Below are 144,179 nucleotides of genomic sequence, written 5' to 3'. Positions count from 1 at the left end.
TCCAAACACTTGAGTAGCATATTTGGTGATAAGACCATTTTTAACTGTGGCCTTAAGAAGTAAAATTGTACACCTGGTTTAAATGGAGGTCAACGGGGATGTCTGAAATTAAACATAATAAAAAATTGTATGAATGTCTTTTAGAGGTCTGCAAAGACATCGAAAAACCCTTTAAGGATGTCACTGGGATTTCAATAATGAACATTTAAAAAACATCCTTTAAAAGATGTATTTTAAACGTTAAGCAAGCATGTCAGTAGGACGTCTTATTTCAACACAAAAAATACGTCTAGAAAAGACGTTGCAAAAACTTTCATTCTGGATACCCCATGGACTTCTTTTGAACGTTCAACAAACATGTCAGTAGGACGTCTAATTTCAACACATACAAGATGTCTAGAAAAGACGTTGAATGAACGTTGTCTCTGGCTCCCCACTGGACGTCTTTTAAACGTTCAACAAGCATGTCAGTAGGACGTCTAATTTCAACACAAAAAAAGACTTTGCAAAAACTTTCATTCTGGCTACTCAGTGGACGTATTTTAAACGGTAGACAAAGACGTTATAATGACGTCTTTTGGATGTGTTTTTGTTTAGTGGGTTGTATCTTATTCAGTTTCCTTAAAGGTGCAGTGTGTAAATTTTAGAAAGTTATTTTGACAGCAATGCAATATAATATAGAAAACAATGTTTTCATTGGTGTATAAAGACCTTACAAAATAAACTGTATTGTTTTTATTACTTTAGAATAAGCCATTTTTATCTACATACACAGAGGGTCCCCTTACATGGAGGCCGCCATTTTTGGAGCATCATGTTTTTACAGTAACCCTTAATGGAAAAACGACTCTACAGAGCGCATTTGTCATTATGTTGTCTCCGAAGATGACATGTTTGTCCTATGATGGCTACCGTATCTTCTCTTTGTGTTTCAAAAGGGAGGGGTGCAATTCTCAACCTCCCCACTAGATGTTAAAATTCTGCTAAAATCTACACACTACTCCTTTAAGGCGCGTGCACGTCTGGCAATGTCGGCGTTCTTTTTTGTAAGATGTTCATTCAAATACACTCCCGTACCTCTTAACTTCTTTGACTGCCCTTAGTAACTTGGTTTTATTTGCAAACCTGACAACAATGGCAGGCTTCGCTTTGCTATTTCTTTGCAGAAGGCTGTGACAAGCCACAACATTATCGCTTTGAATGATCATACTCTTACTTTCAAAGAACTTTATTACTTTTCCAGCGTTTGTAGTTCCCCTGGTAGAGCGTCTTCACCGGTTTTATCTCTGGCCACCATACTAGCATACGTTCGATGTGTTGTTTCCAGTCCACTTATAATAAAATCTTCCATTCTTGTATATTGTTCCAAATCGTCAATCCTTCTTTCCAGTCCTTCGATTCTCTTATCCTTCTCTTTCACAAGGTTCTTCAGTTGTTTAACTTCATCGATCAGATCGAGTAGCATAGCTTGTTGTTTAGCAACTTTGCTTAAAGGGGACATTCCATGAAAATCAGACTTTTTCCATGTTTAAGTGCTATAATCAACCCCAGTGCTTCTACCAACCCAGAAAACATGAAAAATAGCAACCCCGTGACTTTGTTTTGGTAAGGCTCTCTCTACAAGCATGTGAATATATAAGTCATTTGGATTTCGCTCCCACCATGACGTATTAAGGGGATCTTATTATAATGATACCGCCCCTTCATCTGCGCTATCCAACCATGAAGCGAGTGCGAGAGACTGAGAGAAAGAATGATTGACAGCACGACGCGTTTGTATTCCCTCAAACACAAACAGGAGCCTACAATCTTATAACTTGTAGTTTTAAAGGTCTTTCTTAAGGTTGAAGATGAGGATTAATTACCTTTGTGCAAGAGAGAGAGAGAGTGAGTGAGGAAACGCGAACGATCGAGAGAGAGAGAGAGAGAGCAACATGAGTATGTTGTATGTTGTTTAATATGTTTCTCTGAAGTTTATATGAATGAACACGAGGATTAATGCACTGCACGAGACAGAGCGTATTCACTATCATACACAGTTAGTATAAATATGTTGTTTAATGTTTCTCTGAGTTACAAGACAGAGAGTGAGATACTGACAGAAACGCGAATGTGTTCAGTCATACACAATAAACTTAAACATGTCATTTGATCTGTTTCTCTAAAGTTTAAGCATTAAATGTGTTGTTTTATTACAGATCATTTAAATGTGCTCGTGTGGTTTGGTCAAAAAGTAAACTTCTGAGTGTGTGTGGAAGTGTATTTTATTTGTAACATGCTGAAAATCATTGTGCCTGTTTAAAACACTGGCAGCATGAGACCTATAAGTCTTTATTTTTATTGAACAATGTTCCCCATCTGCTGATAAACATGTATTTAGTATGCATAAAACAGATGATTGACTTTTTAAACTTGTTCAAATATATAATGCTAAACATCGCTTATGAACAACTTCTTTCGTGAGAGAATCTCCCTCGATGCTGCCTTGACTACAGCGCAAGCGCTTGAGACTCCGCCCACCTGAGCAGCTCATTTGGATTTAAAGGGATACACACAAAAACGGTGCATTTTTGCTCAGACCCATAAAGTGCCTATTTTAACATGCCACAATAAATGACCTATATGGTATTTTGAGCCAAAACTTCACATAATGTACTCTGGGGACATTAAATATTTATTTATTTCTTAAAAACGTCTTGTGGAATGTCCCCTTTAATTAATCCGACAAACTGGCTCTATAGCGCCACCTACAAATTTTCAACGAAGCAGCCCTCGGACTGTGTTTAACGTACAATTACGAAATTTGGTACGCTTCTGTAGCATGACAAGACCTACAAAAAAGTATCTTGGAGCGAAGCCGTAAACCAAACAGGAAGTCAGCTATTCAGAGTTATTTTTGTGATTTGGGCGCAGTTTTTGTCATTTCCAGGCATCATACTTTAACTAACTCCTCCTACAGTTTTCGTACTATCATCTTCATATTTGGTGAGTGTCATCTTAAGGCCTTTGTGATGCTAAATTGCGAAGGATTTGACTCTACGTAAAAATTTGTGTCGGTTCTGGCCTGACAAAGTTTGATGTTTTCCCATGAAACAGGAAGTTGCTGGAACTCATGCATACAATGTCCGATCTGTCCCAAATTTCACATGATTGCTAAGAGTCCTGACCTGAACACATCTACATAACAATTTTCATTTATAGCCATAGCGCCACCAGCTGGCAACCTGAAGGAACATGTTTTAGCGCCACTTTCAAATATTCACTGAAGCAGCCCTTGGACTGTGTTTAATGTACATGTACAAATTTCGGTATGCTCATGTATTATTACAAGCCCTACAAAAAAGTCTCTTGAAGCAACGCCCTACACCAAACAGAAAGTCAGCTATTTTGAATTATTTCTCAGATTTTGGCTCAGTTTTTCTCATTTCCAGCAGTCATACTTTAACTAACTCCTCCTACAGTTTTCGTCGGTTCATCATCATATTTGGCGAGTCTCATCTTAAGGCCTTTATGATGCTAAATTGCGAAGGATTTGATTCTATGTAAAAATTTGTGTCTGTTTCGGCCAGCCAAAGTTTGATGTTTCGCTATGAAACAGGTTGCTGTAACTCAGGCATACAGTGTCCGATCTGTCCCAAACTTCATGTGGCAATGTGGAGCACAAAAGGGAATTACAAATAAAACTAATTTCCGACTACGCCACCCGGAATCTACCGGGAAATTTAACAATAAAGCACGAAGGTTCGTTTGCCATAGATGGGGCGAGGAGGAAACAACACAAAATTAAAAATATAGTCTTTATTTTACATATTTAACAAGAACAAAATTAACAATGATAACAATAAAAATAACAACAACAGACAGGGCCAAAAGACAATAGAATTTAAAGTGGATGGTCAGCAGGGAGCGTGTACCTTACACACCACACTCCAAAAATACCACAGCAACGTTCGTAAAACACTGCAAATTACCAAACAACCCTTGGTGAACTTTAGCCCACAACCAACGTCTCTCACTTTAAATACCATTCAAACAAAATACAATTCAACCAAATAACACACATAAAATACAATAACCAAAACAAAAGAAACAAAAATAAATCGCAACGATTTATTATAGCAAACAAAAAAATTCACAAACAAACGAAGTTACGGTCAAGTTCATCCCAACGCGACCAGAGGGACAGACATACAGCAGAGAGTTCAATACGGAATTTCCTTTTCCATCCTCACGCAGGCAGATGACCAGGAAACGCAATTACTGCTGTCGAAACACCGGTTCGGTGAAGGGACGTGAACTCAGCCGTGGTCGCCATGCGCGTCATGAACGTGCGGTACAATTAAAATAGGGAATTGAAGCCCAGGCAAGGCAGCAGCGCGGTCATCTCTGACGATTTACATTCCGCCCCATTTACTAGGTTGCGGACACCCTGAAGGTGTGCATGTTACCTGCCAGGCACAGAACACTTCATTAAGTTAAAACACACACACACACACACACAATAACGACTATATGCTACATACCACGAGGGATCCAACATTTATAAAACACCGCCACAGCGATGAGACAGCCCCCGGAGCGATCATTATCCTGGCAGCAACATATCACGTTAATTAAAAACATTAATACAAACACTAATTTACGCGTACAACCAACACTTACCATCCATTCATAAAAACCCGCGTCCACCGAAAGGGCGGTACCGCTGGATGACGCTTAACGTTCACAACCCACTCAGAGCTCTTATAACCTCTAAAGTGTTCTCTAATTGGTTTGTGGATTTGCCACACGTCAACCAATAACTACGCTATACGTCATCCTGCTACATTCCACCCCCACAATGTTAATCATTGCCCCGACGATTAATACTTAAACTGCGGTCTCCATCGCCAGGCTGGAAACCAAGCTACCCAATTAGACATAACGTCTGGAAGGAGCTGAACTAGCCCTTACGCAAGTGACATTAACGGTGCCCTTCTGACAAGCAACCCCAAACGCAAGAACTTCTCCTGCGCTCTAAAATCCGCCAGATGGTTCCATCGCACACTCTGCGAGACCCCATCTGACAGCACAATGACACTGGGGGGGACTATTAAATCCTTACCGCTATCAGTTGAAACCACAGGCAACTGCTGCTTCAGCATGCCCTTGCTACAACTTGCCACTCCGTCACTAAAGCACCTTAACCACGGTTATAATTACCTCTGCCACAGGAGCTTCTCCCGGACTTTAAAGTTTCTCCGCTGGTTCCACCCCAGATACCGAGGGACCCCAGTTTAAAACACGACCACTGTATAATTAAAAATGAAGGTTAACTCCCTCCCCATTACCGCAACGACTTACCACCTGAAGTAGTAAGCACCAATCACTGGGACTTTTCCGACCGGACACACCCTGCTGCCTTGCCTTAAGAAAAAAAACACATGCACTCATACAGTCAAAACATACACTTAACCAAAAAAAAATAATTCCAACTCACCCCAAAACTATGACGGCCCTGCCGACTACGCCAAATGTGGCAATGTGGAGCACAAAAGGGAATTACAAATAAAACTAATTTCCGACTACGCCACCCGGAATCTACCAGGAAATTTAACAATAAAGCACGAAGGTTCGTTTGCCATAGATGGGGCGAGGAGGAAACAACACAAAATTAAAAATATAATCTTTATTTTACATATTTAACAAGAACAAAATTAACAATGATAACAATAAAAATAACAACAACAGACAGGGCCAAAAGACAATAGAATTTAAAGTGGATGGTCAGCAGGGAGCGTGTACCTTACACACCACACTCCAAAAATACCACAGCAACGTTCGTAAAACACTGCAAATTACCAAACAACCCTTGGTGAACTTTAGCCCACAACCAACGTCTCTCACTTTAAATACCATTCAAACAAAATACAATTCAACCAAATAACACACATAAAATACAATAACCAAAACAAAAGAAACAAAAATAAATCGCAACGATTTATTATAGCAAACAAAAAAATTCACAAACAAACGAAAGTACGGGCAAGTACATCCCAACGCGACCAGAGGGACAGACATACAGCAGAGAGTTCAATACGGAATTTCCTTTTCCATCCTCACGCAGGCAGATGACCAGGAAACGCAATTACTGCTGTCGAAACACCGGTTCGGTGAAGGGACGTGAACTCAGCCGTGGTCGCCATGCGCGTCATGAACGTGCGGTACAATTAAAATAGGGAATTGAAGCCCAGGCAAGGCAGCAGTGCGGTCATCTCTGACGATTTACATTCCGCCCCATTTACTAGGTTGCGGACACCCTGAAGGTGTGCATGTTACCTGCCAGGCACAGAACACTTCATTAAGTTAAAACACACACACACACACACACACACACAATAACGACTATATGCTACATACCACGAGGGATCCAACATTTATAAAACACCGCCACAGCGATGAGACAGCCCCCGGAGCGATCATTATCCTGGCAGCAACATATCACGTTAATTAAAAACATTAATACAAACACTAATTTACGCGTACAACCAACACTTACCATCCATTCATAAAAACCCGCGTCCACCGAAAGGGCGGTACCGCTGGATGACGCTTAACGTTCACAACCCACTCAGAGCTCTTATAACCTCTAAAGTGTTCTCTAATTGGTTCGTGGATTTGCCACACGTCAACCAATAACTACGCTATACGTCATCCTGCTACATTCACATGATTGCTAAGAGTCCTGACCTGAACACATCTACATGTCAATAGTCACTTATGGTTATAGCGCCACCAGCTGGCAACAGGAAGTGACATGTTTACAATGATTATGCAATGTCTGATCTGTCCCAAACTTCACATGATTGCTAAGAGTCCTGACCTAAACAAATCTACATGTCCATAGTCACTTATGGTTATAGCGCCACCAGCTGGCAACAGGAAGTGACATGTTTACAATGATTATGCAATGTCTGATCTGTCCCAAACTTCACATGATTAATAAGAGTCCTGGACTAAACACATCTACATGTCAATAGTCACTTATGGTCATAGTGCCACCAGCTGGCAACAGGAAGTGACATGTTTAGACTGACTATGCAATGTCCGATCTTTCCCTAACTTCACATGATTAATAAGAGTCCTGGACTGAACACATCTACAGTCACTTATGATGCCAATAGTCAGTTATGGTCATAGCGCCACCAGCTGGTAACAGGAAGTAACATGTTTACAATGATAATGCAATGTCGGATTTGTCCCAAACTTCACATTAGAGCCCGACCGATATGCATTTTTTGGGGCCGATGCCGATACAGATATTAGGGTAAAAAAAAGACAGATAACGATATATCGGCCGATATTCTTTATGTGTATATTATAGTACAGTACACATATACTACAGTATATTATACTACAGCAGGCTACTGTACATATAATACACTATATACATTAACAGAATATACTATATATAAATACTTTTTTTGCAATGATCACTCACAAATGTGGGGATCAAACACTTAAAATGACAAAGATATGTAATATAGGCAGGTGTGCTTTACAAGTTAACAATAAACTTTATTATCCAAAATGATTGTAATATAAGTGCACAAAACAGTAAACTTGACTAATTATAAATAACTTTAAAACACAAACAAAACAATATACATATAACTTAAATGATTGTCAGTTTTGACGAGAATAATGTTATATTGGGCTTATTTTGAAAATGGAAACTTATAAAGTCATTGTTTATTAGCTTTACAATAAGTTATGTACTTCACAAATTAATTAGAAACTTACAGTTAAGACGACAATGCTTGACTTGCTGACAACATAATGATGTAGGCTTATGTTTAATGTACTGCACAACGTTTTTATAACACGAACCCACAGTGTTCTGCCGGGACTTTAAACTTTTATAAAACTAAAGCGTCTGCTCTCCGCCTCTTTAATTTAGGGAGGGTGTAAAGTTGCGCGAGCTTATTTAATCAATTGCTTTGAAATGAGCATGTTCAGTAACAGCACAAGCAGCTATACTCCCACAGACTGCGCGTCAGTTAAAGTGGTCCTTTCTCCGCCTCGCGTCATTTCTTCCGCTTGCGTTTCAAACAACTCGCAAGTGGACAAAAGAGATGGATTAAAAACACCAAATGTAAACCGGAATGTGTCTTTCTCGCACACTTATAATCCAATCGACCAAAGCGCGTCTTAATACCAGGTGTAAAATGTTGTGAAGAAACCGCGTGGCTGCCTCCACCTGAACTGAGAGACTGACTGAAGTGAAGGGGGTTGGCTGGTGTCACTACAGTGAGTGACCTGGGTCACCATTAGCAACCAGTAGGGCGGACTCTGCTGGACAAACAAGTACTTACATCTTTCAAAAGCATTTAATGTCTTTTGTAAGGAACGTTCATATCGGCTTCATATCTGCGGCTTATACGGCGATACAGATATATCTGCGACAGGCTCATATCGGCCGATAAAATCGGCAAAACGATAAATCAGTCGGGCTCTACTTCACATGATTGCTAAGAGTCCTGAACTGAACACATCTTCATGTCAATAGTCACTTATAGTTATAGCGCCACCAGCTGGCAACAGGAAGTGACATGTTAACAATGATTATGCAATGTCGGATTTGTTCCAAACTTCACATTAGTGATAAGAGTCCTGAACTGAACACATCTTCATGTCAATAGTCACTTATGGTCATAGCGCCACCAGCTGGCAACAGGAAGTGACATGTTTACACTAATTATGCAATGTCTGATAAGTCGCAAACTCCACATGATTGATAAGAGTCCTGGACTGAACACATCTACACGCCAATAGTCACTTATAGTTATAGCGCCACCAGCTGGCAACAGGAAGTGACATGTTTACAATGATTATGCAATGTCTGATCTGTCCCAAACTTTACATAATTGACAAGAGTCCAGGACTGAACACATCTACATGCCAATAGTCACTTATGGCCATAGCGCCACCTGCTGGCAACAAGAAGTAACATGTTTTACACTGATTATTCAAAGTCAGATCTGCCCTACATTTTACATGATCAATAAGAGTCCTGGACTGAACACATCTACGTGCCAATATTTACATGTACTCACTCACTCACTCACTCACTCACTCACTCTCTCTCTCTCTCTCTCTCTCTCTCTCTCTCTCTCATGCTATCTTACACGATGCTACCTCGCTGTAATTTGTAATTAGCAACAGGAAATGTGGCACATTATACTACACTTTTAAATAGTTCACCTATGTTTACATGCTTAAATGCGTATTTACTAATGTTCCCTTTAATTCTTATGCCACGGCGTGGCAGTGTCATGTGTGCGAGGGCCCTTCCATCACTGCTTGCAGTTTTAATAATAATTGTATTTGTTGACTTGAAATGTTTTTTTCTATTAAGGTCAACGTAATTATGTCTCAAATTAACTGTACAAAATCCTAAGGCGTTGTCTAAACACAAACTATTTATGTGAACTTAAAAATTCTTACATCCAGAGGGTGGCAGTATAGTGCGACGCGAACTGGCATAAACCTCAAATAAGAAGAAGAGCATGACTCGCCAGACTACACGTGCGCATTCTCTGCAAACCTGCTTGACCCCTGCAAAGTTTTTATTCGATTGGTTTTGACAGAGGGACGTCTTACCTTTTCAACGGCTGGTAAAGGTAGGAGGAAATTTGTTTTTCCACCAGTTTCGATATTTTTATTTTTAATAAGATATATTTGCTTTATTTTTGACCTGTGGCTCATTACATAAACTGCTTAGAGTCTTACAAAGTCAGTCATCTAATTTTTTCTTCAAGACATGAAGAAAAAAAACATCATAATGTTTTATTTAAAAAAATGTAAATCGGTCTTACGTTAATTTAAAGCAGAAAAGTAAGACTGTCCTTATTAATTTCAAGACACAGTCTTAACTTAGTGACTTATGTTTATGCAACTGGCCAAACTGTTTTAGTTCTAGCTCTGAAGCTAGCATGCTTGCTTAGCCACGTGGCGCAGGTTAGTTCAGAGCATATTTCCATTATTTTGGCGAAAAGTAAGTTAATAAGTTCATCAAAGTTCTCCGTCGCTATGATGGATTTTTGTTAACTGGAGCAAGTCTATGACGGATTTTTCATGCTAATTGCAGGGTTTCTTCCTGTCTTTCATGTCATATTTTCATAATTTTAAGGCGCAAACATTTCTCAAATAACGTTAGTGTGATAAATATATTTATTTTAATGTGAAAAATGTGTATTCCGCCTGCTGAGGGGATCCAACGTGGTTTGAAAGTAGGGATGTGCACATCGATATCTGTAAGCTAATAATTTGTTATCGATGTTTTCTAGATATCTTAAATATATTAATAATTTTAGCATAAATAAGTGTTCCTTTGTGTTTGACAATACACATCAATGGGTCTGCGACTGCGCAGCGCGAGTGACGTGCACTTCTGAACTCAAAGTGTTTGATTCTACTAAAGCAAAAAATACACGGGGTGGGTTCCTGGACAGGGATTATCAAGTTGTTTTCAGTTTGGACAGCGCTTGCATTTATTTTAGTCTAGAACTAGTCTAATCCCTGTCTGGGAAACCACGCCAATATGTTTTGCAGATATATTTAAGAAATATACGCAGTTAACATACTACTTAAAGGTGACATAGAATGATTGAACGAAGTATTTATCATTGTTCTGTGATGTGACATGTAGACAAAAATGTATTTGTTTGGGTCTGTAATGCCTTAGAAGCTTCCTAAAAACCTCTCTTAGATAGCTCTATTAGGGTGGGGAATTTTAAACACGTGGTTTTGCACCTATTTGGCTCCCCTACTGGCTTAACTTGCAATCTCATTACTGATTGGCTGACTTTGCTGCCACTCAAAAAATGTAGCCAATTATTTTAAAGTGGAGGGGCAGTTAGATGCCTGTGATGTCATAAGCATCAGTTTTTCAGATTGGGCTGTTTTCTGGCTGTCATTTCTATGAGACTGAGATGTTTAGCATGTTTAGCACTTTTTGTATGTTTGTGAATGTGGGTAGACTACCATTATTCAACAAAGACAAGGTAAAAATGGTTTTTCATTCTCTGTCCCCTTTAATTTAAAAACACTGCTACAGTTATTCTCATCTTGAAACTGCAAAGTTCATCCATCCGACTAAAAATAACTAAAATCCACTGTCAAAATAAACATTGGTTAATACAAATTTGTTTAAAACCATTTTTTACTTTAAAAATAACAAAGCATGACTATTTTATTGTTAATTCAATTTCACAAAGTCCTTATTAAATTGTTTTGTTTGTTTATCCTTTGCAATTTTCCAGGTCCTTAATAAAGGGTGTGTTTTGTGTTCCTGCCAAGGTGCTTCACTCACAGTAGATAAGATCTGCAACATCTAAATACTGAAAAAACAGTAAATATTGTTTCTTGCGTGACCTTTTCATTTGTTGTTTCTGTTTGTATCCTGTTTACTTTACAGTAGCAATTGATAATTTCAGTTTTTAAAAGATTATCAAATTTTTATTGAATTATTGAACAAGACTATTGAACAAGACCTTTGCGTACAGGAGACGGGAGGTAGTCAGAGACCAACCCATGATATCAGAGTTCAAGACCAGATGGCCAGGACTGTTCACTGTGCCTGAGGTATAAACTGCTTCTTAAAACATCAATGAACAATGTTGTATAATGCATTAAATGACCATGTGAAAGAATTAAAGAATACAGTAACATACACACAAAAAAGGACAACAATGAAATCACCAGCCAATTATACAATTCCAAAGAGCTCATTTGCATTGCAGTTTTCTAAATCAATGTTTTAAAATAGAGCTTGATTACTAACTTTTTATCCAAACTGATTACACACAATTTGTACACTTGCTGGCCACTTTAGTAAGTACACCTGTATGAACTGAAGCCATCTTATATCAGCTCTGCCATAAGTTCTACTTTTATAAGATTATAGTTCTTACAATTTTAAGATTAAATGATCATAAACATGATTTAGTCTAGACCAAAATCGCCATTCCTAAAAGAGATACACCACAATGAGTGTGTTTTACATGCACAGTATTACGCAGATTATGGTTAATAAACTTATAACATATGGGTTCACCCTGCTGACCACCAGCACCCAACCAGCAATGGAATGATGCTGGTCTATGATGTTTTTCAGCAGGGCATGTAAACGCATAAAACATTTTTCTTGTATAGAGAAAAGCCCATAAGTTGCACAAGCAAAAACTGATCGGCACAGGTAACTTTTTTGCTCATTACCCCAATTTCGCGTTGCAAGTAAACACCTTAACCAGCCTTTACGCAGTTTGGTTCACGTGTGCATGTCTCCACGTGTGAAAGATAAACGTCACACGTTAAAGCGCAAAGTAACACATAGAAGTCTGCGCTTAACTAAAGCAATTGACAGAGAAACTGTGGAAATAAAAGCTGTTACATTTACAAGTGTAGATATGAGAAGAGATATGACAGTATAGCTTAAGACAGATTTCCTATCAGCTTTTAGGCAGTGACAATATGGACTGCGAGAAACCTGACACTTCTCCAAATGTAAACACAGTTTTCTGCATAGCAGTTTATTGATTTGCATGTAAATGAAAGAAAACAGGTTTCTATAATAAACAGATTTTTGATACTTATCCGCTTATTCTGTGCATGTTAACACACCCAATGTTAAATGGATAATGTGATATTGGTAAAAGCCCTAGAACACTGTTACTGCTGCAGTAATTGTTAGCATTACCTACCATATACTCTTTAAAGAGACTGCTCGGATTTTCATTTAGATAGATACAGAGTGCCGTGAGGAGGCACTCCCTCTTCTTTTCAGCGATTTCATTCTAAACAAGAAAAAAAACAGCATCAGTATACTACACATATTACATCAGTATATCAGTTTCCTCAACATTCTGGTCATTTATCCATAGGGTGTAGTGTAAATACAAAATAGCATTCTTTTAAAGGGGGAAAAAAATCATGTTAAAGGTGCAAAAGAGGATGTTTGTTTTATACATTTTTGCAATATTACTTGAAACTGTCTTTACTAAATGATAAAAGACTATTTATTAGGTGCACTGAAAGTAATAATATTAATATACATCATCTGTGCACAAGATAGGGCCTTAAAAATATCAGCCAATTGCTCATGCGGTCATCGCATCAGCGATTGGCCCTCTGGCTTGTCAATCACTGTCATTACGATCCTTGTGAGAGACGTGCGCGCTCCAGTAACTAAACACAGGCGACGCATACGCATAGCGCATGAAACTCCGTCTTAAGTTTCGGTTTGTTTTCATTGTTGATCCTGCTTTCCTCCTCGAATTTGCACCATGGAAGAGAAAAAACCCGAAGGAGGATGCAAAAGAAAGACTTTTTTAAAGCCGCTGGGAATAGAAGAAAATTGTCAGAAGAACGTAACTTAATGTAATCAGAGTCGTTATTGGAGAAACATTTCAATGCTGGAGAGCAATGAAGGAACAGAGAGGTGTCAAGACAGACGCGCAGTTCACAAAAATTCTCCTCGACAGGTAACAGTGATTATTCTTTCTTTGTGGAATAATTATTGTTGTACTGTTATTCAGGTATATCGACGTTGTTCTTGTACTGAAGTTGTAAGGCAGTGACCAGTCTGCTACATGCTAGTTGAAATGGGAGAAAGTTAGCATCGACTGATCTAACGTTTTAACGTCTTATGTGTTTATTATCAATGTTGGGCAAGTTACTTCCAAAGTGTAATACATTATATATTACAAATTACTGTCATTTGAAAGTAATTAGTTACATTACAATATTACTCACTCTGAACTGTAATGAGTTACACTACTTTTGCATTACTTTTGAGTTACTTTCATTAAAATAACAGAAGTATGACTAGGCATTATAAAATGTAGTTTATTGATGCTTATAAATCTAGAAGTTATGTGTTGGCCCTCGAGCTTTGAATGGGCACAGTGAAGACTTTTTTGACAAAAAAACAGTAACAATGACTTTCAGAGTCATAAACATGGACAAATGATCTGGTAAAAGTCTGGTAAATGATGGTAGACTTACCAAACACAATAAAGCTAGAGCCCACTATAATGCAACCTATAGACTAATAACATGGCAAGACACGCAACCTCTTTTCATTTCTATTCTTTAATTCACTTTTAATTCAGATTCACAGCACAAACCTAACATGCACTGGGTTGACACAACTTATCAAAAAGTGCTATTGGAGGATCAGGCCTCAAGGAATACAGCTCATTTCAGTACAATATAAGGATTACATGTAGGCTAACATATAATTGCTTAATAAAACACAGACAAACAGAGGAACACTGCATGCATATAAGCTACCACAAAAGCTGGTAAACACTTTAAACAGTGATGTTTAAATGTACTATTTAAATAACCATGTTTAAGTCTACATTAATGTTATGTTGTAGTTTAGGTTGCTGTTTGTATTAAAACTGTAGATAGCATAGGAATAGCCTAGCAATCTATTATGTACATGGACTGTAACCATAGCAACGTTAGCTTACCTTGTCATTGCTGGTGGTGAAATGGATTTTACTGACAGTCTTTCTAAAAGTCTCTTTACTTTTGAGGTTCAAGCAGCATGGGAGACCGATAGAAACTTTCTGTTGCTTTTACTTAGTGCTCTTATTCGCAGAATTTTGCGCATGCGGCGCTACCGGACCTGATTGCGACCACTTTAATTAATGCTTATACAGCCGCGGACTTCCCAGATTCGGCTCTTTAAGAAACGCGTCAAATACAAAATTAAAGTAAAAATGAACATGCTGCATACAGCACCTGGAAACAGACATACGCTGCGTCCCAAACCGCCTACTTCCATACTATATAGTAGGCAAAGAGTACGAGAAGTAGTGCTTTTCGCCTACTATATAGTATGGAAGTATGCTGTTTGGGACGCAGCCATTACTATTTTACCCGCAGCTTTTTCCTGTGTAGATGCTGGTCGCGCGCATTTGTCTAAAATAAAAAAAAATTTAAATAACACGTCTATTTTTGAAATGCATTGTTGTAACGCGCTCGTTACTAAGACTGTAACGAGTAAAATATTACCAAAATTGTATTAGTAATGCGTTATATTACTGCGTTACACCAAAAACTTAAATATTACTGTAATATATTATATTTTGTAATGCGTTACTCCCAACACTGTTTATTATCATATCATTTCACATAATGAATCCACTGACGCGACACAGCATATGCCGGTGGTAAACAAACACTCATTCAAATATTCGTGCACAAGTTTTGGAAGGCGTTCCCTAGAAATGAGCTGTGAAGGAGGGAGGCTGTTCTTACGCATGCGCTCATTTAAAAAAACTCAGTAACCGTTTTTGGATTCTCAGTTGGCGAAAAACATCATCTTTTGCGCCTTTAATCTCAAAATTTTTTGAAAAAATACAATAAAAATATATTCATATGGGGTGCATTTGCAGATGTTATTGGTTTCTGCCAAATGACAACACAAACTAGACAAAATGTACTTATTACTAAATGTGTTCTATAAAAGAGTTAACTATACATGTGCAGTCGGGGCAAAGATGAGGTCAGTTTGCCTTCCTTTAGATCCACCTGCCTTCTTCAGCAATCTGATGAGCTGATCAGCGTGGTAGTCAAGTTGTGCAAAAAACTTTGTGACTAGGGGAACAGTGGTAATCCTCAGAAATTCTGCTTGCACCTTTGAATAATGTCCAAAAACAAAATATTATCGGTGTATACTACAATTTTACTGAAAGACCCTACACTCAAAAAAAGTGTTGACTTTAATAAATTTTTTTTCGTTAACAGGTTCCACATAATTTAATTATTTAAGTTGAAAACAAATATTTTAAGGTTGTCCAATTTAATAGGGTTGTTTTAGGCACAAGTAATTTTTAAGTTTAGCCAACTATTATCACTAATTTTCACCCAACGAAAGACATTTCAGTTCAATTAACTAAAATCAGTTATGTTCTATGGACTAACAAAATTTGTTTAGATTGCATATTAAACATGTGTCTATTCAAAGTAAACTTGTAATTTTACAACAAAACATTCGATTCAAGCTTAATCAATCAAAATTAAATAATTTCAATAACTTTAATTTTTACTAGTAAGGTTTAATTAATTTTAGTTTGTCAACAGGTTCCACACAAATTAATTAAGTAAACTCAACTTAATATTTGTTAGTTCCTTTATTAACCAACAAGTTTTTCCAATAACGCATCAGTTTTATGACATTTTCTTTAACAAGAGAAAAAACACTGTAAAACACTCATGAGTTGCAGCATGTAAAGTTGGTAATTGTATAAAAATAAAACTCCTGAGCAGTGCATTTAATAGAAAAAACACTTGACAGATTGTATTTTTTTAACCTTTTTTGTGTGTAACACGCAGATAAAAAAAGAAAAAAATAATACAATCGGTCAAGTGTTTTTCTATTAAATGGTTTCAAGTGTAAAGCAGGCTTTTATGTTAAACGCCAAAAACTTTTAAGTGCTAAATGTTGGTTCACTCATTGTTTAAGTACATACATAACAAAGACACGTCACCCAGAACAAAGGTGCGCGTCACAAAAAAAGAGAAAAGTTTTATAAGCTTAAGTTTTTCAATTAAATAGTTTCAAGTGCAAATCAGGCCTTTGTGTAAAACGCCAAACGTTCAATGTTGGTTCACTCAAACAGTTTGTTTTTAATCATCTGTACCTTGGGTGAGAGTCTGGAAGCATCCAGTTGGAGTAAGATTTTCTGAAGCACCTCAAAGAACATTTTCAGTTCCTAAGAATAGCTGAGGTTCATTGTATATATGACACCCATTAAGTTTGCACATGCAGAAGCTATGTCTCCCAAGTCATGAAGCACTTCAACACCCTCAATCACTATTCCAACATCAACTGGAGTGCTGGTGGCATCAGTTCCCTCAGCATTAATGCTGTAGATGCCAAAGACAAGTTGATCAAGCTGCCTCTGGGCAGCACAGCCATCTGAATCCATTGAAGTTTAGAGATTTCCTGCCCTCCTCCAACTTTTACTCAACTGCACTGCTGATTTTTTTAGGTGGCATTTTGTTTTCTCTCTTATCTCATTGATACATACCTCAGCCAGTTCAGCAATTTAATTAATTTATTATTTAATTATTGTTACTCTATTATTCCGAAGTAACTGCACATAAAAGATTTACACAATGTATGTCTACAAAACATAGAGAAGGGCCATATTTCATGTTGTAAGTCTTTGAGGACTCCAAGATGGCTTAACCGATGACAGTGATCTATGCTGAGCTTGAAATACAATGACATATAACACTTCTGAAGTTTAAAGGTAGGGTAACACATTTTGAAAAATGCTAACGGTAGCCGCCTAGCAATGAAATCCCGATCCCACCCTCAAGTCAAATCGCCATCCAAAGTCACGCCTCTTTCCAAACACATGAACACGCACAGATCAGACGGTCACGTCTCATGTCTCATTCAGCAGTAAGAAAACTTTGCAGTACAAAGTGAATAACACTTCCAAAATAACCAACATAAACAACTGGTTTGCATCAGAATTAGTTTAAGCACACGTTCGGTTGTGTAGACGTAGTAACTATATCGTTATGCTAATCCGTAAACGAACACAAATTTCAAAAGCAACACAATATTTCATCAAAGTAGAATATCTGAATCCATCTCAAAACAAACATATCGCGTACCTACCTTACCAAAATAAACAGTGCAACGACCCTTTCAGACCCTTTGCCTCCTGCAGCTGTTTTCATCTCGTGGTAAAGCAGTAAATTCACCGATGTTAATTTGAGTTTTTGCTCTTGCTGATCCAGGCAGTTTTGGCTGTTGTTGTTATAAAAGATGCCTTTAGTTTTGTGGCTCCTGTGTAGGTTGTCAATTCAGTAGAAAAGTTTGCCATTCTCACTGTTTACAGACAGGAGATGAGCGCACGTGAACGCGCCGATGACGTATGGTGTCTGCGTGGACTCGCTGCGCGGTGGGAATTCAAATTACGCTTACGTATGAGGGACAAAAAAGGAAACGTCCGTTCGGACCGAAATCTATGATTTGTTGAACATTTTTTGGTCCTACGCCTTTCACAGATGACATAAATTTCTACAAATACATTTAAACAACTTAACACAGTAATTGCTATCAGGATGTGAGGAGACTTTTAACCAGCATAACTAAAAATGTTTCAGGATCAAATCTGTTACCCTACCTTTAACTAGATTTATTTTAAAAGAAATAAAGCTCACTTACACAATCAAGAAAAACGATGAAACTGCTTGAATTCAAGAAAGGAAATGCATTATTCCACTAAGTGGAGCCGTCGCCCTATAACATTTGCATTTAAAACTATGACGGCATCTTTAGCATGAAACCCTTGACAGAGCACAAAAATATCACGTTATTCCCCTACCGTTTTGCGCTTGTAGGTCCAGAAAGCTGTTTTCAACCATAAGTTATTTCCTTAAGCGTTTAAAGCGTTGTGTTTCTTGTTTCATGTGCTAAAGTACTGATCAACCTACAGGTTATTTAGTGCTCTGATGGTGCTTTTCCATTGCATAGTACCCAATATTTTGGGTCAGGTCAGCTTAATTTTGGGGGCTTTTCAAATGGATACAGTACGTAGTACCCAATGCTTTTTTTAGTACCACCTCGATCGGGGTTCCAAGCGAGCAGAGCTGATACTAAATTGTGACGTGAAAACACTGTAGATCACTGATTGGTCTGGGAGAATCATGATCAGTGTCATGCTAAATGCAAGATTAGCTTTACCTTCGTGTGTGCGCGTTTTGAGCAAACCTGTTGTCATCTGTGCTTTAATATAAGTTTCCAAACTCCCTTTTAGCGGTTACTTTCGTCCCATCTGACAGGGTAAAATGATCAATGTGCTACTTATGTTCAAAGTGAAATTATACCGAAGTCATTTTACATTTGTTCAAAATTTCACCTGGTATTGATAGACCACACTTTTGAGTTATTGACCACAGCAAAAAATATATCTCTTTCTAAAACATTATCTTTTAAAATTAAGTTTTCTGAAAAATGGTACTTTGGCCCCTGCTCTCCTCTAAGATATTTGACATTAAATTGTAGTAAAGTGAAATTAAAATTCTCCCCGAATAAAATACTTCAGTAAAGTAAGGATACGCAAAAAAACTGACTTAAGTACAGTAACAAATTATATTTACTGTCCACCACTGTATGTGCACGTTGGTAATGATGTGAGATTCACGCAAGTGAACCAGAGTTTGATAGAATCGAGTGAGTGTGAAACATTCACACCCAGGCTCGGATCGCTAATTGAGGTCGGTCTAACAATACTTTTTAACAACAACAAAATGTAGTGGGCTCATCTGACTTGCTTATAGTCCATTCACAAAAAATAAGCAAGTCAATGGCTATGAAAACAAAGGAAAAGACATGTTACTGATAACCAATCGTATTTTAAAACACTATATAGGTTACATTTTTGTCTTTTTGCCTTTGTTTTCACTAGCTATTGACTTGCTTATTTTTTGTGATGCACACTCAGGGTTCGAGGATTATAGGCAGCAGGTCCGAGGACACCGAGACTACCAGACCCAATTCCATCAGCCGTTGATGCTCTTCACTTCACAAATCTACTTGCCTGCTATCAATCATCATGATCCCCAGCCAATGTCTGCCCAACAACAACCAATTACTTTCCTTTAATTCTTATTCAAATTTTATAGTATAGTATTTATTGTATAGTGTACTTTCTATAGTCTGCCCAGCGACAACCAAACATTTAATTTATTTTTTATTATTGTTTAAATTCCTTTAAAACTAACTATATAGCATTTAATATATAGTATTTTCTATTGAATCGGCTAGGTTTGGCCGTTTTTTCTACCTTGGACTTTTATCCCACTGGGTTTTTTTCCTAGGAGCTGACATTAGTTTAACTTAGAACTTTCTACTATATATTACATTATTACTCTGCTCACTAGTAGGGGTTTATTTTAGCCGCTGTATTTTGCTACTTTTGTTGTAATTTTTTCTGTGCTGTTTTCTGCTTTGGAACAATTGAGCAATTGTGAAAAGCACAATATAAATAAAATTGAATCGAATTGAATTCATGGGGGACAACATTTTTAGACAACAATAAACTGTCATTATCATTTTAATTAAATTGTTTAACCACACTATAAGATCACTAATTCTGGAGTTTTCAGGAAGGAGACAGAAAATCCATTGATTGGTTGTCAGTACTGTGGATCCACAGTCATGTTTATAGATTAGTGGCTGTAAGTGCAACTCAAGATGAAGCATGTTTTAATTGGCTGAGACTGATTAAGGACCTGCCTAAGTGGCTATGAGATGATTGGATTTAGACTGTGGCCATTCATTGAAAGTTGTTGTACCATCAGTCCTGAAGGTCAGCTTCTCTTGCTCTGCCTATTAACACATATCACACGGGGGTTGATGGCAACAAAACAGTCATTCACCAACCTACTGCAGTCAAGGAAAATGTTTCATTTGAACTGTATCAAAGTTAAAAGAGTCATCATATAGTCATTTTAATCTCTTTAGAGCAATTCAGTTAGCAATTCATTTAGTGAAATTGCTACAGTATTTATGACAGGTTTGCAGTTAACTACCACTTACATGTTATAGAAACACTGAATTTGAGTGTGTTTTGAATGCATCTATTTTAAAATATGATTTGAAAATTCATTTTTATTAGATATGCTGAATAACTAGATGGTTTACTTTGACGCACGTGTGTTTTCAGGGTTTATGAATTTAACTTCTGTTTTTGTTTATTGGTCTGGCTAGTAGCTAAACTTGCCTCTGGAACAAAATATTTTGTCGAAAATATTATTATTTTTTGTTTCCCAAAGATGAGGGGAGAAGCATAGATCAGGGGTTTTCAAACTTTTTGTGTGTGTGGACCACTATTTGTAATCAAGAATTTTCGCGGACCACCTCATAATACTTATTATAAAATATGTCTACACAAAGTCCTGAAATAATCTGCACATCTAAATAGTCTTACTAGCACTAAAACTATAAGTGGTCATCACATCAGTACAACAGGTTTCTTAACCTTATATCATAATTATTTATATACATATCCTTAGTGTTGGGAAAGTTCACTTTCTACATGAACTAGTTTAGTTCACAGTTCTTATTTCGAAATGTTGAACTAGGTCACAGTTCCAAAAATGAACTAATTTATAGTTATTTTTTCCCATATAACTTTTTTTTTAAATGATTGCCATTATAGCCCATATAGAACCACAGACAGCAATTATTTGATCAGTTTTAACACTGAAGCTAAATGCGTCAGATTTCATCTTCATATCCAACTTTAAATCCTTATCCAACCAGGGTTTACATTTGCATTGACTGTCTTTTAATTTTTGTATTTGCTTGCACATACCTTGAAAGGCTAGCCGGGTGGGGGTCGCACCCCGGGCGAGAAGCGCTGCGAGGCATTGCGTGTATGACAACTCGCAGGTATTGCACACCGCACGTGCACGTTAAATAGCGTGAGCTTAGTCAAAGTCTATTTCAAGATCCGGAATATGCGTTAGCTAAGGTAATTTACTTGTTATTTAATTAGCTTGTTTTAAAAATAATCTACTCGGTTGGGACTCGGTTGTTATAGATTTTTTGCAGAGGTCAACCAGTAGTTAAGTTTTGTTTATGTTGTTGCCGCTGTTTCTACAGAAAAAAATACTTAAATATAGTAGTAGTTTACACAACCTATTCTCCAACCCTTGCTTTCGTTGTTTGTCCATTTGACAAAATACGACCAATAGATGCATTTACTAAGGTTTTGGGGGGCCATTTTGCCTTTATTTGATTGACAGTAATTAAGATATGACAGGAAAGTACAGGGTGAAGAGAGGGGTATGGGATCGCCATAGTACCTCAAGCCAGGATTTGAATTCGGGTCGTCGGAAGTAGATATGTGCCCGAAGCCGAATACGTTATTCGGAAGGGCACGGATAATAGCTTCAAAACGAATAACGAATTCATCCGAATAACAGAAAAAATATTCGGCCAGACATAATCACGTGTTTACTGGAACAGCATTATAAATTATAAACCCCTTAAAGCACGAATAATATGTGTGTGTGAAGTGAATGAGTGCAATCTATAAAATGACATGAATGACATTTTTTGCGTGTCCCTTATTTCAGTGGTTCTCAAACTTTTTTAGCGTGCGGCCTCCCTTGTGTACGGTGCATTTCTTCGCGCCCCCCCCCCAAAGAACCACTACACCATCAGCTCTGATGCATTTACTAAATTAGTGCCTCTAACGGCAGCAGGTGAAACTTAATATATTAGGGTATAATATGATATTTTTGGGTATAATTTTACTTTGATGACATGTACTGGGATAAGATTTTCAATTTAAACCACTAGGATTAATTGCATTTTATTACACATTACACTATTCAGGCATTTACGGCAAATAACGTACCATTTATTTATTATATGATATAAACACAACATTCAAAACAGTCACAACTTTTTAAAAATGTACTTAAAATATCCCAAGTGTACCAACGTCTAAACGATGGATTTGTTTGAAAAAAAAAATGTAAAAGTGATGACAATCCGCTGTAAACATCAGATCTGATGTAGACTGATTCAAAAACTGCCTCCAGAAGAAGCGATATTAAGTCATTTATGATTGTGAAAGGGCATTGACCTTTGTGTGTCTCGTGACCAATTGCATCATTACGTTACCTAAGAATGTGAAGCACTATTGGCTCTTGTGACCAACTACGTCATTCTGGTTTATGTTTGAATGAGTTCTGACTGTGCATTCTTCATATAAATCGTATGGCTTCAGTTCACAAGGTTTGCAACGCGAATGGTTTGTAAAACTTTTATACGGTTTTATGCAATAAATACCTGACTGTACTTTTACTTGCATGTTGTGTTTTATGTGGTTGAGAAGTGGTTGGGTTTAGGGTAAGGTTGAAGGTGGAGTTAGATGCTTCAAAATATCTTTAAAACTATAAATGTTTATGAAACCGTTTCTACATTTACAAATTCAATGTGATGTATAAGGCAAAAACCTCCAAACGTAACAACAGGTTGTATAAGCTACTTCCGCTAGATGACACTAATCCATTTATATGTCACTTTACGTCGTAATTAGGTGCTTGCACAAAAATTTATGAGGTTGTTATTTTTGGAGGACAGCCTCATTTGGAAATGTAGTTGTATGGTGTCAAGGCCAAATAAACCCTTTCAAACCTGCTGTAGAAAGTTAAGTGATGTGTCAAATGCATCTTTTATTTTTTAAAGATTAGTTGAGAAATTAGGTGTGCATTTATACCGTAAATTTATTTTGAGAAAAACCCTTCTCGCAATAAGACCTATAGAAAGACCATTTCTAGTTTCTTAGAAAGGGAAGATTTAAATTGTTTATTATAAAAACTTATTGCTGCAACAAATTTACAAATAGTGATCTAATGTTTTCATATTAGTCATATTACAATTTCTGGACATCTACTTTGTTGGATACTGTATTATTTAACATTACCATAATGAATGTACTACACAAAAGTTGTTTCGTTTGTAAACACATATACGGTTAGCAGAGCCACAGATGGCTTCCACAAACATTTTACTGCTGTAATTACCATTAAAGTATCAAGAACAGCAGCAAGGTCTGTGTGTTAACATATGTAAATGAAGGTACTGCATCAGACATCAACCTTCTGACATATTGAAATGTGCAACAATTAGCCTCATTGGTATGCAGGTCACTATGGTTATGTCAGGACTAGCAAGAGTGAAAGGGTCCTGACCTTTTCAGCCCCTTAGAGCATGAACTGAATATTGAGGTAAAACTTGGTGAACTCTAAAGTAAACAAGATTAGAAAGACAAGAAAAGGAAAATAAAGTTGAACAAAACATTTCCTAATAGCATCAATTTTTTTTGTGTGATTTTAAATAAAGTGTTGAAAGTCATTCTTTAAATAAACTATTAAACAGTAACAGTTTTCTGTGATCTTAATTTTTTTCTTAAATAGGTGATATTAAGAATGCTACACTACATGTAATTGTAGTCATAGAATGGCATTTTTATTATTTATTACACGGCTCGTTGGAATGCTAGATTCTAATTGGTCAGTCGCAACATTGGCAGGTTTGTTTTTCCCAGATAACAAGCACTCTAAACTAATAACACATGGTTACCCGGATGCTGCAAATCATTTTGACAGGTACAGTTTAATATTACACAAAAATAAAATATAAAATGTCTTTTAATGACATATATGACCTGATATTTACAAATATTAAACCAAATAGTGTGTCAGGGAAATTTAAATGTCTTGTCTTATCTTAAAACTGAAAGTAAATGGGGTTTCCTTATGTGAGGTCTAAAGTTAAAAATGAGAATAAAATATTTAAAATCAACATTTAATGCTCCTAACCTTACTTATATTTCTAAGGTTGATTTGTTGGACACAGGGGTGGTTTCCCTAAAGGTATTAGCTTAAACTAAGACTAGACCTTACTTAAAACATTAGCTGTGTGCATTTTAAGGCAAAACATGTATTTTAAGATATGTCAGTGCAAGTTGTTTTCAGTTTGGACAGCTTTTACATATATTTTAGTCTAGGACTAGTCTAATACCTGTCCAGGAAACCACCCCATAAGTTGGTTAGTTTAATCTACATCAGGGTGTCATATTTTCTTAAATAAGATATATATTTTTCTGGTTCCATATTTATTTGATAAGTTAGAAACATCTCCGCTGTGTCCTGCTGACATTGACTTCCAATGATGGTAAGCACACAGCTGATTGTAACCATTGCCTTCCATAGTAGGAAAACAAATATTATGGAAATATTGTGATAAATGATGAAGATATTTTGATAAATGATGGTAAGCACACAGCTGACGGTACCTGTTAAATTCCATCATATTCGAAATTCAGTTGTGTGCTGCTTACCATCATTTATCAAAATATCTTCATTTGTGTTTATCAAAAAAAAGCATTCAGGTTTAGAACAACATGAGGATGAGAAAATGATGACAGAATAAAAATTTTTGGGTGAATTATCCCTTTAATAGGTGTAATGTCACACTTGCTTCAGACACTAGCATGTCAACATCATCTCAGATAAATGGGCTACATATGTAACAAGATATTTTTGTTTACAGTTGCTTCATTTCAAGCTAATAAAGACATTAATAATTTTAATGCATAAGTCTTTGAGAGTTGAATGTGTTTGTTTGTTGCAAATCAGTGTGTGACCTATTCTGGTAAGGCCAAAGTTATTAGCATGTCTTAATAATTACATGTCTCTCTTACCTTAATGAACGACTGCAGGCATGGAACAACCGTGTGTCAGAGAAAACACTACGACAACCTGTTGTTACACCTCATTTTTCTCTGAGGAGAGCCTTTGTATACTGTAAAGATGTGTTTTCGGTTTTTTACATGCATGTCTGTATACTTCTGTATAGGCCAGATTTACTTACAGCTTGCGCCAGCGCAAACCATCATTTTGGCATTAAATAACGACTGTCAGGGTTTACTAAAGACACGCAGTGGATAATTAGCTCTGAAAAGATGTGGTCTAGTTATTTTTGCAACTAACATTATTGCATATGCATTTCTAGGAGTTTCCCTTTCAGATGCTAACTTCATGGGAGATTATTTAAATGATTCACGCAACATGATTTACTAATGTTTGTGCTTGTGATGTAAGTGCCATTATTTAATGCCAAAAAAGCATGTCTTAAACTATTTTGCGCTTGAAATGGGTGCAATTGTTGCTAAATTAAGAGGCATCACATTAGAGAACGCGTGATTCAATTCAGAGGATTGTTTTAACATCCAACAGTTTATTTGGAGTGTCAGAGGACATATATTTTTTTAATACTGTTTGCCAAGCCTTCGAGGAGTCACTAGAAGTCGTCACATAATAGCAGGCTTTCAGTTCTTTTCAGTGTAATTTGGCTTTGTTGATCGCACTAATTTGCCCCGTTTAGTATATCTGGCCCTTAATATTAATTTGCACAAAACCCATACTGTTGACATATTGTTTGGAAAGAGAACTATTAGATTATTGTAAATTACATATTATATTTTGCGAATATATTACACAATTAAAAGCATGAAGAATACTGTATAAATCATGCTTAAAGTATATTCAGACATGTCCCTAATTTTGGTAACATTATACTTAGTTTATATACGATTTAGTCTAAGATTGATGAACAACATTTTCTGAAACAAAATGAGTTTTATTCTTTTCAGATCATTTTTTCCTTTGACCTTTAGTAGCATATAAAACATCCTGTGCTGGGCATGGACATATAAGCGTGATGTCTCTTTGTACACGGTACAAATTAGGCTGTGCTATGACAGACATTGTAACTTCCAAGAGCCACTCAATTAAGTTTCTTAATTATGTGCATGCTTGATTTGGACTTCTCTAATATGTAGACACTTAAGGGCCAAGCTGCTTAAACCCAGAGCAAAGGATAGATACATGTGAGGGCTGATGTGTGTTTAGAAACGAAAGCAAGAAGTGAAGAGAGTAAGAAATAGTACTTGATTCTCTGGTGACTTTTGTCAAAGCATGGCCTCATGATCCCAAGGTCCCCACGCTTGCCTACACAGGCCGCCCAGTTACAGCATCTCATGTCTTGGGATCAAAGGAGGTTTGCACACCCTTCAATCGCTTGAACGCAGCAACCCAACCCCCAACTTGGTCAGCCTGTTCTCCATTAACACCAAGTTGGTGGCTGGGCAACAGTAATTGGAGAGAGCCACGGGGAGCATGTGTGTGTATAGACTAAATAAGACAGAGAGCCATCCATTACCACTAATGTTTTCCATTATGTCTCGGCTGAGGTAGAGAAAAACAGACTTGTATCTATGTGCTTGTGTGTGTGTGTTTGTGTTTGTGTTTGTGTTTGTGTTTGTGTGTGTGTTTGATACTGGATGTGTATTAACAGATTGGATATGTTGTTTCCTGAAACTTCTGAACAAACTTTGTCGAACAAACTATATTATAATCTCTATCAAGTATTAAGTCATTATTATAAGGTTTTGGGGTATTAAAGGTATTACAAGGTTAAAACCCACAATAAGATGAAATGGTACGATTGCTTTAAAAACATTCTAGTTTTCATCTCTACATAATTGATATTGATGTGTCTGAAAGAACTGTAGGATTTGTTTGTGATGCCTATGGTTAGTATTGATCATTGTATTTGGTGTGGGTTGTATATCTTAACACATTTTATAATTCTCAGCATGGTGTTTTTGAGTAGCCAGGCCGTTTCTGTTGATCATACCCACTTCCTCCATATGTGCTCTTGTGTCGGTGTAGTTTGTTTTCTCTAGCTTTTTAGGCTTTAATGGTGGAGTGTTACGTAGTTGTTTACTTGTTTTCAATTGACAGGTATCATCACTTTAGCTGCTTTTAAAGAAGAACAGCCTGTGTAAAAGGACAAAACAAACTGAAGCATGCTACATGGAAGACCAAAAGAATCATGAAAAACGGAGAAGGTGACAGAGTTCTGTGAAAGCACAGATACAGAAATAGAGGAGCAGAGTATTCAATAAATGAAACTGGGGAGAAAATGGGTAGGCTAAAAGAGAAACAAGAGGGGCTTAAAGAAAAGGAAAGAACAAAAGATGATCATGAAATAAGAATGAAACTTAATGACAAAACACTTGCAAATATTATCAAATATTTACCAATGTATGTACATATGTAGATGAATTACATAAAACCACGTCCAGGTCAGATTTTACCCTAAATTAAAATGCAAAAAGGAGAATGAAATGAATGTCAATAGGTTATATTTTGTATACAAAAGATCTATTTAAATACAACTAATTATTTTTCTCTATATTGCTGGAATATTTTAGGTAAATAAGAACAAAATAAAGGAACATTTAAAGGAAGTTATAATAAGAAATTAAATTAAATTAATTTCTTTAAATAGCTGTCTTACTTTCAACATCAAAACTGAAGAACAAAAGAGCATAATGTTAATTCATCCTTAATAAGGGCTAATATATTTTACTACCATATTATTTTGTTTTACAATTACGTTTGAAAATTGATAATGGTTCTTATTTTGCCATTTCAAATTGCCTTTTCACCAGGGGTTTTTAAGTAAAAAACAACATTTACTCTATGTAAGGCATTGTTTTGTACTGTATGTCTTGTATAACTTGGATGCTACTGCCATCTGATGGATTGTATAAAGAAGTTTAAAATATGCTGAGAGAATGCACATATTTTCCAGTTTTCTTCAAAACAATCACATCTTGATATCAGCATACTCGGTCAGACACATAAACTGCAGGCCTGCAGGGAAGTGGGAAGGAGGGACAATATCTCACACGGGTATTTGATATAAAGTAGAATGTGAGTGGCCCATATACTGAACTGTACTCAGTGCAATTGAAATTAATAATAATATGGTAAAAAAGTATGTCTTTTATGGATAATGTAATGCTTATTGTAATCAAGTTGGCACTGATGACATATTAGTTAACATATTTTCTCATGCGTTAAATGGTCTGTAGTTTGAAGATGTACCTGTTATTACTTTTTGCACTTTGTTCTTTTGTTATAATTACTCAAAATTATCTTGTCTGCGCCTAAGTGTGTCACTGGTCATAGTTTAATGTGATTTTTTGAGAATGATTTGAATGTGAACATAAAGGTATCAACAGAATAGTAGTGGTTAGGGCTCTGTGGCAGTGGTTAGGCAGATAAGGTGCTGACTATTTGTTTACAGTTTCTAATACAGTTTAAATGAGCCCCAGTATAAATGAGCCACATCTAGTGCCTGTTTTGCTTATTTTGTAAAGCGTGTGTGTCCTTTGAACAGGTTGTGGCTAAATAAAAATATATAAAAAAAATAAATCTGCCATTTTGTTTTGCTTTAATCCTAATGACCAGATGTTTGCCAGTAACTAACTGTAGATTTAATTGTATGTTATTAACTGGCAACAGTTTGTTTAAAGTTAAATGAACATTAACAAGTCTTTATATTTACAGAATAAAACTATAAAATAACAGCCTCATGGAAAGCATTCTGGGAACCAAAATATGAAGGAAACAACAGAAAAAGGTTGATAAGAATTTCTGGTTCCCAAAATGCTTTGCATGAGGCTGTTATTTTATAGTTTTATTCTGTAAAAACAAAGACTTGTTAATGTTTAATGTTCATTTAACTTTGAACAAACTGTTGCCAGTAAATAACATACATTTAAATCTACAGTAAGTTACTGGAAAACAGCTGCATAACTACAGCTAATTTTTAAACAGTGTGATAATAAACCAGTGGTTTAAAATCTCTCATACTCCCAGGTTTTAACATGATAGACTTGTGGCTCTATAACGCACACATAATTTGCCATCAAAAATGTTTTGAGTAACAGTCATGTTTTAATGATTGGTTAAGAATATGTGTAACATATATCATTTTACACAATCATTCCATGTACTACTGTACATTCAAAAATGCAGATGCTTTCCACCCATCATGCTCTCAGTGACCCTATTTTTTTCTTTCAAGAACAGTTCATCTGCAGGAGTAAAGCTGTGCTGCTGATAGATGCCAGTGCTCTCCTCACTGCCAGTCAACATCTTTGGCAGCTATATGAGATTAGACACTTCTAGCATATGATTATGCGAATGTAGTGGTAGGCTCATAAGGGAGGACATTTTAAGATGTAGCTGACTATGCGCATGTAGTGGAAGGCTCATAAGGGAGGACATTTTAAGATGTAGCTGACTACGCCACCCTGTAAAACAGGGAAATAATAAAATATAAATCAATTTTATTGAAAAGGCTCACAGGAACACTGCTTCACAAGGGTCTTGAGACGTGGATACCAAAAATACAAAACTTTATTATAATGAAACAGGAATATTAAAATCAGTTGGGAATGATAGCATCAGGCTAGAAAATCTAAAAGTTAGTATAAAGGAGACCGAGGCATGCCTATGGTAGTCCAAACAATTTAAGGAGCATACAGCCCCAGTATCACGGCAATCTTAAACCCCCGGTGCTCCACTCTCACCACACTACACACACAGGCATCAATGGTGAACACACTGCACTCCGGAAGTCCCACCACCATACTCGAGGCCTACTAATGGACAGCCGGTAGCCTCGGCTCCTGTAAGAAAGGAAGAATTAACCAAAAGAAACAAATTTAGTATTAGAAAAGATTTTTAAAAAAACTACTAAACCACAAAAACCCCGCTATGGAAATCAGGGGCCGTATTCACAAAGAATTTTAAGGCTAAAAGTAGCTCCTAACTGGCGAATTTAGGAGCAACTCCTAAAAATACTGGGCGTGTCACTCCTAAATTTAGAACTCCTAATTTTTTTCACTAAGAGTAATTCACAAAGCATTTTAGCCCTAAAAGTAGCACCTAAGTCTGGGACAGCTTAAAAGAAGTCGAGAGGACTCCTAACTCACTAAGACCTATTCACAAAGGATCTTAAAATGTCTCAGGTGCTGATCCTCCTTAACATGGACAGTTTCACCAACTCAAAAGCATTGCACATACTGAAAAGCACACTTTAATGTAAGCATATTGTTTATAACATTTGTTTCATAATTCATTACATTCATGGCAAGCAGGAAGTTTTTTAGAATTACATGAAACAATAATGAAATTAAATATTTAATATTATAGGCATACCTGTTGCCATGCTAGTCTGTTTAAAGGCTGCAATCTCAACCCTCTACTGCAATTGTAATGCATACCACCGCCTCTCGCAGTCGTCCGGGGTCCGCGACACAAGCGGGAATGCTGCATTGATCTGCAACAAATCCTCTCCCATCAGTAATGCGCGGGTTGATCTGAAATGAGCGGATGCCTGAGGTCACCCGCGGATTTTTTGCGGTCCGACTTGCGGGCGGGTTAGTTGAAAACGTTGGTCGGGTGCCGGTTGTTTTGTACATTGATCCGCGCATCCTTGTCTCGCATGTCTCACGCTTAGTTTTGCTTGATATATCAGCAGGGGCGTAGGAATGAGTTTAACATTGGGGGGGACACATATCGGAAACCTGACAGATCCGTTAATGATTTGAACAGAAATATGTCATACACTGCAAAACATTCACCGACATACTTTATTCTACTAAAATGGTATAATTAACGTGTTCACTTCTAATCATGTTCAAACTTTGCTTTCATGATCAACAATCTAAAATCACCTCACCCTTCATATAACACCTACCTGGAGCTCAGTGCTAGCTCTCCCTGCATTACCCTCACCAGTGTCACCACTGTTAGTTTCCAGCTGAACTTCATCTGGGGCCGTATTCACAAAGCATTTTATCTTACCACTAAGAGTACTCCTAAATCGCACTAAAAGATTTTAGCTAAGAGTTTTCTCTTAAAAGTTATTCACAACGCCTTTCAGACCTACTTTTAGTAAGGAAAAATGATAACTCCTAAACTAAGAGTGAGTCTTCGTTGCTACGGATGACGTCAGTTCTCATGCACGAGCTGCCTCGCAATGACCACGGTGATTGGTTGTTAGATGACAGCTGTCATGCGGAACATAACACAGACGCACCAAATCATGGAATTACAACATTGAAATATGTCTGTGTCCTACACAAAATAATAATAGTAATGCCATCAAAATGCATATATTAAAGAAAAGTCGTGAATGAAATTAAATTAAATCAAGGTAGCCTAATACCCAAATGAAAACCGTCAATTGCCTAATAATAAAAAACGACATTACATTAACACTTGCTTGATTAATTGACATCCTATTAGCCTAAATAGACTACTTAAAGCAAGTAAATGTTGCCCATATTGAAGAATCCTAATGTAATAAATAAATGACGGTGGATTATGAACTCGCCAAAACGGAAAAGAAAGCCCAACTGGATGCAGGATCAGTTACTGCTGCTGTTCCAGTTGGTGCTGGAAAAAAGAAACGTAATAAAAGGGAAATTCGGCACTGATATATCAAGCAAAACTAAGCGTGAGACATGCGAGAAAGTGATGCGCGGGTCAATGTACAAAACAACCGGCACCCGACCAACGTTTTCAACTAACCCGCCCGCAAGTCGGACCGCAAAAAATCCGCGGGTGACCTCAGGCATCCGCTCATTTCGGATCAACCCGCGCATTACTGATGGGAGAGGATTTGTTGCAGATCAATGCAGCATTCCCGCTTGTGTTGCGGACCCCGGACGAATGCGAGAGGCGGTGGTATATGCATTACAATCGCAGTAGAGGGTTGAGATTGCAGCCTTTAAACAGACTAGCATTGCAACAGGTATGCCTATAATATTAAATATTTAATATCATTATTGTTTCATGTAATTCTAAAAAACTTCCTGCTTGTCATGAATGTAATGAATTATGAAACAAATGTCATAAACAATATGCTTACATTAAAGTGTGCTTTTAAGTATGTGCAATGCTTTTGAGTTGGTGAAACTGTCTATGTTAAGGAGGAACAGCACCTAAGACATTTTAAGATCCTTTGTGAATAGGTCTTAGTGAGTTAGGAGTCCTCTCGACTTCTTTTAAGCTGTCCCAGACTTAGGTGCTACTTTTAGGGCTAAAATGCTTTGTGAATTACTCTTAGTGAAAAAAATTAGGAGTCCTAAATTTAGGAGTGACACGCCTATTATTTTTAGGAGTTGCTTCTAAATTCGCCAGTTAGGAGCTACTTTTAGCCTTAAAATTCTTTGTGAATACGGCCCCTGATCTCTAATATGAAATTAGTGGAAATGGACAAGGTATAGAAAAATACTGATGGGAATGTCATGAACAAGCAAAAACACACAGACAGACTAACTCATCATGTTCTTTTACAATCATCATCCTAAATACTGTTTTTAGTGTCAAATCGCTTTTCTCCATTACATTACTGGAAAGTCTGCCATATTTTCGCCACCCTTCGTTGGCTAGTAAGGTTAATAGTAACAACGTTTACCTAGCAAGAGTATAGCGTTACTAGTTAGATGTTGAATCACAACATCAGCTTAATATCAACAAGTCTAAGGCATGGGTTAAAGTGAAAAAAAAATCACAACGTGGCAATTTTAACATGATAAATTATCTATATGGTATTTTGAGCTAGAACTTCACATATGTTCTCTGGGGACACAAAAGATTTGACATTTGACATCTTAAAAAAGTCTTGTGAACTGACACTTTATGTAAATAGGTGAGACCAATAGCATTTTAAGGAGAGATGTTTTAAACTGCTTTAAAATTGTCAGTTTGCATATTTTAAATGCCATTTTTAATCTCTGAAATATACTTCAGTATTTACTTCAGTAAATACACTTTCAGTGCATGTTTATATTTTATTTTCTTCTGATTAATAGTAAGCTACCACTTTTTTGCTATTAATGCAATATTGAAGTCTCATGTGGCATATATAGAGTTGCCAACTGTCACTATAAAATACAGGACCAAAGGTGGGCTACAGCAGCAGTGCAAGTATGGTTTTGTGTGAATATACATTGTATTGTTTTAAGCCATTTGTCAAAATGATAGTTAATCTCCTAATTTATAACTTTTATGCCTACAACATATGGTAGGTTTATTAATAGTTTGTTAATTTACAGCTTTACTTTTAACACAGTCCTTTAATTGAACCATTCCCTTTAATATATGTCTAAAACAAACTTGTGACTCCTGCACTAAGGGTTAAAAAAACGTTATCCCCTTCATGTTAATTTTTGTGACAAACTAAAAAAAACATCTTACATAGATTTTGCTATTTAAAACACGCGTACAGGCTGTGACTCACGCACGAGAATTTCCAAGTAAAGTTGGAAATGCTTTTGGGGCATTTCAGATTGAGGCGAAACAGCTACAGTAAATTACCCACTTTATAAAAAGAAAATATGAAATCGTATATCACCCCTGTAATGTACACTCGACGGGACGGGGTCTGTGATTGGATGACAGGTGTCGGTGATCATTATCATGTGCCGTGATCAGCAGCACTGCTGCTTATGCTGCAGGTTCGACTTCGGGCAGCGGTGCTGGAACCGACAGGCGGATGACATCAAAGTACCGTAAAAGCATTTCGATAGCAGTCTCCTCGTATGTTTTCTTGAATCGCTCTCACAGGATTTTGATGTCATCTGCCTCTAGGTTCTTGTGACGCCACATGAAGTTTAACAAACATGTACAGTCACTGATTAGATCAGCGTATCAGTTAAAAAACGGGACGCGAGTGGTCATGTAAATCCCTAGGCAAAGACACCAATTTTACCAGCTTAACACACTACAGTCTGAAAACCCGGAGCGAAGTGATTACAGAATGCTTACAGTGGAGAGAAGAACGTGCTTTCGCTCCACTCCAGGCTTTGATCAAATCCCGCTTAGCAAGGGGAATACACGTCGTCTTTATGAAAAGTGAATTTAAAAATTTTGCAATTGACGAAGAACTTTAATACATGGCTTACGTTAGACATAAAATATAATTATCCTCCTGGACAAAATTTATACCAACTCACATTTCCTTTCTTTCTTTTCTTCCCCAGTAGAAAGAAATCATTTAAACTGAGCTGCTGCTGTCTCTTCATATTAACCTCAGACGACCTGTCGCCAGCTTCAGACCCCAATAGCCGTTGAGGGGGTGGGGCGGGCCGGTGAAAAGACGCTGTGTTGCGCTTTCAAAATAAAAGCACGCGAGTTAAAGATTTTAATCAAATATTTTTCGAATAATTTTTGGGGGGGACAAATGAAACTGTCTCCAATATTGGAGGGGACACGTCCCCCCCGTCCCCCCCGGTTCCTACGCCCTTGTATATCAGTGCCGAATTTCCCTTTTATTACGTTTCTTTTTTCCAGCACCAACTGGAACAGCAGCAGTTACTGATCCTGCATCCAGTTGGGCTTTCTTTTCCGTTTTGGCGAGTTCATAATCCACCGTCATTTATTTATTACATTAGAATTCTTCAATATGGGCAACATTTCCTTGCTTTAAGTAGTCTATTTAGGCTAATAGGATGTCAATTAATCAAGCAAGTGTTGATGCAATGTCGTTTTTTATTATTAGGCAATTGGCGGTTTTCATTTGGGTATTAGGCTACCTTGATTTAATTTCATTTCATTCACGACTTTTCTTAAATATATGCATTTCGATGGCATTACTATTATTATTTTGTGTAGGACACAGACATATTTCGATGTTGTAATTCCATGATTTGGTGCGTCTGTGTTATGTTACGCATGACAGCCCTGTCATCTAACAACCAATCACCGTGGTCATTGCGAGGCAGCTCGTGCATGAGAATTGACGTCATCCGTAGCAACGAAGACTCAGTCTTAGTTTAGGAGTTATCATTTTTCCTTACTAAAAGTAGGTCTGAAAGGCGTTGTGAATAACTTTTAAGAGAAAACTCCTAGCTAAAATCTTTTAGTGCAATTTAGGAGTACTCTTAGTGGTAAGATAAAATGCTTTGTGAATACGGCCCCAGGTCTTAGCAAAATTAAGGCGTATTCCTCCAAAATCACAGAAATTTTCAAATGCCTGACCATATACCAAATAAGTTACTAGGGCAGATGCATAAAGAAAAACAAATGAAATTCAATACACATAAACCAAATAAACAAATAAGAAAAGTACTTACAAATAAACAAATAAAACGAAAACTGAAGTAATTACCACAAAATAACTCAAAACAAATAATGACAATGACAATGACAATTTATTTATATAGCACAATTTAAAACAACAGCTGTTGACCAATGTGCTTTCCAAATAGATAAAATAATAGATAAAAGACAGAAGAGAAAATAAGATAAAATCACATCAATAGATAAAAGACACAGGAAAAATAAAATAAAATCACACTAATTAAAATTTTCCTCAAAGGCTTTTGAGAATAAAAAAGTTTTGAGTCTAGATTTAAAAGTAAGGAGAGATGGAGCCTGTCTTAAGCTAACAGGTAAGCTGTTCCAAAGCCTTGGAGCCGCACTGTAAAAAGCTCGATCTCCCCTACACTTTAGTCTTGATTTTGGAGTATGTAATAGGGCCTGAGTAGACGATCGAAGAGATCTTGGAGGGTTATATTCGGTCAAAAGATCAGACAAATAGGTGGGTGCTAAGCCATTTATGGATTTATAAACTAGGAGTAATACTTTAAATTCAACTCTGAAAAGCACGGGAAGCCAATGTAATGAGCGTAAAATAGGAGTAATATGCTCCCTTTTTTTTACACCACACAAAAATCTTGCTGCTGCATTTTGGACAATTTGCAGGCGGGACAGTGTTTGCTGACTAATCCCCAAGTAAAGTGAATTGCAATAGTCAAGCCTAGATGAAATGAAAGTATGAATTAATTTCTCAAGGTCCTTAAAGGAGAGAAACGGCTTTGCTTTTGCAAGCAGACGCAGCTGGTAAAAGCAGGTTTTAACAACAGAATTTATTTGGCGATCAAACTTTAGATTATCATCTAGAATAAAGCCCAAATTTTTAACCCAGGGTCTCAGGTAAGAGTTTAACCCTCCTAAATCCAAGTTTTTAGATTTTGATGACTCAGATGGACTAAACACAATGATTTCAGTTTTTGTTTCATTAAAAATTTAAAAATTCAAAGAAAGCCATGCCTTAACCTCCTCTAGACAAGCTATCAAAGACCCTAATCCTGCAGAATTTTGTTTGACAGGCAAATAAACCTGCGTATCATCTGCATAGCAGTGAAATGATATGCAATGTTTCTTAAAGATGGACCCTAGGGGAAGCATATACAGAGAAAAAAGTAGTGGAGCCAAAATAGAGCCCTGAGGAACACCACAAAACAGATTGGCTTTACTAGAATAATGTTCTCCCATCTTAACTGAGAAACTCCTGTTTGTTAGATATGATATTAACCATTTTAAGGCTGTACCTCTTACACCGACATAGTTTTCAAGACGATCAATTAAAATAGTGTGATCAATTGTGTCAAAAGCAGCTGTTAGATCAAGAAGCACAAGTACTGCAAAATCACCAGAGTCACATGAAATCAGAATATCATTTAAAACCTTGATTAATACAGTCTCTGTGGAGTGACATTTTCGAAAGCCAGATTGAAATGTTTCAAGCAATGAGTTCTCAACTAAAAAACTCTGTAGCTGTGAAAACACAATTTTTTCCAAAAATTTGGAGATGAATGGCAAGTTTGAGATAGGTCTAAAGTTTGTCAAAGCAGATGAGTCCATGTTCAATTTTTTAAGCAGTGGATAAACCACTGCATGCTTTAGACAGTCAGGCATAATCCCTGATTCTAGACTACGATTAATTATGATCAACAGGTAGGGAGCTATATCCGTGAAAATTTGTTTAAATAGAGAAGCAGGAAGAATGTCCAACGGTGATCCAGAGGGCTTGAGCTGCTTAGCTATTTCTAGCAAGTCTAACTCAGTAATGGAGTTAAACTCATTTAGAAAGGCAGTGACATTTGAGATATGGTTAAAAGTAGCAATAGTTGTATTTGTGACCGTGTTTTTTTTTCTTCTTTCTGAAAGCTCTAAAAGTGTTGATGTTGGCTCTGGGCAAGAAATTAAACTTTTAAATGAAAAAATAGATTGTCTTGATTAAAATGTATCAATGTCATGTGACTAGGGTGAAAGGTCACATGACCAGATCAGTTTACTTCCTGCTTGCACATCTAGAAGAAGATATCTACCTCAGACTACTACAAAAAGAAGTAAAACATCTTAATTAACAAATAGAACTATCAATTTTGTAGGTGGGGTCACTTACAGATATATTTTGAGAATTTTTTTAACGGTCACAATTGTGACCGGTAGTATAACACACTTTTTCTAATGTAAATATGTCTAATTGAATTTCAATGAAGTCCGGCTATGATGTTTCCCACCGGTCACTTTTGTGACCGAGTATAAAACCTAATATTTCACTAACTTAACCAACATAAAATCAAAGAAGGCATAAAGTTTGTGTGTTAGGGAGGTCTAAGGAGTAAATTGCATGTATTCAAATTCCAAGAAAAAATTTGGGATTAAACGGGTTAGACAAGGGGATTATACCCTGCCTGAGAGTCCTTATCTTGTCTTCAAAAAATAATAAAAACTCATCACATGATGGGGACGTAACCCCAGGAGAGAGACAAACTGATGGATTAAGAGTGGCATTAATGATATTAAAAAGGGTCTTTGGTCTAGAGTAGTTCTTGTTGATAATATGAGATAGGTATCCACATTTGGCTTTTTTTACTTCCCTCTGATATTTATGAAGAGAATGATTTAAAATTTCATAAGAGATCTGAAGCCTGTCCTTTTTCCACTTTCGTTCCGCTCTTCTGCAACATCGTCTAAGACAACGAATAGATTCATCAATCCAGGGTTCAAGATGCGATTTAGGTCGAGCAATCCTTAGGGGGGCCACCGTGTTTAACACATCAGAACAGGTGGAGTTAAGCCTGGAGAGAAGCTCTTCAGCGCTAATGTCACAAGTGATATTAGCAGGAGATGGCATCACTTCGTGAAAAGTCGATAGGAAAGCTGATTTTGTAGCATCATTGATGTAGCGTGAAAAGCTGCCACGAGACGTTACTGTAAGTGCCGCCGCAGGGCAGGGCACAGTAAACATAACAGTCTTATGATCGGAGAAACCATTTTCGCAAATTTCCAAATCAGTGATACATTACAAACTCCGTGCTTGAGCACTAAGTCAAGAGTGTGGCCACCTTTGTGAGTAGAAATATCAACCTCAACGATAAAATCAAAAGCATTTAAGATTTGAAAAAACTCCTTAGCCAAATGATCATTCATGCAGCATAAATGCACATTAAAATCACCCAGGATGAGAAGCCGGTCGTATTTTGGAGTCACATCACCAAGGAACTCTGCAAAGTCTGTTAAAAAGTTGGTGTTATATTTCGGTGGTCGGTAGACAACAGCAATCAGTAGTGGGTCGCTTAGTTCAAGGCAGAACACCTGAAGTTCAAAGCTGCTGTAGCTGTTACTTACTACCGTGCGACAAGTGAAGTGCTCTTTGTAGATAGAAGCAAGCCCACCACCCCGACCGGTCGTCCGTGGGGAGTTAAAATACCGGCATTTAGTCGGCAACAGTTCGGAAAAAGGGCTCAAATCTCCAGGACAGAGCCAGGTCTCAGTGAGAAATAAAAAATCCAACGATTTCGCAGAGAACAGATTGTTTAGAATAAAAGTTTTGTTTGTGACCGATCTGGAATTTATTAAGGCCATCCTCATCTTCAGGGGACTCGTAGATTTCACGTTCTCCATTTCACGAGGTAACGAGCGAAGATGTTTCAAACATACTCCTCTACGGTGGAAACGAGGAGATAGGAGTGGAGGCTGAGCATATGACACCGGAGCCAGTACAGTCTGAACCAAAGGGATATTCCATTTTCGAAACGGATCAAAGAAGCGTATCCGAACAGCTCGACACGAAGTGAGAGGAAACTCTCCACGCCTCAGCAACCCCAGCCTCAGCTTAACCGCGATGCCAGCCCGTCTTCCCCGGCGTCGTCTCCGTCTCCAGGTTGGTAGAGAGCAAGGCCAGCGGCGCAGGTAGCCAGGTATGGACGATAACAGTGGTGGAGGAGGTGTATAATAACTTCCGTCCTGAGGTTGATATGGCTGCGCGTTAAATGTGTTTTGTAGGTTCAAAAGAGTTTCACGATTATAAGTCAACACTGATGAAGGACAACATTGCTGCACGGTAAAGCAGGTTAAACAAGTTAAAACATATAGACAAACAAACAAAAAGCGGAACGACAGACGGCGTGCCACACACAATATAAGTAAAAATAAGTATTAAACAAAACAAAAAGAACCACAAAAGCTACCTGCGTTAAGATCAAAGTCCAGCCAACCGAGGAAATACACCTCAAGTTCAGAATAATGGTGCAGGACAATTTACAAACAAAGCAGGTAAAAACATAAGAAATACAAAAAAATTAATAAACAAATTTAACCAACAAAAGACCTAAATATTACACATTTATTCGACTGGCTATAGCCGACGCCTTAACGTCCACTTTATCCCCACCCGTCGAGTAACGTTGATGCAAACAGCTTAACGTTGTATCGTAGAAACAAATCACAGACAAAGCAGCATCATCATCATAATAAACGGTTGCCAGCTAATCACAGTCCCAAATCCAACTATTCCTCCTACAGGGAATTAAATCAAATTATTTCCAGCACCATTAGACATTGTCATGATCCTGTCAACCCTGTATGTCTTTTAAGTGTTTCATGTGACAGGGTCATGGCAGGCCTTACTATTGCACGTAGGAGTTTTCCTTACTCAAACATGTTCTGAGGGCAGAAAGAATGTGATTGGTTCACAAAAACGACCAATCAAAATGCTCGTTACTGGTTTAAGCCCTCAGCGGAGCCTCCAAGGCAGCTTCTGCAGTGAAGCAGTTCGAGCTCACCGTTGGTCAGATGAGTAGCGCAGATATGGTAAGATAGGAATGAGACTGTTTTTGAATTCAGCTTGAAACGTTTCGAGTATTTAAGTGACGCGTTTTCACGTGTCCGTGGCACGACTTTCTTTTTCGTGCCAGTTTCACGTATTGGTTACTCAATTGTTTTTCCTATTTTCTTACGCACGTCTTGTTTTGTGTGGAGAGTCACGTGGTCTGTGTTTGTGTTTTGTATGCCTCGTGCTCTCCTGTCTTAAGTCTTGATCCTGCCCCCTCGTTTCCTTGTTAATTATTCATTATTAGTTAACGCCCTTCACCTGTGTGTCCTCGTTCCCTAGTTTAGGTCTCCCCTATTTAATGCCCTTGTGTCTGCTGTCTCATTCTTCATCTTATGATGATGTTGTGTGTTCTTGTTTTGTCAAATCCTGCCCTGTTTAGTGTCATGTTATTCATTTGGATTATTGTCTTTGTTTTACCCCCTCGAGGGTGTTTTTGTTATATAATAAAAGTCTTTTGGTTAAGAGCTGTCTGCACTTGGGTTCTGTCTTCCCTACACATGACAGACATGCTCCAGTGCAATAAAACCACACGTACCTTAAATTTCATCACTGCGATAGCGCAGCCTGGTCTCATTGTTAATATGTAGTATTTACACGTAACTTTAAAAAACAAAAACTTATTTTTTGTACGTTTAAATAGATGCTAAAACGTACAATGTAGACGTGTTTACAACATTTAAACGTAGCATTATTACGTTTTGACAGCTAAAAAACGTAAAACATTTACGTATCTTTCATTCCATAAAGATTGCTGTATAATTTCCCTTTAACCATTTTAGCGATTTGTTACCACCTTAACCCTACCCCAAACCTTACCCTAAACCCAAACCTTACCCTAAACCCAAACCTTACCCTAAACCCAAACTCTTTTTATACAAAATGTTAAAATACGTAATGTATTCTTTTTATATTATGCAACGTAACAGACAGATATGTTTAGGAACATATTAGTAACAATATAGTATTCAAAAGATATTTTCATAACAGACAGAAGTGTATTCACAACAACGTATTTATTGCAAATATTAAAATCAGTACCAAAAGTAGTTAAAATGACGATGTGCTGCAGCCGCTGTCCTCTCTAGAGTATATGACGTAAAGTAAAGAGAAGTATTAAAGTTATTAATCCAAAAGTTTGATTAGCGTTGATCCGGCTTCCCTCTGTCACGGCACCCTTTTTTAATTTAAAACGTACACCATCGGAAATGGAAATATGTCACGTGGCACTCAAAGAGCCAATGAGCTTGTGATATCACTGCCGTAAAGCAATGTGTCGTAAAGCTTCCTAAGGTGGGATATTTGAATTCACATTAACGAACGCGCGATCTGACTTTACAGTTGCTGATGAGAACTCGTTTCAAGATCGCTGGATAAAGGGCTGAATTTGGATCTGTTCCTCGCAATCGTATGAATTTTAAAGATGTGGATTACAGCAAATGAATAAAAGTAACAACTTTTGTGAATTTATGTTGTATTTTGTTGTAATTATTGCTTAGTAGTAATATTAACGTATTGCATTGAAGACAGCAGGAGAAAACGCGTTTTTATGTGTCATGGCAAACAAACAAAATATAAATACAGAAATGCTATTCATTTTAAAGTTTTAAAATGTTAAATATTGTGGAATTCTCTGAATATCATAATCATTTCATTAAGTAAATGGGTAAAGTGTCTTAAATAAGTCAGAAAATATGACTGAAAACATGTCATTGTTATGAGTAAGAAACGCCAATGCACGCAATTTTAATATTTATGAATAGGCATAACTTACGTACAAATTTGTACGTTTGTAAAGCTGTAAATACGTAAATAATTTACGTACTAGTCCTGTCAAAACGTTGATATTATACGCTTCAGTGTTTTTTAAACGTAGGTAAATGTACGTTTTTGTACAACCACACTGAAACGTAAAATACATACGAATTCTCAAGAGATCACGTTGGATAGCGCGATCACACAATCGCAGCAGACGGCACAAGATTAAACATGTAAACATTACATACAGGGGCAGCCACAAATAGTAATCATTCGCGAGCCACCCAAGAGCTATAAATCAAATGTTTAGACATTTATTTCAAGTCATACATCTGATAAGCGATAAGCTGCACAACACATACCTTTTTTTTTGTTTGTTTGTTTGGGAAAACCTTTTTTATTAAACATTGCAACATTAAACATTAAACAACTTTTATTAAGACAATGCAATGTTTCAGTAAATCACAGATTTTAGAATGGCTGTTGAAGCTTTCTGTGTTACAAAGCAAATTTGGGCAGATTCTTCAAGCATCAACTCCATGTTTGTGCCTTGCCTGGCAGCAAGTCCTCTGTGGCACAGTGGTTAAAGCCATTGTCTTCCCTGTGGAAGACCCTAGGTTCGAATCCTGTTTGGGGCAGTAGGGTTGAGTGACCATCAAAGTGGTCATATGTGCCCTTCCCTTCTTCTCCAGTTCATTTATGGTAGGCTTCTTGCATGCAATTTCTCTTTTATCTTAACAAAACAAGTAGCTTGATCCATCCTTGAGATGTTAAAGTTTTCTTTGCAGTTGTTTTGGTGTCCTAGAACTGTCTGGTCAGCTGCTTTGCTTTTTAAGCAATATGTGTGACTTAATTCAGTTAAATTAATCTACATTTTAACAACTGTTTTATTTTGTCTCCATGTAAAAGCATGCTTGGTAAATCTTCTCCTAGTGTTTTCAACAACCTATTCGTTTGACAAGTTAAGTGGAAGCTTCTAGCAGCATGATTTTCAGGAAGCATTGATGGATCACATGGAAACCAATGTCTTGTTCAAGACAATAGCAAGAAGATAGATCCCTTGTTCAGTTCAAGGCCAGCTGGGCTAACTTTGTAAATCACTGCTGTTCAGGTGTTCAGTTTAGTGCTGATTAGGTTGGCCTTTCAAATCACTCCTGTTAAAAAGTTCTTAAGTGGTCTTTAAAATGATGGGGGCTTATAAAGTAGTATATTAACCTGCCCTTCTCTACAAGCTCTTTGCTATTAAAAAGCAATAATCTTACTAATGCTCTTACAAACATCTAGTTTGATTCCCTGTTGAGTTTCTATATGTCTGTGCAGTTGCTGTGGTCTCCTAAAGCATTGGTAGAATTCTCTCATGAGTACAGAGACCACAAAAACAACGTAGTCTGGATTAACATCCTCCTAACTGAACAAATGACAGCCTGCTTGTATGGCCATAACCAAGATGCCAGTTTCACACAAGGAGCTTTAACAACCTTGTTACTGAAAAAAGTAACAACCAGCTACATCCTTGGCCCAATTCTCAGACAGTGCAATGTTTCAGTAAATCGCAGATTTTAGAATGGCTGTTGAAGCTTTCTGTTACAAAGCAAATTTGGGCAGATTCTTCAAGCATCAACTCTATGTTTGTGCCTTGCCTTGCACCAAGACCTCTGTGGCACAGTGGTTAAAGCCATTGTCTTCCATGTGGAAGACCCTAGGTTCGAATCCTGTTTGGGGCAGTAGGGTTGAGTGACATCAAAGTGGTCATATGTGCCCTTCCCTTCTTCTCCAGTTCGTTTATGGTAGGCTTCTTGCATGCAATTTCTCTTTTATCTTAACAAAACAAGTAGCTTGATCCTTCCTTGAGATGTTAAAGTTTTCTTTGCAGTTGTTTTGGTGTCCTAGAACTGTCTGGTCAGCTGCTTTGCTTTTTAAGCAATATGTGTGACTTAGTTGTTAAAATGTAGATGAATTTAACTGAATTGTTTTATTTTGTCTCCATGTAAAAGCATGTTTGGTAAATGTTCTCCTAGTGTTTTCAACAACCTATTCGTTTGACAAGTTAAGTGGAAGCTTCTAGCAGCATAATTTTCAGGAAGCATTGATGGATCACATGGAAACCAATGTCTTGTTCAAGACGATAGCAAGAAGATAGATCCCTTGTTCAATTCAAGGCCAGCTGGGCTGACTTTGTAAATCACTGCTGTTCAGGTGTTCAGTTTAGTGCTGATTAGGTTGGCCTTTCAAATCACTCCTGTTAAAAAGTACTTAAGTGCTCTTTAAAATGATGGGGGCTTATAAAGTAGTATATTAACTTGGCCTTCTCTAGTGGCTCCTTCCTATTAAAAAGCAATAATCTTACTAATGCTTATACAAACATCTAGTTTGATTCCCTGTTGAGTTTCTATATGTCTGTGCAGTTGCTGTGGTCTCCTAAAGCATTGGTAGAATTCTCTCATGAGCACAGAGACCACAAAAACAGCATAGTCTGGATTAACATCCTCCTAACTGAACCAATGACCAACCTGCTTGTATTGGCCATAACCAAGATGCCAGTTTCACACAAGGAGCTTTAACAATCTTGTTACTGAACAAAGTAACAACCAGCTACATCCTTGGCCCAATTCTCAGACAGTGCAATGTTTCAGTAAATCACAGATTTTAGAATGGCTGTTGAAGCTTTCTGTTACAAAGCAAATTTGGGCAGATTATTCAAGCATCAACTCTATGTTTGTGCCTCGCCTGGCAACAAGTCCTCTGTGGTACAGTGGTTAAAGCCATTGTCTTCCATGTGGAAGACCCTAGGTTCGAATCCTGTTTGGGGCAGTAGGGTTGAGTGACATCAAAGTGGTCATATGTGCCCTTTCCTTCTTCTCCAGTTCGTTTATGGTAGGCTTCTTGCATGCAATTTCTCTTTTATCTTAACAAAACAAGTAGCTTGATCCTTCCTTGAGATGTTAAAGTTTTCTTTGCAGTTGTTTTGGTGTCCTAGAACTGTCTGGTCAGTTGCTTTGCTTTTTAAGCAATATGTGTGACTTAATTCAGTTAAATTCATCTACATTTTAACAACTGTTTTATTTTGTCTCCATGTAAAAGAATGTTTGGTAAATGTTCTCCTAGTGTTTTCAACAACCTATTCGTTTGACAAGTTAAGTGGAAGCTTCTAGCAGCATAATTTTTAGGAAGCATTGATGGATCACATGGAAACCAATGTCTTGTTCAAGACAATAGCAAGAAGATAGATCCCTTGTTCAGTTCAAGGCCAGCTGGGCTAACTTTGTAAATCACTGCTGTTCAGGTGTTCAGTTTAGTGCTGATTAGGTTGGCCTTTCAAATCACTCCTGTTAAAAAGTTCTTAAGTGGTCTTTAAAATGATGGGGGCTTATAAAGTAGTATATTAACCTGCCCTTCTCTACAAGCTCTTTGCTATTAAAAAGCAATAATCTTACTAATGCTCTTACAAACATCTAGTTTGATTCCCTGTTGAGTTTCTATATGTCTGTGCAGTTGCTGTGGTCTCCTAAAGCATTGGTAGAATTCTCTCATGAGCATTGAGACCACAAAAACAACGTAGTCTGGATTAACATCCTCCTAACTGAACCAATGACAGCCTGCTTGTATGGCCATAACCAAGATGCCAGTTTCACACAAGGAGCTTTAACAACCTTGTTACTGAAAAAAGTAACAACCAGCTACATCCTTGGCCCAATTCTCAGACAGTGCAATGTTTCAGTAAATCGCAGATTTTAGAATGGCTGTTGAAGCTTTCTGTTACCTAAGTTGTGTTTTAAAGACAAATATTTAGTAATATTTATTCATTTTAAACATTAAAGTAAAAAGCACTGACTGATGAAGCATGTTTATTTCAACAAACCACTATCATTGCGATCAGTGTTTGCATTTTATCAGCTCATTTGCATTTTAAAAGACACACCCAAAAACGGCACATTTTGCTCAGCCCTACAAAAAGTTAATTTTGACATGCTATAATTAACATCTGTATGGTGTTTTGAGATAACACTTCACATATGGACTCTGGGAACGCCAAATACTTATTTTAGAAATTAAAAAATTTCATCATATGACCCCTTTAAGGGCCAGATTTACTAACAGCTTGCGCAAACCATCATTTTGGCGTTAAATAACGACTGAACTTACTAAAGACACGCAGTAGATATTTAGCTCTGAAAAGGTGTTATTTTTGCGACCTTATTGCATTTGTGGAAGTTTTCCTTTTATTAGCAACATTAATGCGAGGTGAGTATTAAATTTTGCCAGAGGAACATACTTTAAAAAAAATATATAGTTTGCCAAGCCATGCTATGTTTAATTTGCTGGAGTAAAGAGGAGGAGAAGTTATGAGGAGAAGTCAAATCAGGTATTTCAAAACTTCTTTTACCGTTCATCTTTCGTCCTCTGGTTCTTTCTTTCACTTAGCTGGAATTTCACACTCCGCATTTTCATTGTGATGTCTTGCCGAGTTCTCTTATTTGCGACCCTGTACTAATTTGCGCTGCTCTAATAGATTGCAATGGTCATTATAGAAATGTGCTTTTGTCATTATTGTGCCTGTGTATTTTATTTGCGCCTTTGTAGTAAATCACACGCAAATTATCCACTCCGGCGCTTGTTTGGAATTGAGCTCTCACGTCCTTTTTAGTAAATGCCCTAAATTTACTAAAATCTCAATTTAAGTAACTGATAATTAAAGTGTGCAAATAAGTTAAATTATTCTTTTCAAATATAAAGAGAAACAAAATGTGTTAAGACATTCTCTATAAATACAAAAGACATCATACGGGACAATATATGTTAGCCAAAAACAATGCAAAAGTTTTTTTGCATAATTTGAAAATGTAATGGCAGCGGGAATGAATATTATAGCATTATTTGAACATTATTTATAGTTAATAAACTTTGTGTCTTTAGAAACTATTCAGGTTCATTGAAAATAGTCAGATCTTTCTTAAGTTGGACATCGCTATTGCGTTTTGGATCATGCAACGCATTTACTCTTGACGGCTAATTATATTAATGATAAGATTAAAATTACACAGTTGTCCTTTTTACAATGCTTTCCTCACAAAAATCAATCTTAGGTAAATGACTGGAAAAATGAAAGACATTTTTATTAAAAGTAAATGAGATCAAAGCAAAATGTAAATCTTTTCGCATACCCCCTGGAAACTCTTCACGTACCCCCTGGGGTACGCGTACCCCCGGTTGGGAATCACTGAGTTCAAACATCTAGTTTGATTCCCTGTTGAGTTTCTATATGTCTGTGCAGTTGCTGTGGTCTCCTTAAGCATTGGTAGAATTCTCTCATGAGTACAGAGACCACAAAAACAGCATTGTCTGGATTAACATCCTCCTAAATGAACCAATGACAGCCTGCTTGTATTGGCCATAACCAAGATGCCAGTTTCACACAAGGAGCTTTAACAACCTTGTTACTGAACAAAGTAACAACCAGCTACATCCTTGGCCCAATTCTCAGACAGTGCAATGTTTCAGTAAATCACAGATTTAAGAATGGCAGTTAAAGCTTTCTGTGTTACAAAGCAAATTTGGGCAGGTTCTTCAAGCATCAACTCTCTGTTTGTGCCTTGCCTGGCAGCAAGTCCGCTGTGGCACAGTGGTTAAAGCCATTGTCTTCGATGCGGAAGACCCTAGGTTCGATTCCTGTTAGGGTCAGAAGGGTTGTGTGACCATCAAAGTGGTCATATGTGCCCTTCCCATCTTCTCAAGTTCTTTTATGGTAGGCTTCTTGCATGCAATTTCTCTTTTATCTTAACAAAACAAGTAGCTTGATCCTTCCTTGAGATGTTAAAGTTTTTTTTGCAGTTGTTTTGGTGTCCTAGTACTGTCTGGTCAGCTGCTTTGCTTTTTAAGCAATATGTGTGACTTAATTAAATTAAATTCATCTACATTTTAACAACTGTTTTGTTTTGTCTCCATGTAAAAGCATGTTTGGTAAATGTTCTCCTAGTGTTTTCAACAACCTATTTGTTTGACAAGTTAAGTGGAAGCTTCTAGCAGCATAATTTTCAGGAAGCATTGATGGATCACATGGAAACCAATGTCTTGTTCAAGACGATAGCAAGAAGATAGATCCCTTGTTCAGTTCAAGGCCAGCTGGGCTGACTTTGTAAATCACTTCTGTTCAGGTGTTCAGTTTAGTGCTGTAGTATATATAAGTAGTATATTAACCTGCCCTTCTCTACAGGCTCCTTGCTATTACAGTTTTTCTCAATTGCTAAAACACAATTTCTGAAACCTTGCTCCTTTTTCTGAAAACATTAAACACAAAACCTAATCTTCAAGCACTATTTGCAAAACCTATGACTTCTCTTGCAAAATGAAACTTTCGCCCCAAAACAGTTTTACCTGTGTGCAAAATTAAACACTGTTCTCAAAACAGTTTTACCTGTGTGTAAAATCAAACACTGCTCTCAAAACAGTTTTACCTGTGTTCAAAATCAAACACTGCTCTCAATTCATAAACAAAGTGATCAAAATGATATACACTATCAAACAGTGAGTAAACACTACACCAAAAAATAGAAAACACATGGTTCAAAGCATATAGTTTTTGCATTTTTACATATTTACAGTGTAACTCTCATTGTTTTGGACAAATTGCAAATGCTCTGATACAATCAAGCAGATGATTATGTGCAAATGTCTGCTGTTTGCATTTTCAATTTAATTTTCATGAAAATACATTATACTGGTTTCTGTTGAATAGTCTTACACCTCAAAACATTTAGGAATTAGTTCATCATGCATAGCATGAAATTGTTGACCATATGTGTCATAATCTGTTACTGTAAGCATGAAGCATGTTTTCTATGGTTTTTTTGTAAACGTGAACAGAATCGATAAATTCCTGTCAAAGGAATTCTAAAATTTTGAGTTATTTTTTTGACATTTTTTTTTTTTACAGTTTTTTACGATTGCTTACACACTATAATTAAAATTTTCCCACAATTAGAAAAACCTTACACTCAAAGAGCAAAACACAAGGCTGGATTTGCACAACTGTAAGCACATTGTCAGCTTCACACTTTTTGCAAAACATAAGACACACTGATTTGCAAAACACTAAACACACTTGTATGCATTTGACACAGAAATTTATCATGATGTCATTTACTTGCAATTTCAAAGAAAAGGCTTTCAAATGAACACACCCCATAAACCAATTGATTAAACACAGCCACCAGGTGTGCACACACAATGGTGCTTAATTGTAGACACACCAATCAGGTTAAAGCACTATAAAAAGGCAACAGGTGAGTTTACCTGTCTTCAACAAAAATGGATGGTATCAGAGGAAGAGTGCGGATGAGAGGGGGAATCCAGAGAGAACAAGATGGAGGAAGAGGCCAAGGAAGAGGGAGGGGAAGAGGAAGAGGGAGAGCAAGAGGGAGAGGGAGAGGAAGACCTGGTGGAGAAGGACATGCACAAAGAAGACAACGAAATCTGTGTAACGAAATTCGTGCTACAATTGTGGACCATGTTATAAACCACGGACTAACACTGAGGGAGGCTGGACTGAGAGTACAGCCTAACCTAAGCAGGTACACGGTGGCATCAATAGTCCGGACATTTCGTCAAGAGTACAGGTGAGAAACTTATCTTCTGTCAACAGAAAATCCAAAGCTTATTGCACTTACTATATCAACAGTTTTGGTATGTGTTTGTGTATGATTTTACAGTAAGCTACATGTATTTTGTTTGGCCAACATAAGATTGAACGTCGAGAACACCAAGGAGGGAGGGGCCCCATATTTACACAGGAGCAAGAGAGAGAGATCATAAACCTCGTTTTGGCCAATAATGCAATCAGACTTAGAGAAATTCAAGCCCATATTGTCAATGATGACCAAATTTTCAATAATGTCCAACAGGTCTCTCTGTCGACTATAGCCCGTATCCTTAAAAAACATCAAGTTTTAATGAAACAACTATATAAAGTGCCATTTGAAAGAAATTCAGACAGGGTGAAAGTCCTGCGGCGTGAATATGTGGAGGTATGATTTGTTCACTGACTGTATTGTGTACTGCAAACATAATCTTTTTACTGTACATGTAATGTTACTGTATAGCAGACCTGCAGTACTATATTGATCTACACAATGTGATATTTTGCTGTATTTCAGAGAGTTTTGCAAATGGATGCGGAGGAAGTACCTCATGAGTTCATATACATTGAGGCTGGATTTAACTAGGGGTGGGACGGTTGTCATGACCACCGCACCACCGCGGTGGTGCATTGCCACCGCAGTGGTGAAGTGCCACCGGCGGTTGTGTGACGTCACATATCAGGTGAATGATTAAACAAAATAATAAGTAAAAATTGCAGTTTTTTGTACACGTGAATTAATAACAACAAAAGTTGTACAGTAATTTATAGCCTAAGATACAAATTTATAACATTGTTTTATGTTAATACACAAATCTCCACTACATTACCATGTATGGCGTTTCCACTAAACTGGTGGATTTTAGCATAACTCAGCACATTGGAGTTTAGCATGTCACTGTGTTGTGCGTCTGCGTTCGTTTCTTTTGGTCTCCAGTGACAGTGAAATACATACAAGTACGTTTGTCTTTTGTTGTGAAATAAAAATTTTACCAGGTTAAAGTCGCATGCATCAGGAAGCGCATTTAGTGAAACGTTATTTTCTTTTACACCATTTAATCCACCCTACCCCCCCCCCCCCCCCATGGACCCCACCACCGCAACACCGGCGGTTGTTGTTGATGGTTCCACCGCGGTGGTAAAAATTTGCCACCGTCACAGCCCTAGATTTACCTGACAACAGTGAGAAGAAGGGGAAGAAACATCATTGGCCACAGGGCTATTGTCAATGTACCAGGGCAACGTGGGGGTAACATTACCCTTTGTGCTGCCATTACACAGAATGGGGTCCTCCACCGCCATGCAAATTTGGGTCCTTACAACACTGACCTCATTCTTACATTTTTAGACAGATTACACAATATTATCACAGCAGCAAACCAAAGGGACCAGATGTCACGGCTAGTCCGTGACATGTTTTGTGTTTTGCACTCATCCGTTTCACCTGGACACTCATGGACTAATTACGCCAACACACCACACCTGTTGTATGTTTGATTGTGTTTGTATTTATATGCCTTTGTTCCGTCAGCCTGTGCCGGATGATTGTCATTACCACCTTGTCTGTTCCTGTGTCACATTTTGATGTTCCTGTGTTTTGCTACCTGTTACTCCTCGTGTTATTATTTCCAGTTTTATCATTAAATGTTATTTATTTTCAGAACTCTGCGTTTTGTGTCCTCCCTCCACTCCCGTGTCGTGACAGAATCATCCGGCCAGCATTGGACGCAGCGAGTTCGCGGAGGGCGGCTCCCCCAAGAATTTCGTTGAGGGGGAGTAGTGACATCGGGGTTCGTATTCCATCATCCCCGATGTCTCTTGGGGACCACCATGAGCGATCGCTCGCTCCTGCGGGCGTGCGGGAGGAGGATCGGCCCAGGGGGTCCTCCAACGGTTGAGTCGTCGTCGACGGTCCCTCGGAGGACCACCGTCCCTCTCGTAGGGGGATCCGGAACGGACCACGCCCGATCATTTCCCCGGGGTGGCTACCGAGTGAGGGTCTCCATTTCCCAGAAGGGGGGTAATTCGTCTGCCTCGGTTCTCGGAGCGATAGCTCCGGTTCTCCTGGCGCAGTCCGGCCCACCGTCCTGTTGGTTTCGTCCCGGCGGCTGCTGGCTTCGCCAGGGTCCCCAAGCCCTCCACCCCTCCCTTGGACTCTCGCTACCAGACTTTGTTTTTGTTTTGTTTTTATGTGAGTGTCTGGTAGCCACTCGTAGAGGGAGGGGTTATGTCACGGCTAGTCCGTGACATGTTTTGTGTTTTGCACTCATCCGTTTCACCTGGACACTCATGGACTAATTACGCCAACACACCACACCTGTTGTATGTTTGATTGTGTTTGTATTTATATGCCTTTGTTCCGTCAGCCTGTGCCGGATGATTGTCATTACCACCTTGTCTGTTCCTGTGTCACATTTTGATGTTCCTGGGCTCTATCTTGCACCCAGCGCAATTGACTTTGTCCGTGACGCATGTATCATTCGTATTTTGCCCGGGCGCACAGCGGGTTTTTCCCGTCACAGAAGCACGTCGGCAAACTAGGGAATGAACTTGCGCTCCCTGGGTGGTTCAGCGCAAAAAAAGAGGCGTGTTCCGGCGCAAACCATCCCTAATGCTATTTTGCATTTTCAAAAAACAATTGCGCCACTGACCAGAAAAAAAAAGTTTAAAGTCAGTGGCGCATTGCGCGTTGTTCATTATGCTATTTTAAGGGCGCATGCTTGACCATAATGTATAGGGTGCACAACGCGCATACACTTTGCTTATCTAATCTACACAGATGCAACAGTTATTTTTGCAAATCATAAATTGTTACACTTAAAAATATTAATACAGGAGATAAGGGGAATCATAGTGGTGAGCATTGTGGTGATAGTTTTTATTTATTCTCATGCAAATAACGATTAAAATATTTTCATAAGTTTGTTGTGTGGCTGTATTACGTTTATTTTATGTAAATAATAATTAAAATGTTTTCATAAGAAACCTTAATGTATATGAACTTGATTTGTAAGAGTACTTTGGGGTTGGACCTTGCTTGCGTTTCTTGGGTCCGATTTCAAAGCCCCCAAACCCTTTCAGCGGTGAGGGTGGACGCAGCGATGTCCTCTGCTGGCGTCAAGTCCTGAGGCAGATCCACCTCCCGTTACACAAGCGTGGGATTCCCCCGTACAAGGACGTCGGTCTCCTCGGCTGTGAACCGCTCCTGGCGTGCGCCTGGTAAATCCGTCATAATAATAGCAACCCGCCATGGAACTTGCGCCCTTGCGTTTAAAGGGAATGTTGGCTAGCGTTCTGATTGGTTTATTTGACGTTACGCCCAAACCACACCTATGAATAATGAACCTACTTCAGACCAACCCCTTATTGATTTGCGCCCGGCGCAAGAGTTATTTCTCACGCCGGGAAAATAGCAACAGCGCCCAAGATCCGCCCACAAACTCACTTGCGCGTTGCGCTTCGCACTTGCGTTTCAGATCGTTAAAATAGGGCCCCCTGTGTTTTGCTACCTGTTACTCCTCGTGTTATTATTTCCAGTTTTATCATTAAATGTTATTTATTTTCCGAACTCTGCGTTTGTGTCCTCCCTCCACTCCCGCGTCGTGACACCAGATGCAATACATTGTCGTCTGGGACAATGTATCTTTCCATCGTTCTGCTCTGGTCCAAAACTGGTTTCATCAACACCCACAATTTACAGTTCAATACCTTCCACCATACTCCCCCTTCCTAAACCCCATTGAGGAGTTCTTCTCAGCATGGCGGTGGAAGGTTTATGATCTCCGGCCCTATGTCCAGATGGCCCTCATTCAAGCTATGGAGGACGCATGTGATCAAATTGAAGCAGCATCCATACAAGGGTGGATTCGTCACTCCAAAAGATTCTTCCCACGTTGCCTTGCAAATGAAAATATAGCCTGTGATGTTGACGAGGCCCTGTGGCCAGATCCAGCTAGGCGGAGAGATGTTTAGGTTTTTTTATTCGGTACTGAGCTGAATATGTAATTTATGTTAAAGTATTACTGTTAGCTTACAGTACAGTGGTACATTTAGTAATGGTCTGTATGAAAACTGGAAAATATTTTGTTATAAATGTTTCGTTGAAATGTTCAGTATTGACTTACTTGATGAAAAGGAATAAATATTTTCATTAGTCTGCATAATTGGTGTCATGTGGTGTTGGTAAATTTATATTTACACTTTCTGTGAAAATGCCAAAAGTGTTTTCGGTTAAGCACAGAAGTGTTTAACTGATTCAAACAGAGTCAGACCATATAATGGTTGTGTTAATGTTATGACAACAAAGCAAGGTTTTTATAAGACATTGTATAGTTTAGACAAAAGTGTTCCATTTTGCAAATTATCTGAGGTGTTGTGCTTCTTTGGTGTAGTGTTGTGCTAATTGTGTTAGGGGATTTGAAAAACCGGGCCCTGTTTTCAAAATTGTGCTTAAGCAATCGAAAAAAACTGTAATGTAATTTTTTTCAAAATCACAATTTGTGTTATTTGTTTAGAGAGAAAAATGTGAAAATGTAAATTCATCCACAGTTTACATAAAAAAATACTGACACATATAATTGTGTAAATTTGGTATATTGACAACATGGCAACATTTTGACTGTCTTGTTCATGAACAATGACACATAGACTTGCCATTTTGATGGGACTGACATGTTCACTAATGTAAAAAATTACTTTTGAGAGATGAACTCATTCTTTGACTTTTCACCCCTAGTTGTACAGTACTGTACCCTGCATCTCACAAACTTGTCCTTTGTTTCTGTGACACTGTAAAACTGTAAAGCAGTCAGTACAGTAACAAAAGGAAAGCACAATGTTCAGGGCCATGCAATTTGTTTATTGTACAGTATACAGCCTAAAATGCACTGTACTACTGTATACAACAGTGAACAGGCTTATATTGATTGTGTCACATCATTTGAAACAGGTTAAATCCATTTTGAGTGGTTGTGTTTAATCAATGACATGTGTGATGACATTTGTAATTGATTGTTGCCGCTTGTGTTTAGCAATATGCATGACATGTGCATTTGAGTGCAGATTGTGTTTTGAGAATGAGTATGTGTTTGGAGTTTTGCTAAAAAGTCTAATTGAGATCTGCAAATTGTGTTTTATGATGTGAAATGGTTTAAGGGATTGACAACAGACTGCACAATTAGATATATATATATATATATATATATATATATATATATATATATATATATATATATATATACACATGTGTGGCCCGACCGGCATAACAGGTTAATATCCTTATCGGTTTACATGTGTATATATATATATATATATATATATATATATATATATATATATATATATATATATATATATATATATATATATATATATATATATATATATATAATTGTGCAGTCTGTTGTCAATCCCTTAAACCATTTCACATCATAAAACACAATTTGCAGATCTCAATTAGACTTTTTAGCAAAACTCCAAACACATACTCATTCTTAAAACACAATCTGCACTCAATGCACATGTCATGCATATTGCTAAGCGGAGATTACAGTTTTTTCCAATTGCTAACACACTAAAATGACATGAACAGCACAACTATTTAAACTGACACACAGAGAGCAACACCTCTTCTCAAGTCTCCAAAAGTCTAAACACATTTTCTGCTTTACACACATTTTGCAATTCACAATGACACTTTTTAAATGCATTGAACACGGTTCCCTGCAGAAGACACAACAATCTGACATAAAGTCACATTTTTGCCTTTTCAAAACACTACCATTCAAAATGACAATACCTGAGCTAAATGTCCAATATATGTGCCACCTGCCCAAACACCTGAATGGTTAATTGTTAACACTTCAATCAGGATGTAAGCACTAGAAAAGACCACAGGAATGTCATTGGCCACAGAGCCATTATAGATGTTCCTGGCTAACGTGGTGGGAACATCACAATGTGTGCTGCCATCTCCAATATGGATGGTGTCCTCCACCGTCATGCCAACCTTGATACAACACAGCCCATATTCTCACATTTCTAGAAAGACTCCACAACATTCTCATACCATCACAGTGTATGAATGATGCAGACTAAAGAAACCGGTATGTTGTAGTATGGCACAACGTGAGCTTTCATCGTGCAGCCCCAGTCCAAAACTGGTTTGCTGACTACCAAACATTTATCGTGCAATACCTCCCACCATACTCGCCATTTTTGAACCACATAGAAGAGTTATGGAAGGTATATGACCAGCAGCCCTTTGTGCGCATGCCTCTTTTGCAGGCTATGGAAGAGGCATGTGATGGGATTGTTGTTGGTGCAATTTAGGGATAGATAAGGCGCTCAAGGTGGTTCATTAGTTACCTTCCTTAGTTAACATGAACTAAGGAATAAACACTACTTCTACAGCATTTTTTAATCTTAGTTCATATTAATTTAAACATTTAAATTATTTTTTTAACATTTGTTAATAAACGCTCCATGAACTAACATGAACAAACAATGAACAGCTGTATTTCTATTAACTAACATTGATGAAGATAAATACTGTAACAAACATTTTGCTCATTGACTGTTTATGTTAGTATATATGATAAGTAAGGCATAATCTACAGCAGGGCGGTTGTTATAGCGAACACAACACTGACAGGCTGATCAGGGACAACTTGAATCACCCTGAATGGGTTGTATTACCTATAACAACCGTCTTGCTCTACATTACCCTGCTTATTACATGGAATTTATTTATTTAAAAACGATTTATATTGCTTCCGCTAAAGAAAATAGTCCGTTCCGTCTCTACGGTTAAAACCCTGCATTCATGGCAATGCTCTGTTATACTAAGCAGCGGTCTCTTAACAGGAAATAACATACCGCATTCTACATTAGATTTCAACCAAGCCATGTAATAACTAATGTTAACTGATTGACCTTTATGTAAAGTGTTACTAATTTGCTTTTGCTCCTAATTACGTTCATTTTATTATGTGAAGGCCCACACACGCGTGTGGCAAAATAAGTTAACGTTATATAAAATATAACCTGCATAATGTCTGTGTTACAACACCATCATTTAATGATTTGATTTACAGCGTAGATGCTTAAAACCAGCATTAGCTTACGTTTGTTAAGTTAATTAAGTTAACTTACCTGAATGTGTGGATGGTCAGACTTCAGATGTCGTTTAAGGTTGGTGGTGTTCTTCCCCGATATTTTTCGTCCGCAGCGCTTACCGTCAGTTACGATGACACATTCAGACTTTTTGTCTTTATCATTATATGTAAAATGCGAACAAATATCGAGCCTCTTCCTTCTCCCTAGCATGTCGCCGGCGCTCGTGTTCGCTATCTATAATCTATGGTGTTGTACCTGTTCAATGTAGTTTCGTGTTGCAGCCACAGGCTGGCAGCAACAGTAGTGTGCCTGAGACTGTTAGGTCTCACTGAGTGAGACCTAACGGCTGAATATCTCATGATGAATAAGTAGAGACGATTGTAGACGAAAATGAAGAGAGATTTTATCTTAGTTTTTATTTTATGCAAAATATTTTAGTCTCGTCTTTTTAAGTCAACAATAATGCATGTTAATTTAGTCTTAGTCAGCGTTTTTGGATATTGATGCAGTCTCGTCATCGTCTCGTCTTAGTCATGTAAAAAAAGGTCGTTGACGAACATATTTAGTCTCGTCTCGTCTGACGAAATTAACACTACTTTGCATTAAGGAAATGTGCAATAGATCAAAAGGACCTATATGATGACAAGACAAAGGACGTTGTGTTTAATAACTTCTACGTGGATGACTGTCTTGTCTCTGTTACATCTGAATCTGATATGTACATATGTACCGGAACCTCACTGATATGTGTGCCAAAGGAGGATTTCACTTAACTAAGGGGATTAGTAACAGTCGTGCCGTATTGAGTGCTATACCTAAAAAAGGACAGAGAGAGCAAGGTAAAAGACCTGGATTTGGATCATGATGTATTACCACTAGAAAGAGCCCTGGGAGTGCAATGGTGTGCTGAGCCAGACTCCTTTCAATTTAAAGTGGTAGTCCGTGAACGACCATTTACCAGAAGGGGAATTCTTTCTGTCGTTAGTTCCATCTATGACCCTCTAGGATTCCTCTCATCTGTGATTCTATCGGCAAAAATAATCCTACAAGATCTATGCAGAAAGGAAATTGGATGGGATGATGTTATCCCTGAAGAGTACATTCAACGTTGGAGAAAGTGGCTAGATGACTTGCATCATTTGGAAAGTTTCAAGGTCAAAAGGTGTATAAAACCTGATGGATTTGGTGAAGTAACATCTGCTCAAAGGCACCACTTTTCAGACTCAAGTGAACAAGGATTCGGTGTGGTGTCTTACCTTTTGATTCACAATGCCAATAATTTGACGCATTCAACTCTTCTAGCAAGCAAGGCAAGTTGCGCAAGAGTTACACCTTAGAAATCCATTACGATTCCTCGCTTGGAGCTTGCAGCTGCCACACTTGCTAGTCGCATTAACAACATATGGATGAAAGAGCTTAAGATGCCCTTTCAGGAATCAGGCTTTTGGACAGACAGTACTTCAGTTCTCAAGTACTTACGGAATACGACCACAAGATTCAAATGCTTTGTGTCTAACAGAGTGTCAGAAATTCTGAAGAACACAGTGGAAATATGTGAATTCATTGAGTAATCCGGCGGATTTTACATCAAGAGGAGAAAAGGTGGATTCATTTCTACAAAATGGTATGTGGCTTTATGGTCCTACATTTCTTGTCCAGCTACAAGAAGAATGGCCAGTAGATCCTACATGTCAAGATGTAATGATGTATAATGATCCCAGTGGTGTGTTTACCATTTTGGGGGCCTTGTGCAAAGTCCAAGAACCAAGGCCCCCCATGCCCCAGCATTGCCCAAGGTTTTTCAATTGAATTGCACAACAATAATATTCAATTAAGTGAGATATATATAAACCGGGTTTATTTTGTTTTACACTGCTTAAAATAACACTAAATTGTTACAGTTTGGTATGACAAAAATACTTGGTTTAAAAAAAAAATTTGCGCCCCTCTGAGATATATCTTTTGCTTGCAAATGTATTATAGGATGTATTTAAAACAATGTAATTGTAACGATAGAAACACGCTGGAAGCAGATGCAGGAAAATAACACAGGTTTATTTATATGGGGAAGACACACACAGGGAATAAAGTCAACACAATGTCCAGATGATGGTAATGGTGCTCGAAGGACTACGGTGGTAAAGCGGGTGATGGTGGTTGTGAAGGTCGTTGGTGATGTAGGTCTGAAGTGGAGTAGAACCCAGGAACAGAGACCGGAACATCCAACACGAAGACGACACGATACAATCCACATACGCTTTACAAAACAATCCAGAGACACGGAGGCCAAACAAAGAGTGAGGATCTGACGAGGAACAGAGAGCAGAGTGAGTTTATATGGAGAGTCTGTAATGATGAGCAGCTGGAGTGAGACAATCAACACAGGTGAAGGGAATCGGGATAACGAGCACATGACATCACAGGTGAGTAAACACCATACACGAGACACAGAGAGAGCAGTGTATTTACCCACCGTGACAGTACCCCCTCCCCTAGGACGTCACCTGACGTTCCTAGCCTGCTGTACCTGTTGATGGTAATCATCAATAAGGGAGTGATCCAGTATGTCCCGAGCAGGAACCCAACTTCTCTCCTCCGGACCGTAACCTTCCCAGTCCACCAAGTATTGAAATCCGCGTCCCCTCCGCCTAGAGTCCAGAATACGATTCACCGAATAGGTGGGTTCCCCTGCTACGAGACGAGGCGGGGGGGGAACCGGAACTGGCGGGTTAAGTCGTGAACGAAAAACTGGTTTAATTTTAGAGATGTGAAACGCAGGATGAATTCTCCTGTACGCAGGAGGGAGGTTAAGGCGAACTGTTACCGGGTTAATAATCTTGGCAACAGCGAATGGGCCAATAAATTTGGGGGCAAGTTTGTTCGAGACGGAACGCATCGGAATGTTCTGAGTAGAAAGCCACACTCTTTGACCGACGACGTATACGGGAGGCTTAGACCGGTGGCGATCGGCTTTAGCCTTGGTGCGCGCCCCCACCTGGAGTAGAGCTTCCCGAGCTCTAGTCCAGGTGCGGTGACACCTCTGGACATAGGCGTGAGCGGAGGGAACCGCAATCTCGGATTCCATACTGGGAAAATTAGGTGGCTGGTAACCTAGACTACATTCAAACGGAGATAGGCCCGTAGATGACACTGGCAACGAATTGTGTGCGTACTCCACCATAGAGAGATGTTGGCTCCAGGACGAAGGATTCTTGGAGGCCAAACATCGTAACACTCTTTCAACATCTTGGTTGGCTCGCTCGGTCTGACCATTGCTCTGGGGATGAAACCCGGAGGACAGACTCACAGTCGCTCCTAACAATTTACAAAATTCTCTCCAAAATTTGGACACAAATTGGGGACCCCTGTCGGAGACCACGTCTGTCGGAAGGCCATGTAACCGGAAGACGTGGTCCACGACAGTAACCGCTGTCTCCTTGGCAGATGGTAATTTGGGCAAGGGGATGAAGTGAGTCGCCTTCGAGAATCGGTCCACTACGGTTAAAATCACCGTATTCCCCTGGGAGGGTGGGAGGGCGGTAATAAAATCTAGCGCAATGTGGGACCAGGGTCTCGAAGGGACTGGCAGCGGTAAAAGTAACCCGTCAGGAGGGCGATTGGAAGTCTTACCAGTGGCACACACCGAGCAAGCCAAAACAAAATCGTGAATGTCACGAGCCATACCTGGCCACCAGAATCGTTGTTTGACTAAAAACTTAGTGCGACTCACCCCTGGATGACAAGCTACCTTGGAACAATGACCCCACTGGATTACGTTGGACCGTAACTTCTCCGGCACAAACAAGCGGTTCGGTGGGCAACGAGACGGGGGCGTTACCCCTTCTAAGGCTGTCAAAACCTTCGATTCGACCTCCCATGTGAGCGCGGAGATGAATAGAGTCTCCGGTAAAATGTGCTCGGGAGTAGAAGTGCGATCGGAACGCTCAAAAAGTCGAGACAAAGCATCGGGTTTGATGTTTTTGGAACCCGGACGGTATGAAAGAGTAAAATCGAAACGTCCGAAAAATAAAGCCCACCGAGCCTGCCTGGAGTTAAGTCTTTTGGCAGTTTTAATGTATTCGAGGTTCTTGTGATCGGTCCAAACGATAAAAGGTACACCCGAACCTTCTAACCAGTGACGCCATTCCTCCAAAGCCAGTTTGACTGCCAATAACTCTCTGTTACCAATGTCATAATTACTTTCCGCCGGAGATAACCGATGAGACAAAAACGCGCAGGGATGAACCTTTCCGTCTGAGGGTGTGCGCTGGGAAAGCACTGCTCCTACCCCCACCTCTGATGCATCGACCTCCACTATGAACTGACGTGTGCGATCAGGGGACACGAGAATGGGAGCTGAAACGAAGCAGCTCTTGATTTTGGTAAACGCAGCCTCGGCTGTGTCTGACCACCTGAACGCAGTACTAGGGGAGGTCAAGGCAGTCAGAGGAGCGGCTAGTTGGCTGAAATTGCGAATGAAACGCCTATAAAAATTGGCGAACCCCAGAAATCTCTGCAGGGTCTTGCGAGAATCTGGGGATGGCCAATCCACCACAGCCTTAACCTTGTCAGGATCCATGCGGACACCCTCAGTCGAAATGATGTGCCCTAAAAAAGAAACAGACTGTGCATGAAAAACGCATTTCTCCGCCTTGACAAAAAGCCCATTCTCTAGCAACCGCAGAAGCACTCGTCGTACGTGTTGCACATGTTCCTGGAGAGACGACGAAAAAATCAATATGTCATCCAGGTAGACATATATGAACTGGTCTATCATGTCTCGCAACACGTCATTAACGAGTGCTTGGAAGACCGCTGGCGAGTTCGTCAATCCGAAAGGCATGACGCAGTACTCAAAATGGCCACGAGGGGTGTTAAACGCAGTCTTCCATTCATCCCCCTCCCTGATGCGGACCAAATGATAAGCATTACGTAAGTCCAATTTAGTGAAGACGGACGCTCCTTGCAACCTCTCGAAAGCTGAAGACATTAACGGCAAAGGATACGTATTCTTTACCGTAATGTTGTTCAACCCTCGGTAATCAATACAAGGTCGCAAGGATCCATCCTTCTTCCCCACAAAAAAGAACCCCGCCCCCGCTGGAGAAGAGGAAGGACGAATGAACCCCGTTGCTAGAGAATCAGAAATATATTTCTCCATGGCCTTCATCTCAGGAACAGATAAAGAGTATAACTTGCCTTTAGGCGGAAAAGTACCGGGAAGTAGCTCTATAGCACAGTCATAGGGACGGTGAGGAGGTAGAGAATCAGCCCGCGACTTACTGAACACTTCCTTCAGGTCATGGTACTCTGCGGGCACGTTAGATAAATCCACTGCTTCCCCCTGAAACACAGACTCAGAAACAGTTAGACACGCAGACAAAAGACAAGACTTGTGACACCCCTCACTCCAGCTGATAACAGTCCCAAGACGCCAGTCGATCTTCGGGTTGTGCTGGTGAAGCCAAGTGTGTCCAAGCACAATGGGTGAGAGAGGGGAGTCTGTGACGTAGAATGAGATGTTCTCGTGGTGATTGCCCGATGTGATGAGGGAGACAGGTTCCGTGATGTGGGTGATAGTAGGAAGCTTGTGTCCATTAAGTGCGAACGGTGCAATCGGGTGAGTAAGCTGAGTGAGTGGTATCTGAAGCTTACGTGCAGTGGCGTGATCGATGAAACTCCCCTCAGCTCCCGAATCCAAAAGTGCGTGACAGTCGTGAGAATGAGTGCACCACCGTAGTTTCACCGGGAGGAGCGTAGATGTAGATGAGGTCTTCATGGAGGAGATCCCGCCCGATAGTAGCCTCAGATTTACTATCGGGCTTGGTCTTTTACCGGGCACTGATGGATCTGATGCCCGGCTCTACCGCAGTATAAGCACAATCCAAGGGACCTCCGCCGGAGCTTCTCCTCCCGGGAAAGCCGAGCTCGACCCACCTGCATGGGCTCGAGATCGTTGGGGGGGCTGACCGCACCGCTCTGGCTGGCCTGGAGATGATCCAGTCTTACGGGTAACGGCGTGGTAGCTCTCCGGCGTGCTGCTTGGCTGAGTCGGGCGTCGATCCTGATGGCCAGGTCGATGAGAGCATTCAGGGACGTGGGTAAGTCCACCACATGGATCTCTTGCTGGATGCGGTCAGCCAGCCCATGCAGGAAATGGTCCCACTGCGCTTCTTCGTTCCACCTACACTCCGCCGCCAGGGTGCGAAACTCAATCGCGTAGTCCGACACGGTTTTATCCTCCTGCCGGAGTTCTGAGAGGCGTCTTGCGGCTTCCTTCCCGGCGACGGAGCGATCAAACACCCTCTTCATCTCGTCAGCGAGGGCGGAGAACGAAGAACAGCAGATGTCACGGTTCTCCCACACCGCCGTCCCCCAGAGGGCAGCCTTCCCAGTCAGGAGAGAGAGAACGAATGCCACCTTGGTTTGCTCGCTGGAAAAAGTTCTGGGTTGCAAAGCAAAATGGAGAGAACAGTGAGACAAAAATGTGCGGCAAAAACTCGGCTCACCCGCGTATTTATCCGGAATAGGAAGTCTGGGCTCTGACTGAGAGGCGCCCTCCGGTGAAGAAGATGTAGCTGGGGGTGTGGGAGGCGCAGTGGGCGGTGGTTGTTGTTGTTGGGTCAGCTCGGACACCTTCGTCACCATTACTTGGACTGCTCGACCCATCTCCTCTATAACCTTATCCTGGCGATCCATCCTCTGAACCGCCCGCTGGAGAAATTCCTCGAGAGGAGATGGGGAGTGATTTCCCGCTGCTTCCATTACTGGTCAGATCCTTCTGTAACGATAGAAACACGCTGGAAGCAGATGCAGGAAAATAACACAGGTTTATTTATATGGGGAAGACACACACAGGGAATAAAGTCAACACAATGTCCAGATGATGGTAATGGTGCTCGAAGGACTACGGTGGTAAAGCGGGTGATGGTGGTTGTGAAGGTCGTTGGTGATGTAGGTCTGAAGTGGAGTAGAACCCAGGAACAGAGACCGGAACATCCAACACGAAGACGACACGATACAATCCACATACGCTTTACAAAACAATCCAGAGACACGGAGGCCAAACAAAGAGTGAGGATCTGACGAGGAACAGAGAGCAGAGTGAGTTTATATGGAGAGTCTGTAATGATGAGCAGCTGGAGTGAGACAATCAACACAGGTGAAGGGAATCGGGATAACGAGCACATGACATCACAGGTGAGTAAACACCATACACGAGACACAGAGAGAGCAGTGTATTTACCCACCGTGACAGTAATTAATACTGCAATTTCAGTATCTTACTAAAAAAACCAAATGAGGAAAAAGAGGAAGCATTAGATTATTATTCAGACTGATCTAACAAACTGAACTAACAAACACCAGCAAACAATATTGTAAGTTGGTTATTGCTTGAATTTATGAATGGGAATCACATAAAACTCTCATGTTCATATTGCAAAAACAAACTTACTGTGAGGTACAACAAAGCATATAGACTAGACATACACTAAAGATGAGATTTTAATGACAATGATGAGATACAGAATATGAATGATTTATGTATTTTAGACATGATTTAAACCCCTGCGTGGTGTCTTTATCATGTTTATACCTGTACGAACAAAAGATGCGTGTCACTGATCAAACCAAACCACCAATCACAAGTGTGAAGCCCGAAGTATTTAAAGTAAACTTGACCATCGAGTGAAGGTTGTGCAGTTACGACGAGAGCACAGGGCGAGTCGAGCGAAGGCTCATTCCAGCACTTGTGTGGCTGCATTTGTGCGCGCTGTGCAGAGGTGCGCTGTCCCGTAGTCGAGTTCGCTCATGAAGTAGTCTGTGCCCTCGCTCGCGTGTGCTTTATCCGTGCCTAAGATTTGGGTCTGAATAAACGTAACATACTTTCGCACACCTTGTGGCCAGTAGGGGGCCCCCCAAGCCCGCGAGGCCCTACGCATTTGCGTGGTTGCGCGGTGGGTAAACACGCCACTGAATGATCCTGAAATGAAAGGAAGTGTTTTGGTAAACCGGATAGAAGTCAAGGAAGAATCAGACTCCTTATCACGCTTCTTTAATTACTTTTCTTCTTGGATGCGACTGAAAAAGGCTGTTGCATGGATTCTTCGCTTAAAGACAATACTGTTGGACCGTGTCAGAGAGTGGAAACAGCCACAGGCCGTGGATCCATCTCAGCAGATGACAACTGTTGAAAAAGGAATACAAAAGTTACCATCTATTGGACACAAGGACCTGCTTTCATTGGAGGAGTTGGAAAAGTCAGAAATGGAAATCATACGACTGTGTCAAGAGTGGAAATTTTCTGATGAGTTGACAAGTCTGCATAAGAATGGAATAGTCAAGAGAAGTAGCTCTACAATCTCGATCCCATACTTCAGTCTGATATTTTAAGAGTTGGTGGTCATCTTAGTAATGCAATTCCTGAAGAAGCTAAACATCCAATTGTACTGACTAAGGATATGCACATTTCTAACCTGATTTTGCACCACATTCATGAACAAGTTGGACATAGTGGGCGAAACTACATGCTGGCTATCCTTCAACAACAATATTGGATCACTGGAGCTCCTGCAGCCATAAGAAGAATTCTATCAAAATGTGTTGTATGTAGAAAGTTGCATGGAACTGCAGGACATCAACAAATGGCAGATTTACCACCAGATCGAGTTTTACCAGATAAACCACCGTTTACTCATGTTGGAGTAGATTGTTTTGGTCCCTTTGAGATAAAACGGGGAAGAGTCACTCTAAAACGCTACGGTGTTATCTTAACTTGTCTTGCCATAAGAGCTGTTCACATTGAAATGACTGCATCCTTGGATACAGATTCATTTATTCATGCATTAAGACGCTTTATTGCACGACGTGGACAAGTGGCTGAAATACGCTCAGATAATGGGACAAATTTTGTCGGAGCTGAACGTGTATTACGAGAAGCAATACAAAATTGGAACCAAAATCAGATCAATGACGTTCTTCTTCAAAAGAAGATAAAATGGACCTACTGGTTCGCACCATGGAGGAATTTGGGAGAGACTAATACGATCGATAAGGAAAATCCTGAATGCTATTGTTCAAGGTCAGCGCTTGGATGAAGAAGGTCTTCATACATTTTTCTGTGAAGTGGAATCAATACTTAACAATCGACCTATAACAATAGCTTCTTCTGACCTTAATGATTTAGAAGTCTTAACACCTAATCATCTTCTCCTATTGAAGACAAATTTGACATTACCTCCTGGAACCTTCACAAAAGAGGACTTGTATACACGTTGAAGATGGCGTCAAGTTCAGTACATGTCAAGTCTCTTTTGGAAGCGATGGATAACCGATTACCTACCTCTACTACAGAAACGACAGAAGTGGATTGTAAAAATGCGCATCTTTCACTTGGGAGATGTTGTGCTTCTAGTGGACAACAATGCACCAAGGAGCTCCTGGAATATGGGTAGAATTGTTGTGGACACCATAAAGGACAAAAATGCATTTGTACGACAAGTCATAATCAAGAGTTCCCTCTTAACTAGACCAATTACAAAAATGTGTTGTCTTCTTGAAGCGGAGGAACATAAAGAATCTACGGATTAACTTCTTATAGTGACATTTGAGAGCTCTCATGGACATGACAATTCTTACATTATTGCGGACAACCTTTGTATGTGCAAAGATGAACTAAACAGATTTTTATTGAAAAAGAAAAAAAACTCAATGAAAATGTATGTGCCATACTGCAGTGTAAATGTTTGTATTTATTCTTAATTATATTTGATGATTATTACAGATGTATTGTGTAATAATCAGGGGCTGGAATGTAAGTGCACTATATGTTTGAACATTTATTTTGTTATTTTTGAGTATCCACTTCCGGGTCATAATATTTTACTAGGTTGGTTCACCTGTATAAGTATTTCATTCCATTTCCTGTTTGTCAGTGTGTATTGGAACAGGGGGAAGTAAGCGGGAAAGCTTACTTTTAGTTGACCGTAAAACTTTGCCACGTAAAACCTGAACTTTATATTGGTCTATTAATGTGGCTTTACATGGACTTCATCATCAGTGAAAAGTACGTTATGTCTTCACATGTTTTGCATCATCGTATGCGTTTTTGTTTATGACTTTGTTGTTTTTGTTTGTCTGTATACATGAATGTCCCAACAATAAATAGCTTTAAAGAACAACTGGAATGCAAATGCTTCTTTCTGATACTTCGCCCCTCTGCGGTTATAGGTTGCCGCTATAATGATGCAGGCTATTCCAGAGAAACCCAAAGAAATAAAGAAATAATGATTAATAACAATTTATTATCTTTATTATTATGTCTATGGAATAGCCTGAGAATTTTAATCCAGTTCGAATTGGTACATAAAATCACAGACGTCGTGGGGGACACGTTAAAACTCAAACGTCGTTTGGAAAACTAATCCCGTCCGAATAGTGCTAAAGTCTTCCCATTGACTTTCCAACTTTTATTAATGACACTGTCACTGCATCTGCTGTCTGAGAAGGAAACTGAATCTAATGAGTGAGACCAGAGGTAAAAAACATGAATGTGCCAAATACATTTTAAATTAACAAAAAAAAACTTTTTGTATCTATCCTTTCATCTGTTCTGCTTCTTTCAAAAAAAGCGCTCAGCCTGAACATGCAGATTGACACAATAAATTATGCAGTTTAAGCATTATTTGCACATTAAAGAAAAACTTTGATATAGCTAATGTCTGGTTTTAAGCAGTGTTTTTGGCAGAAATTTCTGTTCTTCCCTATCAAATCGATAATAAGATAAGCTGCAGGCTTATAATAGACTGAGTGCATTCTCCAGAAGAAGATGAAGAACAGATTTTTCTTGAAAGGAACTTTAATTTGGCACACTCACATTGTGTTATTATAGAAAATCAGAATGAGATCTTTCTAATTTATTAAAAACAGCCTCTTTCCCTCGCTGACATCACTGAAATCCCTGAATGAGGTCTAGTGTTATGTAAACCACCTTTCACCTAAAACCTTCACTAAAAATCATTCATTAGTCTCTCTCTCTCTCTCTCTCTCTCTCTCTCTCTCTCTCTCTCTCTCTCTCTCTCTTCCATTGAGAAGATTTTTGGCAGTATCCCATCTACCCTTCTGTTTCATTTCTGAGCACACACGTTTCACTGAGCTTTCACAATTTTTCTATGGCCTAATGTTTTTAGAGTTACTGCAGTAAACCATTTAAAAGCAAACCTTTGTCTGTGTATGAGACCAAAACAAGTCATTAGCCTGGAATCTGTGGATGGTTATGATTGGTTTTTGGGTCTTTGTCTGTGATTGGTGGGTCACCATCAATCACTGACCATGCTTTAAAAACCTTTCAAATCCATTAAATGAACTTCCTCATTAGTTATCCAACATTGTTTTGTTGGCCAAAACAGTTGCTCAGAAACCAACCCCTTGCTCCTGGGCTCTGGCAGTCTCTTCTTTCTCACACACTAAAAGTTTACGCTGAGCGCTTGGGTTTTCATTACGCAAGATTCCCAGCTTGGATTTGGACCGCTTACTCTAATAACTGTTGTTTTCATTGTGAATCTGAAGATATGTACATTGGTTTCATTAAGTATGTTGGAGCTTCTTTTTAGAATCGAAAAAATCCTTTAGCAATTTTATGTGCTATTACTAGTTATCTTAATATCCTTTGCTTTCAGAGATTCAGAGCCTCTGCATGCTCATCACAGTAAGCTGTAATGGAACAGCAAAGATTTTCAGGAGATGCCATTTAAACCTGCACACTTATAAAGCACCAATGACTTGAAATCTCTGCAGTGACTTACTGGCTTAATGATTTCTTCCATGGATGTCATTCTGAACTTGATAACACCAGACTGCTCTCCATCCACCTCCCCAACCAACACCGTAAGTTCATTGTGTGTTTGTAAGACTGAAAGATCAAACATTCTTTAGATCAAACATTCTTTAGAAGTCTAGAAAAAATGTATTTAAATAACTGCAGCAATTCACTTTAATGAATGTATATTATGTCTGTTTATTATATCAGTTTACAAATTACAGTGCAAGTGCACCAAAGTGACCTATATTACAGAATGTTTGCTTGTTGCTACGTAAGCTAAATCACCTAATCGGGTTTCTAAAAGAATATTTCTTTCAGAAATCTGTCACTGTTTACCCAAATTCACTGTTGAATTACAAGCTGTTTTTCAATTAAAGTAAAACAAGGGATAAAAAATGTCATTCCCTCCTTTGACATCAGTGATGGATCAAATGAAATAAAAGAGATATGGGGACAAAAGATTAATAATAAAATATTTTTTTAGTATGTGTCTCACTCAGCTATCACATTTCCTAAGACTGTTTGGAAGAGAGAGAGAGAGAGAAAGACAAAGAGAGGAATTACCCTAATTTTAGCCACATACAGCTTGTATTGTAAATGTGACAGCATTTATGGTGAATCGCAAGATCATGGTGCTACATAAAACAAAGCAGAACACAGTGTTACATAAAACAAAACAGAACACAGTGGTACATAAGACAATACAAGACAGTGCTACAAAAGGCAACAGTAGTTATATATACATGATTCAATTATATTTAATAGTCATTTATGGTCATTAAAGTACAATGTGCAAACAGCATAGACAGAACTGTGTGCATTATGTCATTTTATATTTGTTTTAAAACATATTAAATTCAGGGGTATGCAATGACATAAAGGTGATACATTCATGATAGGATTTCAAATTTGGACTGAAACATGCCTTTAAAATGTAGTCTTTGAAAATAATCTGTGTAATTTATAAAAAGCTTTTAAGAGGCTTAGAGAAATGTTGTTTCCATGTAATCACATACGTTTGTGTGTGTGTGTGTGTGTGTGTGTGTGTGTGTGTGTGTGTGTTAAAAGGGTAACACAGTTATGTAATTGTCCACTGATTATAAATAAGCCATTGTTAGTGCCACCGGCCTCAGTTAACAGCTTTCTGAAACTACACTTTCAAGGTTCCGCTGGTTGGTTTACCAGTTATTGCTGGAAAGATTATTTACCTATGCTGTTTATATTATAGTGCACGTAACCCAATTTTAAGGCTTCTAAAATGCATTAAGTTTTTTTGCATAGCACCAGCTTGGTTAAAATCCCCACCATACCCCCTCACGCTTACTCTCACATATCCATTGCATGTTGTTTTCTCCTAACCAATAGTGTTTGCTTTTTATGATGATGTGTCATTCTACTCTGTAGTTGTAATTTGTTTATTTGTTCCTCTGGCTGTTTATTACACTGGTGAAAATACTGCTAAAAAAACAAGCAAGCAGACCAAAATAACATATAACCACAAATCCTTGCACAGACAAGCAGAAGACAAAAATATTTTTAGGTGCCTCAAAATAGCAACGCGCCAACAATGCGCCTGAACATACCTCGTTTTAGCCAAAATATAGTTTTAGTTATATTCGTACTCCAATAATAAACTTTGACATTTGGTGGAGAGAGGCCACCATCGAATTTGCAATTCTGAAGTAATTTCAGCCTAACTCTGGGTGTCTTACCATTCCACAGAAAATGAGATATAACTGAAACAATGTTTAAAAAAAAACTTTTAGATAAAAATATAGGTAGGCACTGGAACAGAAACAGGAATTTTACACTTATTTTAACTAGGGATGCACCGGTTTTTCCGTGATCGGCAACCGGCCGTTTTTTGTATTTTTCCGGAAGTGCACCCTCGTGCACAGACTACATTTTTATTATTCGCAAACATGTCTTTTGTGTAAAAGCATTTCGAAATCTGTGCGCAGGACATTAAGATTGCAAGCTGCAATGTCTGTAAATGACAAGTTAATCATGGAGAAACAACAGTACATTCGCATGCATTCACTGTAAGATACACGCATTTCAGTCAGTTTACACACTCACACCTTGTATTTCTAAGAGACTGATAACTTTTCCTGCTATATACAATTAATGGACAAGGCGCGGGGAAGTCGAGTTTAGCTGTCTCGAGTTTTTCTCGCGCTCCTCTGATGTCAATCACGTGGATGCGCGGCGCGTGCATGCACAGAGTGAAAGTTAGAAGAGCAAGATCCGATAAATGCTGTAAATAACGCAGGTTTCTTGAATATAGCCAAATACGTGTTAAATTATGCTTGATTTATTAAAAAAAATCTCCAACTGTCATGATTTCGGTTTCATTGGCTGCTTTTCCTTTGTTTCACTTGTGTTGTGTTTTTGTTTTGACAGCTCCACACGTGCGTGCCTTCCACCTGGTGATCTCATTATCTCTGACTCTTCTCACCGGCGTCCCACACCTGATCCTCATTTATTATCTAGTTCTTGTCGTGTCTAGTTTTACACTTTGGATATTCACCGTGCTCTCTGCTGCCTTTGCCCCGTTAGATTCCCCGCCCGGCTGTCTTTCTCTCCCGATTGGTGTGGCATCTGTCAAGTCTTTGTGAACTCTCAATCATTGGACTCTCCAAGCGATATTCTACACCTTGCGCTGTCCAGCCGCAGTGCGCACTAGCGCGTAATTCTGCTGAAGACGCTGACAGCCGCAGTGCGCTCTAGTGCGTAATTCTGCTCAATGCTCTGACTGCCGCAGTGCGCTGTCCAGCGCGCATACTGCTGAAGACTCTGACCGCTTCTCTCTCTCTCTCTGTGCCCCGCCAGGATTCTCCCTCCGTGCCGCCAGGACTTCGTCCCAGTGTTTACTGTGTTCCGTGGATGTCTGACAGCCCGGCTGTGTTTCCCACATACTGAGCTTCTGGAGGAGATTGCCTGGGTCCGCCTCGCTGTGTCATCTCTTCTCCTTTTCTGCACACACGGACACAGAGAGTTCTCCATTATACATATCTGATCCACCTAGTGTTTCTCTTCTATATATTTTGCATCTGATTACATTGAGTGTTTTTCTCTTATACATACTCTGTGAATAAAACCTCTGCGCTGGGATTCCGGTCTTGTGTCATTCCTAACAGGACGAACTTGCCAAGATGGATCCCGCGGAGGTTGAGGACTTATCTGCCCATATGTCGGACCAGCTCAGTGTTGATGCCACCCAACCCAGTCAGTCGTTACAGACGGAACCTCATGTTACAGCCCCACCTCCATATGATGGTAATCCCACCTCTTGCCGGGCATTTCTGTCACAATGTTCTCTGGTTTTTGCCCTCCAGCCCCGCCGCTATTCCTCTGAGCACACCCGGGTGGCGTTTATGATTACCCTTCTGGTTGGCAAGGCGCGCGAGTGGGCTACGGCCGTGTGGGATGCTCGCGATCCTTGCTGTCGGTCGTTTGGTGAGTTTCGCGAGGAGATGGAGAAGCTCTTTGACCGTTCAGTGCGCGGGGACGCCGCTGCGGCTCGGCTGGCTCTTCTGGTTCAGGGAGGTCTTACAGTCACCGAGTATGCCATAGAGTTTAAGACCTTAGTGGCTGCCTGCCACTGGAATGAAGCGGCTCTTCGAGCGCAGTTTGCGAAGGGGTTGTCTGATGATCTCCATGATGAAATCGCTGTTCACGATCTTCCCCCCACGCTGGATGCCATTATTGATCTGGCTCTCCGGATCGAAGCCCGGAGAATGCTCCGCAACCAGCGACGTTCTCTTCGCCAGCGAACTTCTACAGACGAGACCACCGCTTCCCCCTCTTCTTCTTCACACCCTGTCAGGTCGGAGCCCATGCAGCTGGGGCGCATGCGCCTGTCACAGAGAGAGAGAGATAGACGCCTACAGAATTCTCTGTGTTTGTATTGCGGGAAGCCCGGACATCTTGCGAAGACTTGCCCGTTAAAAGGCCGCAGCCCTTCAGTGAGCCCAGGAGTCCTGGTGGGCGTCACTACTTCTAAACTCTCTCCTGTCTCCAGTACCCAACTCCCCGTCATGTTGCCCTTCGCTGGGCGTGATCATCCGTCCACTGCCCTTCTCGACTCTGGAGCGGAGGGCAACTTTATTGATTAAGCTCTGGTTCGCGCCTGGGGTGTTCCGGTTGTCCCTCTCCAATCCCCTTTGGATGTCTGGTCCCTTAAGGGGCAGCAGATGGCACGAATTACACATTGCACCTCTCCTGTGAGTCTTTCTGTGTCTGGTAATCATTGTGAAAAGATTGTGTTGCACCTCCTTCATGCCTCTCTCTCTCCTATTATTTTGGGGCATGCATGGTTGGCGCAGCACAATCCTCACGTTGATTGGCAACGTAATGTTATTTTGTCTTGGTCTCAATCTTGTCATGTGTCTTGTCTTGGTTCTGCCTTTTCTGGTTCTGTTCTCTCTCATCCTCAGGTTCCGGTGGTCGATTTGACCGGGGTCCCGGCGGAGTATGCGGATATCGCTCAGGTGTTTAGTAAAGCCCGGGCCACCTCCCTTCCTCCCCACCGGCCATACGATTGTGGTATTGATCTCCTCCCTGGCACTTCTCCGCCTAAGGGTAGACTTTATTCTTTATCGGGTCCTGAGAGAGAGGCCATGGACCAGTATATTAATGATGCCCTGCGTGCCGGTCTCATCCGTCCCTCCACCTCACCCGCAGGGGCGGGGTTTTTCTTTGTTGAAAAGAAAGACGGCTCCCTGCGCCCTTGTATTGACTATAGGGGTTTGAATGACATTACTGTTAAGAATAGGTACCCCCTTCCTTTAATGTCTACTGCTTTTGAGCTTCTGCAGGGTGCACAGGTCTTTACTAAGCTAGATTTACGCAATGCCTATCATCTTGTAAGGTAAGGTAAGGTATACTTTATTGTCCCAATGGGAAATTTATCTTGGGCACACAAATGCAACCACTGCACTACCAAACATAACACAAACAAACACATTACATAACAACCATAAAGAAAAATACACATGTACAAAAAAATAAGTAAAAAAAAAAAAAAAAAAAAAAAAACCGAATGCAAATCATGATTCCTACTTTATATTATTTAATAACTTAACAGCTGAAGGGATAAATGAATTCTTATACCGATTTAATCTGCAGCTGGGCATTCTCAATCGTCTCCCTGATGGCAGCATCACAAACTCAGAATGCAAGATATGCGTTGTATCGTACACAATCTTATTTGCTTCTCTCAACATAGATTTTTCATAAAGAGTCTGGAGATAAGCAGGTTCTGTTCTACCCATGATCTTCATAGCCGTATGAACAAGACGCCCAAGCCTAGATTTCAGATGTACCGTTAAATTCCCATACCAAATATGTATTCCATAGCTGATCACATTCTCCAATACAGCCTGATAAAACAGCATCATGATCTTACTGCTGACACCATAAAGTCTAAGCCTTCTCAAAAAGTACATTCTTTGCTGTAACCGACTGCACAGGGTGTCTATATGGATCTGCCATGTAAGAGAACAATCAATATAAACGCCAAGATATTTATATGAGGACACTTGTGCAACAGGAACTTCATGAATACGTATAGGGCTATGGTTTCCGATTGACTTTGGGTCAAATATCATCTCCTCAGTTTTCTTCACATTTACAATCAGATGATTGTCATCACACCACTCTATAAACTGGCTAATCTCAGAGCAGTAAGACGAAATGTCTTGATCTTTATATAATAAACTCAGAATTGCAGTATCATCGCTAAATTTAACAATATAGTTATTACTGTTATTCCTCACACAACTGTTTGTATACAATGTAAAGAGAAATGGGGAACTCACACACCCTTGTGGGGCTCCTGTACTAATATCATGAGAATCAGAGATCTTCTTATTAACCTTAACCTGTTGAGTTCTATTTGTTAAAAAAGAAAAATACCATTTAATAATAAAGGGATTTACATCCATCTGTTTTAATTTCTCCAATAATAAATACGGTTGCAAAGTATTAAAAGCTGAGCTAAAATCAATAAAAAGTAGGCGTGCATATGCCTTTGAATCATCCAAATGTTTAGATACTAAATGTGTGATACTTCCTATAGCATCATCCGTGCCTCTGCCCTGTCTGTACGCAAACTGCCATGGATCTAAATTTGACATTACTTCACTTTTCAATAAGGACACCATATACTTTTCAAAGCATTTCATTATTATTGGTGTCAATGCTACAGGTCTAAAATCATTGTTCTCGGACGGATGTGGCCTTTTTGGAATTGGAATGATCACGGCTTTTTTCCATAGCGCAGGAACTATGTGTGTATCCAATGAGCGCTGAAAGAGTGTGCACCACACTGGAGTAAGTTCTACCGCACATGTTTTCAAGAGCTGTGCAGAGATCCCATCAGGACCTTTAGATTTCTTTGTGCATAACTGGTGAAATATTAATTGCACCTTTGAACTATCTACCTGTAATCCAGTGCTTATATCATCCGTCAGAGAACCTATAACCGATATGCATTTATCAGAAAAATCCTGAGTTTGAAACCGCAGATAAAAATTATTAAGTTCATTAGCTTTCTGTAAATCGTCACTTGTACTTATATGTGGTCTATTTGATTCCATATTAGTTACAGCCTTCATAGTATTCCACATATCCTTCGAATTTGAAGTGGAAAACTGACGTTCAATAAGATCTTTCTGCCGTCCCCTAGCCCTTTTTAGTTCATGATTAAGCTCTTTTTGTATTGTTCTCAACCCAACAAGATCATTGTTTTTAAATGCAACCTTTTTCCTGTTAATGCAGTTCTTAATTTCTTTAGTTATATAAGATTTGTTATTTGGGTATATAATAACATTCTTTTTAGGAAGTACACTATCCACACAAAAATTGATATAACGTGTTATTGCCTCAGTAGTATTGTCAATATCCACATCATTAAAAACATTCCAGTCTGTGCATAGGAAACAACCCTTAAGTGTCTCTATGGCATCCTCTGACCATACAGTTACTTCCTTCACACACGGTTTACTGCGTTTAAGCATAGTCTTGTATGTAGGAATTAGATGGATAGTGTTGTGGTCAGAGTTAGCCAGCGGTGGTTTCGCTCTGGCCTCATAAGCCTTCTTAATATTACCATAACACTTGTCTAGAGTTCTGTCCTTTCTTGTCCCACATTTGATGTATTGCTCGAAACCAGGCAAAAACAGTTCAAGCTTACACTGATTAAAATCACCTAAAATAAATACCGGAGCCTCAGGAGAGCACTGTAGTTGTTGGTGAACACAATCTGCTATACATTCTGCTGCTTTTGCTGCATGTCCACTGGGGGGGACATAAACCGCACAAACAATGACACTACCAAACTCCCTCGGTAGATAAAAAGGTCTCATTTTCAAGCACAGAACCTCCGCATCGGGGCAGCAAATTGTGTCTTTAATTGTGTACTGCTTGCACCAAGCGTTACTCACATACACAGCCAAACCGCCACCTCTGATTTTTCCAGATTGTTCATTTCTGTCCGCCCGCACCAGGGAGAATCCTTCCAGCCCCAGAGCAGCATCCGGGACATCGCGGTGCAGCCATGTTTCCGTAAACACCATCAAACTTGAAGTACGGTATTCAAAACATGCCTTGGCGTTAGCTCGAAGTTCCTCCACTTTACCGTGCAGTGATCTCGCGTTGCACAGCATCATCGATGGAAGAGGTGGTCGGTTTCCTCGTCGTCGAAGACGTTGCCGTATTCCTCCTCGTTGGCCTCGTCTCCTCTGCCTTCTATTGCGTTCAGGTGACAACCTCACACAACCAGGCAGATTCAAGGGAGGTAGCCCGTCATGTCGGAGTGCAAGTAATGCGTCTCTGGTGTAGCTAATTGGCGTCCACGCTGCTACACCTGCGTGTAGTGTTTGGCACCTTGCAAGATATCCAAGTACGACAACTACTAAACACAGTTGAACGAACATCGTACGTCGGCGTTAGCGCAATTAAATTACTAAAATAAAATGTAATAAAAAATAGGCTAAAAACAGATAGACTTAAACAAACAACATATAGGTGCAGTAGAGCAAGAGAGAGCCCGGGTCGCAAGCAGAGCAGCGCCACCGGAAGTAGAAGACACATTGTGCGAATAAGAGAGGGAGATGAGTGGAAGACAGCATTTAACATATTCTCATCTTTTCTCCCTCCATGCAGGAACACACTCAGCATGTCCGCCGAGTCTTACGCCGGTTGTTAGAGAATAAGCTTTATGTCAAGGCGGAGAAGTGCGAGTTCCATCGTAAGTCAGTTTCGTTCTTGGGTTTTGTTGTTGCCGCAGGTGAGATACGTCCCGACCCAGCCAAGATTAAAGCGGTTGCAGTCCCCGAGTCCCGCAAGGATTTATTAAGGTTTCTGGGTTTCGCCAATTTTTACAGGCGATTTATCAGGAATTACGGCCAGGTTGCTCAGCCTCTTACTGCTCTCACCTCCACCAAGGAGAGGTTTGTCTGGAATTCTAGTGCTCAGGAGGCCTTTGATATTTTAAAGTCCCGGTTTATCTCTGCTCCTGTTCTCTCTTTTCCAGATCCTGCTGCTCAGTTTAGACGGGCCGGCCGGGAGGGGGAAGTGCCAGATGGGTGCCCAGCGGGTCGATTTTGGGTTCCGGATTCTCTTCGCTCCGAGGTCATCCGGTGGGGTCACGAGTCCAAGTTTGTCTGCCATCCGGGGGTTCGGAGAACGCTGGCTACCGTAAGTCAGCGTTTCTGGTGGCCCTCTATGGGTCCCGATGTCAGACAGTTTGTGTTAGCCTGTCAGGTTTGTGCCCATAATAAGGCCTCTCATCAAGCCCCTATTGGTCTGCTTAAACCTTTACCCATCCCCTCTCGCCCTTGGTCTCATATTGCCATTGATTTTGTGACCAATTTGCCTAGTTCTAAGGGAAACACTGTTGTTTTGACCATTGTTGACCGCTTCTCCAAGGCGGCTCACTTTGTCCCTTTGCCCAAGCTTCCCTCTGCCAAGGAAACAGCCCAGGTAATGATCGAACACGTCTTTCGCTTACATGGTCTGCCCACAGACGTAGTTTCAGATAGGGGTCCTCAGTTTATTTCTCGTTTCTGGCAGGAATTCTGTAGACAAATTGGCTCCACAGCCAGCTTGTCTTCGGGGTATCACCCGCAGACCAACGGGCAATGTGAACGGGCTAACCAAGATTTAGGTAGAGCTCTCCGCTGTCTGACATCGCAATATCCGAGCGCCTGGTGCCAACAGCTACCCTGGGTCGAATACGCCCATAATTCTCTTCCCGTGTCTTCCCTGAAGTCGTTGCAAACGCACCTGGAGGAAGGCTAGATTTACATTACGTCAGGTTTCCATACGAATCAAAGCCGCGGCCGACCGTCACCGTAGACCTGCCCCCCGTTTTATCTGTGGGCAGAAAGTATGGCTTTCATCCAAGGATTTACCTCTCCGTGAGCGCTCTCGCAAGCTGGCTCCGCGATTCCTTGGGCCATACAGCATAGTGAAGGTTATTAATCCGGTGACGGTTCAGCTCAGATTGCCCCCAGCACTCGGTCGGGTTCACCCGGTTTTCCATGTTTCCAAGCTTAAACCGGTTCATTTTTCCCACCTTAACCCTGTTCCCTATGCCCCCGCCCCTCCCACCCCTCAGCTTGTAGATGGTGCTCCCGTTTATTCTGTTAAGTCCCTACTAGATGTGCGTCGCCGGGGTAGGGGATTTCAATATCTCGTAGACTGGGAGGGCTATGGTCCGGAGGACAGGTGTTGGGTACCGGCCCGGGACATCCTGGACCCTGGGCTGATAGAGGATCTCCGCCGGCTACGGGGTGAGCCTCCTCATGGACCGCCTGGTGGCGGTCGTGGGGGGGAGTCCTGTCATGGTTTCGGTTGCATTGGCTGCTTTTTCTTTGTTTCACTTGTGTTGTGTTTTTGTTTTGACAGCTCCACACGTGCGTGCCTTCCACCTGGTGATCTCATTATCTCTGAATCTTCTCACCGGCGTCCCACACCTGATCCTCATTTATTGCCCAATTCGGTTTTATTTAAATTCCCCTCGTTTCCTTTGTTCTTTGCAAGTTCGTCTTTGTGTGTTCCTGCCCGCTAGCTCTGTCTAGTTCTTGTCGTGTCTAGTTTTATACTTTGGATATTCACCGTGCTCTCTGCTGCCTTTGCCCCGTTAGATTCCCCGCCCGGCTGTCTGTCTCTCCCAATTGGTGTGGCATCTGTCAAGTCTTTGTGAACTCTCAGTCAGTGGACTCTCCAAGCGATATTCTACACCTTGCGCTGTCCAGCCACAGTGCGCACTAGCGCGTAATTCTGCTGAAGACGCTGACAGCCGCAGTGCGCTCTAGCGCGTAATTCTGCTCAACGCTCTGACTGCCGCAGTGCGCTGTCCAGCGCGCATACTGCTGAAGACTCTGACCGCTTCTCTCTCTCTCTGTGCCCCGCCAGGATTCTCCCTCCGTGCCGCCAGGACTTCGTCCCAGTGTTTACTGTGTAAAGGAGAGGAACCATGGATGTCTGACAGCCCGGCTGTGTTTCCCACATACTGAGCTTCTGGAGGAGATTGCCTGGGTCCGCCTCGCTGTGTCATCTCTTCTCCTTTTCTGCACACACGGACACAGAGAGTTCTCCATTATACATATCTGATCCACCTAGTGTTTCTCTTCTATATATTTTGCATCTGATTTCATTGAGTGTTTTTCTCTTATACATACTCTGTGAATAAAACCTCTGCGCTGGGATTCCGGTCTTGTGTCATTCCTAACACCAACTGCTTTGCAATCAGAAGCTTTAGCTTACCTGAAACTAACATAGAGGCTAACTGAAATTAATGAAAGGACCAGATATGTATTTCATTATTATTGCCATGTAGTACTGAACATGTAACCTTATCTCTCTCTTAAACACAGCTTAAAATACACACTTGATGGCAAGTGCTGCAATCCTACTGTATATAATACAAATTTCATTTTAATTTGTATTTTTTAATATGTAGAGCAATTTATTTAATTTGGATAAATTTGTCTGTCTTTTATCAGACTTACCAATTGTTATAATAAAGTCTGTTGATAATGCAGAACAGGCAAGACCATCAACCCAACCATCCATGTCATGGTCTCATTTAACCACTTATGTTTGTATTGAATGTAGCCTACTGCACAGTTACTGCTGTTAATTTTAGATAGTTACAGTTATTGTTTTCAATAGCCAAACCAAGTTTAGCCTGTTAAATACCAAATAAAAATATTGTTTACGTATACTTTCATTCTTTCTTGTTTGTTGCTTGATAAGAAAAAATCGCAAATCGGCCATTTTGCTTGTTAAGAAAATTGGTATAAAAACCGGCCATGAAAAATCAAGATTGTGCATCCCTAATTTTAACCTCGTTAATTCTACCGATCGGGGAAAGGAGGAGGCAACCCCATCTTTGGAAATCAGCCTTAATCTCAGTTAATAGGAGAGTTTTGTAGGACCTGGCCACATATACCTACTTAAACCCAGAAGGACTCAGTTTGAAGGGGATATCAGATTGAGAGAGCTGAATTTCTAGGGCATTGACCAGGTAACATTCACTCTTTGAGACACTGATCTTGTTTCCCGAAAACAAACCGAATCTGTGAATAAAAAAAGGGCACACCCCTACAGGATTTGTGATATACAATAGCAGATCATCAGCATATAAAGAAAGTTTCAATACAACACGGGAATGTGTAATGCCATTAAAAATGGGGAAAGACCTTAAATAAATGGAGGTTCTACTGCAAGAGCAAAGAGGAGGGGAGACAGAGGACAACCTTGTCTACAGCCACGATTCAAGGAAAAATAACTAGATTGAACATTATTAGTTGTGATACTGACTCAAGGTGATGTATAAAGAAGGCATATCCATGATATAAAAAAATTACCAAAACCAAATTTTGTCAAAACTGCAAACAAGTAACTCCATTTACAGGGTTCCCGCGGGGTCTTAAAAAGCCTTAAAAGCATTGAATTTATGAATTTGGAAATAATACCTTAAAAAGACTTAAAAAAGTCTTAAATTTTGATGTCTTGGTCTTAAAAATTGTGCTGTATGTAACTTCTCCATATTGTATTTTTCCTTAAAAGTTTCTTTATCAACCACATTTTGATTAAATCAGGGATGCAAACACATCGCTTTTCGGGGCCTGCGGCTTTTCATTATTAATGGCATTTTGGTTGCGAGCACATCGTGTCTCTCCCGATGAGTCTGCTGTTTCTCGATGAATTGGGTGCGACATGAAGCGAGTTCAGCGTCACATGTTTCTGAACTTGAGCAGAGTTGTATGCATAGAGGTTTTCACGGAGGACCGGGTCCGATTAACAGTATGTGTAAAACCCGAGGCGATCGGAAAACGGCTGTGATCAGAGTCAGTCAGCGCTAAAGTTCACGTGCAGTTTCAAGCTGCGTGCCTCCGTTTCTATTGCGATAACTACTGGCTTGGTTTGAAAGTCACGACCACGCGCTGCAGTTTCTTTCTCCGTCCCTTTGTTTAATAATATTATTATTAATGAACCATCTTTTTATATCTAAAAAGTTTGCTCAAAGATCACAGAGATAGTAGCAAAAAAGAAATGTGAATGTCAAGCCCATTGCACGAGCAAAGCTCAAGCTGACTCTAGATATAAAAAACGCAAAGCTATAATATAAAGTCACCAAACACTGGGACAGCAAGTAGACTTTTGAATCTAAAATAATAAGTGGATAAAGCTCTTTTAATCTGCAAGAGAGGAATTAAAAGAGGCACTTTTACTGCTTCTGCTTTATCTAAAAAGGAAAGAAAACTACATAAACCATAACACACCGATTACATTTATAATCTTTAGACCTGCACTTTCTATCATTAATATACTATACATATTATTGTATTCAAAAGAGTTTGATAAAAGGGGTCATCTACACAAGTATTGCTTCATATGTCAGTGCAAAAACAGTAAAGTGTTTTGTGATGCTTTGAATGAATGCAGCCAGATGGAAGGCCCTGGTTACGTTGCAGGAGGTGGCCAGGAAGAAGGAGTAAAGCAAGAAGAAGTGCTAGATAGTTCAATAAGAGTTTTGGTTTAACATAAAAAAATGAAGTTGAATATTCCAAATTAATGTTGGCATCTTTTGATTTTCGAATTTCATTTTACTCTATATAACTAGTTTGGTAGGGATGGCAGGGGTCGGTGGCAATGTAGCCTAAGTATCTGGATATTTGCCTGGGTGCGGGGGCTTAGATTACCTTTCTCTTTTTTGAACATACATGTGTTTGCATCTCTGTTTGTTTAATAACGTAGTATAAATAAAGAGTGGCGGATCCAATAATTGAGAACGCAACACAGTCCCAGGTCATAGTACAAAATACTGCGAACACGTGATGCCTTCAGTAAATGAAGATCACCACAACCATAGACTACAACACAACACAGCAACAGGCAAAGGAGAAGCGGGAAAAATCAAAGAAAATCTCAGAAATTCCTTAACAACTTAACATTGTTTGGCAAACTTTCTTGTGGCCTACTGAAATTTTTTTTTTCACACCTGCTTGGCTTATCATCTTTTTACCCATTTCACATCGGAAAAATAAATGAACACAAGTTCAAGGATTTTAGTTTTTCTTTGCTGGTAGGGATGTGAAATGGGTATTAATTTTTTATATAAATGGTCTTAAAAAGGTCTTAAAAAGACTTGAATTTAACTTGAAGAAACCTGTAGGAACCCTGATTTAACTTTGTCAAACGCCTTTTTTGCGTCAACAGAGATTACAACTTCTGGAATAGCAGCAGTTCCTTTTGAGTAAATAACATTTAATAAAGTACGAACACTGTGAAAAAGCTGGTGTCCTTTTATGAAGCCTGTCTGCTCCTGAGATATAATTGTTGGAAACACCTAGACGACATGCCAAGGCTTTTGCGAGAACTTTTCCATCGACATTCTTCAAAGAGATAGGTCTTTAAGAAGTGCAAAGTTCGGGATCCTTGCCCTTTTTCAGAAGAACGCTAAAAGTGGCCTGTCTCATAGTAATAGGAAAAGAGCCATTTGACAGAGATACCACACGCAGCCTTAATAAGTCAGGAGACGTGGATGTGGCTAGCTGTTGATCCACAGATTTCAGATTGGCTGATAATTTTTGAATGGTTGACGTTCCTAATTTCTTCAAAAGAGCAGAATATGAAATAATCTGGGCCCGGTTCCCCAAAACGTTCTTATTGCTAAGTAGTTCTTAACCTATTCCTTAACCTCTCTCTTAACTCTATGGCACGATTCCCAAAACGTTCGTACGCTAAGTATATCTTCTGTAAGACACATTTTCGTAAGGTTGGTCTTGACCATTCGTAAGCTCTCTCTTAGCGTTGTTTGAGCGCAAAACGCTATCGCCGCAGTCTTTAGAAATCAGCGCAGCGCAGTACAAGTCAAACTATGGTATGCTGACAATGATTTTATGTTATGGACATTTTTAAGACTTATAATAAAATATGTTTGCAATGGATACAGGACTATTTATGCAGTTGACTTTATTTGGTATCAGAACTAATGAATCAAAGACGGCGCCGGTGTTTGTTCCTCATTGAAGTCTGTTCCATCTATGTTTATAGCGTTTTCATCACGTTACATTCATAATTTATTTAGAAAGATTAAAGATTTCAATACTAAATATGGTTATACTAAAAAGCAATAATATCATGTATTCTATTATACAATTTATTAAATATTTCATATTTGACAGTTTTATGTCTTTTAACATATAGCCTGTCTTTTTCTTTTCTTTTTTCTCTACTGTTTGTTTTAAAACTGTTATGTTTCCAAACATAATAAATATATATTATACATATAATATGATTCATACTGTAAAAATAATTGACTTACAATCAAGAACAGTCAAGATACATTACATAAATGCCCACATATACATCTCAGTAGCCAACACTACACTACACTCCTACACTAAAGGGGAAACATACTGTAGGGGGAACAGACTTACACACAACACCGGCCGCGTAACTGTTTAGTCCATGCCAATTTTTTTATTCGTCAACCCTTAAACCTTTTGACATTTTGCCTGACGTGGCTAAATTAAAAAAATCACCTTCCAAGACAACTCATTATGGAGCTGCTAGATCTTCTCAGACCATATTCTCTATCTAACTAGGTTGCTTTTTTTGAAAACATTAATGGTAAGCAATAGCCTACCGCATTAAACAGAAATACTGCAATCAATTCTGATTGTTAAGTACCTTAACATTCGTATAAAAGTGTATTACATATTTTTTTTAAGTCAAAACCCATGTCAAGAAGCCGCACAAGTGGCACAACGGGATAAGGAGGGAGGGATACCCGGTTTGTCTACCCGTATTACTGACAAGTTGATCATTTAATTAATAGTCTATATTTTACGGATAACTTAAAATAAATGTGACTGGAATAATTTGAGTTATGTTCCATTTGTATATAACGTGTTGTCTTTCTTAAAGTCGTAATCAGTGTTGGGGAAGTTACTTTAAAAAAGTAGTGTTTGCTCGTTACTCGTTACTTTTTAAAAAGTAATCCATTACTTTACTTAGTTACCGCCTTTGGAAAGTAACTTTTTACGTTACTCGTTACTTTTACGTTACTTATGTTGCCTGTATTTTGAAAATATCTTGGAAACACACACAAACACACGAACACATACACACAATACCCTGTTACTCAGGCATTTGATCTTGACATTGTTAAAATCTTGTCCTTTTTACATGTTTTAACACTGTACATTTAACTTAAAATATTTAATTGTGTACAAGAAAACAGCTCTTATTAATGAATTATTAGTAGCATGTTGTAGTGTCTCGGGAGATTGTGCTCATTGTTAAATAGCTTTGTGGCTATTGTACTAGAGCGGCAGTTTAAAATATAAACCCAGAATTCAGCGAACGTCAAGAACAAGAAAAAAAACAATAAGGCCAAGACGCGGGATTTAAATTACGTTACACGGACCATGTATAAATTTCAATGTTTCTGGACAGAAATAACAACTTTGTCTGGTATTAAAAAGCTGCACATTGGAGTGCTGGCTGCTCCCCGCGGTGCTGAAGACGCGTGATGGCACATATACACAGATATCTACGTGCAATCTATTGGAAAGTGGAGGAGTCATTAGTTGGGTTAGTAAAATAACGAAATTACAGCTTTTGTAAAGAGATATATTTTTTTAAGTTTAAAAGTGCAGAACTCTTCTCAAGGGGAAGAAAGCTATACTTTTCCCCTTACGTGCAACCTATCGGAAAGCCCAGATGAGTTAGTTGAGTTAATAAAATAATTAAATTATAGATTTAAGTGAAAAAAAGGGTTTGTAAATAAAGTAAAGTGGAAGTAATAAAGTAAAATAACGAATAATAAGTATATAATAACGAATAATAGTTTCCAATAGGTTGCACGTAAATATCTGTGCTGCCCTCCGTCCGAGCGCGTCTTCAGCACCGCGGCCAGCACTCCAATGCGCAGCTTATTAATACCAAACAAAGTGAACAAGTTGGTATTTCTGTGCAGAAACATTGAAATTTAAACATGGTCTGTGTAACATTATGTAAATTCCGCGTCTCTGTCTGATTGTTGTTTCAGTTTTCTTGTTCTTGACGTTCGCTGAATTCTGGGTTTATATTTTAAACTGCCGCTTCAGTGCAGTATAGCCACAGAGCTATTTAACAAGCACGATCTTCCGAGATACTATGCTAAGATCAGAGGCGATTCTAGAGTCTGTGGGGGCCCTAAGCAAAAATTTCTAGGGGGCCCTTCCAACCAGTGTTCATCACCGTTATATTAGGCTAGAAATAATCCGACACCAACGAAAAATGTATGACATTTTTTTAATTCCAAACGTTCTAAACATGAACAACCTTGTTATTTTGGAAAGAATAACAGTAAAATATATATATATATATATATATATATATATATATATAAAATAAAATAAAAAATGAATAAAATACAGTCAATTACTTTAAAAACACAATTTAAACTTTGGACAAAATATAAAGTATAGTAAGTGTTGTGAAATACCCACAGTAGGCAATTCCTCATAAGCCATTTTTATGCATTGCTTTTAGAAATGTTGCTTGCGGGCCTTGGCTTGTGCAAATGCTGACACTATGTCCTCCAGATCCAAAGACCTTCGCACACTATACTCTATTGAAATAAGAGCCAGTCCTGAAAGTCTCTCTTGAGACATAGTTGACCTGAGATAGGTTTTTATTAGTTTTAAAGCGGAGAAACTTCTCTCCCCAGAGGCAACAGTGACCGGGAGAGTTAATAGCAGACGGAGGGCAATGCTAAGATTCCCATTAAGATCCAGAATCTGTTCCTTGTATATATAATCAAGCATCTCTCTTGGAGAGGCAGATACATGGTCAGGAAAGGCATGGACAGCAGCCCTGATTTCCAGAACCAAATCCTCAGAATCAATGTCATGCAGTGTCTATTCCAATTTCTTGCAGCTGTCTTCAAGTTTGCCACTCTGAATAGTCTTTGACATATTTTCTTTGGAGAAGATAAAACCATAAATGGCATAAAAATCCTCCATCTTTGAAAATCTTTCATTCAAACTGGTGAGGGCTGTGTCCACTAGGGGCAGAAAAAACTCTCTGTTAAAGTGCTGATCTGGAGTGGACTGTGTTTCTTCTCTACCCTCATATAGGAACTGCCTGGTTGTTTTCCGATTTCTTTTTTCAGGAAATGACATGTCAATCTCTAGGTTTTCTGCTATCTCCCTAGCATCAATCTGAGAGGCAGCAAGTCCATTTTCCCTAAAATTCTCCAAATATGCTCTCACTGTGCTTGTTTCTCTTTTAAGTGTTTCAAGAGAAACAGTGGGGCTCTGGAGAATTTTGCTGACTCTGTTGATCTGGTACAATATGTTGTACCAGATTACAGTGCACATTACAAAACTCCATTTCATGAGTTCATCCTTAATGCTGGTTGCATTGGACAATGTCTCTGAGTCCTTCTTCTGTACTGAAAGCGTTTCGAGAGCAGACAAAGGTTGAATGATCTCAGGCAGGTGATAACGCACCACTTTCACACTGTCAATCCTAGCCTCCCATCTGGTCACTGACAAAGATTTTATGGTTAACTGTTGGACATGCTCCTCTAAAAGTGCCCAGCGTTGCACAGAGGAGCTAAAAAGATTGTACAATCTCTGGAGAACACCAAAGAAGGTAATGGAGACTACTGAAGATTTTGCAGCATCTGCTACAACCAGATTAAGAGTGTGACTACTGCATGGGACACACAGTGCCTTCTCATTCATTTGCAATATTCTTGCTTGAACCCCTTGTTTATGTCCCATCATATTGCTACCATTATCGTAGGATTGTCCACGACAATTTGCAATGCTCAAGCTGAACTTGTCCAGCTTCTCAAGTAGTGTGTCACACAGACCTTTGCCAGTGGTGTCTTGACAACCCAGTATCACGAAATTGCGTGACTATTTCACGCATGGACCAGCGTGACAATGTCACGCTTTGCCGCGTTTGAGCGTGAGCATGTCACGCTTTCTGTTTGTGTCACTGTCACGTATTGGTTACTCAACTTTTTTGTCCTAATTTCTTACCATTGTCGCTTCGGTTTAGGGTTAGATTTACATAAAATGACACCCTTACCTAAACAAACTCTAACCCCAACGTCAGGTGACAATTGGTTAAAGTTTAGAAAATATAAAAGAATAAGTATTGTATCTTTTATTTTTATAAACCAATACTTAAAGTGACAAATACTTAAAGTGACATATAACACAAGCACCAAATCTAACCCTAAACCGAAGCGACAATGGTTTGAAAATAGGAAAAAAAAGTTGAGTAACCAATACGTGACAGTGACACAAACAGCAAAGCGTGACATGCTCACGCTCAAACGCGGCAAAGCGTGACATTGTCACGCTGGTCCATGCGTGAAATAGTCACGCATTTTCGTGATATAGGGTTGGTCTTGAACATCAACAAATCCTACAAAATGTTCAGAGATAGATGCACCAACTGATGGCTCACAGTTCACCACTCTCAAGACAACAGAAAGTTGCTCAGTATGACTAATATCAGGAGTACAGTCCATTATGACAGAAAAGTACTTTAATTTTTTCACTCTTTTGACTATCTCATCAGTTACTTTGTCTCCAATTAGTGCTATGATCTCATTTTGGATTTGACTGCTGAGGTAATGCACCATTGTTTCCTTGTTTTGGATCCTCCTCAAATGTTCATGTCACAAGGTGACTTAGGGCGGAACTAAAAATGGAGAGGAGAGGTTCCGCCCGGGCAGATTTTTTTTTCGCACCCTTCACTTCCTGGTCTCCCTGGCAACACAGATCACGGGCAGATGAGCCACAGGTGTGACAGATTAAGCTGGCAACTCGTGATTGGAGGAGGGAAGAGAGACAAGCCCCATAAAAGGTCCAAGGAAAGCCCAAACGAGGAGTTGTTGTTTCGGGCACGAGCTCCACTACTGCCTAGGGCAGACCCAAACCACACGCTCCGTCCTCGGAGGAGCCGGAGGGCGCCGTTGATCCACAGAGCGCTTAGAGCGAGAGGAGAGAGTACGGCAGCCGAGAGAGGCGAAAGAGGACGGGGCTGTGAGAGAGTTAAAGGAGCACTGCACCGGGCTGATGTTATCCGCTGTTGTGCTGGTGTGTATTGTAGCGCCGAGTTGGGCTCGCCGGAGACGCTATATTTGGACCGCTGTATTGCTCTCTCTCTCTATGTTCAGATCGTAGATCGATGTAAACAAGGATGTCGAAGACCTTATAGGTGAAGTACTAGACGGACACTGACATTGGATGAGGGAAACGGAAGAAGAGGAAAAACTTACCGTTGTGAGTATACATCTGTGGAAAAGTGGTGTTGGTGGCTGGAAAGCGCCCTGTCTAGTTACCTGGAGTTATCATAGCGTGAAGTCAACCTAGGACGAAGAGAGACAGAGATTGTGAGTAACCAAATCCTTTGAAGTAGGTGTTTGTACATATATTGATCTATACATCGTTGAGTGTTTTTAAGAGAGGTAGAGCGGCCCTACCCCTGTACCAGCGTGGTGGGCGAGCCGAAGGTCTCGTGTGGAAGCAGCTACAGTGACGACAACAAACAAAAGCTAGGCCGTCTACCATCTCCCTATTCTCGCCCAGAGCGAAGTGGAAGAGGACGGGTGTCTATTGTGTGCACTGAGCGTGGTGGGTGAGTCTTTGGAAATTTTCACTTGAAGTGGTGCTGTGTAATGCCGTGTATTGCAGTGTGAGTGCTGTGTCTTGTTTGACGAAACCCCGCTTTCAGTCACTCGTCCCGGGACGACGAAGAGGAAAGAACGGCGCTAGAGAATACCTGTATCATAATGCTGTAGTGTGTTTTCAGTCTTCACAGAATTACAGAGTGGCGGCGAAGAACTGTGCGAGTGGTAGTGCGTGTGAGTATTACACCTACTATTGTTACCTTACTTGTGTCCTTTTCATCATCACAGAGTAGAGGCGAAAAAGATCCGCTGGCCCGAGGTCTCGACGAAAGGGCGCCCCGGTCCAGTTTTCGATTGACCAACGGGTCTCGAGGAAAGGGCAGCGCTCGACCCGGTGTGCCGGCGTGGTTTTCCCGCCCCTCTGCCCATCAACGAGTTCGCAGAGAGGGTCTTGGCCCCCGGCGCTCCATTACAAATCATTGTTAAATCGCCGCATTGCAGAACCAGCCAGCGTAAGCTCGCCACCCTGTAAGTTTTCATATAACCTGTTATGTCTGCTGATTGACAGGAAAGTGAGTGAGTCGTGAGAGCTGTGGAGAGAAAGAGAGCCAACGTGAACACTGAGAGATTGAACTGTGAAGAGAGCCAACGTGAACACTGAGATATTGAGCTGTGGAGAGAGCCATACTTACCTAGAAGCTGTAGCCAGCGCAGAGGTGAGCAAACGTCTTGAAGTTGATTCCCTGTGTCCTCGTGTCCCAGTTGGAGTCTGCGAAGAGAGAGAGAGAATAAGGAAGGCGAGTGAGTCAACGAGCAAGGACCTGTGAGAAGTAGGCGGCGCACCGCCGTAAAGGTACATCGACAGAAAAAGACCCATACCAGCACTCATTGTGTTTTATTCTGCCTCCAGGAAGGAAGAGGAGCGCGCCACGGGTAGAGGGAACCCGAGGCAGGAGCCAGTTCCCCCACGTACAACCCCCCACCCTCAGTCATTCATTTGGCCGTGGCCCCCCTGGAGGGCGGATCCTGAATTTAGTTTTAATTTCCCCTTTCCCAAGTTCCCCTATATTTTAACTATTTAAATAAATAAAAGATATTTTATACATACTTGTACTCGTTGTTGTCTGGTCATTGGGTTGGTCTTGGGGACCTCCTCGAGGTGGGAGTTTAAAAGGGGCGTGGCTTAATCACTAGTAGCCAGCCCCTGGCTTGTGACATTCACTCATGACTGGATCGAATTGTGCCATTAATTCCACCTGTGACAAGAAATTGCCATTATGTGGGTCATAAAGCACATTTGTATGCCCTCTCAAAGCAAGGTTCCTTTCAGCTAGGTGGCATATTATGGCAATCACTCTGCGTATGACTCCTCTCCAGTGATGCATCTCAAGGTGCATTAAATCCTTGTTCATCTGATCAATGGCTGTTTTTGTTTTGAGCCTCATCTGAAGTTCATGCCAACTTGTCATACAGGTAATGTGTGTTTTGGAATATTCATGTTCCTTTAGATGTCCAGCCAGATTTCTCCAATTTCTAAAACCTCCTATTGTAAGTGCATTGTCTTGTTTACCAAAAAGTTTGCACGCAAAACAGAAGACAGAGTCTTTGCTAACTGAATAAAGGAGCCATGTTCGCTGTATCTTCTCCCCATTTTTCATTACCATTTCATAGTTTTCCTTTGTGAATCTACGTGGATTTTTCTCAGAATTCTGTGGGAATACTACATTTTTGATCTGTATAGGCCCTTTTGTAACTAATGCACACACTTCAGTATGGCTAAGAACACTTGGCCATTCTGCAGGGTCTTCTGATGTAGTCAAACCTGTTGTAGTAGCAGGTGACATGTCATGATGAGGGGTAGGAATTCCTGTCCTGCTGGAGGCGGATGTTGCCGGAACTGATATTACAAAGACAAAAAACGATATACATTGTCATAAAGAATTTACAGGGCATGCTATATGTTATCAATTAAAGTAAAATGTATTGATTTATTAAACTCACAGTCATCAGTATCATAACTTGAAATGGGCGCTCGATGTGCCTCTGGTGTTTCTTCCTGCTCATCATGACAACCACCAGGTTGAGCGGCCACTATTCCACTGGAGGTGGATGTTACTGGAACTAATATGACAAAAAATTGTGTTATAACGAATCTTTACAATTAGCAATTAAACAGTTATAGTTAACAGTTCAAGTGAAACACTGGACTTACGGTTTTCATCATCAGCATTTGGTAGGGGCACTTTATCTGTCTTTTTTGTTATAAATTTAAGTAATGATCCTGAGGAGAGAAATGAAAGAGATGTTTAATTGTTCTCCTTGGACATAGGTTTCATTATTTTCATTGCTATCATAGCATTCACTTAAAGGAATAGTTCAAATTCTGTCATCATTAACTCATCCTGATGTTGTTCTAAACCTGTATGAATTTCTTTTTTTCTGATGAACACAAAAGAAGATATTTTGAGAAATGATGGTAAACACACAGCAGATAGTGACCATTGACTTCCATATTAGGAAAAAATATTTTGGTAAGCACACAGTTGATGGTACCAATTGAATTCCATCATATTTTCCTACTATGGAAGTCAATGGTCACTATCTGCTGTGTTTTTACCATCATTTCTCAAAATATCTTCTTTTGTGTTCATCAGAAAAAAGAAATTCATACAGGTTTAGAACAACATCAGGATTGGTTAATGATGAAAGCATTTTCATTTTAAGGTGAACTATCCCTTTAAGGCTATAGCTGCTATTTAATTCGGTCTGCATCTCCCTGTTAGTTAAACTACACTACCAAGTCACTTGACTAAAATGTTAACTATGATCTTAAAAATCATTTAAGCTGAAGGTGTATGGTTAAATGCTTGAAATTACTTTTGTAGACAAAAATATACCTGTGCCAAACAGAATAATTTCTGTTATTAGAAAACTAATTTTTTTTGTTTTTATATTATTTTTGAAATAGAAGACTTACACTGAATATTGAATAAAAAGCAGCCAATAAGAGCCCAGATTAAATATGAACTGCTTGAATGAATTGAACATTTAAGAAGCTTCTTGAAAAAAATAACACGAGTATGGTTTTGCAATTTCTAAGCAAAGGGTGACTGCACTTAAGATAATAAAATATAAAAGAGTTGTGATTTATTTTGGATGCTTTTAGTCACCAACATAATTCTCACAGTTATGTTTTATACCGTAGTTTGGACGAGTTTATTGTCTGTAATATGGCAAAAATATAAATAAAGAATGAGTGAGTTACCCCAAACTTTTGACTGGTAGTGTAGATAAAAAAGTAGTTAAAGTAGAAGCATTCATTTACTGTTATTGTTATCTTATGCTTACATCATTTTCTGCTCCACTTACCACTGTCTTTCTTTCTTTTTTCTTCATCTTCTTTTTTCTTCTTTTTCTTCTCACTACCAGATGGATAGCTCCTCTTCATTTTCCTTCGGTTTATTTTCTAATTTAGGCTACTGAACAATACGTCACTCATTCATACGTTTATTTTCAAAACTGGCAAGTAGCCACCTGGGTTGGATTTTGATTGGCTTTGTCCAATGTCAATCAACATTTCAACCAATCAGAATTTTGATATGCAGTCGTATTGAGTATCTACGTTGCCACTTGATATTCGCATGTTGCTATTATTTATCTACCGGGTGTAGCTGGCCATCCGATAATCAATGGGTTCATTAAAAGATTTTTGTCAACTTTAAACGTGTTCATCATATTGATTACACAAGTATGTATCATGTTACTTTACTACGATGAGACAATCAATCATAATCACTATATAACTGTGCTTGTGTTCACTTCAGCCGTCTTGAACAGTGGACATTATCTACTTCTAGCTTTGCAGCCAAGTTAAGCAAAACATGCTAAGAATATCGCGCACGTCTATCGTTTTAAAATATATATATGTGTGGATTCTTTAAACTCACAGCTCAATTCTAACGCATTCGCCGTGAGACACACATACAAACACGCATTTCAGTCACTGACTGAAGTGCGTGTCGCGTGTGTGTCACGCCGAATGAATGCGTTAGACTTGAGACTGAGCCCTGCTTTTGAACACAGTCAGATAGCATACATGTACAGGTGTATTGTTGTACAACAGGACAGGAGCACGCAAAATCACATAATCCATCATTCAATCTCTATGGGCGAAATTATTCGTGGTTGTTGTCCCACCGGCAAACGTGTCTCGGGGGCCCTCTAGTGGCTCGGGGCTCCAAGCATTTGCCTGCCTTGCCTGTTGACAAGGTGCGCCTCTGGCTAAGATACAATTAATACAAAACGAAATTCACTTCAAACGGAGTGGGTAGACATGATTTTGACCACTTTATTAAGTTTGTTTTGGATGCGGGGCGAGTGATTTTTTTAAAAGAAGACATAGGTAGAGTGGTCTGCAGAATACAGAGCTTGTGAACAACATTAGAATTCTATAACTCTATTCTATAACCCTGCACCCCGCACCCCCTACCGAAAATATCTTCCCGCGCCTCTGGACCCGCCTCACTTCAAATCTTATGAAAGAAACCCCTGGCCATATTTAACTCTTTCACCGCCAGCGTTTTTTTAAAAAGTTGCCAGCCAGCGCCAGCGTTTTCATGATTTTCACCAAAGTTTAATTCCTTCTAGAAAATGTTCTTCTTTAAATATATAAATATACCAAATGAAAGAACAGACCCTCTACTTTCAAAAAAAAAAAAAAAAAACGTTTCATCCTACCTTCAGTGGTTCTTTTGTAATCAGCTTTTGAATATGGGTACGTTTCTGCAAAAACACCACATTTTGAGCAAAAAGCAGAGATAATTCCATTTTTGTGACGGACTTTTCATAGAGATCCCATTCAGAGCGATCTTTAAAACAGACACAGACATACAGCCGCTTGCCATAGGGCAATACTTCCGGGTTTAAAAAGTTGCGGAAGGGCGCCACCTGGTGGATAATAGCGGAATTGCGGAACGACGGAAAATCTCGTCATTGGCAGGGAAGCATTTTCAGAACGTCCTCGAGAATGCGCAGGTCATTAGACATTGGAGAGATAGAGAGAGAGAGAGAGAGAGAGAGGAGAGAGAGAGAGAGAGTGAAAGAAGAATAAAGGTCTGACATCAGGTACCCAGGTCAGGGAAGCTAGAAGACAATTAACGTGTCAAAAGTATAGCCATGGCACTCATCTCATTATATCCTCATTTAAACTTTATATAGTTTAATAAAATAATGTATGTTACCAGAAATACATCAATTACAACCTTACTATTGTTTAAATATAACCTTAAATAGTTTTTATTTTATTAACTTTTTGTTATTGCACTTTAATTGTAAAGATGTTCCTACAATTAAAAACAACTAGTTTAAGATTTATATTCCTTTGTCGTTTTGGAATTTTACTAGAATCCTCCACATCTCCCCGCTGTAAAAAAGAGTAACTTTTACTTGAGCAGGTTGTTAGACCAGTAACTTTACTTTTACTTAAGTAAAATATTATTAAAGTAACTTTACTTTTACTTGAGTACAATATTTTATTACTCTTTCCACCTCTGGAACAAAGTACTTTTATATGTAAATTATTTTCACTCCTTTCAGTAAAATAAGAATAACTTTTGAATTCGACATGCTAAAGAGACCATTATTTTTTGTGCATTAACTGCTACCTGCTGGTAACAACCAGAACTGTCTGCAGTCTGCTAGAGCACACATAGCCAGAGTTATCTACTTTCAAAGACAGTGTTTACGACACAAAAAAGAACATTTGGTGGTTCATTATATGAAAAACAACATAAATAATAATATTTGGGACAAACAGCAGCTTTTATGTAACTTCAAAGGGTTTTCTGTAAAATGATATAAAGAGATTGCATTTATTCCACTGTATGTGGTTATTGGAACACTTCAAATGTTTTTAGGCAGAAATTGAATGCAAAAAGGGAATTATTCCTTCTTGGAATAGAATAACATTTTGCATAGATTATGATAGAGAAAAAATTCCCTTTTCCTCTATAAGCTGACATTTGCTGGAATCAAACAAACAAAAAACAAACTGTCTGGAGGTTTCTAGAGCACTCAGGGCCAGAGTTATACACTTTAAATACAGACTTCAGAAAAAATCAAAAAGTGCCATTTTATTTTTGTGTTTATTAGAGGACTGATAACATATACAACCATGTTTAGCACATTTAACAGTGTATAGCATTAATTTTTGTTTTGATTTGAAGTGGGATAGTTTATTAGGGAGTGTTTACAACTTTATGGTACAACTTCAGCCACAAAGATTATGCAAACTGTTTAAATAAAGGCTTACTTTCAAGTAACATTTTTATCCTTTTTGTAAGAAATACCAGATATATATCGGATACCGCCATTCCTAAAAAAAAAATACTGTGATATGAATTTTTGACACTAGTCGATTCATGCTTCGGAGCTATGGAGCTAGAAGAGTCTCAATAAAGATAAATGCACACACTACATTCACATATGCACACACAGGATTCATAAATACACACGCAGGATACACAAATGCACACAAAATTCAGAAATGCACACACAAAATTTAAGAAGCACAGAAGATTCACAAATGCACACAAAATTCAGAAATGCACACAAAATTCATAAATACACAACCAATTCAGAAATGCAAACAACATTTACAAATGCACTCAAGATTCACGAATGCACAGGACAAGATTCAGAAATGTATTTCCGATGCACACACAAATATATCTTGATTTACAAACTGTTTTTGGTCTCTGAACTTTACTGCATTTTTTTAAACAGGGAATGATCTGCAACCAATTAGATATCTCCCTTGTTTTAACCAATCACAAGAACGCACCCCATGTGGGGGATTGTTTACTTATAAGCCAATCACATGACCTTTAAGCTGGTTTGCCAACCGCCAATAAAACCGAAGAAGAAGAAGTTTACACAGCGTGATATGCACGTGGTGCGGGCGCGAGCTAACATTAGCGCGGTGGAGTTCTGTCTGTCAGTTGGTTGGTTGAGACCTCAACATGGCTTCTGGCAACCACAGGGGAGCGGTATGTAGAACTTAAAGTGTTTAGCTAGTTATCTCCTTGTTATAATCGGCAAAAGCCTCAATTACAACTATCCATTTGTGCTTATTTTTGTGCGTTTCGGACGTATGTTTGGACACCAAATACAGATAATCGTGATAACAATATCAATGTGAATAATCTGCAATTATTCTCAACCAACCAACTGACAGGCAGAACTTCACCGCGCTAACGTTAGCTCGCGCCCGCACCACGTGCATATCACGCTGTGTAAACTACTTCTTTATCGGTTTTATTGGCGGTTGGCAAACCAGCTTAAAGGTCATGTGATTGGCTTATAAGTAAACAATCCCCCACGTGGGGTGCGTTCTTGTGATTGGCTAAAACAAGTGAGATATCTGATAGATACAGAATTACAATGCTACCATTGAGGCCCATGTTCATAATCATGCCTAGGGCCCCACAACTACATGATCCAGCCCTGATTACAGTATCATATAATATGTGTGGGATTGCCTGAGTTTGAGTTGCTCGATATAGGGACAATGTCATCTTTTTAAACTCCATGCTTGTTCACGGCGGGGGAGAATGTTTAACAATCAGCTGTCAAAAAAATTCAAAACAAGTTTGTGAAGTTCAGGAGAAACCAGTGGAGCAGCATGCTTTCTGTTAGAACTGATTCGAGTTATAAATGAAGGGCTCATTTGACACAAAACCTTCAGGAGAATGCACTGGGAGCAGCTCCTGCTAGTGAACAATGGTAGGGTAAGAGGACAAGCATTTTCTCTTTATTTTTTAGGCATTGCGGTCATGTAAAACAGTATAGCAGGTTGGTCCTTACCGCTCACTTTGTACAGTTTTATGAGTTGGATCTCATTTCTACTGCTGGATCTTTGGTGCTGTAGGATTGAAAATATAGAAATTTGTAATATAAAAAATATAGGAATTGATTACTTTGTCACAACTTGTCACAACCCCCATTTCCATACTGTACCATCTGCATTCCTGTGCTTACTGATAGTGATCACAGACTATTGTCACAGCTGTTTATCCAGTGGGAGTTAAAGGTGTGGTCTTCTGATTGGTCAGTTTGAATGTATTATGTTAGGTTTAGTCACATGGTCAAAGGATAGAGAATAAAGGTCTTGGTTTTCATGAACTCAGGGCTTTTGCCTTTTGGCATTTGCCATTTGCTTTCTGCCCTCTGCTTTTCTTCTTTACCTGAGTTCTTGGGTTTAGGCCTTTAGGCCAAGATTCCAGTTCTTAATGGTGATTCTCTTTCTTCTAAACTTTATTTCTTTCTCTGTTCTCTATCTTAGCAGGTAATATCTCACATACATTGGAAACAGTCAATTGTTTGTATTAAGTACCATTTCATGCATTTATAGTGTAACCATTTCAATTGTAACTTTAAGTCAGTACTGTTATTAAACCTTTTCATTTAAAAATCTGTTGTTTAGTTTTGATTTAGTGTTAATACTTAAACGCTACATATTGCAATTCAATATATTTATATTCTAGCAATGCTCTCCCACATATTTTGATATTATAACTGCACTTATTTCCGTCGTTGGTATAGGTTGCAGAAGGGTGAAAATTGACCAGAAATACACAGTTTAATAACATCTTACTGTTAACATTTCTCAGTCATTTCGGCGTTCCTACAGACTGAACCACTGTAGTGAATCCACCCTTACAGTGCTTATGTCTCAGTTGTGCTTTTTACACACAGACAGGCACTCGTAGTCTGGCGGATGGGTATAGCGTTCCCAAAGCATCACTACTGCGATGTAGCATGAGTTCCCTCTAAAGTAATCCTTGTTCCCTGAGAAGGGAACATTGCGTCCCCCTTGCCATACTTCCTGCGGCCCCATAGGCAGTGTATCCATAACCTGTACACCTTTGTGTCCCTCTTATGTTAGCAAGTCCGTTCACACCTTTGGTTACCTGGCTTTTCTGGTAGCTTTCAGTAAAGTAATTTGTTTTCAAATATGATTTATAAGCATCAGGTTTAACCTTGTTGTAGTTCATGGTTGGTAAGATGTCATTGGGAGATAGATTAAATGCATTATTTTATAATAAATTTGATTTCCTAAAAAGTATAAGTAGCATTTATGTTAGGCCAATGTGCTGTGGTGGGCCACTTTGGGTGAAAAAGTCCAGGGCCTCTTTTTGGTCCCAGTCCGTCCCTGTGTGACGCTGTTATGACGTCTTTGTCAATATTTTAGATAGCGAGGGTGTTTCTCAGGTCACCTTTTATACTTCCTGGCTCCTGCATCACCCTGCCGGTGTTAAATTTGACATACACATTCAGACAGACTCACACCTGGAGGCGTTCCTAAAGCTTCCCTTCTCAGGGAACAAGAGTTACATACGTAACCCGCAACGTTTCTCCATGCTGGTGCAGGCTGAATTCTAAATATATCATGCAGGACCTGAAGTGCGTATTCAGCTTGCAACCTGGTACAATGATTTCAGCGTTTTTCTGCTTTTTGGACATGCACATCATATAAATAAACCTGTTTTACAAGACAGGTCATATATCGCACACAAAACATTTAAAAATATTATTCACGAGTATTATCAAGAGTAAAAGCGATACACACCCCGTCAGGCTATGGTGGACATGTCATTCAACCTATTTTAAGACGATGTACCATCACAAGGGCCTTGAAAATATATTATGAAGGTTGAAAAACTACAAAGTGTCACTTTAAGACAGCTATTTTAACAAATGTCTATGGGCTGGTTTCCAAAACATGATTTGTCTTAAGCCAGGACTAGTCCTTAGATTAATTAGGAAATATAACTAGTTTAAACAAACATGCCTTACAAAAACATTACTTCTGTGCATTTTGAGGCAAAACAAAGGGCACTGATGTATTTTAAGATATGTCAGTGTAAGTTGTTTTCAGTTTGGACAGCTATTACATTTATTTAAGTCTAGGACTAGTCTGATCCCTGTCCGGGAAACTGACCCTATGTGTATTTGTTTGTTTAAGCCAAAAAGACACGAACATGAACTCATTTAAACTCTGTGCATGCGCGCTACAAAAATGTTGATTAACGGGAAGTGAATTATTGGAAGCAGTGAAAGTAGCCTATTCATTTTGGGGTTGTCCAGTGCCACCTCGGACACATTTCTACCACTGTTGCAGTTCTTTGCAGCCAAATCTTTGAGTGAGATTTTTGTGAAATGGTGGTAAATATGTGTCTGTGAATAGGCATTGTGATTTAGATGTTATACTTTAATAGCATCTGCATACATCCTGATTCATTCCAACAGCAAAATGACATAGCACCTAATTTTCAAGAACTGACTTTTCTCTATTTGGCAAATTTTTTTCCTTTTGTGCATTTATCTGTTTCTCTTCTGCTTATAGATCGATAGGCTGGAGGGCAGTCTTACCCAGGCTGTGCTATCTTCATCGTTTGTGGGTGATGGTTTATTAGTGGGGTCAGAGGACACAAGTCTTGACCCCCAACGCACACGGCAGGCGATTTCACAACTGCAGCAAAAGATCTTGAAACTTACAGAGCAGCTGCGCATCGAACAGGCAGCTCGTGATGAGAACGTTGCAGAGTACCTCAAACTGGCCAGCAATGCCAATGACAAACAACAGAGCATGCGTATTAAACAGGTATAAGTGTTTATCTGTGGACTTATTTTTCTTTCTTTCAGCATTTCTGTAAACATCTATCTTATCTGCCTGTTGTATTACTTTATTTTTCAAGAACAGGTTGAAACCTTAACACCCAACATTTTTGTTTTTCCATACTTGTTTTTGAAATGTTTCTGGCTATTATGTTTTCATATCTTAATTACCCTTATCCCACAATGACTCCATCTCCAGGTATTTGAAAAGAAAAATCAGAAAGCAGCAGCAAGCATCGCCCAGCTGCAGCGCAAGCTTGAACACTACACTCGCCGCCTCCGTGACTCTGAGCACAGTGGCATTCAGAGGCACCCCAAAGATGTTTTGCGGGACATGCAACAAGGTCTGCGGGATGTGGGTGCAAGGGTCATTTCGGGGCTCAGCGAAGGAGTTGTAGACAGTGTTAAAGGTGGACTGTCAAGCTTTTCTCATGCCACACACTCTGCCGCTGGTGCTGTGGCATCCAAACCTCGTGAGATTGCCTCATTGTTTCGCAACAGGTTCGGGAGTGCTGACAATATAAATATTCTAAAGGATAGCATGGAGGAGGGTTATGATGACATAACCCCTGCAGGGCGCTCTCTAGGATCTGCTGGTGGGCACCTGCAATCAAGTCCGAAATTTGGAAGCGACGAGGATTGTTCAAGCATTACCTCTGGATCTGTGGGAGCCAACAGCATGACATGGGCTCCTGGAGGCCCACCCAGCTCAAGGGGTAACACACTGGAGAGGGCACACATAAGCAGTCTGAACATGTTAACTCATGAGGTGCAGGAGCTGCGTGATGCACATGTGCGGCTAGATGAGACAGTGGAAAATCTGAAGGGCAATTATCTTAAGGAGTGCACGCTCATGATGCAGGCATTACAGGAGGAGAGGTTTAGGTATATACACACACGGACACGTATACAGTTATTATGCAAGTCAATATTTTGATCACATTTTTTTCCAAACACGGTATAACAATTACAAACCACATCAATCTTAATAACTACCATTAATTGTGTGTATTATCATTTATAAGTCATCAATTCTTGATAATGATGACTGGAAGTGAAGAACACCTTATCTTCAGGTGTGCATAAGTATTACACAAGATTTCTTTTACAGGTAAAATGGGCCAAAAAAAAAGGTTTAACACTGACAATTCATTATTAAATGGCAATGAAAAAGATGCAATTCTATTAAAATTGCAAAACTGAGGTGTGACTACTGATCTATAAAAAAATACCTGATTGTGAATGACTTCACAATTGTGATGCCACGGCGCCACCATATTGGTATGCCCAAACATTCTATTAAATTAAGAGGATCTTATTAGATTTTAATGATAAAACTTTACCAGTCTCCATTTTTATATTTGAAGTCTCCCTGTAAATCATTACAATGCAAATGTTCTAAGCAGGTACATACTGTGATAAGTTGTACATTTTACATTTTAAACAGTAAGATACTATACATTCATCTTCATTACAGTATCAGATCAGCAGATAGACCGCAGCATATGTATTATTGATGACAAACGTGCTCATTCTGAAATCTAAATCAGTAAAGTAATCATGCTTTAAGACTGCATGTACATGCAATAAATCGCTGGTTTTGCAATTATGTTATGTTATATAGATTTGTTTTGTTCGTACAGTAAACTGAGTTTATGATGCTAATGGAAAGTATTTTGAAACAGAATGCAGCAGACACACTCACATTAACGTTTTCTATAAATTCCTTTTTCTGCCCATTTAAAACATAAACATTGCTTATAATCAAGTAAAGATTATTTACCTAGATTGGCTTGAGCAGGCGTATTTGATTGTGAAGGACCAATCCCTCGGGTTCTAGTCTACCCAGATGATCTCATTGTCTTTAAAAAAAACATTGCACGAGTATGAGGACAGGCTTCTAAAGGTTCTAGACTGGTTGAAGGAAGCCGGCCTAAAGATTTCACTAGACAAATGCCAGTTTTGTCAAATTAGAGTGAAATATGTAGGGTATATAGACCCACGGTTCGGCTCGCATGGGATTCACAGATTAATACACATATTTAAATAGGGAAATTTATCATTTGCACGTTTTTCAAATGAAACAATTTAGCCACAAAAAAGCCCTAAAGTGAGCTGTTTTCTGTACGCATATGTGGTTGAATGTGTCCGATCAGATGTGATCATCCCTATGCCCTTCAAAGATGCCCTACTGTGTCCCATACTGTTGTTGATCAAAATACATTTGGTGGATAGAGCAATGAAAAGCAACGTAATTTTCACTTTCAGAGTTTTACTCTGTCTCTGTGTGCGTGCACGTTCAGAACTGTAATGTGATAGTGCTGTAAATGTTTAACCTGTGAAAAGGTTGAACACACGGTCAGGCTCCGAAATGAGGTACAAAAGGGAACCAGTCAGAGATGCTCACAAGTCTCTGAGCTCGAGTCTGAGTCAAGTCTGAAGTCTTTGAGCTTAAATCCAAGTCAAGTCTGAAGTCTCTGGGCTCGAGTCCAAGTCAAGTCTCAAGTCTCGTTGTAACAAGTAAAACTCTAATAACAAATAAAGAAATTATAAACATTTATAAAAAAGAACAAAGTTGCACATTAAGTAAGGTCTTAAATTAGCATTAGGTACAGAAATTAAATTAAATTGATAATAACACTGTCTTTATTGTACAAATGAAATATTATTATTATTATTGAGCAATAGAAAGGATTTTCTGTTTGTCTTAGGTTGTTTGATTAACATAAATGACACAGACTTAAGTAGGTTAATTGAGGTTACTGTCTCTTTATTAAGAACAAATAAGCCCAGACTGGTTTCTGGCTGATTTCTTAAGACATAAACAAAAATGTTTTTATTAGAAAAATAATACTGTGAGATCAATTTGTATGTATGTGCCCTGTCAAGAAAAGAAAGATTTTATGTTGGCTTAACTTTTGAAACACTTCTCTCTGTATGTGCACTACTGAGGGCACTTAAACGCGTGCTCAAACACAGGCAGAGTGCGAATTCCAAACAGCGCTTCAGGAAGAAGATGCAGCAGTCGCTTCACATAAAAACGTTACGTTGTTTTTCATTGCTCTAGCAAAATTTATGTTAATGGACTACACTACAGTATGACACAAAGTAGCGCAACTCTCGACCTGACTGGAGCTGGACCGGACACATTTAAACGCATGTGCGTACAGATATCTGCTCACTTGAGCACCTTTTTGCGGTTAAATTGTTTAACCATTTAAACAATTGCAAGCCTTAGAAACATGTTAATGGTAATCTTACCCTATTTAAATTGCATATTAATCCGCGAATCGCATGCGAGCCGAACCGCGGATCCGTCACAGCACTACCCAAAGCTTCAGATGAATGGCACAGCAGCAGCCGGTGCAGTCGACATGTATGTTCGCGGCCGCGCGCGCAGAGCAGATACGTCACGTGTTACGTCGTGGGCAAGTTGTAGGTAACAGAGGGAGGGGTATGACAGCGAGCTCATCAGACGTTTCCTATAAATAAACATTGTTCACAAGTCGCGCGGCTCGAGTCCGAGTCGAGTCTGAAGTCTTTGAGGGTCGAGTCTCAAGTCGAGTCTGAAGTCACTGTGTGTGCGACTTAAGTCGCACTCGAGTCCGAGTCTCAAACTCGAGTCCCCATCTCTGGAACCAGTACAGAAGGAAATATTGGAGTTATCAGAGTCATCTTCTGAGTCAGAAAGTGAAAGACCCCACCATCCATTCTTACACTGACAAGCTATTGAATAATAGTATGTCATGCAAAATAAGATAAATAATTAGTTGTGAAATCATTATTTGTGTAATAACAAACTATTGTAATAGAAGCCAGATTTACTTGGATCATTGTAATGCAGCAATAACAATAACCTAGACACAAACATGCAAAAACTAAGAATGTACTTTGGAAAATTTGTGTATTTATGAGCCCGAAATAGACTTAAATTAGACTCCAATAATTAGGCAAATGAATTAGAACTGGAGCTCAATTGAACAGCAGTTTTTTGGAACTCAAAACTGAATTAAATCATACGTTTATATTACAATATATTGACACAATTCTTAATTTTGGGCTAATAGTTCCTTTACGTCTTTACATGAAGTGTTAGAGTACAGCCTCATTTTCTCTATTACATACTTTACAGACTTGTACGTTTTAGATGAGAGATGGTTATATTAGTCCTTTGAGTAAGTGCGCACAACTTTGTCATTCAAACACAATACACATATTATACATGAAATGTTCTGTTCCTTATCTTGACATCATGTCTTAGTGTTTAATGTGTATGTTTTAAGGTGTGAGCGTTTGGAGGAACAGCTAAATGATCTAACTGAGCTTCATCAGAATGAAATCTTGAACCTGAAACAGGAGCTGGCCAGCATGGAGGAGAAGATTGCATATCAGTCCAATGAGAGGGCCCGTGACCTACAGGTGTAGTGTGTGTTTATGTGTATGCTTGTGTGTTTCTGTGTACGTTCACTTGCACAATGGCATTGCTTTGAGAATGAGATTGGTAACAGTAAACTGACTGTTCTTTGCAAATTTACATTAGGGTCATTCCATGTCTCAACTAAACATTTCCCTGCTAAAAAAAAACAGCTTAAACCAACTTAAGCTGGTTGGCTGCTTTAAGATGGAAATAGCTTGTTTTAGCTGGTCTCCCAGCCTGGCCATGCTGGTTTGCGCTGGTCCAAGCATATTGGATTATCAATCAATCAGAACAAAGCACGTTTATACTTTGCAACATCAACTGACTTTTCTATCTAGGTAACCGAACGGATCGGTCTTTTCCGCACAATTTTAAAATATGTCTGCAGAGAATGGCCTGGTGCAATGTCAACCTAAAAATGATTAGTTTTCTTTTGAAAAGCATTTTCAGTCGAGGGAAATTTACAAATCAAAAATGAGGGTAGGAGTCTCAATAGTCTCCATACGGGGGTTCAACGTCTTTGTTCTGACAGTTCGTGAGAGAGGGCGTTTTGCATGATGTCGACCTGTGAATTCAGACACGATGGCTGGATTGCGTTTACATTACACTGAAATTCGATCACAATGCGTCCTCAACTACCTCTGGACCAGGACACACTGATCGGATAACATTCCCATCAGACATGCATTTACACTTGACTTTTTAATGTGTATGTGGAGAATATGCGGATACAGGTTGCATGTTAATGAGACTAAATGACTAAAATGAGATTAAAGTGTGAAAAGCCCTAGATTTAACATTTCCAGTTGTGGTTTAAATTAAAAAATTAAAAATCACAATTAAGCAGTTGTGTTTTTCTTTTTAGATAATCTAGTGTGACAACTTACCCGCCAATGGGGTCAAATTGTTTGTCAGAAAAAAAGGTCCAAAATGTACCTTTTTTGTCACTGGGGTGGTACCCCAAGGTACTTTTTTGTACCTTTACAGGAATATAAACATTATACAATGTTGTACCTTTTGGGTTACATTACTGTTCCTTAAGGATCTATTTTGTACCTTTAAAGGTACAGTTAACTGTTTTATACCCCTAAAATTTAACTGGTACAAAATTGTTCCTTAAAGGATAATTCCGGTATTTAACACTTTGAGTCTCATTTCTGGTTTGTTTTGGATGAACTACAGTGATGGACACAGAAATTTTGACAATGGGTCGTGTCTTGAGTTTTTGACTCGTTTAGAAGCGTCTCTTGACTGCTTCAGAATGGAAGTCAATGACCATGCACAAACATGTCATTAAACAACACTTAACGTTCATTTTCAAAACTGTACTACTCACCGAGTGGTTCGTGGTGTTCTTAAAAACAAATATATTGGCGCAATGTATGATTTCAATCCATGTTATTTGCTATAATGGAACTATTTTTTCAGATACCTCACAACCGCGTATATACTTCCGCTCTATATTTGAGTCTGAAGTGTTAGCACACTCCCGACCACTTGATGGCGACAACAACTTTGCCATACAAGTACGCTTGGTGTCTAGCGTAAAGACAGTCACAATCGAGCTCAACTTCAAACCTAAAGCTGGTCACTGAGCCAGCAAATATTTAGGGCTGTTCCGAATACCATTTTTTTGAGCTTCGAAGCTCTAGTAGAAATCAAATTGGATATTCAAAGCTTCGGAAGGAGGGGCTGAACATATTTTTCTCTTTAATAAAGGCAGGAATCTCTGTGTGTGTGTGTCTGTCTGTCTACAGTTTTATTATCTGGCGGATGTGTTACTGCGGACCCAAGGGAGTGTAGTGCCTTTTTTTCGTGCAATATGGACATGCGACACATTTAGAATTAATAAACTTTAAAAATACTACAGAACAGCGCAAGCCGGAAACAGGCACGCGTCCTGCGAGAACAGCATTAGTGAAACAAAACACAAGAGCAATACTTTTAATAAGGTAGCCTAACATTTTTCTAACAAAAAACATTTCCTTATCAGAAATAAGCATCACAGTAATTACTGACAACATAAAGGGTACGCCATTTAAAGAAAACAACGAAAATAAATGAACGAAGTTCAACAAACTGTAATAAAACGGTGGCATACTTTCAAAATCAAGTTTATTTATAACACTTACACCATCCAATATGTTTTTTCATCAGCAGAACAATAAAGAAGATATTTTGCAGAAACCCCAGTGCTCCGTCATGCAAGTCAACCGATCCGCACACTTTAAGAGCTAAAGCATATACATCCAATACAACAGTAATCCCCCATAACTCCGTGAGACATATTGACGTCTTGTGAAGCAAATCAATCAGCTTTTGCAATAAACTGAATGTTATTTACAACACTTAGTAGTGTTCATTTTGTCACCTATTTTTTATTTAGTCTTAGTCTTGTGCATATCTTTTTTTGTTAGTCAAGTTTTAGTCGACTAAAAGTCTCATCATTTTAGTCTAGTTTTAGTCAAAAGAAAACTCAAGGTATCTTAGTCAAGTTTTTGTCAACTAAAAGTCCCGTCATTTTAGTCTAGTTTTAGTCAACTAAACGTCTTGTTATTTTAGTCTATTTTAGTCAAAAGAAGACTTAATATATCTAAGTCAAGTTTTAGTTAAAACATTTTTGTCTTTTTTTAAATAAATTATTTCTGAGATTATTTCTGATAACCATTTCAGTCAAATAGTGTTACACACATCTCAAATATTGGTTAAATGTCATAATCACCTGACAAAATACACTTTTTGAATGATTTTGTTCAATGCAACTTTGTTAATGGCAGTGACGTATCTCTATCGCGTGTAAATTGCGTCACCATTCATTCAGTGATGGGTGATAGGAAAGCACCCAGACAGCGATCAGTAACTTATAATAAGCTTTTGTCCTCACAATATACTGTACATTCAAAATTCTTGAATAATATAAGGTACATCAACAATGTTAGTAAATAGCGAATGTGGATCAGAAAGACAAGCCGTCTTACTGAAGACAACAGGTGCACAAAAACATCCACACAATGCTGCATAACAGTAAACTTTTTAGCTGTTTGTGAAATATTAATCATAATGTGTGTGGGCTCATTTTACACATGAGACTCTTACTGACCTGATCGCGTATGCCTTTTCCATAGTAGAATCGCTGCGTGTGCAATTGTTGAAAAACCATATGAAGATTATTTGATACAAAATCCGATGGAAACAACAGAGAAATATCAATATTTCTCATATGTAATACGTTTGTGGACTAAAACTGCAAACGGATGATATATTGTGAACACTTAGCATGGAGACTTCAGCAGCGGCAGCGCGAGCTCGTTTGGAGTTATGACAGACGCGCAGTTTCATAATAAGAGCAAGCAGTCTTTTTATGAATGAATTCACATTTAAATATGACCTCATTGCATAAAAAGTAGTAGAGACGATTGTAGACGAAAATGAAGAGAGATTTTATCTTAGTTTTTATTTCATGCAAAACATTTTAGTCTCGTCTTTTTCAACAAAAATGCATGTTAATTTAGTCTTAGTCAGCGTTTTTGGACATTGGTGCAGTCTCGTCATCGTCTCGTCTTAGTCATGGAAAAAAAGGTCGTTGACGAACATGTCTCGTCTCATCTGACGAAATTAACACTAACTATTAGCGTGAATGCCAAAGCAGGAAGCGCGCTTTCTGTTCGAGGCAATCTCTTCCACTGGTGGCGTTTGGTGGCTGTTGGTTATGGATGTTGGTCTCTTTGCACCACCTATAGAGCGGGAGCGTGAAGCGCACTTCCTGCTTGGCAAAAGCTCTGCATTAACGCTGTAAAATATTTATATATATATATTCGAATCTCAAAACTGAAAATCGAATGTCAACCCACGGAAAGAATATTCGAATATTCTGGTCCAGCCCTACAAATATGGGAAAATTTTCTTCTGAGAGAAACCGAGCGAAAAAACTACAACCACATGTAAACAGACCCTTTTATGTTTCCCGCCGGCGGAGTGATATATCAGCGAGCAATGAGTCTTCCAAGAGAAGTCACGGCAGAAACTGTAAACTTGTTTTTAATTATCAACAAACACCACGAACCACTCGGTGAGAACACAAAGTGTTGTTTTAATGACATGTTTGTGCATGGCCATTGACTTCCATTCTGAAGCAGTCAAGAGACGCTTCTAAACGAGTCAAAAACTCAAGACACGACCCATTGTCAAAATTTCTGTGTCCATCACTGTAGTTCATCCAAAACAAACCAGAAATTAGACTCAAAGTGTTAAATACCGGAATTATCCTTTAAGGTACAAAAAAGGTCCTTAGAGTATAATATTGTACCCCATAATGTACAACATTTCAATGTGTACATGTCACAGAGTGACTTTTTAGGGCGGAACCAAAAAGTGAGAGGAGAGGTTCCACCTGGACCAAAATTTTAAAACACCGTCACTTCCTGGTTCCCGGGGCAACCCCAAACGAGGCTGCATTTGCAACAGGTGTGGAGGATGACGTGGCGACTGCCGATTGGGCAATGCAGTGGAGAGGACAGATATAAATAGTGCACCAAATACACAGGAAGGGGAGCGGTCGATTTCCGGGCGAACCCACTTCCGCCATGGGCACAGTCACAACCCGCTCCACCTGAAGAGTCCACGTTGATCCGGCGTACGCTAGGAGCGAGCGGAAAGAGTGTGGGGCCACGAAGGATGAAAGGGAGGAGTCGTTGTTGTCTGGGAAGTGTGGAAAGCATTTGAAGGTGCATGTTTCATTTTGTTTGATCCTTTGTTCCCGGTGGACGTTGGAGCGAGTGTGGTGGCAGAGCGGCGTTTGATGTGGCACAGCGGATAATCAGGAACTGAAGTAGGAATCTGTGGAGGAGAAAAAGCAGAGAGATGAGTTACTGAATAAGGCTGGGCAGCGGATGAATTGTAGTAAAGAGGCATCGTTTACAAGTGAGTGTGTGCATATGCCTATGGAAGGCCATCGTGTTACACGAATGTTGACAGAGATTTCCTAGAGTTGAGTGGCCTTGGGAAGTTGAAAGGAGAAGACGGACACACACAGCAGAGAACCAATGAATGGTATCAGACCGTGAGTACAAGCATCGTTTACATCTATTGAGGTATTGATGAACGGATCATAAACTGTTTGTGGAGTGTGTTGTCCTGTAGTGGCCCCACCGTGGAGAACGAAGCCGGTGGGCGAGCCAACAGTTGCAAAGTAGCCGGACCGTGGTGTGGAGACTCGTGTTAAAGGCGTTCTAAGTGAATCTGCGAGACGTTAGTTATTGTTGACGTTTGAATTGTTTTCAAACAGACGGAGTGTAGCTAACTCCCCCCCCTCCCTTCCGTGCTTTCATGAACGCGCCCAACCCACACCCCCAAATCCATCTTGTCATTTATTGGCTGATACACTTTGTTATGGTTTCTGTTTGTAGGTTTGGCCACTGTTTTGTTATTGCCGTTTGTGAAGCCTGGGCTGTCTACAGAGATCGCGTTTTTTTACAGTTTGATCAGCGGACAGGCAGCAACCAGATAGTGAGGAGATGTTTGCTGTATGTAACAAAAAATGTTTATGGTCTAAAACGCGTCAATTCGCTTAGAGCGCCTTTAACTACACAACACGCCTGTGGCAGTAATTGGAACGTCTTTCCCCCAGTGAAGTATTTTGACCCAGCGTAGAGGAATGAGCCTTTTTCCTGTCACTAAAGAGTGTGGATTGTTGTGGGTGCGTGTGAATTACTTACGTGTGTGCACCTGAAGTATTTGCAGTGTTGTGCCGTGTCCTTGTCGCTCATACCGCTTCCAGGTCAAGCTGCCACTGAGAGGTTGTCGTGAAACTGCTGGAGTGCGACCATCATTGTGGATTTATTTATCTATTCCCTCCCCACCTGTGTGTCCGAGCAACGAAGGAGTTCCGTGAGTATAGTACTGACGTGCCGTGGAAGAGGACATAGTGAAATTAAAGAAAGTACGGAAATTGTGAAAACGCAGAGCTAAAAGCTATACGTACCCAAGCTGTCTTGTTGACCCGGAGCAGCACACCCAGTGAACCGCAGAGCCACACTAGAACCAGAGCTAAAGCTATACTTACCCAAGCTGTCTTGTTGTTCCAGAGCAGCACGCCTATTGAACCACAGAGCCACGGAGTTAACCCAGCAGCGGAGTAGGTAGTTGTCTCGCACCCCTACATACAGTAATTGTGTTCCTTTCTGCCTCCAGGAATCAGGGGAGGGTGCCACGCGTTCAACTAAACAGGAAGAAGCAGAAATAAGGATTAGAACCCCCAGGAAGTCGCAATACTTACCCCAGGATGAAGGAGCTCCGTCCTTTCTCCCCTTGGCCCCCCTCTCCCCATGCAGAATTAAAAGAACACGGCAGAGTTATTTTCAATCCCCCTTTCCCCATCCCAGTTATATTTTAACTTATTTAAATAAAGTTTGTTTTAATTGTACTTCCTTGTTCTCGTGTTTGGTCATTGGGGTGCTTTTGGGGACCTCCTCGAGGTGGACCGTCCGGAGGGGCATTAGTGGCCCGCCCCGGTTGGTGACATATATACCCATAAAGGTACAAAAAGGTACCTTTTAGGGTACCACCCCAGCGACATAAAAGGAACAACTTTGTACCTTTTTTTTCTGACAGTGAAGTAAACATTCTCTATTCAACAGTCTACAACTACTTAATGAGATATAAAAAAATGTAATGAATTCAACATATGTGCCAAAGACTTCCTTCTTTCATTTAGTATGAAATTTGTGATATATGGTGCTCAATAAATGTAAGACAGTATAAAAAGTGTGACAACTTACCCTGCTCTCCCCCACAGTGGACAAACTCCACAATTAGTAAGAGTATGCTAAGCCTGTGACTATTGGACAGGGCCGCCTTAACCTAATGTGAGGCCCTGGGGCTGAGAGGTTTTGGAGGCCCCCCATACCCTCAAGTTATAGTCTCATCTAAGAAAAAAAGTGTAATATCTAGGTAATCTACATCACAAAATGCATTGGTTTCTTTCAATACATACAACAGTGAGTTTTCCCTCTTTGACCCAGAAAACACCATTACATATCACTTGGCCCACTTGAGCATAAACACAACATAGACACTTTATTTAACAACCCACACACAGCAACTTGTGGTGAAAATAAAACCAAAATGTGTGAGAGTATATATGTTTATAAGCTTTATGTTTATATAGTTTTTGGAATATACAAATTTGCAGAAAATTGCACACTAACTAAATGCTCACCACAGTTTTAAAAATATAATAAGTTAAAGTTAGTTTTAAAGTGAAAATGCATTAATGTTAACAAAAGATAAGTCTTTATAGACAGAATCTTGTTTTTTAATCAGTTATTTATTTTGTAGGCTATTGAAGATATAGTATGCATTCTATTTAGCATTTATGCATACTACGCATGTAAAACGAACACGTATGAATATACACAAAACAGACAGGAAACATACCTGTATATAAGATCTTTAGATAAGGAGATTATAAATATGAATGGTGCTATCAGGGGATGATCATTTGAGATGGTCTTTGTCGCGCTTTGACTTGCACATTTAGCGTTGCGTCGTCTTTCTAAACCAACAGATGTGTGTACTGTGAGCTAACATCGCGTCAAACTACATCGCTCCGGCTGCGCACGCGTCACTGATATAAACGCGAGTAAACTTAAACTTTATAACAACGAACAGCATTAATATGTTCGGGAACTCCTTTCTTTATTTGGCGGCACAGTATCTTGCGCACAGTTGGAGAGATGCATGCCAGAGACTCAGCTGTACGAGCACAGAGAGAGCGAGCGTGCGCGCGAAAGAGAGAGAGACCTGCACCTCAGTGCTTATTATGAAATTTCAGAAATTACTCTTTAATCTGTTGGTGGATTATTTCCCGTTTCTCTGTCACACTCAGTCTAACATGCAGGAATGCCAAGTGGACAACGTGCACTTAATTACATTACGCGGAATAGAAAAATCTGTTACGTCTGATATTTTATTTCACGGTAAGTCCACGGACCAATCAGCAGCCATGTAACGTGCAGTTAGAGTGATTGACAGATAACCTGACAAGTTACAAAACAATATGAACGTGAACTTGGGAGGCCCCTGGGCTTCAGCCCAGGTAAGCCCGTGCATTAAGGCGGCCTTGCTATTGGACACTGCATAACTCTTCACATTCTCTATCGTAGGATGCTCTGGAGGCTTGTCAGACACGCATTTCTAAGATGGAGCTGCAACAGGTGGTGCAGTTGGAAGGTTTGGAAAATCCTACAGCGCGCACTCTTCTAGGCAAACTCATCAATGTACTGCTGGCACTTATGGCCGTCCTGCTTGTCTTTGTGTCTACTGTTGCCAACTGTGTCATCCCACTGATGAAGACACAAATCTGCTCGGTTTCCTCAATGGTGCTCTTTGTCCTCTTTACTGTCCTTTGGAGGAACTGGGACACCTTCTCAGGACTAACCTACAGCATACAAGACAATTGGCCACGTTATGACTGAATGAGATATCAGCCAGTTCCCTAGTAGTTTGATTTTGCAGTGTAAAGCAAAGTACATACCAAGCTGATGGTCAGCAGTCTGGCAGGTTTTGAGCGTCATCTAACTCAATTTTTGGTGCGTAATTTTGTGTGTCCCTACCTTAAGACTTGATGAACTACTGAGAACATTTTCTGTATGTTTACAACTTTCAAGTTTTCTCAACCTCGAAGGGCTTTGGCACCTTGCTTTTGCCTGATAATAATATTTGTGTTTTAAGTAAGTATTATTTTTTAATTAACTAGTTTAATGTAACCAGCTTCACATGAGCCCTTCAGTTTCAATGAAGAAGAATTTAATTTTAATATTGCTGGGTGCTTTTAGGGGTTGTATGAACGTTCAGCTGTGATTTACAGCAACTTTAGCCAGTTATCATTGGTGTTTTTACTGGAGTGTGAAAGCAGCACTTCTATTTTGGAAGACCTGCTTTCTGCTCTGTAAAAAGTTGGATCAACTTAAAAAAATTACTTTAATTGTAACACCTAAGAAGGAAACTTTAAATTTTTACTTTAGTTTCACTAAAACAATGAAGGCCAAACTGTCCAAGACCGTAAAGGAAGCAAAGGTGCACATGTCGAGAATACACAGCCATTTCCGGGACTGACATGTTTAACACTAAGGCGCTATGAGCATCTAAACATTTTTATTTGAGCCTTTTCACTTTTTAAAGTGTGGAAAAACAGACTGATGGATGTACAAGTGGACTTCTGTATTGTGACAAAATGCTGATCAAAACATGTTGATTAAAAAAAATGTATGCACCTTTTCAGAGGTGCCTGCTCACTCTAGCATCAGGGAAATAGTGTACTGTACTAAAGTAGGGCTTATTTTTGTTGTTATTGGTTAAATTAGGTTTTGATATGTCAAAAACAAAACTAAACTATACATTTTTGTGTTTACTGTATTTAGTTTTTATAAATAATGATGATTTCATGATCTTAAAGCAAGTAATCTCAACTGTTGTTGTTGTTTAATATATTAATGACAATCATTCTCACGATATGCGTGTTAAGTTTCACAAAGTTCACCAAACCTGCTTGTGTTAATTGCTGTGAAGGTGTCTTTGCAGACCATAAAGCACAGTTGTCTAACTAGTAAATGATTGTCTACACAGTAATCATATTTAATAATGACTTATGTCAGTGGTGTAAAAGAGAATAATTAAATTGTGAAATAGTTAAAATGTGGACGCACAGTGCATTCCAACTCTTGAAGACTCAGTGCATTCCAACTCGGGGGTCATAGAGGACATTGATTGACAGCCATTGAGGATAATGCAATTTCAAAACACCTTTTGAGACTCTGATAAGAATTTTGGAGAGTGGTGCCATTTTTTTGTTCTAAAAGTACAGATGGAGCAATAGTTACTGTGAAAATACACTTCCTTTAGAATATGTTTTTATAATAAGTTTTTATGTTATTATGCAAGTTTCTATTGATTTTGAGTTGAAATGTGTGTCAGACTTGTTTTCGTTAGATTTATCCTGCTACAACCTCAAAATATTTTAGGGGAGTAGGCTATGTGTTGCATACTTCTGAAGATGTTGCAGTGCTGTTACTGTAAAACCTCATTCACACCGCACTTTGATCACAGAAAATAACCATAAATACGGCAGACATGCTTCTGTGTGAACGCAAACACGTTCTGTACTGTAAATGTTCTGGGATCGCTCCTATAAAAAGGAAATAGTAACATTCCCAGGAAGCCCTCTGTGTGAACAAGACAACAATGCCCTGAGGGGCGTGCCGTAGTGAGGACGCGCATGTCATTGCAACAATGAAGTTATGGTTCAGCTCTTTAAAATGAGGGATTTACATGCAGATTAACATTCACGATGTAAGACGTCACCCATTTGGCCCAACGAAGGTATCCACTGCGTGGTGAAGGGGTCTCGTGTTTTTGTTTTCCTTTAGCGCTTCTAGAAGAATAATTCCATTTATTTAATTTGTTTCTTTGACCTCTGTGGTTAAATTATAATCTGACTCCAATTTAATATAGTAAGAATTTAGTGCATTATTCCAATTATCTGTTGATCATAATTTATATGTTTGATTATTTATAAATTCCCATAGTCTTAGTTATTCGTTCATTAGGGACCCGGTATCGCACAGAGTACACGCCGGCCGTTGCGTATATCTCACGGACACAAAATTGTCACTCTGATCTTAGTCAGAGGTTGCCGGGAAAACTAATATTTTTATGTCTGGCCGCTCCATGCTTGCTCCGATCATAAAAATAGTTACTTTAGTTTAGCGCTCATGCAACTTGCTAAGGCAGGTGATAGACATAAATCTTAGAGTTTTAATGAATGTGCCCCATGCTCCATTCAACCATCAAAACACTAGTGTGATCATATCCTGACAGAATAATCTTGCGGTAATACCAGACTCCTTCTAATCTACTAGTCATAATAATTTCTGAAAGAATTTAAATAAATCATTACAATTTCTGAAGAATTAAAATGAATAACAATTTATTATACCAGGCAGGTTCCAGCTTAAAGAATATCATATAATACAGAATATGATTCAATTCCAATTAAAATGATCAACAGTTGCAAAAGTTACAAAGTCATGCCTGGCAATAGACACTCTGGTTACAGAGTACTTCCATCGTAGATATAAAACACCTAAAATGGTGTAAGAAGATTCTTGTTAAAGATTTCTTCCATGATGTTTTAGTACACACACAAAGTGTGGGAGCTTCTGGGTACAGAATGGCTCCATAAGGTTTGTATAGGCTACACACAAAGTGTGGGAGCTCCTGGTTACAGGATGCCTCCCCGAATGTTTTGCCAGGCCACCTTTTATACACAGCTTGAGAAAACTACCAAAATCTAGTTTGACCTGTACCAAGTGATACTAAAGAACACCTGGTCAAAATCTAGTTTGACCTGTACCAAGTGATACTAAAGAACACCTGGTCAAAATCCAGTTTGACCTGTGCCAAGTGATACTAAAGAGCACCTGGTCAAACTAGCCAGGAGTATCTTGGCAACTGGTCAAACTAGCCAGAAATATCAAGGCAAAACCCCACCTCTACAAGAAATGCATCTTCTATCCAAAGTTCTAAAACCTTAATCCATCATATCTTAGATTTATAGAAATGAGACCTTTTTACTCATCGCACCATGACCTTTAAAATAATACTAAACATTAATATTAAATACCAACTTAGAACCACATAATATGTATACATTACATCATATATTTCAGCAGATACTCAGTGATGTGAGCCTTAAGGCTAACAGTGCCAAAGCCTTTGTGATGAAGAGATTAGGAGAACAGAGAGTTGCATGTCTGTAAACAGTTTCACCTAAGAGTCAAATTTGGGTTAGCAACACCGCCTGAGGTTTAATTGTTTTATAGTGTCTCTTCATAAATAAACTTAAAGTTGATTATTTACCAGCCGTACTACAATTCCTCCCCTGGCCCTTTTGGGGCAATTGAAAAATAGTCCATAAGGGCCATCGCTGGTCATATTCAAATCCTTGTGTGTTTTTTGTTATTGCAACAGTCTCTGTATGGCGGGCACTTGTAGGGGACTTAGGGTGATAGCAGCATTGGCAGATGTCCGTAAGCGAATAGTGGACCTGAAATATCAGCAAACACAAGTCCACTGCCAATTACACACCCACGAAACATCCATCCCACCAAGTGTATACATACTGTGCAAAGCGAATAGATGAACTTGACAAAATCTTTGCTGTTCCTTTGGCCAGGTTTGTTTCTACCTTAGCCTGGTTGAGATGGTACTCAGTCTGTAGAATCGTCCGTTGCACCGAATTCATGGTGTCAGTCAATGACTGTGTGCTGTGTTCGTTGAAAGTGTCTCCCCACCACGGAGAGACGTGTGTCTAACGGGGTCCTCCCCAGGATATTTCGCTGACATTTTGAAAAGTCCTCTGTTACCTATTGGCAGAAGGTATTTTTTGTAGAATAGTCAGACCTCCATAGGTGAAGGAATTCCTCATACTGACAATGCACCACTGTATGTGGGACATCTGAAGAACATCAAACACATGATCATGCAATGGCTGAACACTGAAAAACTTGACTTTCATTGGACGAAAATGGTTGTGAAAGATGACACCAACAAATGACATTATTAAAAGTTTCATAATAGTAGGTGCGAATTGTAAAAGGTCTTATTTCTTTTTTCAAAGTAATTTATCCCATAGAGTGACAAATAAATTGATCCCATTTAAATACCAATTTCTTCTCTATTCTGCATCTCTTGTATAGAGTGGAATTTTGATATAATCTGTGTATTTCAAAGGAAGAGTGGCAAAAGTTTTTAACTGGCATATTTACCAGTGGTATACATCATTAAATCATATAATAACAATACTATTCAAATATAATACAAATACATGTAATTATATGTATATAAAATACAGATATTTATACTAAGGTATATATAATATGATATATCTATATGATATATGACTATATTTTAATAACCATATTATTAGTTCAGAACACTGAAATGCAAGTTAACCATGTAGATCTAAAACTTCAGTAAAGCAAATTAAAACATACCTAGAAAAACTTACACAAACAGATTCTGAATTTCTTATTTAACCATTGTTTACAAATTCTATACATATACGTTGGCAAAGTCACATTCAATGGTTAGAAGTCTGATTGAGAATCATTTGGTTGATCAATAGAAGTGCACTTCAGATCTAACCATTTTCTAAAGTTTGGAATGTCATTAGACATGTTTGCAACCACATCAAATGGCTTAATTCTTCACTTATCTTATTCTCAAATAGGTCTTATTTAGAGTTTTCAGGTAGAGTTTCTACCTTTTATTTATACAATCAGAGACAAAAACCTTAATTTGTGACTATAACCATGCATATGTCCTACGTACACTGTAACATTTCACGTAGTTCAAAAGAAAAATGCAAACATAGTTTTTATATTAAAAATAAAATTAGCATCATGAGAGACTCTTCGATTTCCTATGTGTGAGATGCTAAATGGTTTTGCATGTATGACAAACTCTAGAGTTTGGATTCTTAGTCATTAATCATACATTATACCATGGTCTGTTTAAATACTCGATTCTGATTGGCTGGAAGGTGTGCATTAAAACCGTTTAACGCACAGGTAGTTCCAGTCAGTTTGATTAAAGTTAGAAATTAATCCACTACTATAAACATTGGTAACCATAGTAACACAGTTACACTACGCGTCGGGTGGTTCTTCGCCTCTACGTCGTGCATTAAAACCCTTTAATGCATGGCTGGCCGTGGATTATCCCTTACGTATGTGTGATGTTTTAAGCCTGGATAGTTTTAAAACATATACCAGGCAACCGTGTTATGTAGTTTCAATGGTGAAAATATGTGCATTATAAGTTCATGCCTGAGAGTGGGTGAATTCTAACTTAAAGTAATCTGTGTTGCACAATTTTAGTTCCGATGCTACATCGGGAGGTCATATAATGAATATAGTAGTTTATTACTGTGAGATGTGTATGACCCCTTAAAGTATTATCACACCCACCTCCTCATGCATTTCAGGTTTATGCCTATATTTAGGCTCAGATACATCTCTAGTATCTGGACTCTTAAGGAGTCATAAAGATCCACCTGAAAGGAAAGATGTTAAGATAACAGACAAAGAAACATGCATTTCTAAACTTTGGTCAATTTGCTTTAAGGCATGGCATCATCTTTAGTTTCTACTGATATCACTACTACACATCTGTCAATGGCAGCATTAGGTTGTAAATTCTTCCTGTTAAGAAGATTTTTATCATTACTTTCTGCAAATTAATTTCATGGGCCAGATTAATTTGGGAATTCTCTGTTATATTTGACTATGTTGTTTCAGTATAGTCTGAGTGTATAGCACCATAAACTGCACTTGCATTTAAACTGTGAGCATAAAAAATCCCATTTTTGCCATGGAAATTTCTGGATTAAGTTTAATTTTAATCTTAAACTTAACTGACTTTACTCTGAGTTGTTCTCAGTTGCGTCAGCTCACATGTTTTACTGCTGTGATGTCTGTTTAAGGTGCATACTTTTAAACTTTTCACATCTCTGTGACCTGTAGGACTGTAATTTCTGATGATTTAACATTTCCCACATTTTTAACCAACAATAAAAGTACATTGACTGATCAGATTCAATTTAAGTTGATGTTTTAAACTTATAAAAGAGTTGTTTGGTTTGCTATCTTGTGCCATAGTATTCTCTGTGTTCCTGCAAAGCAAAAAACAAAACCAAAAGCAACAAGCAAACAAAAGCATACACATACCCCCGTTTTGGCACGAGATAGTGGACCAAATAAATCTGAATCTAAATATTCCCTGGGCCTTTTGCTGAGTCTTAATCGTGTAAGTTTGAAATGTATCTAATGCATAATTTTTCACCATATTAGGCCTGTCTGGCCATTATAATATAATGTATATTATAATATGATTATAATATAAATTACATTAAATTAAAAATAATATTCATTAAAATAATTTTATTACTGGTCTCAAGGGCTTCAAGAATGATAGTAAATTTGCAAAAATTGAGAACATGTTCCTGTGCATTAACATTTCCACTAACAACAGCTCTCTGTTGTGAATATAAAAAGTAATCAAGGAATAGGGTGTAAAACACAAACTTTTGCTTTAAATTTTAAAGTCCTAAACTTTCAACCTGAAGACATACAGAAGTGTAAAAAGATTTTTAGCTCTGATTCAATTTAAACAGGAATTCTGTATTTCTGCTGTGATTTCAAGACTCAGCTATAAGCTCTATTTTTATGACTTTCACAATCTTTAGACAATTAGACAACAAATTGCTCTTTAACAATTTCCACAATCTCATAGAGAAACAAAGACTCAGCTTCAACAATCTCTAGACAACTGGACTAAATTGTTTATTTGACAATTCTCACAATCTCATAAAGAAGGACTAAGCCTAGAACTTTTAACAGTGCTGACTACACTGTACTGTTTATCATGATGTTAATCATAGCCTTAAATCACTTTGATTGATTCACAGAAAATAATGATATATTTTATTTGTTACAACCAAGCTAAACATATTTCCCTTGAAACAAGGAGAAACAGCACATACTTTCTGAGAGGGGGTTAACCCCTTTGATCTCAGTGGTAATTCTTTCTCAGTGAGATAAGATCACATGTGTTTTATTGACAATTGTAAGAACAGTTTCATCATTATTTTTCTGTGCATCAGTTAAAGCTTTAGCTCAATTTACCTTATTTCACAATGAAAATTCTGCGTGAATTTAGGAGTTTTAAGATTTACTTATTCCATTCCAATCCTGAGTGTTCTTTAGGAGATTCACTCACAAATTTACTTATCTCCTTAACTCATCAGGTATAGTTAATACACTGATGTTTGCTGCACTTAATGATCTTAAAAAGACTAATATGAACATTTGCTCTTGTCATATCAATCTCAATCATGTAAACCCAAAATTCACTTATCATATGCAAACACATTAACTTACACTGCAGTTTAAATGTATATAACATCCCTTTATTTAAGTTAATTCTTGTTCAGAAGATTGTTCCTATAAATGTTGCACATTTGCTGTGTGAACAACATAAACAACTATACATTTAGTAATTACTGTAATTCAATGTTTACCCTTATTTGAGAACCAGCATAAAATTTGGAAGATGTTAATCCATTTTAAGTTAATCTTTTGTTGCTTTCACAAACAAAAGAAATTTGATTTGCTAACAAAGGGAATTTATCCTCATCTACACTGCTGTTGACATGCTGTGTAACTTTATTTCCATTAACAGAGTTATTATCGCCTGTTTTGCGCAGCTTTGTTTACATACATGGACGCCTCGACTTGGGCACGGAGTTTTCTCATCTCATCCGACATGACTTTATTATTCACGGATATTCGTTAATACTTTACGGGTTTCCAACATAGTTGCGAGATCGTTTCGACGAGCAAATAGATAATCGCCACGGCGATGTTTCCACTTTTAGACTTAAATTTACGACTTTTCGTAACGTACCGCGATAAAAACATGCATAACCGGATCTCTCCGGACTTTCACTGAGTTTACCGTCCCATTCTACAACATATACGGGTGCGTTTATGCTCACCCTCAACATTTCTAATAGGCAAATAAAATCAACTTACCAACACAGCTGCAGACAAAGAGTAGACGTTTAAACCTCCTATTTTGCGATGAATGGAATCCTCTGTTATGGTTGAAATGTCGCGCTGGAAAGCTTCCTGGAGTACCACGTCACTTTTTCGGGTGTACTACGTCACCAGAATTACGTCACCTGTGGTATACGTCATCACGTCGGGATCACCAAGCTGTAAGACGTCACCCATTTGGCCCAACGAAGGTATCCACTGCGTGGTGAAGGGGTCTCGTGTTCTCGTTTTCCTTTAGCGCTTCTAGAAGAATAATTCCATTTATTTAATTTGTTTCTTTGACCTCTGTGGTTAAATTATAATCTGACTCCAATTTAATATAGTAAGAATTTAGTGCATTATTCCAATTATCTGTTGATCATAATTTATATGTTTGATTATTTATAAATTCCCATAGTCTTAGTTATTCGTTCATTAGGGACCCGGTATCGCACAGAGTACACGCCGGCCGTTGCGTATATCTCACGGACACAAAATTGTCAGTCTGATCTTAGTCAGAGGTTGCCGGGAAAACTAATATTTTTATGTCTGGCCGCTCCATGCTTGCTCCGATCATAAAAATAGTTACTTTAGTTTAGCGCTCATGCAACTTGCTAAGGCAGGTGATAGACATAAATCTTAGAGTTGTAATGAATGTGCCCCATGCTCCATTCAACCATCAAAACACTAGTGTGATCATATCCTGACAGAATAATCTTGCGGTAATACCAGACTCCTTCTAATCTACTAGTCATAATAATTTCTGAAAGAATTAAAATAAATCAATACAATTTCTGAAGAATTTAGATGAATCAAATGTAACAATTTATTATACCAGGCAGGTTCCAGCTTCAAACATCAATTAAAGAATATCATACAGAATATGATTCAATTCCAATTAATTAAAATGATCAACAGTTGCAAAAGTTACAAAGTCATGCCTGGCAATAGACACTCTGGTTACAGAGTACTTCCATCGTGGATATAATACACCTAAAATGGTGTAAGAAGATTCTTGTTAAAGATTTCTTCCATGATGTTTTAGTAGTGTGGGAGCTTCTGGGTACAGAATGGCTCCATAAGGTTTGTATAGGCTACACACAAAGTGTGGGAGCTCCTGGTTACAGGATGCCTCCCCGAATGTTTTGCCAGGCCACCTTTTATACACAGCTTGAGAAAACTACCAAAATCTAGTTTGACCTGTACCAAGTGATACTAAAGAACACCTGGTCAAAATCTAGTTTGACCTGTACCAAGTGATACTAAAGAACACCTGGTCAAAATCCAGTTTGACCTGTGCCAAGTGATACTAAAGAGCACCTGGTCAAACTAGCCAGGAGTATCTTGGCAACTGGTCAAACTAGCCAGAAATATCAAGGCAAAACCCCACCTCTACAAGAAATGCATCTTCTATCCAAAGTTCTAAAACCTTAATCCATCATATCTTAGATTTATAGAAATGAGACCTTTTTACTCATCGCACCATGACCTTTAAAATAATACTAAACATTAATATTAAATACCAACTTAGAACCACATAATATGTATACATTACATCATATATTTCAGCAGATACTCAGTGATGTGAGCCTTAAGGCTAACAGTGCCAAAGCCTTTGTGATGAAGAGATTAGGAGAACAGAGAGTTGCATGTCTGTAAACAGTTTCACCTAAGAGTCAAATTTGGGTTAGCAACACCGCCTGAGGTTTAATTGTTTTATAGTGTCTCTTCATAAATAAACTTAAAGTTGATTATTTACCAGCCGTACTACAACGACGAGAAATGTCTGTAAACTGGAATGAAGTAGAGATCAGGGAGCTCCATTCTGAAGCTGAGATCATTTACCAGCATGACAGAACATAACGAAACACACTCTTTTATGGTCTAATCATAAACAAAAATGCACGCAAGTGGTTTCTGGAGAGAGAAATAACGGATAATAAGCAAACTTCAGATGTTGCAGAGAAAAAAATTACCAAGTTCAGGACTTTAAACAGGTCACGTCTTTACGGGATTTTTAAGCTATGAACACACACAGATTCCAGAAAATCATTGGCAGTGGGAATGAACCAAAAATCAAACGATCCCGGACAAATCCCGGATGCATTTTCCGTAATGTCTGTGTGAAAAGGGTTAAATGTGAAATGCAACACTTAAAATGGCTGCTCTAGTGACGCAAGTCACAATTTTCAATTAAAAGAGAAAATCATCAACTGTTAAAGGCACAAAATGTAATTTTCTCTGCTAGAGGTCACTGAAACAGCCACAGCTTCATAATACTGTTAAACAGGGTGAAATGATGGGAGTTGTAGTCTTCACCTTTATAAAAACCATGTTCATGGATGACGTAATAAAAATAAAGTTTTATAACCGTTACATTATAATGTAAGTCCGCAGTGTAGTAGAAAGGACTTGATCATGGATGACTCAAATACCTTGAAGGCACCTATTATTATTCTTATTCCGTAGGTTTTTGTTGGTTAAAAATAATCCTAAATCAATTTTTGAGCAAGTACCTACCCATCTAGTTTTCAAAACGATCTCCCTACCTTAGCCTGCTTCACAGTGGTAAACTTGTAATAACCTGTAATAATTTGAGTGGCTCTAGTAGGTTGTTCTGGGAAAACATTTGAAAAAGTAATTAATCTTTTTACCTCATGTCTGTAAACAGAAAGAAGAGAACCAGCTACTTCAGGCATGTATAGGGAAGAGTTTGCCTCTTCTTGTATACAACAGTTGCTTATAGGCATTTAATCTGTATGTTTTTATTCTATATTTGGAATATTCCACTTCTGCACTACTAACTGGAAACCTAACTATTTAAAAAACGTGTTTTTTAATGTGTTTTATCTATAAAATATCAATTTTAGCACCTGCTTTTATGTTTATTTAGAAAGGGTAGGCATGTGCCGTCATACGTGTACACATTCAAACTTTACCTACTTTAGGTACTTTTTTCAATGGGGTTGCACTGTAATGCTGCATTTACACCAACCGCGGTAAGGGCGTGAAGCGCGAGTGATTTCAATGTTAAGTCAATGTGAAGACGCGTTGACGCGCGTCAGGAGGTCCCGCGGCGCGGAAGAGGCGTTCGGCGCGGCGCGGAAGACGCGTTTCCGCCTCTTTCGCGCGTGAAGCTCGGGCGAAAGGCGCGAATTGAGCGTTGTGCGCGGTACGCGCGGTAAGCGCGAATTGTGCTTTTTGTGCATCTTGCGGTTCACGCGAATTTGCGGCTGACGCCCGAGTTGAAAAATTTGAACTTTGGCGGAATTTCGCGCCGCGTTAACCAATCAGGATCCTGCTTGCTGCTGTGGTGGCAGCCCCGCCCGGAGTCACTCACTCAAGCAGTCACTCGAAGCTATATGACACAAGTTGTTATTTCTATAGTGGAGACAGGAATAAAAAGGACCTCGCTTGGAAGAGTGTCAGTAAGGACTTTGGGCAACTTGGTAAGTTGTAATACACGCTTCACTTTTGAGTCACGTGACGTTTATCTACCCGTGCCGTTTATTTTTCCCCATAGTAAGGTTTACCCAATACAAAACTGGTAACTCTCTTGATAAATGCACAAGTAACATCAGTCATCTTGCAAACAGACACTCGCACAGCAGTTGCCCCTCCCACAAGAAGCGGATTTTGCTTCGGACGCGCGTCAAATGCTTGCTTTTTCCGCGCGTCTACTCCGCTCTACACGCGCGAATGCATCCAAATTGTTCAAGTGGCAAACCACGCGCGATAGACGCGATTTTGACGCCCAAACCGCGTTTGGTGTAAACTCAGCATAAGTTATGAGCAGCAAGTTGCATTCATATATGATAAATAGACTGAAAACATTGCGAAATCAACGTTGATTCAATTTGCAAAACCAAATGGTAATTCAACATTGGTCCCTGACGTTGATTCAACAGTGAATCAATGTTGAAATGCTGTCTTGGATTATGACTTCAATAAATTTAGTGGTTTCTTTGGAAAACTGTAATGGTCATAGTGGGTCTCTTGGTAATTTGTTTTCTTTTATTGGTGGCCTTTTGTTTATTGGATACCATTATGTCACGACAGGTAACAGGAATCAGGACGCAAGTGCAAGTTCAAAATGAATAATAAACATTTATTAACAAAACATGAAACAAAACACAAGAACCAAAAAACGGGCAGGTAAGTAAAACAGGAACTCAATACGATGCACAGGTACAGACATGGAATTAGCGACAATGATCCAGAAGCGAGTATAACACAGACAAGGGTATAAATACACATAGACTACGTTCACACTGCCATCAAAAAACAGTTTTCTGCTCATGTGACCCGTGTATGTCTCTTTGTATTACAGTGTGAACAGCACAAACCACATGGAATCTGATCTTTTTTATTCTGATTTGAGCCACTTCCATATGTGGTTCTAAATCAGATACAGGTCGGATATTTTGCAATGCGACTAGAGCCTGACCGATATGGGTTTTTTTTGGGGCCGATGCCAATACAGATATTAGAGAGTAAAAAAAGACTGATATATAGCGATAACGATATATCGGCCTTTTTTTTGTACTTTCCATTCTAGTGTGCATCTAACAGGCGCAAGTTGTAATGCAGAAAGCACAGCTTTTCTGCATTTTCTCCTTTGAGAGTGCTTCGCTTCTCTTCATTAATGTTTCCAATAGTGCTGAACACCCTCGCACAGAGGAGGGTAGACAGGAGATCTCCTGGCCTGGCACTCTAGTGGGTTGCCTCTTTTTCTCTCTGGCTCACTCATGTTCCTCTCAAGCTCTTCAAAGATCCCCTCAGGTGCCTGTGCATGACTGGTTGACGTGAGCATGGTGTCATACAGGCTGTCTAGAAGACTGTGCGCCTGGTCCTCAACTCTCTTTCTTTTGGGGTCTCCCTCTTCACTGGCACTTTCTGCTGGTGTTGGGTCTGGTAGAGTCATCTCTGTCTTCTCCCTCAGCCAGGCTTTGGCTTGGGTTAGTGTCTCTGCTGACCAGGGTCGCTGCTTGTAGTGTGGGTTGAGCAGGCATGCGAGCACCACCTCTTTCGACTCTTTCACTAGTTTGGAAAACCTCTTATTCAGGCTCTCCAGCTTAGTCTTCCTTAGAGTCTGGATTCTTTACTGGTGGGTCTCTGTGACTAGGGATGGGTACCGAAACCCGGTATTAAACTGGCCCCGGGGCTAAATTATGAAAGACCGTAGTATCAGTAAGATCTGACGCTATCGGTTCTGCTATCGGTCCTGGAGAAAATAAATAAATAAATGTACTATGTTTTCTTGCTTAATAATGTTTTCGTGCACATTTTATCTCACCAAACATTTCTAATTTGCGATTAAGACGTTTGTCTGTGAGATCTGCGAGATCTCTCATGCGCGCCGCGGAGGCTGGCTGTCTGTCAAACACAACCACAACAACGAGCGCGGCGCACGCACACGCATAACAGCACGAAAACTACCGCTTAATACAAAGAGTGACGATGGCGGATAGAGCAAAACATTCAAAAGTGTGATTATACTTCACTAGAGTTGATGCAGACAACGCTCGTTGTCATACAGGTAAGTGCAACAAGATGTTTGCATGTAAGGGCGGAAACACAAGCAATCTGTCAAAGCATCTTTCAAAAGTGTATTACGTGCAGAAAGAAGCTGTGTCCCAATTCAAGGGCTGCGACCTTCTAAGCATACAACCTTAAAAGGGGAGCACTCTGTCTTTCAAGGTGGCAGCCTCAGAAGTCCGCGAAGAGAACTGAAATGAGACAGTCTAACCCTCGGAGGACCTATAATTTGCGTCACCTGTTGCACGCACCCACCGCGCCTGTCAGCAGGACACAGCGGAGACGTTTCTGACTTATTTAAATAAATATGAAATCAGAAAAATATTCATTTATTTTAGAAAATATGACACGTTGATGTAGATTAAACTATTCAACAGTATATAAAATTAATCAACCTTAGAAATACGCAACATAAACAGAATAATATTAACACAAGTCACAGCCTCAAGTCGCGCTGCTGTGACGCAATCGGTCTTAAAATACGTCCTTAGAAGGTCGCATCCTGCAAAATTCAACCATCATCTCTGGTGGTTGCCGCATCAACGTCAGGCATGTATGCTAAAATCAAAAAAATGTTCACGTCATTTAAAATAAATGTACAATCTCCCTAATTGGTTTGCTTACCTTACGTTGAAATTCTGTTGATTTCTTTTGGGAGAAATGCTGAACGTTATGCATTCAACATATTTTCTACTTCTTTTTAAAATCCCAAATAAAGAAAAATCAGCATGTAAACATTTATTTAGCCTAAATATCCTATTTAGAGTATTTTTTCTGCAGCTTTCACGCTGGTGCATTAATAAATATATGTATAATATTTAGAAATGATATCCAGAAATTAATTTGTAATAATGAAATGCAGGAAATCGCCAGTACGCTGAAGAAGGGCGTTCAGCCCGAAACGTTCGTTGTGGGCGATTAAACGCTATTTTTGAAGCTTGAACTGTGAGTGCTGTCCCTTTCTTACATTTTATGACATTATTCACATTGAGGGATTCAGCACCCAGTTTGATTGTCCCCATTATCAGTAAGTGTGAGCGTGTTGTTGCACAGAATAATAATGAAATGCAGACACATAATTAACTTAATCATGTGAACATAGGTTCATGATCAAATGTTAACATTGGCCAAAGTACAGATAAGAATACCGTTAAAGCACCGGACCGTTAAGCAGTACCGGTAAGAGTAGTAATACCGTTAAAACCTTAACGATACCCATCCCTATCTGTGACTCCAGCAGACAGTTCAGCACCCCTACACATGGTATAATGCAGGAGGCAGAGGAGTCTGCTTTGCTCATTTCTTTTGTTATTTCTTCCAGTGGTGTCAGGGTCTCTGCCAGGTTGGCTGCCACATCCCACTCGTCCGCAGTTGGACAGGTGAAATGCCCATTGTCACTTGAATAGGCTGTGATTGCTCTCTTTTGCTCCAGCATCCCCAGGAGCATGTGTAGTGTGTAGTTCCACCTGGTTGGCACAGCCTGAAGTATGGAATGCTGAGGGACACCAACCTCCTTCTGAATTACAGAGAGGCATTGCTGTGCAATAACTGAGTGGTTAAAGTGTGTGGCTATTCTTTTTAGTTTGGCCAGTGTGCCCCCTATCACCCTCTGAGAGCTGAGGCCATCATTAATGAACAGCTGAAGTGTATGAGTACTGCAAGTCAGGCATCTCTGCAAGTCTCATGTCTTTTACCATATTCATACCACTGTCCCTTAGCACAAGGAGGACGCGTTTAGTGTTGATGTTCCATCCTCAAGCATAGTCAGGAACATCTGCCCAGTGTATTCCCCTGTATGGGACCCAGACATGGCCTTCACATTTAACACAGTTTGGACTCTGTTCCAGTTCTTATTGATGAAATGAGCAGTCGAGCTCATGAGGGCTTCAGTAGAACCTGACTCTATGAGCATTACTCAATGGTAAAAGTAATGCTGTTTTCTGCATTTTCCACAGAGATAAGTTGCTTTATTCGTGTTACAACTTGTGAGTAAATTTGATCCAACAGCTGAGTGCAGAAATACTTCTCACTTTTTAAAGGGTATCTAGGCTCTGTCTTGGCCAGTAATCTTTTAAAACCAGCACCCTCCACAATTGCATAAGGCAGGATATCAGTGGCGATCATTTCCTTGATCATCTTGTCCAGCTCATTTGATCTTCAATCATCTGTGGTCTAGCCTGGCTCCGCCCTCCTACGTGCTTCCGCTTAATTTTCATTTAGCTTCAGCAGTACGTCTGGGACTGCTCTGTAGAGTTTCGTTTTCTCCTGCAAAAATCTGCAGGTCCAATCAGCGAACAGAGGGGGGTGGCTAAAAATGATGACGTTGAGGTCGTGCGTCAGTTTGAGTCATAGTTCAGTAATGGCAGCGGGCGTGAGAAAAGCTATTCGGTCCGTTGTTGCAAAGCTGCCGAATATACAGAAGTTAAAGCCGGAGCAAGAACCAGGTTTGCTAAGTTTTGTTGGTCTGATTATTCGTACTTGTTGTTTCTGTCCGGTTTCGGCGCATGATATACGTCACGACCACACGTTAGCGACTGCGTATGGCAGATCCTGAGTGACCCTGCGCAGATCCAATAGTTTTAAACTTCAACAGAGGACCCTCCTTAATGGAAGTAACGCTTTGCAATGGAGCGTGGCCAGACTCTCTGTACATCTAAAATGAATGTACGAGAGTCTGGTTGGACCAGTTTATCTGTGGTCCACCATTTGGTCTAATCCAACACTTGTTTGAGTGTGGGCTGTGATGCTTTATCATATGCCGCATGATAGGCTTCTTTATGTTTCACTTTAATATGTGCCCACAGGTTGGGTGTATTTTTTTGTTTGAGGCTGCTTGATCCCTGACTGACAGAGCCTGCACAAATATTACAGATAACCGTACCAGATGGGTCCTTGGTGAAGTAGTCCCACACCTTACTTCTTCCACCCTGAGCCATCTGTAAACAAATATTTATATTTAGATATTATAATATAGTAATATATATGAGAAATTAACAGAATGATGCATTTGAGCTGGAAACAAACTAGTTTAAGGGCGTTTTCACATTAGCACTTTTGGTGCGCACCCGGGTTCGATTGACATCAGAGTTCGGTACATTTGGATGATGTGAACGCTGTCTTCCGAACTCGGGTGCGCACCCGCGAAACGTACTCGAGTCCGCTTAAAAAGGGTGGTCTGGGGTTCGTTTCTTGTGAACTCCAGATCGGTTCGCTGCTAATGTGAGCGCAATCGTACCAAATCGCGGAAGTGAACCGCTGTTAATTACGTATTATATGGAATGTCCCACCAAAACAGACGTGTGTGTTTGTGTGCATGCACTTACCTTGACAACAAAATGCATAGAATCCTTGCTTGAGTTTTGTTCTTATTTTTTTAAACCTTTGGTTTTGTTTTCAAAGAAATAATACAGAAACGCAATTTCGTCTGTCTGCCCCAAACATTCTAAAGTCGTTTCGATGACAAAGGGATGTCCGCCGACGTCTATTTTTGCGGAGGCATTCAGAAATCATCGCTGCGTCCCAAATCGCCTACTTCCATACTATATAGTAGGCAAAGAGTACGAGAAGTAGGGCTTTTCGCCTACTATATAGTATGGAAGTATGCGGTTTGGGACGCAGCCCATCTCTTGTCGTCTTCTCGTTTACAGCGGTTACCAAGCAACATGAGAACGCGCCGGCTGCAGCTTGATGATGCAAGCGTACCGCGGTTCGGATGCAAAAATAATATGTGAACACACTCCATGGGGGGCATGGGGAGGGGGAAGCAATCGAACTCGGGTTCGGACCAGGCAATCGCACCAAATGTGAAACCGTCCTAAATTGCATGTTCCATTCTATATTGTTCTGTAGCTTAATCTTCACTAATGATTTTATCTTTTTAATTAGTAACAATATATTAACATTAACTTGGACGCCATTTTAATGGTAAGATTAGGTTATTTTAAGTAATCAAAAAGCATTTCTAATGAACTGAAATTACAATTCAAAACAACTTAAGTTTACAAAAATTACATGTTAAGGACCCTATAAAATATTTAATTTTTTCTGAAATTGTTTTTTCCTCAATTTCTTTGTTTTTTGTTTAAAGTTTTCTTAATTCCATTTTAATTGTTTAATAAAATGTTATTACTCAACAATCATGTCTAATTATTCTAATTCATAAAAACAACCATTTTAATAATAAAATATTCTATGAAATGGTTTTTTTTTTGACAAATTGTGTTGCATATTTTCTTTCACATACTCTAGTCCAGGGTTCACCAAATGGCGGACCCCGGTCCGAATCCGGACCGCAAGATGCGTTGATCCGGACCGCAAATCCTTTTGACCCAATGAAAATAAATAAAATAATAAATATAAAGCAAATACTTTTTAACGTTATTATAAAATCCTTTTTATATCAGGCACTTAAAGGCAGCTCAGTAGCGCTATTTGGGTCCTACACCAACCCAGGTTTGAGTGCTGTGGGCCAACACGAACAAACACAGACAGATGTGCAGTGAAGAGAGCAGAGAGTTAAAAACAATGGCATTCTCATAAATTAGGAAAGTTGGTGCTGAAAACTTATTTTTTGAGGTGGGTGAAAAAATATGCATTTATTCTTCCTCATTTGCTCGGAGTCTGTTGCAGTTGTCAAAAGTGGTAACATTAAACGCTATTACATAACTAAACATAGACACTTTGAAGAAACTTACCCTGAGCAGTACGAGGGAAGGGTGCGAAAAATAAATGAACTAAAAGCCCAGTATGAGCGACCCACACGGGTCCTCACTCACTTCCACCCAAAAACGAGCCCATGAGTGTTCACTAAAAATACAGTGGATTTTTAGGAAAGCATGGATGCTGCGTGAAACATTTTTAGATGGAAAAGAAAGACATGATGTGAGGAAAATAATATTTAAAAGACCCCTGCTCTAGTCTATGTAGTGATTTGATTTGAAGTGCGCTGACATATTTTTTATTTATTTATGAAAAATATGAGAAATTCCGTTAAGGAGTAAATTCCATTTTTATATCTAGATTTCGTGATTCTGTCCGCATTTACTGCATCATACAATTCATAGGACCCTACTATTAATGTAGCAAAGAAGTATGATAAGCTCACTGTGAGTAAAAAACGGGGGACAGTTCTTATTTACTTTAGCATTGCGTCTCAACAGCTAGGTAACAATTAGCGCTAATTCACTTTTTAACATACTCCATCACTGCCGTCTATTGAACTGCAGAAAGATGCTAACTTTTCAATCTGCTACGTTACTGACTGTTCAGACAAATGTACTGCCGGGGCATCGCAGTTTTAAGGGTTAACGTTATATTGACCTGATATTGGAAAAGGAAAACTTATGGGGTCATTGTTTATTAACTTATGTATTTCACAAACTAGTTAGCAACTTACCGTTAGACAATGCTTCTGTTGTGAAGACGCTGCTTGCCTCCGGCTGCTTGAACAAGAGACCTCAGGTCTTTACTGAGGTAAGGCTGATGTCACTTATTGGTGGACCTAGGGTCGCCAATAACAGCAGTTTGTCGCGCTATGCTGGACAAACTAAGGAATTACACCATTTACATGTTCTGTAAAAAATTATCATATCGGCAGCATATCTGCAGCATTTTCGCCAATGCAGATATATCTGCGACAGGCTCATATCGGCCGATAAAATCGGCAAAACTATAAATCAATCGGGCACTAAATGCGACCTCAGTCTGAACAGTCATATCGGAATTCATGTGACTTTTACGTCATTCTAGATTGATGTGGGTCACAATAGCGGAAATATGCACCAATGGCATGTTTGCAAAACCACTTAAAAACATTCAAGACATTAAATATTAAGCTTCTGTTGCACATCGCCTTATAAATGAAAGCCCCTAACATGCAAATAAGTGTGTTTGACTTTCCTGAAGCGTTGTCCAGATGACGGACCTGCATGTACCTGGGAATAGACTGACTCGGCTCGTATCGTTCGCTCCCACGACACTGAGATAAAACGCGTCGACTGGCCGGCCTGTAGTTCAGGACCACAAACAGTTCACGCAGCTGTCTGATTTTAGCCAGATAATGTCAAACAAAACAATCAAACAAAAAATCAGATCTGAGCAAAAATCTGAATGAAGTCGTAGGCTGTGTCCCAATTCAAAGGCTGCAACCTTCTAAGGATGTATTTTAAGACCGGCTGCGTCACAGCAGCATGACTTGAGGCTAGTAAGGCCGTCCCCAGGGGCGTCGCTAGACCCCTTTTACTGGGGCCCCAGTGTAAATCTTTTGTGCCCCGGTGTAAATCTTGAGTTTAAATTTTAGCAGTTAACTAGTGTATTCCTTTACAAAGATAATAGCGGCAAAAACAGATTTATATGCAATATAGTTACCCAATTTATGCTTTTAAAAGCGTGGCAGCAGTCGCACTGACCCGTACACGCACGCACAAATCCATGTCCATTCAAAAGTCCAGGTGAGGCCACGCGATTAGTTTCGTCATGTTTTCATAAAAATATATTTTTTAAATAAGTTATTAATCATTGCTATCATAGTATAATGTAGAAAATAAATAGGGGGCCTGTGCCCCAGTAGAGCTTTATGTCTAGCAATGCCCCTGGCCATCCCAATTCAAAGGATGCTTAGAATGAAGCCTCAAAATGCATCCTCATTTCTCTGCACTGTTAAGGATATAACGCAGGGGTTCTCAAAGTTTACATTCAAAGGTCCAAATCTGAATTCCCATAATTTTCATAGGTCCGGAAAAACTTTATGTAAATCATTTGTTTATATAACAAATCAACACAAATAGTTTGGGAAAAACATATGTGTATTTTGGATTTAAAGTAAATTAAAAAAATAAAAATAAACACAAGAAATATGCCAAAAGTAACCAGGTGCAAAATACAGAGAAACCTAATTAGAGAAATGGCACAGTTTGTTCTCCATCATATGCATAAACCATGGCAAAAAAAGTGTGGTTGGTAGGCAGAGACACTGACCAAAATTAGGGGTGCACCTATAAATTGGCTGATGATGTTTGCTATGCTTCTCAATGAATAACGGTGAAATGCCACTACATCCAAAAGCCAGGGGGCGCTCTCGGGCAGAAACTTAATATGCGCTGCAGAAGAAGAACCAGACACACGGAGCCATAGATATCATATAGAAGACTAGATGCCCTATTGGCCGCTGGGGACTGAGAAATACGGCGGCCATCTTAAACCGGTCGTTCTCCTAGTTTTGTTGCATGGCAGCAGATAAGATGTCAGAGCACTGTGGAGCATTTTCCTGTTCTAATCGGCGGACGATCGCAAATAGGGCCCGGAGGATTATTTTCACAAGTACTTTTTAACATCGCGGTACTATTGGTTGTATTTTGTGAATAGAATATTACCAGAAAATTGAGAAAGAGCCAGCTTATTGATTTTACTGTACTGAAATTGTAGCCAGCTAACGTTCGCTAGGCTATGTTTACTGCACCAGCCGCTGTTCACCCTGCAAGGAGAGTGGGGTAAAGTAAAGTAATAATTACAAGAGTTTCTCTGTTGTGAGTATTGTGTTATATAAGCGCTATATAAATGTGTATTATTATTATTATTATTATAAGGTGCTGTGAGCTGCGTGATCCGCCGAGCTTTAAAAAGCTGAGATGTCAACAGGAACAGAGGATGTTTTCCTTCGTAGGGAGGACATTGAGGAGACTCGGTTTGGAATCGACAACTATCAGTCTGACTCGTTGTCACTGGTTGTGTCTGTGTTTTTAAAGATAAGGCTCCACCATGTTGCCAAACTCACCTCTCTTGAACTACAGAAAGGGAGCACGGGAAAGAAGCTCTGGAAAACAGTCCTCTTTCAGGGGTGTGTGTGTGCGCGTGCGTGCGTGCGCGCGCGTGTGAGTGTGTGGGGGGTTTACAAATCATTTTAAATTGTTTCTTCACCATATTAAAAAGTCTTATTTTATTGCAACTATCTGTTTCTGCATCTTTGTCATATTTATAGTGTGTGATTTATAAAATATCTTATGTCCTACACCACATATTTTGATTTTGGACTCACTTTATATCTTATATAAGAATATTTTATTACTGTTTAGTGAATATTCATTCATTCCTACTATGAACATTAAGTGGCGCTGTCCACATTAGTGTTGGTAACACTAAGATTCTAAACCTAAATCTTGACAAACTATATATTGTTGGAAAGCTCAATAGTATAATTTTCATATTTCATTACCATTTGGGGAAAATTATGACACAGTGAGAGTCAGTTTCTAAAAATGTTACGGGCCCACAGGTAGGCCAAATTTGTTTTTGCATATAACACTAAAACCCTACTCTAAACCTAAAAAATCATGGCAAGCTATATATCATCGGAAAGCTCTCAGAATGTAGTTTTAATATTTCAAAATCTTTTTGCATGAATAATATTGCGGTGACAGTAATTTATTAGTTTGTGAGTATACAAGAGTACAAGAGTATGTGGCAAAATCTAGTGGCAGTTGTTGGTAAAACCATTAAAATTGTGACCCAAACATCATTTTTTTGTGATTTGGATCACAACTACTTGAGACATATTGCTTCATGTTAACATTATTTATTGTGTGAAACATTAACTTTTATGTAATTTTATTTATAAATTAATATGTTACTGCATAATTTGATATATTAAAATAAAGGTAAACGGCTATAAAAGTATTTATATTTAATATTTTTACGTTCCAACTCATTTGTGAAAAACCCTAAATTGTCTTCTTTAAAACAAGACCAAGATTAGGTTTCTAGCCCAAAGAATCCCAGAGAAATATTCATTTAAAGATGTACATCACATTGTCACCCCCACTCAAACGGGATTTGCGGCACATAAGGGGTTAAAATACGCCGAACCATGTGTCCTATATCATAGCTCCATGAATGACCTTTGCAGCAAAAAAACCCGCGTGAAAATCTGTTCGGTATTCACTGAGATATGATTAATTAAATGCGCTGATAGCTCATTCCACCAGTCATACAGATTACACTGAGTGGAGCGGGTGACCGATCTAAGATGGCGGCCCCATATCTCACCGCGTCAGTAGGCAGTAGCGGTCGATAGGGCGTCTACCTATATGATGTCTATGCACGGAGTTCCAGGAAATGTCTTAAGGATATATTTATATTACTGTTCTTCAAACCTTTTCAGGTATTTTCATGATAATAAAGAATATGTATGATTATGTTTGACGAGTGTTGTTTTTTTAAATGCATGTTTTAAACGACTCAAACCAACAGTGATTGGTAAGGACTGATCAAAAGCCGTAGTACATGAAGTAGCTGTGCATGATATCTGGGTGTGATGGCTACAGCGTCACACAGGAAATTTTTTAATAACTCGTTTTATTTTCGGACAAGGAATACTCTTAAATCTAAAAAGAAAAAAACACTAAACGAATGGTTTATAAGTTTAATATGCATTTGTAAAATAGCAAATGCACACATTTAATCAATCACATAGAAATGAATGCACTTGTAATATGAAGTGGAAGCGGGTCCGGATCAAGTTGCCGTCGGGTCCGGATCCGGACCGGAGTCCGGACTTTGAGAACCCCTGATATAACGAATGGATCCATAACAGCCGAGAATATCCCTAAGGGTCATTGCGCGGCTGCATATAATGGCTGGATATTCTAAAATAAACAATTAAAACCTTTATTAAATAAAAGTGTATTTATCAGAAAAAATTTTCTTGTCACTGTTTTATTATTATTATAAGTTATGTTTTGTGTTAATAGTATTCTTTTTATGTTGCATATATTTATAAGGCTGATTAATTTGATATACTGTTGAATAGTAGGTGTGGTGGGTGCGTGCAGCAGGTGACGCCAATTATGGGTCCTCCCAAGGTTAGACCATCTCATTTCAGTTCTCTTCGCAAACTTCTGAGGCTTCCACCTTGAAAGACCGAGTGCTCACCTTTTAAGATTGCATGCTTATGAGGTTGCAGCCCTTGAATTGGGACACAGCTATAGACTTAATGACATCAGTTGTAACAAGACAAGCAATCAATTAACAGATGTCCAGGTGATTAACCTTGACATTACCCCCCTAAGGAGTGGCTCCCAGACACTCCAACCTAAATATAAACAAAAGTCATGGGAGGGTGGACCTGGGGGAGGGACGGAGGGCTTGGAGACCACGGCGGAGCCGACAGAACAAGAGGCCAGGGCGAATCCAGCAAAACCAGAGCGGCCATCTTGGCCCACGCAAAATGTTCACAACTGGCAATCTTCGGAACAAACTCTGATCATTCAAACTATAGCAGGAACTGCCGTCCAAAAACCGAATCGAGCATGGTGGCGGTCATCCCAGGAACCGACCCAGAAGATTCGACCATCAAGGGAACCAACTCAACAGATTTGACCCTCACAGGAAAAGGCTCAAGCCTGGAGTTCCAAGCGTTCCCATTCGGTTAGCTCCAATGGGCATTGGGACTTCGCAGCTTGCTTGATGTCCACTACTCCCCATCTAAAAAAATATTAGGTAAAGCTTCTCTCCTCGAACTCGCTGCATCCTTTAGGGTAAGTTCGGATCATTTTATCACAATGGGTAACGGGTAAGGGGTTCTTATCCTCAACAACGTAATACTGGGTTTGTGCAGGGCAGAATGCAGGAGGTGTTAGCACCACCGTGCCAGCCAGAGCAGCCTCACGATCCAATGGTTCGTCAAGGTGCAACTACACACCATGGGCACAGCCTACAACCAGTGTTGGGCCCTTTCAGTGTCGTACCTGAAGGTACATGGTCGATGGTGGGCTGTTTTCTCCCTCAGCACATGACGCTTTGGGGGACGATAGCAACAGATACAAGGCTATTAAACACCCTGTCAGTAGGATACAAATTACACTTTCGCCGTCTACCACCTCCAAATACCGGAGTCCGCACTACACTGGTGCGGAACCCAAACCATCAGAATATACTCTGATGGAGAAAATGTATTTACATTTTTGAATATATTATGTTACCATTTATGAATGTATAATCCTTTGCTTAGAATCATATTTACTAGCTTCTCAGAAAAACTGCCAAGGTGAAATAGTGGGTAGAATGTTCTTTTGTTATCATACGACCTTTGATTACTGCATCATCAAGCTACATCATCTAGTTACTATCTTTGTTTTTGGTAGAATGTAGACAATCCTATTCTTCTAGACTAAGAAAAATGTGTGATGTTGTTACCATTGTGAAAGTCTGTGAGGTTCGACCTTCGGAATGAACCAAACCAGTGATTAAAACCTAAATAAATACAGTCCGCAGAGAAGCTCAGATCGAGAGACAGTTGAGTGTTTCCTGCTGAGACATCTCAATCTGGGTTCTCCCTGCAGAATATTATACACCCCATTCATGGTCTGAGTGTGTCTTATTTTTATTAAAGGAATAGTCTACTCATTTTCAATATTAAAATATGTTATTACCTTAACTAAGAACTGTTGAATCATCCCTCTATCATCTGTGTGTGTGCACGTAAGCGCTGGAGCGCGCTGCAACGCTACGATAGCATTTAGCTTAGCCCCATTCATTCAATGCTGCCATTTAGAGATAAAGTTAGAAGTGACCAAACACATCAACGTTTTTCCTATTTAAGACGAGTAGTTATACGAGCAAGTTTGGTGGTACAAAATAAAACATAGCGCTTTTCTAAGCGGATTTAAAAGAGGAACTATATTTTATGGCGTAAACGCACTTTTGGGAGTACTTCGACTCGCCTGAAAAGTCCGCTCCCCTTCTCACTCTCATAATGGGAGAGGGAGGGTGTTACTGCGCCAAGTCGAAGTACTCCCAAAAGTGCTATTACGCCATAAAATATAGTTCCTCTTTTAAATCCGCTTAGAAAAGCGCTATGTTTTATTTTGTACCACCAAACTTGCTCGTATAGCTACTCGTCTTAAATAGGAAAAACGTTGATGTGTTTGGTCACTTCTAACTTTATCTCTAAATGGTACTATTGAATGAATGGGGCTAAGCTAAATGCTATCGTAGCGTCGCAGCGCGCTCCAGCGCTTACGTGCACACACACAGATGATAGAGGGACGATTCAACAGTTCTTAGTTAAGGTAATAACATATTTTAATATTGAAAATGAGTAGACTATTCCTTTAAAGGAATAGTCCACTTTAAAGATGGGGTCCATTGACTTTTCATAGTAGGAAAAAAAATACAATAGTAAGTCAATGGGCCCCATCTTTGAAGTGGACTACTCCTTTAAGGTTCATAAGTATTTTAAACCTGACAACTTACATCAGAAATAGAGTCATTACTAGAAAAACAAGCCATAGAAATTGTTCATGGCTCAGACCAGTTAAACTGATTTTTCTTGAGGTATTTCCTGGTTCCAAAAAAGGATGGGGGAATTCAACGCCATTCTAGATTAAAGGGACCCTCAATATCTTTCTGAAACGTCTACCATTCCACATGCTATGAACAGCAGATGTCATAACAGCAGTAAACAGAAATGATTGGTTTATTACTTTAAACCTGAAGGACGCGTATTACCACATTCCAATTGCGGAACATCATAGGAGGTTCCTTTGTTTTCATGTCAATGGAGTGACATACCAGTTCAGAGTTCTGCCTTTTGGAAAGTTCAGAACTTTCCCCAAATCTTACCCTGGAGGGCCAGAGCACTGCAGAGTTTAGCTCTGATCAAACACACCTGAGCAAGCTAATCAAGGTCTTCATGATCACTAGACAATCACAGGTGGGTAAGTGTGATTAGGGTTGGACCTAAACTCTATAGTGCTCCGGCCCTCCAGGGTAAGATTTGGGCAACCCTGTTTTAGAGCCATTACAGTGCCAAGGCAGGCGTATTCTGCCATACCTCGACAACTGGCTACTGTGCGTTTAGTCTCCGCAGAAGGTGCAAGAGCAGACAAGATCACTACTATTCTTATCCCTGCTCAGACCGTTCAGTTCATTGGAATGAGGATTGACTCACTACTTTGACAGAAGTCAGAGTTCAGGCAATTGTAAAAATGTCAAACACAAACATTTTTAGACAGTGGAACGATAAAATGATAGGCTGTGCACCAAAGTGGGTGTCCCTCTTCGTTAGTTTGATTATGTACTGCATTATTTTAGTAAAGTTTCTTATATGGATGGGCAATTTTACACGTAAGACTCTAATATATCACATACTGTAGGAGCCTATTTTGCTTTAGATTCAGCCTTTGAATATTTTTGTTAGAAATGATATTAATATGTAAGCTTACTTTATTTATATATATAATTTGAACATTTAGACAAATATTGTGTATGTTTACATTGAAAATATATAATGTATTAAAATTGTGTACTGTCTCTTTAAGAATTTGGGGACTGTAAAGCTTGCGGGTAGTGTGCTCTTTGGAATACAGTGGAGTCGCACAGTTCTCTTTACCGCATCCGTGATATTTAAGATCATATATTGTTTATATATTTTTATGTTCGATTTAAAAGATTAAAGGCGCTCTAAGCGAATATGTGTGACGTTACTTTTTGTTGATGTTTGAACTGTTTTCAAACAAACGGAGCGTAGCTAACTCCTCCCCCTCCCTTCCATGCTTTCATGAATGCGCTCAAACCCCACCCCCAAATCCTTCTTGTCGTTTATTGACTGGAACACTTTGTTATCGTTTCTGGTGCTAGGTTTGACCACTTTTTATATATTGCAGTTTGTGGAGCCTAGGCTGTCTACAGAGATCGCGTTTTTTTACAGTTTGATCACAGACAGGCAGCAAGCAGATAGTGAGGAGATGTTTGCTGTATGTAACAAAAAATGTTTTATGGTCTAAAATGCGTGAATTCGCTTAGAGCACCTTTACGATTAAAGGAAGATATTTAATCAGAAAACAGAGTACGTGGATTGTTTTGTCGGGCTGGACACAGAGCGAGTGGATTGTTTTGTCGGACACGGAGCGAGTGAAACCAAAACTGAAACTTAATGTGCACTCACACATACTATGAAGTTTTAACACCGTTGTACAGCGCAGGGTGCATATTTTACTGGAAAGCAAAATCCGGATCATTCTCTTACATAAAAGCCGATGTAAACATCTAAGAATATATTAACATTTTTCAGATTTATTACTGTTGTGGACTACAAATTAGGGATGCACCGAATCCAGATTTTTTAGGTTCGGCCGAATCCCGAATCCACCGTTTAAGATTCGGCCTAAACCGAATACCGAATCCTACTCGCATCCTTATTCCATTAACACAGTAAAACACATTAATGAAGTAAACAACGTCCACAGCAGTGTATTTTTCATTTTATTTAATTTTAACTGTACATTATGCCAGGATGACAAGTTGGAAAAACTATTTTGACAATTACCATAAGCCTATGCATAATGAAAGCGATGCGTTGCGACACGCTAGTTTTTACAATAAGCAAGCAGCTCCGCGCTGAAAACTATATTTAACTTTGAGTGAGAAGCTCCGCTCGTCAATGTCAGGTTTCACACGGCCGTCCAATTACAGTGGAGGAGGGGCGGGACATTACCACAGCAACCAACCGGCTAACAGCTGAAGCATCACAGCTACCAAGTGCTCGGCTGAAAAACAGCTGGAATTTGGCGTCCTCAAGGCGTTTTCAGCAGTGTTTAAAAGTTTTGGTGTGTCCAGCCCCTAAGGCTCACCGAAAGAAATGCTCATCTCCACATCAGCACCCGATGTGTGTAATCAACGGCCGCGTTACGTCGACCAGCGTAGCGCAAGCCAAGGGTTCGGTTCGGTGGAAAAAAAAAACAGGATTCGGCCGAATCCGAACCTCGTCAAAAAGCCCAGTATTCGGCCGAATCCGAATCCTGGATTCGGTGCATCCCTACTACAAATGCAAGTTGATGTCATACTGGGACCCTTTGGCAAAGATAATTTACAAACATGAGACCGGATGGACTTATGAATCCCACACAATTTTTAAACAAAGGTATGTTGTCCCGTTTTGATTTTTTATGTTCATTCTGTCGGCCATGATGAAGTTTAATGATTCAGTGCGCTGCCCACCACGATCCTTTGAGGCTTATTTAAAAAAATATTTTGTTACATGCTAGTTACCACTAAAAGTAGTGGAATTACAGTAACGTGTTAATCCCATCACTGGTCAGTGGGCACACATCATTTAATTAGAATGTGTTATCAGATCCAGCCGTAAGCTTGTGGTTTCTAGATGGGATCTAAATTTGGTTTTAAGTAACCTCTTGTGCTTACCATTTGAGCCATTAGTCAATGTGGACAGGAAGTGGCTTTCTTTCAAGTCAGCTTTTTTGCTGGCATTGGCCACTGCATGACATGTTAATGAGTTACATGCATTATCAGTCAGCCCGCAGTGTTTACATTGGGGACCTGAGTATAAACGGGTAACACTGTGGCTAAATCCTGCATTTCTTCCAAAAGTATTGTCATCACAATACATAAATAAGCCCATTACTCTGTCTGCCTTTGCAGATGAACAAAGTTCAGTCCTGTGCCCAGTAAGGGCTCTTTGGCAGTATATTGAAGTTACAGCAGCCTGGCGGGTCACTGATCAACTGTTTGTGTGTTATGGTAAGCACAAAAAGGGTATGGCTTTGTCTAAAGATAGATTATCTTATTGGGTTACGCATGCTTATTTTAATGCAGGCCATGAAATTCCAGCTTCTGGAGTGTGCCATTCAGTAAGTACAATTGCCACTTCCTGGGCAGCCCTGCATGGTGTGCAACTATCTGACATCTGTGATGCAGCAACATGGAAGACTCCATCCACTTTTGTCAAGTTTTACAGACTTAATGTGACTACAATGCCTTCAGTGTCTTCTGTGATGGTTGAAAAAGAGTCACAAATCAAATAAAAATTAATTCTGCATTGACTTAAGCGTCTGTTGTGTTGTTTACATCAGAGACATCAAGTCCAGTTTACACATGATCTTTTTTATGGTTACAAATATATTGATGAGAAGTAATCCTTGTGATGACTTTGACATGCGGTTCTACGACTGAGTGGAGGACCGCCAGATTTTTTGGCCAATCGAGGAGAAAAGAATGGCCAGAGAACGGACATGATGTCTTTATATGCTGAACACATGAGCGCCATGGTCACGGGGTGCACCTTTGATATTTATACTCGGCAAAGTTACGAACACTAGGGAAGTCTCCACTAGATATCTAGGATACTGCTCTGCCAGTCCCCCACTCAGTCGTAAAACCACTGTTACCCATGTAACCTCCAGTTTTACTACCGTAACCATGGTTTTTTGTTTTAACTGTTGTCATGACTGGTAACGAGAGTGAGGACGCAAGTGCAGAGTTCGTGATGATGAATAAATAACAATTAATGATAGGGATGTCCCGATCAGGTTTTTTTGCCCTCGAGTCCGAGTCATTTGATTTTGAGTATCTGCCGATACCGAGTCCCGATCCGATACTTCTATAATACATAAAAAAGAATAAAGAAGAGCGAAAAAACTGAGGATGTTCCTTATGTCATGCCGCACGCATTGCTGTTTTTGTGTGGAGTCAAAAGGGTCTAACTCTGTGCCAGCGCATATCTTTAGATGTGTTAAAAAATAATGAGAATATATATAGTATATGTACAGGGGGTTAAATTGGAATTTGTTTTGTGGGGAGGCTCTGTTAGGAGGGAGGGTTCGAGGGGTAACATGTTTAATCCTGATGACAGCAAAGCCACTGGTGTGTTTCAATGACATTTTGGACCTCTGATATGATTTTAAGTTTCAGTTTTAAAGCTGTGCCACATGTTGACCCAAACTTTAAAACCTGAACTTTAAATTATGCAAATCTATGAGTCTGACACTCTATATGCATTTGGTGCACATGTCATTATTATGCACAACTGATCAAACTTTGAAGGAAGTTATAAGACTCAACCTCCTTGACTAATTCTATGCATAAGATAGACTACCCAAAAAGACTCAATTAACAAGAAAAACAACACACTGATTCAGCAATATATCTTATAAATTAGCTATAGAGATTCCCTAAGCTGGTCAGCAGTTAGTTAAACAATCACTATAGTTAGGTCGTAATTAACTTGTATAATCAAAATACATTATTTTATTAAACTATACAATAAGTTGTATCCAGTTAACTAGTGTAATGAGATGAGTGACATGGCTATACATACTTTAATACTTTGTTTCTAGACTTCTATTAAGTTTTTTCGACATGGGCAACATTCTTACCTCTCTTTCTATCTCTCATCTCTATCCTGCGCGAATGCGCGTTCTTGAGGTTCTGAGTGAGACGCGGAGATGCGTCTGAGCACATGATGACAAAAACGATCAACGCGTCGTTTAAATGAGCGGTAAAAGCCCGGTTTTGTCGTGGGTTCCCTGCACGCACGAGTGTGAAACCTATGAATGAAAACACATCAATAGGCTTGTTCGACTTCATGCGGCGCCGCAACAATCGACAGCAGGGTGACGTCAAACCACAACTCTGACGTCATCTGGCTGCCGGTTCTTGTGGTGCCGCATGAAGTCGAACAAGCCTATTCTCTTCTCGTCAGTTCACACGCACCAGCGCAGCGCGTACATTGGCGCGGAGCAGAGCGAGACCTTGACGCCGGATTTTAAACCCTGCGTATGTATCCGAGTCCTGATCGGGAGATAACGTCCGATTCCGATCGAGTCTGAAACCACGTGATCGGGGCCGATTTCCGATCACGTGATCGGATCGGGAAATCCCTAATTAATGATATAAACAAGAGAAACAAACACGAGAAAAACACGAGAAACAAACAACGGCAGGTAAGTAAACAGAGGAACACTAAAACTGAGAACAGGTACAAACAATGAATCAGCGACAATGATCCGGCAGTGAGTATTGCACAAACACAGGTATAAATACACACAGACTAAATGACAAACAGGTGGAGTGAATCAGGTAATTAATTAACAAGAGTCCAGGTGACAACAATCAGAACAGAAACAAGACATGTTTCCGTGACATTACCCCCCCCCTCAAAGAGTGGCTTCCAGAC

The 144,179-nt window shown here is 39.4% G+C and overlaps 1 protein-coding gene and 1 long non-coding RNA gene across 5 annotated transcripts; both read left to right on the top strand.

The window, feature by feature from the left end:
• Positions 1-68,401: 68,401 nt before the first annotated feature.
• Positions 68,402-113,528, top strand: tmcc1a (transmembrane and coiled-coil domain family 1a). Of its 4 annotated transcripts, XM_065271302.1 has the most exons (7): positions 68,402-68,532; positions 68,621-68,828; positions 71,167-73,256; positions 99,333-99,590; positions 99,804-100,489; positions 103,888-104,023; positions 112,184-113,528. In XM_065271302.1, exons 3-7 carry the CDS (start codon positions 72,960-72,962, stop codon positions 112,493-112,495), a joined length of 1,689 nt encoding a protein of 562 aa, XP_065127374.1. In that variant the 5' UTR covers positions 68,402-68,532; positions 68,621-68,828; positions 71,167-72,959; the 3' UTR covers positions 112,496-113,528. The 4 variants fall into 4 exon arrangements, with proteins under 4 accessions (XP_065127374.1, XP_065127375.1, XP_065127376.1 ...); XM_065271303.1 differs by lacking the exon at positions 71,167-73,256; XM_065271304.2 differs by lacking the exons at positions 68,402-68,532; positions 68,621-68,828; positions 71,167-73,256 and adding an exon at positions 96,347-96,714.
• Positions 113,529-133,448: 19,920 nt separating this feature from the next.
• Positions 133,449-134,224, top strand: LOC135753308 (uncharacterized). Its single transcript, XR_010533587.2, has 2 exons — positions 133,449-133,701; positions 133,798-134,224. It is a non-coding gene; the product is annotated as an uncharacterized lncRNA (long non-coding RNA).
• Positions 134,225-144,179: the final 9,955 nt, after the last annotated feature.

This window comes from Paramisgurnus dabryanus, chromosome 11, assembly GCF_030506205.2.
Source record: "Paramisgurnus dabryanus chromosome 11, PD_genome_1.1, whole genome shotgun sequence".
In the NCBI taxonomy this organism is placed as follows: Eukaryota; Metazoa; Chordata; class Actinopteri; order Cypriniformes; family Cobitidae; genus Paramisgurnus; species Paramisgurnus dabryanus.
This window is presented reverse-complemented; position numbering and strand designations above follow the sequence as displayed.

What these genes read in the sequence shown, in the direction of transcription:
- tmcc1a (XM_065271302.1), top strand. Translation starts at nt 72,960, where the DNA reads ATGGCACGAATTACACATTGCACCTCTCCTGTGAGTCTTTCTGTGTCT. An exon ending in AGTATGCGGATATCGCTCAG is followed by an intron (nt 73,257 to 99,332) that starts GTGTTTAGTAAA and finishes TTCTGCTTATAG; the next exon opens with ATCGATAGGCTGGAGGGCAG. An exon ending in AGAGGGCCCGTGACCTACAG is followed by an intron (nt 104,024 to 112,183) that starts GTGTAGTGTGTG and finishes TCTCTATCGTAG; the next exon opens with GATGCTCTGGAGGCTTGTCA.